At 44.8% G+C, this 143,336-nt stretch overlaps 2 protein-coding genes across 13 annotated transcripts; both read left to right on the forward strand.

Moving 5' to 3' along the window:
• The first annotated feature begins 7,954 nt into the window (after nt 1–7,954).
• On the forward strand, nt 7,955–63,923 carry PLEKHA1 (pleckstrin homology domain containing A1). Of its 12 annotated transcripts, none has more exons than XM_072740291.1 (13): nt 7,955–8,094; nt 24,068–24,228; nt 29,200–29,256; nt 31,793–31,838; nt 38,086–38,183; nt 44,294–44,419; nt 48,426–48,569; nt 50,120–50,188; nt 56,384–56,448; nt 57,080–57,143; nt 58,762–58,851; nt 60,133–60,203; nt 61,497–63,923. In XM_072740291.1, exons 2-13 carry the CDS (start codon nt 24,088–24,090, stop codon nt 61,705–61,707), a joined length of 1,182 nt encoding a protein of 393 aa, XP_072596392.1. In that variant the 5' UTR covers nt 7,955–8,094; nt 24,068–24,087; the 3' UTR covers nt 61,708–63,923. The 12 variants fall into 12 exon arrangements, with proteins under 12 accessions (XP_072596392.1, XP_072596393.1, XP_072596390.1 ...); XM_072740292.1 differs by having other exon boundaries at nt 60,133–60,173; XM_025994731.2 differs by lacking the exon at nt 7,955–8,094 and adding an exon at nt 8,416–8,548.
• A 22,770-nt stretch (nt 63,924–86,693) lies between these two features.
• HTRA1 (HtrA serine peptidase 1) lies at nt 86,694–138,935 on the forward strand. The gene is made up of 9 exons (XM_072740296.1): nt 86,694–87,211; nt 114,831–114,930; nt 115,401–115,605; nt 131,715–131,909; nt 132,812–132,844; nt 134,188–134,302; nt 135,416–135,473; nt 136,956–137,051; nt 138,225–138,935. The coding sequence occupies exons 1-9, from the start codon at nt 86,725–86,727 to the stop codon at nt 138,391–138,393; spliced, it is 1,458 nt and encodes a 485-aa protein (XP_072596397.1). The 5' UTR covers nt 86,694–86,724; the 3' UTR covers nt 138,394–138,935.
• Nucleotides 138,936–143,336: the final 4,401 nt, after the last annotated feature.

Below are 143,336 nucleotides of genomic sequence, written 5' to 3' on the forward strand. Positions count from 1 at the left end.
TCCCTGTCCCGAGGAAATCATGGTCTCCTGGCACAGGCACCCCTATAATTTAAAAATGGCAGTAGTGGTCACAGAGGAGAGAGGTTCACTTCTCTCTGAAAGTCCAGAAAGGTCCCAAAAGATGATGAGTTTTGACTGGGGTATTAATGGTTGCCTCTCAGGGTAGGCGAGTTTTATTGGTAAGGAGTTTAGGGAGTAGGATGGGGCTAGAGGGAAAAGCCATGATGGGCAGAGGAAACAACATGAAAAAAGAAACAGGGAAAATAACCAAAATGTCCATCAACAGGAGAATAGATAAATTGTGCTTTATTCATAAAATGAAATATTACATAGGGGTAAAAAAGAAGACCCTATTACAGCATTCAAGGACATAGATAAATCTCACAGACGCAAAGTTCAGCAAAAGAAGTTAGACGCCAAAGAGTACATGACATGGTGTGTAATTACAATTACATGAAGTTCAAGAACAGGTCATACTGATCTATAGTGATAGAAATCAGAATAGTGGTAATCTCTGGCTGGCATAAGAAGCCTTTTGGGGTGTTAGAAATGTATCTTGGGGCACCTGGCTGGCTCAGTTGGTGGAGTATGCAACTTTTGATCTCAGGGTTGTGAGTCTTAGCCCCACGTTGGATATAGAGATTACTTAATAAAATCTTAAAAAAAAAAAAAAAAGGCAATGTATCTTGATCTGAGTGGTGGTTACAGTTTATTGTGCTTCAAACTTAAGAGTTGCAGATTTTGCAGTACGTATTCGTCATCTTGGGCTGCTGTAACAAAATAGGGTGGCTTAAACTTATTTTTTAATATTTTAAATCTTTCAATATTTTTTTAAAGATTTATTTATTTATGAGAGAGAGAGAGAGAGAGAGAGAGAGAAACGCAGAGACACAGGCAGAGGAAGAAGCAGGCTCCATGCCAGAAGCCTGATGCAGGACTCGATCCCGGGACTCCAGGATCACACCCTGGGCCAAAGGCAGGCGCTGAACCGCTGAGCCACCCAGAGACCCCCCTCTTTCAATATTTTTAATAATGTACTTCTCACAGTTCCGGAGGCTGGGAAGTCTAGTTTTACTGACATGGAAATGTGATTCAGTCCTGGGTGAGGGTTTTCCTGGCTTGCAGATGGCTGCTTGCTTCCTGAGTCTTCACATTGCTGGGAGGCAGTGGGGACAGCAGCTCTGGTGTCTTCTTGTTACAGGGACACTAATCCTATTGGGTCAGCCCCTCCCCCTCCTGATGACCTCCTTTAATTTTAATTACCTGCATAAAGGCCCTATCGCCAAATACCCTCACATTGAGGGTGGGGGCTCCAACATACTAATTTGTGTGTAAACAGCAACAAAAAAATGTGTGTGTGTGTGTTTGGGGGTGGGGGACACAATTCGGCCCATAACGCCACATTGAAGTCATACCTCAAAACAAAACAAAAACAGAGAAAAAATAATAATAATACCCCAAAGTCAATTCCTCTCTGCCAGAGATTCGAATGCAGTCGGTCTGGGGTGGGGTCTTGTCCCAAGACTTTTTTTTTTTTTTTTTTACTTTTTTTTTTTTAAAGCAGTCCCAAGGATCCTACTACGCAGCAGGGCTCCAGACGCTAAGACGTCCTCGCCCGGCCTCTCTAGGCCTTGAACCTGGCAGGAGGAGCCCGCCGCTGCGCTTATCCTGGAATGCACAGACTGCAGTGCCGGATAAGGAAATCAGTGCAAAGCTCTCTTTTATCTGGAGGAAGTCGTGCATGAAGTGCTGGTGCAGAGGTGGCTGCTGAGGTCCCAGCGCCGGGCCCGTCGGGCTGGTCCGGGGGCCGCTGCACCGGCTCTCGGCCCGGGCCCTGCGCGCACCTGCACCGCCGGCTCTTGGCGGGGGGCCCAGGCTTAGCATCTCCTTTGAGCCTCAATGTAGCCCCGCTGAGGAGGCAGGAAAGCCGTGATTGGAATAAGCCGCGGTGGCCCTAGGTGAATAATTGTGAATGGAATCCGCGCTGGAGACTTGTGGTTCTCACAGCTGCAGGGTGGAGGGGATGGGGGTGGGGACCACCATGGGAATTCGGGGAGTATTGTTCAGCGCGGGCTGCACCTTCCATTGTTGGGCTCTAATTACAGCTTTTGTTTCACCATAAAGTACAGTTATTAAATGCTGGCCGGAACGGAGCCGTCTCTACAGGCCGGGGGTGGGGGGGGGGGGGGGTGGCAAAGGCATGCTATTTTTAGAGCTACCCCTGCTGTGCTGGGGGAGGGGCGGGGGGTGGGTAGGAACCTGCCAGCTTTGGGGTGAAAGCGAATTCTTTCTGAGGGAGGCGGACAGCACTGAAAATAAAGAAGCCATCCCCCTCCTGCTCTTGTCTCCAGAAGTCCCTTTATTTATATATATTTACTTTTGCAGCCAGAAGGGGGTGTGGGGTAAACTTGGGAAAGCAAACTGAAGTCCCCCTGTATTATGAGTCAAGGTCTTCCAGCCAAACAGACTGATTGGGACATAGAGAGATATAGAAAGATATAGATAGACAGTAGGCATAAAGATACAGACATATGAGAAAGGAGACTTTTTAGAGGAATTGTTTCAGGTGGCCACGGAGGCCGAGAAATCCCACGATGGGCTCCCTGCAAGCTGGAGAGCCAGGAAACCTGGTGGTGTCATTCAGTTTGAGTCCAGGAGCACGGATGTCTGAGGGCAGGAGAAGATGGATGTCTCCTCGGCCCAGGCAGCCACGAGTTCACCTCCCTCCACCTTTTTTGTTCTTTTCAGGCCCTAAATGGATTGGATGATGCCTACCCACATTGGGGAGGGAGATTGTTACTCAGTCATCAATTCAAATGTCAATCTCTTTCAGAGACATTGTCACAGATACATGCAGAAATAATGTCTTACCAGCCATCTGAGCATCAGTCAAGTTGACACATAGGACTAGCTATCACATCCGCCTTGCGCTGGCATCCTTGGTCCCTCTAAGGGAGCCTCTCCACCTTCCCCAATACCATATCCACAGGATACTGCTCTCTAGATGTACCTAACTCCTCAAGATCCTGGACCACAATGATACCTCCATCCCAGTCACCCCAGATATGTGTGTGTTTTACAGCAATCAAAGTAATTATGATCACTTTGCCAAGTAATCAAAGTGTTTTAAGTGTTTCAGAGCAATCAAAGTAATTCGAGAACCTACCCACTGCCCAGGTGAGAGATTCTATCTAAAATGTATCATCCATCTTGGTCAGGCAAGCTCAGGCATCCTATTCAGGTAAACTGAATAAGACAATCGTGTATATTGGTGAAGCCATTAATGTGTGCCAGACACCTTGCTAAGAGTGCATATTTGCTAACATGTGTTATTTCATTTAAGACTCATGATGAGCTGTAAAGTAGGAATTATTATCCACTCCAGTTTACAGATGAGGAAATGTTGAGGATCAGAGGGGTAAGGTAAGGAGCCCAAGGTCACAGCTGGTCAGTGCAGATGGACTTCAGAGCCCTAGCTCCTAGGGGAGCCCCTGTCCTGGGGTGGGACCCACGATGTCCACAGGGTTTGTGGTGGGAGCTGTGACTTCTGCTTCTCTTCCTCTGGGGCCAAGACATGGCAGCCCTCCCAAGTGCTTGAGGCATTGGTTCTTGTTGTTGAAGGCAAATATACTCTTCAGATAAACGCAAAGATGGATGAGAGAATCCAGTGGCCTTTAACTCAAGGAGGAGCTTGGTTGAAGTGGGACAGGTGAGTTGCAGGGGTCTGAGGAGGAATTCCCACAGGCCCTTTACCTTCTAGACTGTTCCTCTACTTAAGTACCCAGCACTGGCCCTGGACAAGCACCTTGGCTTCAGAAAATCTTCCTTTTCATGCTTTCATGCCACACTGGAGCAAGAGTTTACAAGTTTGGATGGGAGCAGGCATTCTGTGCTTCACAACTTTAGGGCTTACCAGCATCCCAGACCTTCCACATGTGGTCAGGATAATTAAAGTATGACCTTACTGGGGTGTGTGATGGGGCTGGAGCCTCACCAGACCCTAGAGATCATGGAGGTGCTGAGGAATTTTAGAGGTTCTGTAGAATAGGGGTCCTAAAGGCAGGACACCCCTGCTTCCGCTCCCTAAAAATCTTGGAGGCAATTATCTGTCCTTATTCCTTTTTCTTTTTTTCCTTGTTGAACCTGGAGTTTGGGTTGGCTGCTGACCTGTTCTGAAACCCTGTTCTCATACCTCTGTGAACATGATTTGTGCATAGTCTCTCATACTTCTTCCCTGAAGGATTGTGCTCCAGCCTTGGGACACAAGAATAAGCTCCAGAAGGAGCATCCAGTCGCCTGACCTGTATTCCGGGCAGGTCACTTAATCCAACCCCACCCTGCGTAATTACTGAGACTCATCCTTCCTATCACTTGGCTGAAGTCCAGTGCGTGGGAAGGCTGGGAGGGCCAGCTTTCTGACTCCTCAACCAGAACAGCAACCCCACTGACTGCTGCGGGATTCATCTGTACACTGAAAAACAGGGAAGAGCTCTTTTTTACCCTCTGCCATCCAGTTTCTGGAAGGGACACTGTAGCAACAAAGCTGGGTTTGCAGACTGTTTGGTTCATGTTCAATGCTTGTTTTATCTTGGTTCTGATTTCTAGTGAGAACAGGGGTTTACTTCTGGACTTCCTTCTTCTGTCTACTTCTGATTCTGACTGCCCATGAAGTAGGCTGTTGGCCTTCATCATTGAACAGATATTTCTGTCCTAGGCACGGAGGATAGGGTGATGAACAAAACTGATAGAAAAGAACTATGGGTTGCATTCTAGAGTGACGTGCAGAAAATGAACGAGATAAATAAGTAAAATACATAATGTATAGGAAAGGGATCAATGCTAAGGAGAAAAATATAAAGCAAGGAAGAAAGACATGAAGTGTCCATGAGGGGAGGTCAAATATTTCAGAGGTGACGAGTGCTCAGTGACTTTCTGTGTGATTTTTGGATCAGTCATGTGACTTGTCTACACTGCCCTACTTCGTGTTGTCAAAAGGGTTAATTCTCTGTGGAGGATCCTGGGTACTGCATGTAAGCATACAGAAGGGACTTGATGAATATTTTCGAATGAAACATCAAAGTGCTTTACACACTGAAGGTGTGATGAGGAGGAGAAGAGTGATATTTTCAAGGTAAATTGCAGATTCTTTTTTTTTTTTAATTGCAGATTCTTGAAATCAGACTCCTCCTCTCCCTTTTCTTCAGATGATGAGTAGCCATGGAATATTCCAGCATTCCTCAGTGCTGTCTGTGGGTCCTGGATGTTCTGGGTTTGTTCTCAGACTGTAATTTCAACAAGGGAATATTCCACATACTTCTTCTTTTTTAAACACCAAGAGTACTGTTATGTAATAAATCTCTCCATCCAAAAACAGGCTGGAGGAAAAGGAGAGAGAGGAGTATTATTATGGTTATTATTATTATTATTATTTTGGTCACTACATTAATTGGCTGAGCCTGAGCCTTCCGTACAGAAGGGTGTTAACAGGTTCTGGTTATACCGCAACCTCAAAGTAGCGTTGGGGTTACCTGGCTGTGTGTCTTTGGGCAATTTGAATCACTTTTCTGGCTCTCCTCATTGTTTGTACATGTGGCTCTCAGTATCAAACAACCTTTGGGGCTTGTTGGGCAAAAAACAAAAGGGAATAATTTAAGTTCACTCAATAAATAATGTCCTGTCCAGAGTGAATGAGAGGCTCTCTGCTTCTGAGGTCTGATCTCTGGGCTAGGGTTTCCAGATCAAATACATGCTAAATTTGAATTTGAGTTTCAGATACATAGGGTGGGTTTGTTTGTTTTTAGTTTAAGTATGTCCCAGATATCTGAGAATCTTTGAGGATTCCGGAGCTGGAGACTCCCTCCGGTCCCTCTAGTGAAGGAGGGCAAGCTCAAATGTCTAGAGGAATTGGAAAATTGATATCTGGATTTTTATGTGAAATTATCCTTTTTTTATTTTTTTAAAGGTTTTATTTATTTGAGAGAGAGGGGGCTGTACAAGCAGGGTTGGGGGGCGGGGGGGAAGCAGACCCCCCTCCAGTTGAGCAGGGAGTCCAATGTGTTGCTCAATCCCAGAACCCTGAGATCATGACCAGAGCTGAAGGCAGATGCTCAATGGACTGAGCCACCCAGATGCCCCCAAATCATCCTATTTTTAAATGTTAGCCACACAGTCAGTTGATAAAAACCCCAAACCGACTGTTTGAACTAAAGGAACCAGTGCTCTGGCCAGTTTATAAACTATTATCAGGCCAAACACTTTCAACCACTATCCGGATGAAGAAATGAAGCTTCAAGAAGACAGGTGTCAGCAAGGCTACAACAGCTAAGGTTTCTCAAAAGATAACAGAACCGTCACCTTGGAAATGTTGAAGATGAGCAGTCTGAGAGAGCCAGGACAGGAGCATTCCGTGGAAGGTGTATTCACCTCCATCAGCTTATGGGACTCTGAGAACATTGTCCATGTTCAGCACTTGAAATCACTGAGAGTCAAGAAAGGCAAAGTGTCACCCTCTGCCTAAGGTCGCACAGGAAAGTCTCTTCAGATAAGTCTAGGGCCATTTTTCACTTCTCCTTTGATTCAGATGACATAATATCTTTAGGATCCTAATAAAGACGAACTCCAGATCCAATTTTCTGCTTCATAAACAGAAGGGAGTCAGAAGGCCAGGCTGAGTGCCCAGACTTTTAACCCAGTTCACAAATAAAGAAGGAGATAAGTCGTCAAGATTCAGCCATGGAACCAGGTCATCGGCATGTACCCCGTGTCTTCTGTCTCAGCAGCTGTACAGCTTGTCCTGCCACTGAACGTCTCCTTGTCTCCTGTACGTCTTCACATAGGAAGGATGTTCTGAAAGGCATTGATAAAGATTTTGAAGGGGGGAAGGATGTGATCTAAAGCTGTGCATGGGGAAGGAAAGGAAGGACGCAGATGGAACAAATATTTATTGAGAACCTAGCGTGTGCCATGCACTTTGGAGGGTGTGGCATCTAATTCTTCCCCAGCTCTTTGCCTGTCTGAATAATGCTCATTTTTCAGGTTTCGGCTCAACACCTTCCTAGAGTACCCCCCCTCTTTAACTTGCTCTGTTTCTCCATTGCATTAAAATCTGAAATCATCTTGCTTATTTGAGGACCTGCGCCCCTCACAGATTGCAGGCTCCACGAGGGCAGGATGGTGTGTGTCCTAATCTCAAGACGTACTCATGAGATTGGCGCATAGCAGGTGCTCAACAAATACGTTAGGTATTCTTACGAATAGTCACGAGCATACACATTCATGCTGCAGCTGTCCTGAAAGAATCTGAATTCATCGTTCTGTACGTTTCTCTAAGCGCCCTTGTCCTACAAAGTTAGGAAGCTGAGCTAATAGCTCTGGGGGAGAAACGGTTCTGAGCGAAGAGTTGGCGCGCAGGGCTGCAGAGGGGTTGTCCTTCAGGGCACGCAGTAGCCTGTGTAGGGATGCTTCCTGCACCGACGATGGAACAGCTTGCAAACAGATTATGCGCACGCGAACGAAGCCTATTTTGAAAGATCCCAGGGCCGCGAAGCTTTGGGCGATGACATCACAGAACCCCGAGCTCCCCCCGCTCCGCGCCCACCCCGCCCACTCCGAGCCAAGCCCCTCGGTGCTCCGAGACTACCAATCCCAGGAGGCACCGCAGCGCAGGGGCCCAGAGCTCCCCGCGCAGTCCGCCCCGACGCGCCGAGGCAGCCTCCTCTGGAACCAGGAAGGCGCCCCAGGCCCGGCCCGCCACGCCGCCCGGACCGCGCGCGGGGCCTGCCGGGACTTGTAGTCTCCGCGGGCTGGGCGTGCGGGCTCGGGAATCTCGGCCGCCGTCTGGGGGCCGCGGCGGCGCGGGCGCGCGTGCGCAGTGCGCGGACGGGCCGTCGCGGGCGCCGCTCCGGCAGCTCGGAGCCGGTGGGAGCCGGGGCCGCGGCTGCGCGGTGCGGAGGGCCGAGGGCCGACGTGAAGTTGGGCGTGAGAAGCGCGGCCGCTCCGGGGCGGGGTGGGCGGGGCCGGGCTCCGGGAGCGCCGCGCCGGCTGGGGGAGAGCAGGGAGGCGTCCGCGCGTCCGCCGAGGGGCCGGCGGGCGCTGGTGAGTGCGGGGCGGCGGGCGGCGGGCGGCGGGCGGCGGGCGGCGCGGGGGCCCGGGCTGGCCCGCACCTGGGCGAGGCCGCGGCGCCCGCTCACCTGCGCGCGCGGGCTGCGGGCTGCGGGCTGCGGGGCGGCGGGAGGGGGCGGCGTCCTCTTCCCGCGGCTCGTTTATTGTTTCTCCGCCTCGGCCCGGCGGCGCCCGGCGCGGGAGGGCGGGAGGGCGGGGGCCCGGTGCGGGGATTCCCGGCGGCCGACGCCTGTCGGGGCCGCTCCGCCTCGGGGCCGCGCCTCCGGGGGCTCGGCCGCCGCGGGCGGCGTTTCCCAGCGTCTTCCTGCGCTTTCGCTTTGGGACGCGGCGAGGCGGCGGGCGGCCCCGCCCCGGGCCGCGGAGTCCGGCTTCACCTCCGCGGGTTCGCGGCGCGGGGGCCGCAGGTGCCTCGCCCAAGGTCACGCAGGTAGGAGCGCGGGGGCGGCCGGTGGCCCCCGGCCCCGGAGCCTGCAGGCCAGCTGCCCGGCGGCCCTCGGCGGTTTGCGGTTTGTCGCCGACGCTTTCTATTGACCCTCCTGGGTAGGTCGTCGGCGGGGAAAGTTGTCACAGTGAAAACGGGCCTGTTATTTATAGCGCCCGCTGCCTTGGTGGAAGCCGAGTGGCGCCGAGCCCCGGAGCCGAGCATCTGCCCGGGCTGCGCGCGGCGCTCGATGCTGCTGTTTGGGGGCGACCCCGGGGCAGGCTCACGCGCCCCGCCCCGCCCCTTATTCTGGCCGATGGGTCGGTGGACCGTCGCCCGCTTCTGCAGGACTCTCTCGGTTTTGATGAGCCGGCCTCCTCTGTGAATCAGTTTTCTAGCTGGAAGATCTTATTTCCTGTGTGTTTAACGACTGGAGCAAGCAGCGCACTTAGGAGGTTGATGACCATTGTCCTTCTGTCTTGCAACCGCGGATCCGTCGGTTTTATTACTCCCCCCCCCCCCCCGCCCCGCCAGGGGCTCAGCTTACAGACTTTCTATGTGAGTGTAATGCCCCTGAAAACACTGGAAAGCGAAATTTGGCCCAGCTTTATAGGAATGGGAGAAAAAACACGCAGAAAATCAGCCTGCGAAGCTAGAGAATCTTGATTGTCTAGAAATCAAGGGGAAATCTAGAAAATCATTCCGTGAAGCCAGAAATCAAGCTGTGAAGCTTTTCTTCCCAATGAGAAAGGCTCTAAGATAGGAAGATTCATTCTAAAATGCCTGTGGGTTTTCATGCTCCCAATTTTCATATTAATACACTTGTGCAAAAAAAATAAAAATAAAAGTATTTCCCCAAATGAAGTCTGTTTAAATAGTCCTCACCTTGGCCAGATCTTCCCAAGGAAAATTACATTTTAGGATATTTATAGATTTAAACAAGAATGCCTGAGCTTAGTGGAATTCGAGTTAATGGTTAATTTATTTTATAGTGCTATAAACCCTACAGAATATCCATTGATGAGGTTTCTCTTGAAGAGCGAGCCGTATCAAGGAGTGTCGGGGAATATAGCTGGGAATTTGCTTTTGGTGGCAAGTAGTGGGTAACTTTTGTGACTTGAGGAGTTGTGATTTATATGTATTGAAACTGCTTCATATTGCACTTTATCTTGCTAATTAGTGGTTTTATGGTTGCTTTGGGGGGGAGGGAAGTAGCAGGTTTGTATCTTTTTATCCTCCAGTTTTAACAATGTAGCAACATAGGAAAGAGAGAGGTGGTGTGTCAATTGTGGAGTTTGTCATAGACCAGGAGAGACAGTAAAACAGGATAAGTATACAATTGTTAGGAAACTGCTATGAATTCATAAGCCGGAAGGACCTTTTTAGAAATGTTTAAGGACATTAAGAATAGCATTGGGATATTTTCTTTAAAAAGCCACTGTGGGCAGTCCTGTCCTCCCGTGTTTATTGTTAACATATAGGATATGACAATATTGAAGACTCCTGGGAAAATATTTAGGAAAGATGGAAACATTTTATATTTTTACAGAGGCTTTTCCTCTAGAAATGTCTAATGCAGCTCAAAAACAAAACAAAAAAGGACTTTTACTTCTGCCTGAAAGTTCTTTTAGTCCTGCTGCAAAACTTGTATTTTGACTGTATGATGATTTGAACCCAGAATGAAATCTATGAAATAACCTATTGACATATTTTAAGTTGGACTTTGATAATGAAATATTACTGGATTTTTAAGAAGATTTTATTCATTTATTCATGAGAAACACACAGAGAGAGGCAGACATAGGCAGAAGGAGACGCACGCTCCCTGTGGGGAGCCCGATGTGGGACTCGATCCCACGACCCTGGGATCATGACCTGAGCCAAAGGCAAATGCTCAACCACTGAGCCACCCGGGCGTCCCAGAAATATTACTGGATGTTAAATTGTTGTTCTGATTTAAATCTGTCATTTAAGAATGAGAGAGAGAAATTGTATTCTGAATACAATATAGTAATTATTCAGATGTGATAACATTCTGCTTTTATGAGGTCAAAACTTCAAGTACTATAGTAGTAACTGCCTCAGCTTTGAGCTGAAGTAACATACAAATACTCCTCCACATGCTTGAGCATTTTACTTCTGTTAATATTAAATTTTGATTTTAAATTTCAAGATGATTCTCCTATTTCTGATCTGCAATAATAAAATGGCTTCAGTAGGAAATAAATATTAAAGCTGAGTTTTAATTGTTTTGACCATTTGTAAGTAAACAGCATTTAGAAAGGTATTGACATGATACCAGAGAAGAGTTCTTAGGACAGAAACTTCTGGTAGTTTTAGATGCTTGTATGTAATGCTTAATTATTTTTAGAAACATAGAAATATGGGATGTTTTTATCCAAAAATAAAAATTTCTGTTGATTCTTGTTATAGCAGTAGGACTCTGTTGTGCTTAATGAGTAACATTAAACCATTGAACTCTGAGTAATATTTTTTCCTAGTATCTGCTGTGTAGTACAGAATATCTGAGCTTATAATTCCTAGAAGATATTTAAGCAAACATATTTGCTGTTTATTTTGATAAGCCTTTTGATTAGTTGAATTGCTTTGATTCAGGGAAATCGTGTTTGGGGGATTTTATATCAGAATTTGAATTGAAATGTTGACTGTAAAAGAAAATCAGTGTCATTTAGGATATTTTTTAGCATTTAAATAAGCCTTAGAGTCTTATATATTTTTTCCTACACGGAAACCTTATAATTGTCACTGTGATAGTTTTATTTTCCAAAAAGTTGTGGTTTTACCCCTTACACAGCCTAGCCTCTTAGTGTTTCACCATTGAACTCTGGGTTCTGTGCTCAGTTTACCCTGTCCTCGAAGAAAGGACAGTCACAGGCACTTAGAACTGGAAGCAGTCTCAGAGGACTTCTAATGTAGCATCTTACCCAGTACAGTAAATCCCCTGTGAGAATGTTCGTGTCTGGTGTTTCCTCTCATTACTAAGGGCATGATGCTGTTCCGTATATCATCAGGTTAGTGAGCAGTCTGAGCTTGGTGAAAACAAACAGAAGACAGTTTTATTTTTCACCATTCACTGCTTTCAACTATGATATTCATAGGATCTTCCTCCCCCTCCCCACCCCGAACCTCATAACATCGTGGACAAATGATAGCTTTTTCCATCATTTGTAGCTATTAAAAGCTCCAGTCTGTCTATTTCAGTTTAAACCTTCAGTCTTCTATTCAATTTTAAGTTCTTCTTCTCTCTTACCCCAGTGTCAAGCCACTTAACTACTTGAACTACTTGGAGTGGGGAGGAATTGTGGTATGTTCCCAGAATTCCTCTTTCTCTTTCCTCTTCTGGATCTACTTGGTTAGGGACTTGTAAGAAGAACAATGGAAAAAGAGAAGTCTATCTTACTGGGTGCTGTTAAAGCCCTCTTTTGATTAACAGTGGCAAGACATTGATGTCCACTGATAGGCGTCCACACTGGACTCTCACAGAGAGACTCCCCACTGCACCTAGTTCCTGAATATGAAATTTGCTGTGGGCTTACACTGCCACATCCTCATCCCTGACCTGTCAGTCCCACCCTCTGGTTCCTAGGAGTGTGTGGGGGGTGAGATGCATTGGGGATCTTTTCTCCCCGCAGCCAGATTTTTTGATAACAGCAAGACAGCTCAAGTCTAGCTATCTTCTGCAGCTTCCATTTAACCCACTGGAAACTCACTTCCTTGTGATGCCAAGTAATGGTATGCCAGCTGCATAAATGCCCCCTTTTGTGCCCTTACATTGCATATTAAATCCCCCTGCTCCGACAGGTACATACAGGACAACCACTCAGCGTACTTGATAAGTAGGCAGTGAACTACGGAATGGGTTGCCGGTGTCTCCTTGTAGACTCTTCTTGGTGAATGACTCTGTTAGAGGGCTCCTGCCACTGTTTTGGGGTGAATACCCCCTTCCTTTCCATGTGTTCTCCCTGAAGACTTGGAATACTTTCAGTTTTTCCCTCTCTTCTGTCAAATGCTTATATCAAGTTATGGTAAGGTGTTGATTAGAGTGCCAGAGCCCTGAAGGGGGTGTGTGTGAGGGAAGGGATGTCAGTGCTGAGCTTCCTGGATGTTTGATCCTTGATGTCTGTATATCCACAATTTTGGGTTTGTTAGCAAATTTGGGACAACAAGGCTAGTCCCACTCAACACAGTTAACAAATAATAGTGAAGAACTTAAGTTTTCTCTCTTTTTTTGTTTGTGTCTCTGGTTTTTGTTTTGTTTTTATTTTTTTGGCTTACTTCCTGGTTCCTGACCGAAGAAGTATTAACTGTGAATATATTAATTGATGACTGTAACTAACTATACTTTAGACTGAAGGATACATATGCTGGAAGGTTTTAATAATACAGTTTTATCTTTTCTTGCCTCCTACTAGCTTTACTAAAAATACAAATACAAATAGAAATATAGTGTTTGAACTTTTTTCCTTCCATAGTCCAAGCAAACCAGTCAGTTAAATCTGCTAAATGATTTTTTGTCTAATGAGGAAAAAGAAAGTTTCTGTCTAGAAACTGAAATATTAATGTTCTTTGCAAGAACATGGGTGGGTCTAGAGGGTATAATGCTAAGTGAGGTAAGTCAGCCAGGAAAAGACAGATACCATATGATTTCACTGGATTCATGTGGAAGTTAGGATACAAAACAAGTGAACAAAGAAAAAAGAGACAAAAAAGACCCTAGCTTCATAGATACGGAGAACAAACCGGTGGTTGCTAGAGGGGAGGTGGGTGGAGGATGGGTGAAATAGGTGAAGGGCATCAAGAATACACTTATCTCAGTGAGCACTGAGTAATGTATAGAATTGTTGAATCACCATATTGTACACCTGAAACTAATATAACACTGTGTGTTAATTATACTTGAATTAAACAATTGTGGAGGAAGAAAATATTTGTGGCAGTAATTATGGACTCCTTGATACTTCATTCAACAAGTAGTTGAGCGCCTTCCATGTGACAGGCACTGTTTTAAGCACTGAAGAAACAATAGTAGATACACACAAAAATCACTGCTCTGATGGAGTGAACATTCCAGTGTGGGGAAACAGGTAAATAGGTAAATGATATTGTTTGTTAGCAAATGCTAAGGAGAATAAAACAGGAAAGGGAGATAGGAAGTGGCTGTATAGTTCACTTTTGCAATTTTAGATAGCATCAAGATAGGTTGTCACTTTTTCTCTGAGAAAGCGATATTTGAGTTCAAAGGCCTGAGTGGGGAGCTTGTCTGACATAGTAGGAAGTCCATCGGCCAGATGAGTGACCGAGGGGGCGCTGGGATAGGGTTTGGGAGGCGTAGGTGAGGCCTGTATGTCTTTGTAAGGGCTTTGGTTTTTACTTTGAGTGAGATGAGATCAATCACATTGAAACAGTGGTTCTTAACCTTGGCTGAACACTGGAATTATCTGGGGAAATTTAAAAATGTACTGATGTTGGGGTGCCTGGATTGCTCAGTCAGTTAAGCGTATACCTTCAGCTTTCTGCTCAGTGGGGATTCTGCTTCTCTCGCTCTCTCAAGTAGATAAAATCTTTTTAAAAAAATGTACTGATGTCCAAATCCCATCTCTAAAATTTTGTTTCATTTCTTCTCTCTCTCTCTTTTTTAAAGTTTTATTTATTTAAGTAATTTGTACACTCAGTGTGGGGTTCAGACTTATAATCCTTGAGATCAACAGTTGCATGCTCTTCTGACTGAGCCAGCCAGGCACCCCCTGCCCCCCATTTCCAGAGTTTCTGATTTAATTGGTCTGGGGAGGTGTCCAGCCTTGGCATCAGGATTTTTAACAACTCCTAGGTAATTCTAATAATAAGCCAAGGTTAAGAGTTTTGAGCAGAGTGACATTACCTGGTATTGAAGTGCCTGGGTTCCAGAGCCAGACTCCTCTGGTTTGAATCTGAGCTGTGCCACTTCCTAAACCTGTGACCTTGGACAACTTATTTTTAAAATTCTCTGTGCTTTATTTTCTCATCTGTAAAGTTGTTATAAGGATTAAATTAATATTTAAATATTTAGGACAGTGCTTGGCCAGTAGTAATATGTGTTTATTGAATAAACACTTGAATATATGTTTTAATGGGATCACTCTGCTGTTTTGAGAATAACAAAGTGAAGGGGGGTAAGAGCAGAAGCAAGGGACAGTCATCTAGTTGAGAGGTGATGGTGGCCTGGACCAGAATGGCAGCCGTGCAAGTGATGAGAAGTAGTGGGATTCTGGATATGCTTACAAGATGGAGCCAACAGGTTTTGCTGATTGGATGTGTGATGAAAGAGAAAGAAGATTCATTCAACTCTGGCTCTAAGATATTTTGCCTGAACAGCTGGAAGAAGGGAGTGGTTGTTTACTGAGATGAGAAAGATAGAGAGGAACAGGTTTCTAAGGGGAATACCTAGTGCTGTTTGTTAAGTTTGAGACATCTGTTAGATGAGTAAATAGATATGTAGACAGCTGTATACCTGAGTCTGGAGTTCAGCTGAATGTCCAGGGCTGGAGATAACTTTTGGAAGCCATCTGTATGTAGACCTGTGTGAATAAGTGAGTCACCAGGGGACTGCATATATATAGAGAAGAGGTCCATGGGCCACCTCCTGGAACACTCTAACATTCAGAAGTCTGGGAGATGAAGTGTTTCTCAGGATTTCTGATGTGATCTAGAATGAAAGACAATTGTAATTCTTCTCCCCCCCCCCCCTTTTTTTTAAAACAGCTTTATTAAGGTACAATTCACCCATAAAGTGTACCATTCAGTGAGTTTTAGTATATTCACAGAATTGTGTAACTGTTACCACAATCAGTTTTAGAATATTTTTATTACCCTAAAAAGAAACCCTGTATCCTCCCATCCCTAAGCAACTCCTCATTGCCCTCATCCCTTCTATCCTTAGGCATGTGCTAATCTACTTCTGTCTTTATGGGTTTGCCCATATGGAGTTCGTATCATTGGAATCATATAATATGTGGTCTGTTTAGAGGACGAGGTAGTCTCATTAGTACTTAGCCCCTAGATTCATTGGATAATCATTTGGTAAAGGTGAGGGCTATAAGATCTTTCATTGTAAAGATACATTTTCCTCTTTGTAATTAGTTAAGAAAACTGTAGGGTTGATATTTTAAGACTGTGTGAATATTCTGTTCTTTAACAACCTGTTATGTGGTGGTTTTAGTGTTATTGAAGATGCTTGCTTAAATAGTAATTATGTTGGGATTGCAAAGTGCTGATTTTTGATTACTATATTTTCAAAGACTGTAAGTTCATAATATCTCTAATTCAGATGTATTATGTAGAGTTTGCCTTTTTTATTGATACATCTTTTCTCTTACCAGGAAAATCTTGGTGCCTAATAACAAATAAATGTTTTATTACTTCATATTATATATATATATATATTGCATGTTATGTTTTATATTGTATATTGTTTACTTTAGATATTAGTGTTATGTTATTTAAGATAGTCATAGTATTAATATGTTTACAGTATCCTATAATGCACATAAAATACTATCATATATATAAAATAGTTTCAGAATGATAATACCAAATGGGATAATAGAGTTACGGGATAAAGGTATATATGATTTTGTTAAATACTGCCATATTCACTTAAGCAGTGTTGCAGCATTTTGCATTTTCATGAGCAATGTAGAAGTACCTGTTTTCTAATAGCTTCACCAATATAGTGTATTGGTAAGCTTTTGACTTTTTGCCAGTCTGATGGGTGAGAAATGATAGCTCTCTGTGACACAGACTTTTTCTATTATGAAGGGTTGTGAACATCCACAAAAGTAGACAGAGTTGTATAACTATAGTACCCATCATGTAGCTCCAACAACTATCAACCCGGGCCATGCCTCCTCCATTCCCTGCCCCCAGATTATGCCAGCAATAAGTTATGTCTGTATCAGTAAATAACTCTAAACTGATAAGGATTCATTTACTTGGTGACATAATCACAATAACATTATCACACTGAAAATAAAGATCTGTTTCCTTAATACCATTAGGCAATATTCTAATATCTAATTTTCTTAAATATGTCCGTTTTTTAAAAATGGGATTTATATTTATAGAAGGTCCACATGTTGTGATTATGTCTTTTTAAGTCTTTTATTTTTCATTTTTTTATTTTTTAAAGATTTTATTTGAGAGTGAGCAAGCTAGTGGGCAAGTGTGCTTGGGGGCAGGAGGAGGAGCAGAGGGAGAGGGAGAGGGGGAGGGAGAGAATCTCAAGCTGACTACTGAGCCTGACTTGGGGGCTCAGTGACATGGGGCTCAATCTCAGGACCCTGAGATCACAATGTGAGCCAAAACCAAGAGTTGAAGGCTCAATCAACTGAGCCATTCCAGGCGCCCCTAAGTCTTTTAATTTATAGGTTGTTCCTCTTGTTCCTTTCCCCCTGCTTCCTTGGAATTTATTTTTGAAGAAATATGTTAACATGTCCTGAGAAATTTCTTATAGCTTGGATTTTTCTATTTGAATCTCTGTGATATGGTTTTACACGTCCTTCCTTTGTTTTCTGTATTTCCTACTAATTGGTAGTTAGATCTAGAGGTTCGGCCAAAATAAGCTTTTTTTTTTTTTCTTCCCTCTTCTAGGTACTTTTTTTTTTTTTTTTAAGATTTTATTTATTTATTCATGAGAGACACAGAGAGACAGAGAGAGACATAGGCAAAGGGAGCCTGATGTGGGACCCCATCCTGGGACTCCGGGATCATGCTCTGAGCTAAAGGCAGATAGATGCTCAACTGCTGAGCCACCCAGGTGTCCCATCTAAGGTACTTTCTTTTTTTTCTTTTTTCTTTTTTTTAAGGTACTTTCATAGGTAGTATCATGTCCTTAGACACATGAACTCTGGTTGTGTTTTTTTGTGGTGTCGGTGGCAATGCTTACTGCATCTCTGTTATTTTGGGATTTTTTCTTATTATGAGTGAAGTCAAGCATCTTTTTATATGTTTAAGGGCCATTTTTATACCTTTTTCTGCAGAATATTTGTTTATGTGTTTTGCCCATTTTTCTATGGAATTTTTTATGTATTTTCCTTGACATTTTTTTGCATCTCCTTAAATGTTAGGGAGATTAGCCCTTTGTTGTGTGTGTGTGTGTGTGTGTATATATATATATATATATATATATAATATATTATATATACGTATATATATATATAATATATATATATAAGTTGTAAATATTTTCTACTGGTTTTGACTTTGCTTATCAGGTTTTTGCTATCCAAAAGCTTTTTAAAAAGTTATGCATGGCCAATTTTATCAATGAATTTTTTATTGCTACTGGTATTTTTTATTAACTTTTTAGAGATTTAAGTTAATATACAATGAATTGTATCCATTTAAAGTTTACAGTCTGATGAGTTTTGACTATATTGTGGCATGTGGCTGTAGTGCTTTCACACAGTAGAATGGTATTTCATTGTATAGACCGATTGAATTTTATTTATCTCAATGTGTTAATGGACATTTGGGTTGTTTCTAGTTTGAAGCTATTAGGAATAAAGCTGATATAAATATTTGTGAAGTAATCTTTGCATCCATATATGTTTTCATTTCTCTTGCATAAATACCTAGGAATGGAATGGCTGGGTCGTACGTTAGGTATAGGTTTGGTTTTTTTTGCCAGAACTTTTCCCAGAGTGGTTGTATCATTTTACATTCCCATCAACAGTACAGAAATATTGGATGTGCCACATCTTTGACATTTCATGTTGTTGTTTTGTTTAAGTTTAGCTATCTGGTGAGTGTTTATGGTATCTTTTTAAATTCAGGATTTTGAAGTATAACTTATATATGGTAAATTTTATTCATTTTCGAGCACAGTTCTGTAAGTTTTGACATGTGCATATATTGTGTAAGTTCCATCACAATCAAGATATACAATAGTTACATCATCAAAAAAAATGATACTTATGTTCCTTTGTAGTCCTTTTCTTTATCCCAAGCCCTAGCAATTCTTTTTTTTTTTTTTTTAAGATTTATTTATTTATTCTAGAGAGAGTAGGGAGAGGGGCAAAGGTAGAGGGAGAGAATCTCCAGCACACTCCCTGCTGAGTGTAGAGGAGCCTTGTGTGGGGCTCGATCTCACAACCATGAGATCATGACCTGAGCTGAAACCAAGAGTCGGATACCTAACCACTGAGTCACTCAGGTGCCCCTCAAGCCCTAGCAATTCTTTTTTTTTTTTTTTTAGATTTTATTTATGCATAGAGACAGGGAGAGAGGGGCAGAGACACAGGCAGAGGGAGAAGCAGGTTCCATACAGGAAGCCCGATGTGGGACTCGATCCCAGGTCTTCAGGATCACACCTGGCTGCAGGCGGCACTAAACCCCTGCGCCACCAGGGCTGCCCAAGCCCTAGCAATTCTGATCTATTTTTTATCACTATAGTTTGTTTTGTTTTTTAACTTGGATGCAGTAAGGTTTACTCTGTTGATATATGGGCCTGAGTTTTGATGGATGCATAGTGGTGTGTCCTACCACAATTAAGATGCAGAACAGTTCCATCACTACAAAATTACCCTTTGAAGCCAACCCCTCCTTTCACCCACTGGTTTTGTTCTCTGTCCCAGTAGCTTTTGTGGTCTTGCTTCTTTCATGCAGCAAAATAGATTTTGAGATTTACCCATGTATGTATAGTGGGTTTGTTCCTTTATATTGCTAACTAGTATTCTGTTGTATTGGTTGTATAGTTATTCATTTATTGGTCAAAGGACATTGGGTTGTTTCTGATTTTTACCAGTTATAAATATTGTTGCTGTAGACGTTTGTACAAATTTTTGTGCCAAGACAGCTTCCAGCTCACAGTAGGATTGCTGGGTTATATTATAATAGTATGTCTAGCTTTATGAGAAACTGCCAAACTGTCCTTCCAAGTCACTGTATTATTTTGCATTCCCACCAGCAGTGTATGAAAGGGAGTTCACTTGTTCCACATTCTTGACAGCCCTTGATATTGTCAGGTTTTGTTGTTGTTTTTGGTTCTTGCTCTAGCCATTCTGTTAGGTATGTTGTAGTATCTTATGGTTTTTATTTGCAGTACCTTCCCGACTAATGATTATGAACATCTTATCATGTGCTCATTTGCTATTTGTATCTTCATTGACTTGTTTCTTCAGATTTTTTGGTCATTTTCCTATTTGGTTGCTTGTCTTATTACTGAATTGTAATAATTTCTTGCCTGTTTTTGGATACCATTTATCTGATAGACAGGTATGTACTAAATGTTTTTCTCATTCTGTGGTTTCTCTTTTGATTTCTTAGCAGTGTCTTTCAAAGAGCAGTTTTTAATTTTTTAAATCCGATATAACAACTACTGTCTGGCTCAGGCTCTTTATATCTTAATTAAGAAATCTTTGTGTACTCCCAAGGTCGTGAACACTTACTCCTATATTTTTTTGAAGCTTTATTGCTGTAGCTTTTATATTTGGTCATGATTAATTTCATTACATTTTTTTTTCCTACATGAGTACTTAATTGTTCTAGCACCATTCATTGAAAAGACTCTTTTCCCTATGGAATTGTCTTGGCATCTTTGTTGAAAATCAATTGACAATATGTATGTAAGAGTCTATTCCTGGATCCCTGGGTGGCGCAGCGGTTTAGCGCCTGCCTTTGGCCCAGGGCGCGATCCTGGAGACCCGGGATCGAATCCCACATCAGGCTCCCGGTGCATGGAGCCTGCTTCTCCCTCTGCCTGTGTCTCTGCCTCTCTCTCTCTCTGTGACTATCATAAATAAATAAAAAATTAAAAAAAATAAACTTCTTTAAAAAAAAAAAAAAAAAAAGAGTCTGTTCCTGGATGCTACTCTGTTCTACTGATTTATTATATCTGTCTTCTTTTTTATCAATCCTACACTGTTTTTATTGCTGTAGCTTTTTTGTAAGTCTTAAAATTAAATAGTGTAAGTCAGCCTACTTTATTCTTTGGGAAATAGATTTGGCTTTTCTAGGTCATTTGCATTTCAATATATATCATGGAATATATATAATAATCCTAATTTTTATAAAATATTCTTTTTTAATTGGACTTTTTAATGGATTTTTAATTGGATTATTGTATCAGTACTTCATTCTTGTTTGTGTCTGCATAATATTCCGTTGTGTTGGATAGAGCACATTGTGTTTACCTGTTGATGAACATATGGGTTGTTTCCACTTTTTGGCTATTGTGAACAGTGCTACTCTTAATATTTATGTGTGAGTACCTGTTTTCACTTCTTTTGGGTGTATATCTAGGAGTGAAAATGCTGAGTTGTATGGTAATTCTGTGTTCAACTTTAGAAGAACTACTAAACTGTTCTTATCAGCTGTTGTACCATTTGCAATGTGTGTGTGGGGTCCAGTTTATCCACATCTTCCTCAGCATTTGTTTTCCTTTCTTTTAATAATCACCATCCTAGTGGGTATAAAGTGGTATCTCACTGTGGCTTTGATTTACCGTTCCCTAATTACCAATGATACTGAGCATCTTTTTTATGTTCTCTTTGGCCATTTGTATATCTTCTTTGGGAGAAATGTCTTTTCAAGTCTTTGCCTATTTTTTATCTAGATTGTTGGAGATGAGTTGTTATAGCTATATACTCTGGATACTAGACCCTTGTTAGATATGTAATTTGTGAATATTTACTCCCATCTGTAGGTTCTCTTTTCATTTTCTTGATGTCCTTTGATGCAAAAAAGCTTTTAGTTTTGGGGCACCTGGGTGGCACAGTGGGTTGTGTCCGACTTTTGGTTTTAGCTCAGGTTGTGATCTTGGGGTCATGAGATTGAGCCCAGCATTGGGCTCCAGCTCAGTGCAGAGTTTGCTTAAGTTTCTCTCTCCCCCCACCCTTGCACACTCCCTCTCTCTTAAAAAAAAAAAAAAAAGCTTTTGGTTTTTACGAAGTCCAATTTAACCTATTTTTTTCTTTTGTTGTTCATACTTTGTTGTCATACTTAAATATTCATTGCCAAATCCAAGATCACGAATATCAGCCTCCGTGTTTTCTTAAAGTTTTATAGTTTTAGCTATCTTATATTCAGATTGTTAATCCATTTTGAGTTAGCTTTCATACATAATGTGAAGAAGGATTCACTTTCATTCTTTAGCATGTGAATATCCAGTTGTCCCAGCACCATGTTTTGAAGAGGCCAAATTTTCCCTATTGCATGATGTTGGCACCTTTGTTGAAAATTAGTTGGCCATAGATGTATGGATTAATCTGGGCTCTCAATACTGTTCCTTTGGTCTATTCTCATGGCACCACACAAGTGGATACTTTTTATTTTTGTAGAACACAGGCATACTTGGAAGATACTGTGGGTTTGACTCCAGACCACCACAGTAAAGCAAGTATTACAATAAAGCAAATGAAGTTTTTAGTTTTCCAGTGTATGTAAAAGTTACATTCACACTATACTGTAGTCTAATTGTGTAGTATTTTGTCTAAAGAAAACAATGTACATGTCTTATTTTAAAAATCCTTTATTGCTAAGAAAATGCCAACTGTCACTTGAGCTTGTAGCAAGTCAAAATCACTGATCACAGATCACCATAAAAAATGTAATAATAATAAAAAATGTAATAATAATGAAAAGGTTTGAAACATTATAAGAATTACCCAGATGTGGCACAGAGACACAAAGTGAACAGATGCTATTGGAAAAATGGTGCCAGTAGACTTGCTCCGTGTAAGGTTTGCTGCAAACCTTCAGTTTGTAAAAAAACCACTATCTGCGAAATACAATAAAGTGAAGCACAGTAAAAGGAACTATGCCTGTACATTAGTATAATGTATTAATTTTTAAAGTTTTGAATACATTTTAGAAATTTTTTAAATGTTGGGTAAGTTCATTAAAGAAACTATCTCCTCTAAGTATCAGATTTATATAAACTCTAAGTGCCACACATGTATAAACTTAGTGGATAATTTTGTTTAAAAATTTTTAGTGTGTCTTTTTCTATGGCTGCATACAGAATTGTGATTTAGATATGCAGTATATCAGGATGTGTTCCAACTGAATTTTTTACTGTGGGTTGAACAACCTTGGGCCTTTAAATGAAGAACTAGGTACATACATAATAAATTCAACCTGCCAAAAGATGTTGGTGCCAGCTCTAGAAGAATTGGAATAGAAATAGTCTGCAGATTTGCATCCACCAGGAAGGAGTCACAAATCTATAGTTTCTAGAGAAAAAAGAAAAAGGGCTAGGAACACTGCTTTTTACTCAAGTCATGGTTTTTAACTTTAATCAGTACAACAAAACTTTTAGTACTTTAAGGATCAGAATATGATATGCCTCTGAAGTCTCTTGTAATCTATAATTTTTCTCTTCTCCTCTCTCACTCCCCCATAATAATTTTGCTGAAGAAGCTGGGCTGTTTGTCCTGCTGTTTCCCACAGTCTGACTTGAGCTAATTGAACCCCTGTGGCACAGTTTACTGTGTTCTCTACCTTTTTTGTTTCCTGTAAATTGGTAGTTCAGCATACGGAGATCTAGAGACTGGATCCGATTCAGATAAAAACTTTTTTTGTTACATGTTGCCGTCATAGGTGATGGTTGTGTTCCATTGAGAAGCACATAATACCTGCTTATCTCTCTTTATCATGATGTTAATTTTACTTTGATTCATTTTAGTTTTAGCAATTCAAAGAGTTTTAGAGAGACGATATGGTGTGGATGTTAAGATATAAGCTCTAGAGCTCAAGAGTCTTGGTGTATGTTTTCATTTATTATCTACTAGTTCTTAGAAAGTTACTTTCCCTTATGAGCGTTAGGTTTCTTATCTGTGAAATGGGGATGATGATGCCTATTCATTGGGTTGTTTTCAGGGTTCAGTGAGAAAATGTATGGAAAGGCACCTTGCACAGAGCCTGGCATATAGTTAGTGACCAATATGTGCTAGCTGTTGTTCTGTGAATTCAAAAATATTCTGGAATAATCTGAAAGGAAGATTATCTCGATTAATAAGTGAGGAATTTTTTTTTTTAAGATTTTATCTGTTTAAGAGAAGAGTGAGAGAGGGAAAGAGAGCACAGAGGGAGAGCGAGAAGCAGACTCCCTGCTGAGCAGAGAGCCTGATGCAGGGCTTGATCTCAGAATCCTAGGATCATGACCTGAGCCAAAGGCAGATGCTTAACTGACTGAGCCATCCATGTGTCCCTATAAGTAAGGAAATCAAAGTTTGGAGAGCTAATTTTTTGGCTTACCTGGGTATACTTAGGAAAAAGAGTAAGTCAGTTGTTCAACTGAGGTTAATAGCTCTCCTTTGTTCCCATCAATATGTATAGTTGTATTTGGTAACCACTCATAGTAAGCTTCATTTCAAACATGGTTTTTGCCCATGCTTCGTGTATATTCACATTAACTGGCCCCCAACTTGTGTTGGGAAGTAGACTCTTTGTTAAATAAATTGTATAAAGCACATTTTATGCTTGAAGTCCACTGAGAAGTACTTACTGTCAAATGTTTTTATTTTACAGTGTAATGTTCAGGCTCAGAAATGCCTTATGTGGATCGTCAGAATCGCATTTGTGGTTTTCTAGACATTGAGGAAAATGAAAACAGTGGGAAATTTCTTCGAAGGTACTTCATACTGGATACCAGAGAAGATAGTTTTGTATGGTACATGGATAATCCACAGGTTTGTAAAATCCAAATAGTTACCTTTTTTTCAAAAGCACACAAGAATTTTAATTATTAAAGTACTTTAACATACTATATGGGTGTTATGATTTGTTTTCTCAGTCTGTGGGTAGATTTATTTCTACTGGCTGCATTCTTCCCGTCCTGCATGCTGAATGTCTGCTGTCTTACTTGAATTTCAGAAAATGAAACTAAGTTTATTTAATAAAAATTTGTGCATGCATATATGTTTTTATGCCCCTCCCCCACCCTGGAGGAGAAATGCTATCTCTGACAGAGAATTCAGAAATCATTTAAATAAAAGATACTGTCTCTAGGATAGAGACTGCAGTCTTTTGGTAAAGAAACTACTTGAACTAGTTGACACTCTTGTGCACGTGTAGTCCTTTCATCTTGTAGTGGCAGATTTGAGTGTTAGCCAGTATAATGCCATTCATGAATTGAAATGCACTTGGATTTTTTTTTGTTGTTGTTGCCTTTCAAATCAGTGGGGAAATGTTATAAATTAAAAATTAGAATCCCTGTTTTAAGATCTGCGAAAGACCTTGTCGAGTAGTTTTCTCTCCTTGTGAAACTCTTCATTCAAATTGGGATGGATGTTACAAGGATGAGTCCCTAGCAAACGTCTAAGCTGATCCTGTCTAGTCAAGGGAGGAGTGGGGAGTGGTAGGAGGTTTCATTCTGTTTCACAAAGAAGGAGCTAGATCCTCTGACAACCATTCTAGTATTCTTTACCACCCTGTACTTACTTCAGGTTAGACAAAATGCCATGTACTAATGCATTTATATTTGTTCATATAGAATTCAAATTGTAAGGCATCTTAGCACAAATTCCACCTCCTTAATGCAGGAAACTTGCCTATCCCTGATCTTCACTTTAGCAGTTGCTTGAATTATACATTATGAAAAAGCACTTATGATATTTGTGATGCTCTAATTATTACTTGCTCTGTGAGCCAAAATCTATTTTCTTGTATCTGTTCCCCATTAACCTACCCTGTCCTATGATTCTCTATAAAGTAAGTTTAGTCCTTTATCCAGACACAGAGTTTCAAATTTTGGATGATAATTTGTATTTTAATTCAGTGTAGATTATTTGAGTGCTGATTTTGAGACTTTTTTTTTCCCTAGGAACTGTCTACTCTCTAGCCTTATCCTTATAGAGCTTATTAACACTGTTTTACTGCCTTATCTTTGGGTGTAACTACCTTTCTTGGTGGTAGTAATCTGGCTATGCAACTACATGATTAATATCTTTATTTACTTGGCCAGAGTCAGTGGAAGAAGGAACAGGTCAGCAGAAATCAAAAGTTCACATTTATTTATTGTATTTTTTACATAGATTTCTCCCCTTTATGACCCCATCTTTTTATCTGTGGTGCAGTGCCCTCCCAAACTCTTTTGCAAAGTGGAAAGTAACTTAATTCCCCTTGACTCCTTCTCCCTGCTCGATACTAGATCCTGGTTTCCGGTTCTTCTCACCTGCACAAGCCTTTGCACAGTTCTGGCCTGAGCTCTTCCTGGTTTGTCTCTCTTCACAAGACCTGGTGGTGATAGATATGGTTTCTCCCAAATTGTATCTAAAGCTTCTTGGTTGTTTTTCCTTTCTTCATAATGCTAGATTGTCCCCTCAGAATTCCTCCTTTTATCAGCATTTCCCACCTACAGCTCAATGAAGGTGATCACAAAATGGACTATGTTTATTACACCAAAGGAAACATGAACTTAGAATTGAGTTAAGTCCTTCTTGGACATAGTAGCATTCAAAATTGACCCAGAGGGTGGATACGATTTTGGCTAAGAGATGGGGAATTGAGTATTCCAGTGCTCAAAGAATAGCGTGGGTAAAGAAATCCAAGCAAGGAAGCTGGTGGCATGTGTGGAGAATAGGTTACTTTGTCTGTAGCAGGGAGGGTGTATATTAAAATTTGCATTGAGCTAGATCTTTTGCACTCAGCTGGAGCTTTTTCATATGAACTGTTCTTTTGTTTTTTTTAAGTTGTAATTTTTTTTTTAAGTTTCTTTATTTAAGTAAACCACCCCAGTGAGGAGCTCAAGCTCATGATCCCCAGATTGAAAATTGCATGCTCTTCTGACTGAACCAGCCAGTGCCCCAACATGAAGTCTTTAAAAGCCAGATTTCTGTGGTGTAATTAGCACATTGGTTTTTATGAATGTAGTACAGAATTTTAAATCTATTTAGTGCTTAATAATTTTAATTCTTCATGCTAACTGATAAGAATCTTTTACAATCTTGACTCTGTAGCCAGTGAATTAGCCATCAGTATACCAGCGTTGTGTCTTTTTTAAATGTATTAAGTCACATAGCTCCTGATGAAAACTTTAGTAAAATGTCTTGCTAAGATTATTGGGTTAGGTTGAACCACATGAAATTTCCAATATGTCACCATTTTGATCTACTAAAAAAAAATAGACCATTTCATGATTCAATGTAATTGCATATGTTACAGCGCTATAACACACTTCTGCTGATCATAATAAATAAATAACTCTGATAATGAAAAGGAAGTCAGTTTGGCTCACCTGTCCTTATGGAGCCATTCTTCCTACATTTTCCTTTCTTTACCACTAAGCTGTTGGTTTAGAAGTCCATTCTAGTATATTACTAGGGATCCATTCAGAGCTTTCTGTGTTTTGTTGGGATGTGTGCAATGGTGAAGAATTAAATAATGGAGTATCTGTATCAGGAACTGACTTCGAAGAAACTTGAAAAAGTATTTTGGCAAAAGGAGTATAGGAACACTTAAGAACAAATGGCTCATTTTCCTTTTTATCGTAAATGTTACTAGTTGATTATTTCTTGTTCACTGTCTGGGAACCGATTTTGAAAGCTACTTTTTTTGTAGTTGAACTTGGCAGTAATCATACTGATCCATAGAAACTAGGTATTTTGAATATTCTCTCTCTCAGCTACTTATATTTCCCTGTACTAGACTACTGTTTAATCTGTGACCCTTCATGTCATGTGGCCATGACATAGTTCTTATTTCTCTTCCTCATACAAAGGCTTAGAACAGCTGGTTAAAATAATAAATTTTTGGAGGACTTAAAAGAAAAATAACAATTTTGAATGGAAGGGCAGCAGCGTTTGAAAAATCACTTTAATAGTAGTTAGGGGGTCTTGAAGACATTTTAACATTTCATTTCCTTATCCAAAATTTAAAAAAAAATCAACAGAGCAATCTCTAAACATAAGACATTTTGTATAAGAACACAGCCATTTAAAAGTATACCTTAAAAATTATAATTTTAGGGATCCCTGGGTGGCGCAGCGGTTGAGCGCCTGCCTTTGGCCTAGGGCGCGATCCTGGAGACCCGGGATCGAATCCCACATCAGGCTCCGGTGCATGGAGCCTGCTTCTCCCTCTGCCTGTGTCTCTGCCTCTCTCTCTCTCTCTCTGTGACTATCATAAATAAATAAAAATTTAAAAAAAATTATAATTTTATTTTATATACATATTTATGGTTTATACTTAGGAGCCTGAACATAGTATATAGTTTAAAGCAAAACATACACTGGGTGTTATTCTGTATGTTGGCAAATTGAACACCAATAAAAAATAAATTTATTATTAAAAAAAAAAGCAAAACATAATGCAGTTTACATAGGAGTGAAAGTTTTGAAAAGACCTATCCCTGTCAACAATAATGAAGTTTATGTTTGGGGATCATAAGTCTTTGAAATGTGTAGGCTTTTATATAATTAATTGTTTCCAGTAAGCTTAGAGAGAGATCTGGGAAAGGTACCTCCTAATCACTCATAAAAACATAGCCAAAGTTTTTCCTTTTAATGTACATTATAATAAAGTCAGTTAAAAGGTTGAACTTGGTTAATCTACAATGAAAGGAACTTTTAGAGTTAATATTGTTTTAATTTTACTTTTAAAATCTTCTATCAGTGTTTTCTTTTATATTCTTTATTATTTTTTTCCAGATATTTTTATCTGGTGTTTTTGCCTCCATCTCCCACCTCTACAGTCCTTCCAGTTTATTGTATTACAGGATATATCAAGGCACAATTTTGATTACAGAATGCCTATAAGCTTTCACTAATGGTTCAAATTCTTAACAGTATAAGTTCTTTGCTACTTCTTTATTTAGGTCCTGTATAGTTAGGTTCTCGGTTCAAGTTCCCAAACCACCATTTTCTCCTCCAACCCTATGTAGCCATTTCCCCATTGTAGTACAAAGCCTCTGGGTGTCCTCCTTGTGGCTCCTCTGCTTTCTCCACCTGGAATATTCTCTCTTCTGCTGTTTGCGTTTCAGGTTTTTCCTTTAAAGACCAACTTAAATGCTATTCATTTCTCCACAGTCTTTCCTGATAGTCTGCCAGAAATGATTTTCCCTCTTCTTAATTCTTTTTTAGCTCTTCTAAGATCCAAAACCCTCCCTAGAATTGTTAAGGGAAGAATAGAAATATTTTAGTTGAAGTGTCAATGTATACATTTTCTACATATGGCTTAAAGAGTGTTAATAATTATTTTGAAAAAGTGGTATCAATGTAAATAAAATATGGCATGATTAAATACTAATGTATTTAAATGAGGGAAATCAATTTTTTGAGGGATATACTTGATAAAAAATTTTAATAGAATAATTTGTATAGTCTTTTGAAATTTCTTATGATTGTATTTATGTCTCGAAGTATTATTTTTCCCCATTGCCTTTAGGAACAAAATCCAGTCTTGTTTTTGGCTTTAAAGAAAAGTTTAGCTACAATGACAAAAATAGTCTTTTAGTTATAGAATGTATTATGGTGGAGCAAAATAGAGTTCAGTTTTTTTATACACATTGTCAACTTGATTTATAAATTCTTGAACTGAAAAAGTTGATTTGTAAAATATATCAAAAATTCTAATTTCTTAGCTTTATATAGTATGTGTAGAACATTCTAATGTAAAATAGATTAATGTTGGATTTTAACTATATATTAATAATTTGTTTCCAGAACTTACCTTCTGGATCATCACGTGTGGGAGCCATAAAACTTACCTACATTTCAAAGGTAGTTTTTCTATATTGTTTCACATTCATGCATGAATTAAAATTCCTTGGAATGAGATTGTGAATAAAAGGAGCAGTTTCCTTTCTGTGTTATTTAGTGCTGATGTTTGGGTCATATCATGCTAAAAATAGAACCTGATCACTGTGTATAGGAAGTTCTTTGATAAAATTAGGAAGAATATGGTGTTAATTTAATTTACAAGATGTGGCAAATTGCAAAAGTTAACATTAACTTTTATGATTGGGAGAGACATCAAAAGGACTAAGATCAGTTAACAGCTTCTGTCTTTGGGAAATCTGGAGAAGATTTTGTCTAAGTCTGTATTTAAACTGTTACCAACTTTTAATCCCATTTGATTTTTTATGTTTTTTGAAGAAAATAAGAACCATCTTCATGATAAAAAAAATGGTTTCTCCCTCATTTCACATTGTTTCTATTTTCTGTTTTCTTATTTGTTGATATTTCTGAAATTTTTGCAGTCCTATTTTCTCAAAAATTTAGATTTGATATTTTCAGGTGTTTTTCCCCCTTTATTTTATTGGGGTTTTGGAAAATGAGGTAGCGATGTTGAGGAGCTAGATCAGTGGGGTTTTTATACAAAGTAATGTTTGTAGATGACTTAAGTTAGGAGATGTGAATAGTAACATTAAGTCATATGCATGTGCATACTGTTATGCTTATAGTGGAATTTGTTAGCAAAGGTCTTCAAGAGAAGACCAGTTTACAAGTGTGCCTCTGTTTAAAGGACATTTTTATCGATAAAGTACTTTGTTTTCAGCATCGTTCTCATTGACAAAAAGAGAAAAGCAGCCCTTGCACAATAAATACATATTTAAAGGGCAACATTTTATTATTTTTAAAAATTAAAACCATATTATTTAATTTGTAAAAGACAAGTATTGTTTAAGTATACCTCAAGTGTTCCAGTAAATTAAGACATTTACTAAATGCTTCAGGGTAACCTGCTTAAATTCTTTTTTTTTTTTTTAAGATTTTATTTGTTTTTTTGGAGATAGAGTGAGCATGAGCATCAGAGGGAGAAGCAGAGTCCCCTCTGAACAGGGAGCCTGATGCCAGGCTCCATCCAAGCACCCTAGGATCGTGACCTGAGCCTAAGGCAGATGCTTAGCCAACTGAGCCAGCCAGGTGCCCCTAAATTCTATAGCGATTGTTATTAGGAAGCATAGAATTCTACTGTAAAGTAAAACTGTAGTCCCTTGTAGTCTTACTTGCCTACAATATATGTGTACTGTAATGTGAATATGCTGCCAGGTATTTTTAATATTTGATTTATTTATTCATGAGAGACACAGAGAGACAGAGACATAGGCAGAGGGAGAAGCAGGCTCCCCACAGGGAGCCCCATGCAGGACCGATCCCCAGACTGGGATCCCTCTCTGAGCTGAAGGCAGAAACTGAGCCACTCAGGCGTCCCACTGCCAGGTATTTTTGACTCTCAATGCAATGATGAGGAATAGGCAGTTGAGAGATTGACCATGTGCTTGTATCTTTTCGATTGTTTGTTGCCTGGTCTTTTAAAAAATGGGAGCTCTTTAAAAATAAATATTAACTAAGCAGGTAGGCCTGATTGGCCATCTGCTTCCCAACTCCTTTGCTCTCCTTTTAAAATATAACTTCCCTGTGCAGTTCTGTTGACTTTCATCTCTGTCCCACAGCTTTCCAAAGTTTGAATTGTACAGTTTGTACTCTACTTTAGACATACCACTTTTTTTCCAGAATTTATTCCTGGAACAAATTCCAGTGTGACTCAGAGCTGTGAATTTGTAGTTAGGATCAGTCAGGAACCCCAGACTTAGAATTCCTTTTGAAGGTACAAAACAGATGCTACAATTATATGTTCTAACACTGGGCAGCAGGGTGGAAATAGTCATGAATGGGCTTCCAAGAGCACTACTTTATTTAAAGGGGTAACAGCAACCAGCAACCAGCAATTGTTTCACCTTCTGAAAGGAGCCATGTGTTGCATTTAGTGAAGCAACCCCATTATCCTAAGGTATTCTAACATACAGGAAGATCCAGTGCCATTTTGGTTTCCTCATTGCAGATTAATGTCTTCTGGATTTTTGGGCTTGAGTAAATACACAGTCTCCCCTTTGCCCACATCATTTTCTCTTAAAGTTCACAGCTAATTTAGAAATAGGCAATTTGGGAACAATTCAATTTCTGTAGAGTTTTCTGAGGGTATTTTGGAAATAATGTTAAACTAAAAATTTTTCTATGTGTTATATAAAACATAATGATTTACTTTCAACTTCTTCACATTTCCTTTGAATAAATACAAGTTTGTTCAAAAAGAACATGGAAGTTTGATTTGTTTTAACATTTTGCAATTGGGAGCCATATTCTATGTTTAATTTGCGGTTCTTTGCAGTAGCCTTTAAAGTTTAATTTTAGATCGTGTACTAAATGTGTGTTATTATTGGGAAGTCATACATGTGGAAGTTCACGCAGCATTTAAAGTTGGTTATAGGAGTGTATGAAGAAGTGAGTGACTTGTTTCTTTTTTTTTTGTTAGGTTAGCGATGCAACTAAGCTTAGACCAAAGGCTGAGTTCTGTTTTGGTAAGTAGCCATATTTTATACTTTCATTAACTTTGGTTAACATATTACATTATACTCTAAAAGAAAACAGTCCCCGAAAACCACACAACACAAACCTGTGGGTTAATAGATTATTCTAAGGGAAATTCCTTTGAAACCACCATCCAGGTGAAGAAATAAAACTTCTCCTCTGCTCTTGAAGCCTCTTTCCTGCATCCATCCCAGTCATAGCCACCTCCCTCTGCTCACATGTAGTCATTATCTACCATATATAGTGATCACTACCAGTGAGATTTCTAGTAATTTTTATTGTATATTAAATACAAAAATAATGGAAAGGATTTGGTTTTCAGCTTGTGGGTAGTGAGAAGTTGCAGTTTAGGGGTAGAGGTAGTTGAGGGTGTCTGATCCACTTGTTCACCAGACACTTAGCAAATGTCTTGTATATGCACATTTGCTTGGCCTGGGTGCTGCGAGAGTAACAAGAAGCAGTCATTGCCCTTAAGAGTCTCATAGGCTACTTGTCTCACAGACACAGTATCTGGCAATATCTTTGCATTTGTTACAGTCAGTAGATAAAGGAGTGTCCAATCTATTAACCACAAAGGAAGAGCTTCAGATCCTTACCGGGAGTCAGGGGAAGCCACACTGGGTGAGGAGACACTGCATTCGGTGGCCAGCTAAGCTTGATCATCCTCTGCCGTTTGGGAAGAAAAGGAGATGGAACCACAGGGACAGAGGCATACAGAGAAGAACATGGTGTACATGGGCACCTGAGCACTGTGTGAAGCTGTGGGTGTGAACAGTGACAGACCAGAAAGTAAAAGGATAGGCGGATTCCAGGTAGAACATGTTGATAGGTGATATGTGTATGTATGTGTGTGCAAACGAGAGGTGAGAAATTAGTGTATAGAAAGCTGATATTAGGTGAAGGAAGTGTTTTGCATGGATAGAGTTTTGATGCAGGTAAAATAGTTCAGGGGCTTCCAAACTACTAAGGGCCTGAATCTGGGTGGTGACAGTGGGGGAGAAAGGAAGGACAAACAACAGTTGCAGGAAATGTGCAGGGACATGGTGACTGGATATGTGGGAAGAGAGACGTTTCAGGTAGGTTCACTTCTGGTAAAGAAATGAATCAAGGAGAGCTGGATGGGGCAAAATGTTTGATTAGGAGTTCGACGTGTTGGGGAAACATCCAAATGGAAACGTTCTGGTGATAGTAATCGAGGACTGGATAGAGCCTGAAGATCAAGATCAAGGATGGAGAAATTTGGAACCTGTGAAGATGGTGGTAGTTGAAGCTGGGAGAATTGATGTGCCCTCAATATGTTAGTGGACACTAGTGTTGGAAAGGACAAAATTCAGAGTGGCCTACTGACATGTTTTTACATGAAAGTAAGATACTTCTTGAGGTAGATTTGATGTTAAAGTTCCTTGGTCTCTTGCTTGTAAAGGGCAGATTTCTTCTCTAGGCATTGTGTTAGGGATAATATCTGATGGCAACATATATGTCTAGTAAGAAAATAGGATCAGAGCAGGATGTAGTGTAGCTGTTTAGAGAATTCTCTATAAGGCTTTTATCACCACTAAAAACTAAAAAAATTATGTGTTTATTAAAAATTTTAAATTTTGGTTACCAAATAGGAAAATGCCTCAGAGCCTTGTGAATGAAACGGTAATGGGGGCAAGTCAAGTAACAGAACTTTGTGTTTTAGAATGTGTGATGCATATACTCTTGACCAGTCTTTTTAATAATTTTTAAAAAATTTTTATTTATTTATGATAGTCACACACACACACACACACACACACACACAGGCAGAGACACAGGCAGAGGGAGAAGCAGGCTCCATGCACCGGGAGCCCGACATGGGACTCGATCCCAGGTCTCCAGGATCGCGCCCTGGGCCAAAGGCAGGCACCAAACCGCTGCGCCACCCAGGGATCCTGACAAGTCTTTTTAATGTAAATCTCAAACCTACACTTTGAAGGACTTAGGACTATATGGTAATAGATGTGATATTCAGTTATTAGAGTATTTAGAATAGTTGATTTTACTTGGAATCAAAGATTGGTTTGACAGTAGTGTTATTCTTTACTACTGGAGGGGATAAGAGAAGAGATTCACAAAATGCTTGCCTTCAGAGAGGGAGGCACAGGCCCCTAAAATGGAACCACAACTTCTATTTAGAATGGCAACATAAAGACTCTTCCACCTTTATTTCATCTTAGATTACTCAAAAACAAGTGAGAACAAGAAATAACCACCAAATCATCTTTGATGAAACTGGCAGACATCTGTAACCCGCAGTGTATACAAGGGGAAGTGCATGGAGATCTGTAAAATGACTTAGCAGAGTAGCAGAAGAGGCAAGTGGAGAGCTGGCCTGTCTGGGTCCTGCCCCTATCCCAACTCCAGATAGGCTTAGGTTCTGGGTGTTGCCTGGGAATGCATCAGAGAGGAGGGTCTGAAAATAAGGACTACATTTAGATGTCTGTGTCAGGAGTAGCCTCTGGTCCGTGCTTCCATAGCTACCTTTCCACCATCGCAGCAAGAAATGGCATGTGTAGTATTGTTAGAAATAGAATCAGGGAGGGGCCCCTAACCGGCTCCATTGGAGGAGCTTGTGACTCTTGATCTCAGGGTCATGAGTTTGAGTCTGATGAAGGGTATAGAAATTACTTAAGTAAATAAAAAATAAAAAAAAAAAAAGAAATAGAATCACTGAGGCTCTGTGCTTGGGGAGAAGGAGAGGGATGAGGCATGAAACTGAAAATAGGAGGACTAAGTGAAAATCTGCACATTGAATTCACCCTTTTCCTGTGTCCAGTCCCAGAGTACTGGGTAGCCAGGTGTAGTGGGATGAGAGTCGGCCTCCCTGGAGAAGTGCTGGGATAGAAAAGTGCTGTAGCACTTTAAGTGATGACATCTGGGTGTTTCTACTAGAGGAGTTTGCCATTTAGTGATCCAGCAGTTAGCAACTCTGCATATCTTCAGGAGAGCTTCCAATCAGCTTTTTAGTACCTTGTTGTTAAATATGAATATATAGCCCAGGATGACATGATATTTGAGGAGAGAGAACTATCAAATAGGAAATGGGACAAAAGTCAATGCAAAATTCAGAAGAAAAAGCCAAAAAATCTAAAAATAGAACAGAGACAAAGATGAGAAGAGAGAAATATTTGAGAAAATTAGAGGTTCCTTTCAGAAAGTCTACCATCTGACTAAGAGGAGAAGACAGAGAAAGAATGGAGGGAAGAGAGAACTGACAAAGAGGTCATGTGGAAAGGGGCTTGTAACCATGTGGTTCATAATTACATTCGAACTATAACCTAGGGTGATCCTAGGTTGTGGGATGATACTTGTTTACAGTCAGGCTAATGTTTATGCTTCGACCTTATCTATCTGATACATTCACTCTGGTGGTAAAAATTTGAAATGAAATAAAGAAGTACTCAAGTGAAAGGCAGTAGGAACACAAGCCTCTGGGATGGAGTCACTGTGCACTGAAACCCCTGATGTAAAAGTGTGGCACTTACAGGTTTTGTATGGTTTTGTTTTATTCCAGTGTTCTTTCTTTATTTCTCTGTCCCTGCCTCCCTCCCAATGTTGTTAATATGTCACTTCTCAGTAATTTGCTTTACATTTTCCACAATGCTTCCTTACTTGGAAATCTCCAGGTGATGATGAAGATGGTGATCTCTTTTCTGTCCGAAGCACTGTCCTAGTTTCTTTACACGTATCACCTCCACCCCTCAAGGAACAAACGGGTTGCATCCATTTCATTGATGAAGAAAATGGGCTCAGAGGGGATTACACAGGTTTTGCAAGATAACATGCTAGTTAAGTGCACTGAGCTGATCAGTGACCCCAGGCTCTGATCTCTTCCTTCCCATCATATCATTATGCTTCTTTCTGGCATTTACCTATACAGTAATACAGTACGTGAATTATTTGGACTGCAAGGCGTGCTAGGAATCTTTTTAAGAGTGTATTTGCCTCTCTTTCCTAAAGTCCTTATATAACTGTTATTCATTTAAAAATAGATGTATTAGGCATTTACTTGGTGGCAGGTACAGTGTAGTACCAAGTGCTTAGATTTTCAGACTCTTCAGATGATCCAGGCAGATGCCCAGAACAGCGTTGAGGGAATAAGCCATTGGGGAGGGAGAGCTCAGCCTCAGGCTCAGTTGGAACAAGATTGTGAAGTTTGTTAGTTGATTGCCAGTTGTTAGAAATTAAAAATAAAAGCGGTGTGTTGACAAATATCCTACTGTGCTACTCATTTATCTTAATTTATGCATATGGCATTTATAATTTCTCTGGTGTTTTAAATTTCTTTCGTTTACAGACTAGTTGTCTTGTAGCACTTCCCAAGGTACTATTTGATTTCCTTGCTCAGATCCTCATCTCAATTCAGGGAAGCTCTGGTTTAGTGTCTTGGTCTCCGTTTCAGTTTCGAAGTCCTGTGCATTTGAGAAATAACTTTTTTCTTTAAGGATTTCCGTTTCTCCCTTTCCTTAGTCATATTCACCTGAGTGCTAGTATGTCCTTTAATATTCTGATGAAGACTTTTGGAAGTTATTTTTATAGTTCAAAAATTGCAACAGTGTAGCTGTTTAGATGCATTAGCTCCTAGAATGATATTTATGTTTTTAAAAGTAAATGCACATAAAGTATAATTAATAACCTTTAGTTTAAGTGTTGGCTGTGGTAGTTTGTAGACAGCTGTATATACTGGCATGCTTTGCTTTATACAAGTAGATAGTCACTAACCAGGTATATATAAATTAAATTGCACAAAAAGTTCCAAATGTATTAAGACTTTAGATATAAAGACATAGATATAAAGGACGATGCTGAAAATATCAGGGTGTTTATTTTTGTAATCTTGAGTTGGAGAGATTTTCTAAATATGTAAAAGCTCAAGTAATTATGGGAAAAGGAAAAGATTGATAGAATATTTGTTTGATTAAAAGATACCATGAACAAATTGAAAAGGCAAATGACAGACTGGGAAAAGAGCTTGAAATAAAACAGAAACGATTAATAAAAGCTCTTTCAAGTCAATGCAAAATAAGAGAACAGTCAGAAGAAATATGGGTAAAGAAAATAAGGCTCACAAAACAAATTCTAATGGCCAAGAACATATAAAACTAACTTGTCTCAATAATCAAATTCACATTTAAACAAGATACAATTATTCACCAATTAAGTAGTCAGAGATTGCTGTATCTGTTGGAGTCCAGTCAGGAAAACACTCTGCCCGAGGTATTTCAGACCCTGGAGTATTTGTTACAGGGAGTTGGTTATCCGATTGTCAGAAGGCTGAAAGAGCACAGGAATCCTCAAGAAACCCAGAAATCAGAAACTATAGAAAGCTGCCATCACCCACATGGCTGGAGAGATGAAAGGGGAAGAGGTAGTATGATCAGAACCTAGGACTTTGGGGCCAGGATGGAGCTAGTGCAGGGTGTCCAAGGGAACAAGCCTGGAGCAGTAGCTAGAGTGTGCTGCCACTTAGGAAGGGAGAGTGGGCGGGCAGCAGTAGCAGGAACCTACGAGAAAGTGTCCTCTCCTCAACTCCCTCACACCTTCTAATTTCCCATCAGTACCTTCCATTAGCTGAACATGGCTTGGGCTGGCAGGAGGTCCTAGGAAATACTGTTTGCAGATCCCAGCTCTAAAATCACAGAGTCTGGGGCAGAAGATAAGGTCTGTAACTAGCATAAGTGTGAATGACCAGGATTGGTGTGGGGCTCTGAACAAAAGCAGACCTTTGGATACACTGTTGTTAGGAATGTAAATGGGTTCAACCTTTTGGAAAGATAAGTTGCCAAAATCTATAAAAATTTTAAAGGTGAATTCTCTTTGACCCAGCATGTCTGTGTTAAGAAATGTATCCTATCCTACTGGTAGCCCAAGTACAGAGAGATATAAGTACATGATGCTTCATTGGGATATTTTATATAATTTCTAAAATTGGAAATAATCTAAATGTCCATCATTAGGGGATTGGCCTAATTGGCCAATTCCAATACAATTGGAATGTATTGTGGTATTTCCATTTAATGAAAAACATAGCTGTTAAAAATAAGAGATTTACCTGTTATTGAATGATAAAAGCATTATTACATATGATCTTGTCAAATCCAAGACAGTCAGTATTGAACCAGCATGGTTTTTCAGAAAGTAGCTGCAAACATAAATTTAGATGTAACAAATGCAAAATTTCATGTATTGTGATTTATTTTTTTCTCTTAACAGTTATGAATGCAGGGATGAGGAAATATTTCCTACAGGCTAATGATCAGCAGGATCTAGTAGAATGGGTAAATGTGTTGAACAAAGCTATAAAAATTACAGTAAGTATTTATTTTTTCTTTTTAAATTTTTAATGTCTGAAAATAATCTTTATGTTTTGAAAATATACCTGCTGAGTGTCTCCAGTGTAGCAACAGTTTGCATATTCAAAGTTTGTTTAAAATGCAGGTGTTTATAATGTGAATACATTTTCTTGTACAAGGTAACTATCAGCCCTTAACACCAGCCCATAAATGCCTTTTAACCCATTATGCACCTAATAAGATATGTACTAGTATATATTATAATCACTGCATAATGTTTCTAGGGGAAAATGCATGTTGAGGATGTTTTTTTCTTCCTGAGTAGGATAAGGGGCTTCCTGCCAGCGACCCAGCTACTAGGCGTCGGCCTTCCTGTCTTCCAGGCCATGGCCTGGATTGCTGTTAGATAGGGTAGAGTTTGAAGAGAGGAGCAGGAAATGGAGGTGAGGCCATGGAAGTGAGGCACAGGGATAGGGAGTGGTTCTGAAGAGCTGTGGTGGCCCGAAGGTCCTGCCCACATGGCCCCTGGGCCCCCTCTTCCTCCTTGAGTTCAGAGCTTGCTGTCCTTGCATGCCTTTTCTGTGCTCCAGCTTCCTTCTTGCAACCTGCCTTTCTTCTTTTGGTTTTCTGATGAACAGGACTGTATATTGATTATTTGCAGTGTACCAGGCCTTGCCCTGAAGGTTTTACTGAAATTATCTAGAAAAGTGAGTTTAGAAGGATTGAGTAACTTTTCCTGGTTTCATAGCTGGTAAACTGTGGAGCTGTGAGCCAAACCCAGTCTCTTTGACTCCAGGGGCTGACCCTGAAGCCCAGTGCCTTGCCACTTCCTGAAAAAAGAGCCCTTTCCTAGTGTTTTGTTCCTAAAGCAAAAACCAGACTTTTTGGAGAGAGTTTTTACTAATGATGAGAGGTAAGCAAATGGGTTCTATACCCTGATCCTAGCTCTCCTTGCTTTTTTCCTTCTCACGCACTTGCAGAGAAACACATAGACCCCTGCAGGGAGAGGGTATAGAAGGGAGTTCCTGTGTGAGGTTTGTGTAAATTGAAGTATTTTTACTAACATGCAGTTATTTACTGACCCTAAACGACTTAACTCTCGAAAGACATATGCTCTGAAAGTCAGCACATGTTAGTTACTTGATAGTTTCCATCTAAAGTGAATGATTCCATATTTATATCACAACACAATAAAGAGTTAATATAACTAAAGCTGTTCTCAGCGTCGAGTCGGAGTTTTGTCTTGCACCAGCACAGCTTGTTACCACATGACAGAAAACACCCACGCACTGCATCTGATCTGTACATGAAGCACAAGTTATTTTAGGTTTGTGCAGTTTCAGGAAAGCAATTTTTTGAACAACTGATTCAGAAGTACATATTCTTAAAAGGTCTTAACTAATTGTTTTTAACTCAGTATATATATATATTTTTTTAATGTGAAATTTTCTTTAGAAAGAGTATCTAGTAACTTTGCCGAATTAATTCATTTATTAAAATTTGTAATAATAAGCAGCACTAGTTTTTTAGTGCTTTAAGAGAAAAAGTAGTGAATAGTATCAGGCTTTTCATCATTTTGGGGGTTCTTGAATTGCTGTATCTAATTTATTAATGGTGTGAAACCATCTTATACAGATGACACTGTTAAACTCATTTAAATGCAAGAGAAACTGAGGTTGGATAATGTTCCTGCTTTTGTGCTTTTAAACTTTATTTTACATGTTGAAATTTTAATAGTTTTTAAGCTAAATCAGTTGATATTCATGCTTTTATAACTCATGTTTTAATGATTCATGTTTAGAAGATAGGAATACATAACAGATATAGAAATCCTTAGCTAGTCAACTGAGTGACTATTGTGATATTAAAGTGGATATAGAAGTGATAGTATTTGTTAAAAATCAGAACTAAACATTTAACTTAGAGGATAGCAGTGAGAGCATTTCCCATGTTTATGTAAGGTACATTTAGTTTTTTTCTCTAAAGAGTCTTGCCAGGGAGTGCCTGGGTAGCTCAGTCCATTGAGTATCTAACTCCTGGTTTCAGCTCAGGTCATGATCTCAGGGTCTTGGAATGGAGCCCTCCATCACACTCAGCGGGGAATCTGCTTGAGATTCTCTCCCTCTGTCCCTCCCTCTCTCACACTCTCTCTTTCTCAAATAGATAATCTTTATTTAAAGAGTCTTGCCATTTTTAATGTCATATGCATAAATACACATGTAAATGTATTAGGGTGTGGAATCTCTAATTTGTCATGCTTTCCTATTGATAGTGCCAATGATTTACAGGTACATTTCTTTGGAAAATTAAAGTTTACATTTTAGTATATGTATAATTTACATTTCTATGGAATCACTACAAATGACATTTTGGTCAATTATGTAATGGTCTGCTGAGTACAATCTGATATATAAACTTTTTTAAAACTTTAAAAATTCATAATTAGGTTTTTGCAGCATGTGGTTTCAGAACAGGGGTGCTTAGAGGGTAGTGGTAAGGGAATGGTGATTATTTAACTACTTCCTGATTATAGTACCTTGTCATCTTAATGGACTGTCCTCTGACACCATAGCCTGTGGCTTTCCTAACTTTCCTAATTTCTATGTTGATGTTTATTGGTGGCTGCCATTTAAAAAATTTTCTCCCTTATTTAAAAAGCGAGTCAGTAGTGGAGGAACCAACCCTGAAGGGAGTGTCAGTGACTAGAGTTGGGAAAATAAAATTTTAAACTATACCTTTAACTAACTATTCATTTATAGTAATAACAGTATAAATATGGTGATCTCTGGTCCCTTATTGATTGAGGAACGTCTAAGATGTATATGGTATATTCTTAAACAGAAACCCACTATTTTTAAAAATAGTGTCTTTTCCGCACCACAAATTTTAATTTAAAAATTAATATTACGTTTTAATTAAAAATCAGTGTTTTTGAAATTGTGACCAAAGTGCCACATTTTTTTTTTTTTTTAATTGGCAGCTGGGCACAAGTAGAATCAGTTGAATATAGGACTTTGGTCCTAACAAAATGGCAAATCTGTCACTGGTGCAAGGCCTTCTACTTTATAGTTGTGTTTTTCAGCTGGCAGGTCATGGGTAGAGCCCTCAGAAGGTCATGGGTACTCAGTAGTTTGTGTTTGAACGTTTTAGGTTTCAGTCTGAAGCCCTCTTGTAGCCCTGTCATTTTTCTCTGTTTTGTTCATCTCTTCATTCTCTATCTTTTCTTTTTCTACTATAAGAATCACAAGCAAATGCCTCCTAAAAATACATGCAGATTTGTCACAGAAAGTGGCTACAGTACAGACAGAAAGCAAGAGGGGGGAAAGTCAGGGGCAATGAAAGCAAGCACGTCCAGTGTCTTTTGACACTTGCTGTCTGTGTGGCCAGGACATTTTTCTGATTCTTATTCAATAGTTGGCTGTGTTTTGTTTTGTTTTTAGTACTAAAAATATGCTTATTTTAATGGCTAAATTTAGACTAATATTCAGAATTTTTATGAGTATTATATTCATGGGTATTTTGCTTATATTTTTCTTGTTTGGAGGGGATGTTTATAGTTTAGATTTTTTTAAATTGATATGAAATGTTATGTTAGTTTCAGATGTACAACATATTGATTCAAAAATTCTATACATTACTCAATGCTCACCACACAATTTAAATACTTTTTATTGTAAAGTACAATTCTAAGTTAATTATTGAGCTCCAGCATTGGAATTAGGCCATACTTACTGACATTTTATTATCAGGACAAATTAGAAGCAGTAGGCTTAACAGCATAGAGAAAGATTTTTAATACACCGTCATTTCTGGAAGAAAAATCAGTATAAGCTTCAATATATTTTTAGGCTGGCATTAAAAGTTTTTCTTAGGGAATGCCTATATATTTGAGTTGACTAAACTCTAAACTTCTTAAAAGAACTAACTTCATACGGGTCACCTCTTAGCACATTTCAGCTAACACGGGTGAGATGTGAGCTAAACTCTCGGGTTTAAAATTCTCCTAATGCTGTCCCTCTTGGCTGCATTTTCTCTGTCATAATGGAAATACATGATGCTATTCATTCACAACATCATGGGCTTCCTTAGATTGTTTCTGGGTGTGTTGTGTCCTTTGTAGCCCCTTTACTCTTATGTCATTATGCAAATCTTGCCAAGTAAAATTGTAGCCATTATCTGTTGCCTTTAAAAAGCTCTAAAATGGGGGCGCCTGGGTGATTCAATCTGTGAAGCGCCAGCTTTCGGCTCCGGTCTTGATTCTAGGGTTCTGGGATTGAGTCCCACATTGGGCTCCCAGCTCCATGGGAGCCTGCTTCTCCCTCTGCCTCTCTCCGTCTCTCTCTGTCTGTGTCTCTCATGAATAAATGAACAAACAAGCAAATAAAAAAAAAATCTCTAAAATGTGCAGCCTCTTAGAAGAATTCTGGAGGCATTCTTTGGCGGGGTTTGTTTCTCTTTCCATTTCCCTCACTTTTGTCTCTGCCAGTGACCTGCCTCATAGTGTAAATATGGCTTGGGACCTGGGGAGAAAGCCTTGTGGGTAAGCATCTCCAGGGGAGAGAGGCAAGGAAGAGAGAGGAGTTGAGGAAGTCATCCAAGAGAGACGTTGTGTATATCCGTAGATTATATTTATGTGCATTAGGATCGACTACAGTCCAGCTTAGACATACATTGACATGTTTGCCCAATATTTTGTAAAGCCTTGTCTGCAGATAACATTGTCCACCTGCTTTTCCCCAGACCTGGTGGAAGAGCACAGCCTGGCAGCAGTGTTTCTCAGAATAATTTGTTAAGCATCTACCTCAGAAGCTTCTAGTGTTCCTGCTTGACTGACTTAGAATTTTGGGTATGCAGCCTGGGAATCTGAAGGTTTTAATCATGTTCCTGGCTTGATACTTCATGAATGTTAAAGCTTGAGAAACCACACTGCTTTGGATTCATATTAATAAATGGTTTGGATATTTGACTGCCATGTGAACAGTGACCCTGGAACTGTGCCAGTGCCCTGTTAACAGGGATTTTAATTGTATGGCAGGCAGGTTATTTAATTTTTAATGTTTTTACATCACTACGGTGCTTATTGGACGTAGTTGTCATAATGTTTCTGAAACACTGTAAGATCCTCAAATGCCCTTTAGATCGGTGGAAAGAGATTAACTATTATGCTCAACATCGCATCAGTGCTGAGCATATTTTATTACATTTTATTCATAGCCAAAAAAAAAAAAACAAACAAACTGTAATTCAAAGACAGACGACATGCTATAGTCTATTGATAGAAGTACTGCTTAGCCAAGTACCTTGTTTCCGGCTTAAGCCACATAAGAAAAGCTAAAATGTATGTCAGACATTAGTGATGCCTTTGACTCTTTGATTCCACTTTAGTGAGGTACTTGTGAGTGATTTATCATGGATACATGTATTGGAATTTCTTTTAAAAATCTCCAATAAGCTTTAAATTATTTTGAACATTTGGTTTCTGGTTTATGTTACGTATCTTATTCTTTTATTCCTGCTGATTTTGGATTCATCCACTGAGTCAATCAACATTTATTGAATACCTACTATGTTTTCACTAGTAGACTCTGTTCTGATGCCAGTAATGATGGATTTGCCATGATCCCTGTCCCTGGGGGTGCTATAGAATCCTGGCAGGAATGGAGGACAGGAAGAGATTAAGTCACAGAGCTGTAATACAATGTCAAGCTCTCTAATACATAGGGGATATGGTATAGTGGTTGAGTGTATAGGAGAGTTACACAAACTTGAATAGAACATACTATAGCCAGGATCTAAACCTACGTTTCTTCATGTCTCTGAGCCTCTGTTTTCTCACTGCTAGAGTGGGGATATGGGTCCTACACATAGGATTGATGAGAGGATTAAGTGGGAGAATGTATGAAATAGTACCTGCCCAAGAAAACACTCAGTAAATGGTAGCTGTATTGTAAAGTATTACTGAGACAGAAACATTAGTGTAAGAACTTAAAGGGGTATGGCATACATTATACAGAATTTTTATGTATGTCAGTTATTTATAAGTGGATGATGAGTTGGATATTCTGTGGTAAAAGAAGGTCTCCTAGATAATGCTGGTGGCAAAATGATTCATTTACGTATTATCTTAGGTACCAAAGCAGTCAGACTCACAGCCTCATTCTGATAACCTAAGTCGCCAGAGTGAATGTGGGAAGAAGCAAGTGTCTTACAGAACTGACATTGTTGGGGGCGTGCCCATCATTACCCCAACTCAGGTAACTCATTAGTTATTCTACTCTATGATGGCTTACCTACCGTGTAGTGATTTTTCTGTTAAAAAATAGAACATTACTGAGTTAATATCATAGTTAATCAATTTTAAAAAACTTTGTTTCTTATCTCAAACATACGTGTTTACTATGAAGCATTTGGAAATCACAGATAACACTTAGCACTTTTCATGTTTTCTCTGAGCCTTTCTTCTTTATACTTTTGCCCTTGGAAATGGAGAAACTTTGTAAACAGTTTTTTTGACTTACATCTCAAGCATTTTCCAAGTCATTAAAAATTATTCTACATCGTTTTAAATTACTGTAGTCATTCTGCAACCGTGAATTTACCATAGCTTATAAATCCTTTGTTGTTGGACAGAGTTCCTTTTCCTTTTCCTTCTGTAAATAGTATGAGTAGGAAAAACCCACTTTTCCTTCCCTACAACTCCCACACTCACGTGCTACTGACATCAGAGGTGTGAGGTTTCTCCTACACCAAGCAGTTCTGCAACCCTGGCTGTGTGTCCTACAGTTTAAGTCAATTCTGACAGTCGGCCTGGATCCCACAGGTTAAAGGGTCAGTCCCCTAAAACTGCCCTCGCATCCCTTCTGATACCAGTTGAAAGTCTAGGTTGTTTACCTGTGCTTCTGACGGAAGGGCTGTGATTGGAGACAGGACGTGACCTTGTCCCCAGAGTTGATTAATTTGCTAGAGTGGCTCTCAGAACAGAAGAAAACATGTATTTACTGTTTACTGGTTTATTATAAAAGGATATGATAAAGGATGCACATGAACATCTGGATGAAAGAGATGGGAAGGATGTGAAGCTTTTGTCCCCTTTCTGGGACTCTCTTAAGTGTTCACCAACCCAGAAGCCCTCTGAAACCTGTACTTTTGAGATTTTTATAGAGGCTTCATCGTATAGGCATGATCAACTCTGTTTCTAGCCCCCTTTTCTCTGGAGAATGGCAGGTGGGGCAGAAAGTCCCAAGCTTCTAGTCCTAGCTTGGTCTTCTGGTGACCACTCCCCATCTAGCAGCCCACCCAGAATCACTGCATTGGAACAAGAGATGCACCCAGTGCTTATCACTTAGGAATTTACAAGGGTTTTAGGTGCTATGTGCCTGGAACCAAGGGCAGAGACCAGTAAGTATATATTTTTCATTATCCATAAATCCTCTGATGAACATTCTTGTAGCAAAGCTTTAGAGACATGGAGAATAGTTTTTTTAAAGAATAAAGTTCTAGAATAAAATTGCTGAAACAAAGAATTTGCAAATATGTGTAATTTTTTTAAACCTGTTTTTCTACAACCTGACCTAGATGAGCCACACAGATAACTGGAATTTTGACTCCGTTCTATCACAAAAGTACTGATAGACTAAGTCACATCTTATTTGAATATTATGAAAAATATAAAGTCATAAAAAATTTTGAATGAAATTAAAACTTTTAGATGAGTTTAAATTTCTCGTGTTGCTATTGAGTGAATGAGTTTGTAATGCAAATTGAATTACCAGTATTGAGAAACCGGGGATCCTGAGGTAATGGATTGCTGTAACCAGCCTTGGGCACTTTCCTTATCTGTGTGCCTGTTTGGACTGAGAGGACTTTGGCACTTTATAAACCTTTTAAATCATTTTATGCACCATATTTTTCAGGTCTTCTGTCAGGGAAGGGTGATTAGAGGCTACTGCATCTTAAGATATTAATTAAATAATTAGTGCTCTCTTTATTCTAGATAAAGGGTATATTAATGAACAAAAATCCATGTTCTAGTGGGAGCTTACATTTTTCACCAAAGTTGAATAAAAGTATAAGCTAGTATTGTGTATGTGTACTTAAAAAAAATGATTTTAACCTGTAAGACTTCTGGTTAAAATAAAACTAGACTAAGCTGCTTTTACTTGTCTTATGTCTTATGCTGATATAACAGTAAGACAACTTGTCTATAGTTGTATTAATATATTACATTTGTATCTCTGGCTGTTTTAATTTTGTATAGAATTAAGATTTTGTTATGTTTTAATTTTGGTGTAGATTATTCAGTAGGTTCTAAGATTCCATAGCAGCTGTCATATTAAAAAGATCCCAAAGAGTTTTTGTTACTTTTTGATTTTGTAATATAGCTTTTTAAATTATAAAGAAGTATTTACTCATTATAAAGGCATTTAATTGCTATAGTAAGAAAATGCCAAACTCATTTGCTTGATAAATTTATTCAGTGACTATTGGATTAGCAGTTAAGTGCTGGGATTACAAAATTTAAGTACATAATTCCTGCTGTTGACCTGTCTATGTGTAACAGGTTGAAAATTTCTCAAGATAAGACTTGAGTATTAGTTATCTCTTGAAATTTAGGAGTCATTGAAAATACATGCTTGGTTGATTTGTGAGATTCTAGATTATAACATGTTGCATGTTATAAATAAACAGAAGCCAGTCCTTGGAGGAGCATGAAAACATGAGTGTAGTTAAATCTTTTTTTTTTTTTTTTTTTAAAGCACTGGACTTGGCATGTTAAAAAAAAAACAAAACAAAAACCTGCACAATTTTTAGATTCTAAGAGCAAGGAGAACATCTGCTGGCAAAGAGTTTTTAGACTTGATATTAAAACCATAGTTCATCAAAGGAAAAATTGGTAGATTAGACCTCATCAAAATTGAAAATGTTTGCTCTGAAAGACCCTGTTAAGAGGATGAAAGGAAAAGCTACACAGTGGGAGGAAATATTTGCAAACCACATATCCAATCTAGCACTTGTATGTAGAACATATAAGGAATTATCAAAACCTAGCAGTTAAAAAATAATCCAACTAGAAAATGGGCAGAATTCATGAACAGAGATTTCATCAAAAGATAAAAGATACACGTGTGGCAAAGCAGATCTAGAAAGGCCTCTCACTGTCTTTAGTCAGTAGGGAAATGCAAATTAAGACCACACACCTCTCAGAATGACTCAGATAATTAATAACACAAATGCTGACTACTGACAAGGATGAGAAGAAACTGCATAACTTGTACATTGCTGGTGGGGATATATAATAGTATGGCCACTCTGAAAAATAGTTATGGCAGTTTTCATTAAACTTATGATTACTGTACAACCCAGCATATTGGTCCCAGAGAAATGGAGACTTATGTTTACATAAATCTATACATGAATGTTCATAGCACTTTTATTCCTAATGAGCCCAAACTGGGAACAACTCAATGCTCTTTAATAGGCAAAATGTTAAATAGCCCATGGCCAGACCATGATTGCTACTCAGCAGTAAGAAGGGATGGACTAGTGATACAAGGAGCAGCCTGGATGAGTCTCCCGAGAATGCTGGTGATCTCAAAGGGTCACTACTGTAGGAACATTTGTATCACATTGCCTAAATGTCAAAATTATCAAGATGGAGAACAAATTAGGGATTTTGGGCATAGGGACTCTAAAGGGGTAGCCCAAAGGAGCCTTGTAATGATGAAAACTTCTGTGTATTGTCGTGGTGGTGGCTTTACACAAAGCTGCATGTGACAGGATTGCATAGAATGATCCATACACAGAGGCAAATGAGTGCATGTAAAACTGGTGAAATCTGAATAAGGCTGGTTGTGGGATGTACCTGTAGTTTTGATAATGTACTGAAGTTATACAATTTCTCTGTTGGGGGACCTGATTGAGAGGTACATAGGACCTCCTGTACTTTTTTTTTGAAACAACTTCCTATATTAGTGAATCTATATAATAATTTCAAAACCAAAATTTAACCCTTTCTTCCCTCTACCTCACCACTCCTCACACACAAAGCACTGGTGGCAAAACAAGAGAAATAGAAATCTGTGGTTTTTCAATGATGTGAGTGTTATGGATAAGTATCTCAAATTACTTAGAAAACTCTATACCTCAAAATCTGTGTTCCTAAGTGAACTAAGATTTGATTTTAAGATTTTCTACTAGAATGACAAAATACAACTGTGCTTTGAAGCTAAACAAGCAAAGAATTTATTTGCTTCATTTTAGAAAGAAGAAGTAAATGAATGTGGTGAAAGTATTGACAGAAACAATTTGAAACGGTCACAAAGCCATCTTCCCTACTTTACTCCTAAGCCACCTCCGGACAGTGCAGTCATCAAAGCTGGGTATTGTGTAAAGCAAGGAGCAGTGGTGAGTACCTGGACAGGGTATGTTTAATGAAAAATGAGTCTCTGTTAGCAAACTCTCAACATACAAATCATTTGCTTTGTTTTCCAAAAGGCCCAAAGTGAGAGACCAGTGTGCTGAGGAGTCAGGAGATAGAATAGGGGTGACTCTATGTTCATAACTCAGTGCTGTTATTTTCTTTGTCTGTGGGTGGCTGGATAATGCTTATTGCCAGTGACTTTCAATTTTGAGTGAGCTTTCCTAACAGTTTATCCCAGACGGTTTTCTTAGCAATCTTTCCTCCCTTGGGAGTGGGTCAGAGAAAGAGAGCTCTAGCAGGGAGGTGTTAAGAAAAGAGGGGTGTGGGGAGTGGGGAGCAGGAAGGCTCACTCCATTTGGTGTTGGGCTGACCTCAGTTGAATTTCCTGTGACCTTGGGCTTCTTACTTAACCTCTCAGTCTCTCAGTTTCTTTTTAAGGAAAATTAGGTTATAAAACCTGCCATCTGGAGGTTTTTTTTGAAAGATGTAAATTTAAGATAGTATTAGCACAGCACCTGGTCCTTAGTAAGAGCTATTAAGGGTTAGCCAGATCCTCTCATTCAACCTGACCTATAGTGGGACATTGTAGGAAGAACAGGTAAATTTTCCGGTATTTCTAAGGTTCCAAAGTACCTTCCCAAAGTTTGTCACTCTGATGTGAACCAAATTGTTAGAATTTCATGAGAAAACAAACTTTAAAGTTTGAGAATTTAAAAAAAAATTTTTTGTGAGTATAGAAATACTTAAAATTCTATTGGTAGTTCTATTTGACCTCACATCACTTTTTGGTAACTTCAGTTAGCTTCGGTCAGCCAATGGAAAAGTTCTTTCGTTCCTAATCTACTGACTTCTAAGCCGAGGGAAATGAAGGGGAAGGCTGAGAGTCTCTCACTGTAGCAGGTTTACAGGTAAAGTCAGAGTCACATCAGGCTATGACTGGCTTGTGTTAATTAGGGCTTTTAGGGAGACATTTCCTTTCGTTTTACTCCCAAGTCCAAAATAACAACCCTTAGAGATACTGAAGTGCTTTCACGAAAAATATATTTCAGCGACAAAAAAATACTTGTACAAAGTAGGTTCACTTTATTAAATATTTGTTGCTTTACTACTAAGTATAAAGTACCTGAAGAAAGATTCTTGCATTTTACAGATTTTACAGAACTTAATGTGGTTTAATAACATTTCCTGTGCTTGCTCTTGAACTCTTGATGGCATTTAGTTTGTGGGGTTGGGGGATGGGGAAGTGTTTTGTGTTTGTTGTTTTTTTTTAACTTTTAGAGCATTAAAAATATGAAACCATATTATAGAATTATATGATACAGACTGAAAGCTAGCCACCAAAGTTGCCGTAGGAGTTCAAGGCCTAAGTTGCAAAAGAGATGAAGTTTTATGTATCTCCTCAGTAAGGGAGGATAGTGAGGTTTTTCAGTGCCTGACATTTCTGATTGTGGATTCATAGCAGAATATTTAAGTGGCTGTTAACATTTGACATTCTTAGAATCAGAAGTCTTATGTCTGTGTTCATCTCTGGTAGATGAAAAACTGGAAGAGAAGATATTTTCAATTGGATGAAAACACAATAGGCTACTTCAAATCTGAACTGGTATGTTGCTCTGTCATAAATGTTGCTTTAAAATGTTTGAGAAGTGTTAAAACACTGTGGTGATTTTAATTGTGCATGTGTAGTTTCTTGTCCTGTTTTCTATTTTTAAAATCTGGTTTTGAAAATTACAGTTCAGGGGCAGCCCTGGTGGCTCAGCGGTTTAGCGCCGCCTTCAGCCCAGGGTTGATCCTGGAGACCTGGGATCGAGTCCCGTGTCAGGCTCCCTGCATGGAGTGGAGCCTGCTTCTCCCTCTGCCTGTGTCTCTACCTCTCTCTCTCTCTATGTCTCTCAAGCATAAATAAATAAAAAATCTTAAAAAAAGAAAAGAAAAATACAGTTCAGTTTATTTGGTTCTGATGTTTTAATGGTAATTTTGTAAATACATATTAAATAAAAAGATCATATTGTCAAATATGATCACCTTAAAAAAATTAAAAATATCAGAACTCCTTAGTTTACAGATTTCTTCAGAAGGGAAGCTGGAAGCCGATTGTAGGAAAATTAAGTCTCTAAAAGTCAACATTTTAACTCTGTGTTTCTACTTTCTTTTCTCTGCCCTCTCTTGATATTTTTTTCCTGTTTCAGATTGACTTTTTAAGTTTCCTCATATAAGACCTTTTTGTCCTACCTGAAGGTGGAGTCAAAGAAATTCTTTCACTTGAGTAACATCCTTATTTAAAATACTCTTGTCACATAACCTGAGAGTTCTGCAACAGATTGTTGGATAATTTGAATGCTTTTTTATACCTTAAATGTCTATCCTAGTTCTACTTGTTTTATGGGACCTTTGACTGGGGATCATACCCTTTATTAGTGTGAAGGCACAAGAACAGTACTATCCAGTAGAACTTTCTACACTGATAGAAATGGTCTGTATCTGTATTGACCAGGTTTGCTGGCTACATGTGGCTGGTGAATGCTGAAAATATGGCTGGTATGACTGAGGAATTTGACTTTATTTAATTTTAAAAATAAAACTGATTGTTTTTAATATTTTTAAAATTTAAATAGTTACACATAACTAGTGGTACTGTAATTGGACAATAGAATAGATAATAGGAAAGGAATATTTTGAGATTCATCTCAGGTGTCTGTTCTTCTTGGAAGCTTTCAGACTCTAGATTAAGTGCCTTCTCCTTACACCCCATGGTTCCCTATGCCTTGCTTCTATCATAATTCTTCCCACTGTGTTTTGTAATTGCCTGCATACTTGTCTTTACCAGTTACTTATGCGAGCTTCTTGAAAGCAAAGATGTCTTTTATACCTTTTTTATGAACACAGCACCTGGTACTTGGTAGATAATTAGTAAGTGTTTTTGAATGAATGAGAACGGGGATAGCATGGCAAGAATATCCATTTTAACATGAGTATTTAGCCTTTCTTAGACATCAAATTCTAAGAGCCTCAACTGGAAGTAGTAGTTAGTTGGCTCAAAAAGTATCAGACTTGGTGTCTCAGAAGGCTACACGTGTGCTTGGTTAGTAGGTTGATTCATTGCTTTTAATTAATGGCAGTACTCTTGGGAAGAGTCATTAATGCAACAGACATTCACTGAGCTTTCCATGGCTCTGGTGCACTGTTCTGGGAATCAAAAGGACAATCAGCGATGTTCTGGCCTTTTTCAGGAGTTCAGTTGTGCCAGAAAAGTTGACATGTACCCCTATCACCCACAGTAATTCTAATGAGACAATGATTATGAAAATATTTACTAAATTTTGAAAATTAGCATGTAGACATGATGCTATAAAATTTGAGATGAAAGAATACTGAACTAACAAAAGTGGTAGGGAAATGATACCATGTGTATTTAAGAATGTATTAAGCATTTAGGAAACACAGATTAAGCTGGAATCTTTAAATATATTTTTAATTATTTACCTTTATCAATAACTAAGATGTGCATCCCCCCCCCACACACACACATTTAACATTTCTGAAATCTCAGGGTATCTTAGAGTTGCTGCAAGAGGGGCAGTCAGGCAGCAGCTGTGTGATAGTTGGCATTGCTCACATGCCCACAGCACCTCTGGGTAAGATCTGGAAAACACCAACATCAAAACCTACAGAGAAGGTACTGGCAGCTCAGAAGAAAATCTCAGGGACACAGTAGAACGTTCTTAAGAAATGAAATGCTGCATCCTCAACACTCTTTTTGACACGAAAATGATATGGAGTGATAAACGTTGACATTGATGGCTCTGAGTCAAAAAGATGATTCAAAAGAGCTGGAATCTATGTACCTATATAGGGTCAAGAACATAGATGATAAAAATTGATACTTAGTGTGTAAAAGGGCTCTTTTATGAAACCTTTTGGTCATGTAAAAGTTTCAACAAAAAGTAGTTAGTGTTCTGAACCCCTATATATTTTTCATCCAGATTTTGTAATTATCAACACATGGCTAGTTTTGTTTGTTAGGTACCACCACCCACTCCCCCTTCGTATTTTGAAGTAAATCCTAGACATATTATTTCCTCTGTAATTATTTTAATATGTATTTCTAAAAGATGAAGAGTTAGAAGCTTTTTTAGTAGGTATGAAGGATTTAAGTGCGCAAATAAAAAACTGGAGAAAATATCTGTCATATATATCAGGAATAAAACAATATCCCTAAAGGGGATATTGCCCTCTTTTCCACCCTCTGCCCTCTTTTCCACCCATTAGTCCCATTCAGACCTACAGTGTTTTGGTGAGGCAGATCAATGTACTTGTTCATGTGGTGGGGCAAGGGTGGAAGGATCTAGAGTAGCCTGGTGTGGGGCAGTCAGGACCCGAGGAGGAGGAGGCCGTCCTCTTGGGGGGTTAGCCCAAACTGGAGTAGGGAGAGGAGCACATCCACACTGGGAAGAGGGGAGTATGTTGACATATGTGCTTACTGATAAAATAGGAAAATATATTAAGGATAATAGAAGGCCAGTTTCTCACTGTCAGTAAAGGGAATAATAAATATGGAAAAGGAGAAAACTTTTGTATTAGATTGGAATTGATCTGACCATTTAACATCTACAGATAGATGTAGAATGAAATACAGATGTAAAAGTATTCATGTGTTTATACACACACACACACACACACACACACACACACACATACTTCCTCGCTCTATGCAGCTGGAAAAAACCCACTGGAAGAAACCTAGGCTCATGGAGAAACGGCAAGACAGGAGAAATGAACAAAAACTAAGCCTGGGATGTCTCGTATAAGAAAACAAGCACTCATGGAATGCTGTGGATATGTCAGAAGGACCCAGAATCCAATGTGAAAACATTCCACCTTACCAAATTGGAGGCATTTTGAACATCAAAATAAGTAATGATGGTAATAGATTATTGCCCTTTGAATAAAATAGGAATCCATAAACCCACACAGATATAAATGAGTTGAATGCATGAGTGTACATACATACGTATGATGAGGAACCAGAGATCACAAAGTTTCAAAGTCCCTGTCTACAAAATACACTAAGTACAAAAAGGGAAATAGTAGCTTTACAGTGATAGAGATACTGCTGGCAAATACCACTCTAATCAGGTGATCAAATGATCAGCGTGGACTTCATCAGTGATGAGATGAATTAGGATTATTTGCTACTTGCCGGGATAGCTTGAGAAGGTTGTTGCCTCATTTCTGTGATGTTCCTGCCAGAGATGCCGAGCCTGAGTCTGATCTTCAGGAAGGATCAGACACACCCAAATCAGGGACATTGTCCCAAAGAAGTGCCCTGGAGCCTTCAGGAGCGTTGAGATTGTGGAAGTCAAGGGCAGAGCAACTGAGGAGTAAATGCAGTCTGTGATTCTCAACTGAATTCTTTTGTTTTAATAAAGGACTACATTCAGGGGACACTTTTTTGATTTCAGTGGTTGTATTGTGATAAGAGGATGTCTTTGTGGGAAATACACTCTAACATGAAGGGCAGTGGGAGCCAGGTCAGCAGCTCACTCTGAAATGGCTCAGGAAAGGCAGGTCTTTGTGCTATGTTTTCAGCCTTTGTTTGTGGTTGGTTCAGAGTTTAGAGAGAGAGAAAAACAAGGGAGAAAAAGAAGTAAGAGACATGAATAGACAGTTGATTTGCAAAGAAATGTCCTTTAAACATATATAAGATATTCAGCATCACTTGTAATTAGAGAAGCACAGGTTAAAACCTCCCAAAGTATTTCTGCTCATCTATTATGAGAAAGCCATGGCGGAGTGAAGACATGGGAGGTCCCTTCCCCCCACCCGAGCAAGTATAAGTACTGTTCTTTAACAGAAGGAATGTGGAACCTTGGAGAGATGGAAGATTTCAGAGGTGGGGCAGGGATAGCGTGGGCTGAGCCTGAAAGAGCTAATGGTGACAGAAAATAAGGAAGTGACTCAGAGAATGATGGGAACATGACAAAAGGACACAAACCCGGCTCACAGGAGCTCCCAGTGCTCAAATTTGAGCACCTAAATAAATAATGATAGTGATGGTTTACAACCCAGAGAATAAAGTCAAAGAAGTAAGTGGAAGGAAAAGCATTTCGTTAGAGCAAAAGTTCAGCTAATATATGTAGATGAATTGATGGGATTGGACAAAACAACAACAACAACAACAACAACAACAAAACCCACCATTCAGCAGCTACTGTAACGATCTTTCAGGCAAGAATCCTCCAAATTTGATAAAACTAGTGGACAAAACAGTGATGGAAAGCTCCATGTATCTCACTCACCCCAAGATACTTGATCATGACAAAGGAGAAGAAGATAACTTTCTAGTTACTGGCAAACCTGGCCATAGGAGATGAGGGTTAACCTCTCAGTAATGGGACACACCACTCTCCCGCGCTCCCTGAGAATGGTGGGCTGAGAAGAACATAGCACATCTGTGGTTTCCCACCAACACTGAATCCAAGCATGGTTCACATCAGACAAAGCCAAATCAAGGGACATTATACAAAATAATGGGCCTGGACTCTTGAAAACTCTAAAGATTGTGAAGGAGGGAAAAAGACAGCAGAACTCTTCCACATCAAGGACACAAAGAGACGTGACTGCTAAATACAAGGTCTGATTCCAGATTGAACCCTGGAGCAGAAAAGCTGTAGTTCTGTTTCTGTCAAGGACACTGCTGGGCAGTTAATGAGCTCTGAAGATGGTCTGTAGGTTAGATAATGGTACTGCCAGCAGTGTGTGGAGTCTCTGGTCCCCGTACTTGTACCGAGATTATATGAGAGAACATCCTTGTTTTAGGAAATAGACATGAAACTATTTAGTAGTAAAGTGCATCCTGTCTATAACTTGCTTTCTGACATTTCAGGAAAGTATATACACACACCATTAGTCACATAATATGAACACAGAACAATTTAGCAAATGTAAAATGTTAAGATCTTAGAAAATGGGGTACAACCTATAGCACTTCTACTGTTTTTGTAAGCCTTTTATATTCTGAAATTATTTTAAAATTAACCGTTTTGTAAAACTTAGAGATTTGTGATTTTTTAAAAGTGTTCAGCCATTGTTTAGTTTTTTTCTTAGTGCTGCATCTTAATCTTAAGGGGTGATAGTGAAATAGGGCATATAGTATTTCATAGAATGTGTAGTATAAATATGCTATTAGTAGTTAGTTGTGTCTTGTATCTAGTTTTGTAACCCTGGATGAAGTACTTAATAGGGGTGAGGCTCTGTTTCCTCAGGTGAACAGTCATGCAGGCATTATGGGGTTGTGGAAAGTTTAAGTGAGGTAATTGTGTTTAAAAGCTAGCAGATGTCTTGACGCTTAGTAAATGTTCAATAACTTGTGCTTGTTAAATAATATACTCGTGTAAAAGTGATATTCTTAAAATGAGAATTTTAACTCAAAGAAGCTGTGTATTCACCACTCTGGTGCTTTCTGTATCAAAATAACATTCCAGAAGAGGAAGCACTCCACTTACAGGGTACATAGGGGTCTATTGGGGTAAAGTCTGATGGTTTAATGGCTTTTAGTAAGCTACACTTGTCATTAAGACCAGAAATAGTGTGAATAAGGGTTCTATGCTAGTTTCCTTGTTTCAAACTACAGTGTTTATAAGGTTCTAGTGTTTGAGCTACTCTGATGCTGGACGGTTCTGGAGGGTAGATTTAGGTCAAGAAAGAAGCAGTTTTCATACAGATCTCCAAGTAAGACAACTAATTCTTAAAAGGATTTTGAGAATATACCTCATGTATCTGTTTGCTTTTTTGCCAGGAAAAAGAACCCCTCCGTGTAATACCACTTAAAGAGGTTCATAAAGTCCAGGAGTGTAAGCAGAGGTAAGCACCAGCCCTCCCTTAGTGCCTGGAACATCTAATTAATACTCATCAGGGCCTAGGTTTGATTGATGTGTACAGATGATATTTTTCTGTGTTTTTTCTAGTGTTGTTTTCAACTCTTCATTGTTGGGATATGCTTGAACTTACAAAATCCTCAGGTTAAAGTTTTGAGATATTTTTTGTTTCATTTGAAAACTAAAAGTTAAGAATCCCTAGGCTTATCAATGGGAAGGAAAGAATTTAATATGAATAATTTGTCATATCTGGCAGTCTGATGTTTTACTAGTTTTAATATTTGGAAGCTGCTGCAGAATAGAGCTTTTTGTAAGGACACGTGTTAACTGTGCCAGTGTTTCTTTGAGCAAACTGATTTATGAGCAGTAGAAAACTTTGAATTTGAAACTTCTTTTATGAACCTTTTCTAAAAATATATATAACTATATAAAATATGTGAAATTTAATGTAAGAATAAATTGAAAAAGATGCTAATTTGGTTTTACTCAATGACACCAGTATTTTATCTCTATTTATTTTCTTATTGACATATATTTGGTACTAGATAAACAAGTGAAAGAAACACTATCCAACAACTGCTATTTACGTGCAATTGGACGTTTGTTTTTGTTGACAGTGACATAATGATGAGGGACAATCTCTTTGAAATTGTAACATCGTCTCGAACTTTCTATGTGCAGGTGAGATACTTTTTTGGAGATTATAGATTCTCCTACCAAGAGATTAATAATTTTAGAAGTGAAATAAATATAAATAAATTTATTGCTTATGCAAATAAGAAAAACATGGCAACTGTAATTCACAACTTTAAAAAAAAGTTATATATAAAATTATTGGTAAGTCGTATGTTTAGCAAATTAGGGGTACTTTTTGCTCCAAATTGGCACAATAGAAATTAAGTAGTATTTGTGGGAAGGGAAATACTGTTTTAACTTAAACCCTAACTTTCAGTTCGGATCATTTTGCACATATTTTGGAGTTTTGATTGTATCATTTTTGGTAATTAAAAAAATAGGATCTAAAATTCCCACAATAAAAATAGACCATAGATCTCACTGTTGGTAGATAGACATCTTGTTATTTAAGTTTAAAATACACTTTTTACTTACCACAGAGAATTAGTTAGATTTAAAGGTTTTTTTTTTTTTAGAGGACATTTGTTTTTACTTTATAAAAGTTACATATGATTATTGCAGAAAATTTGGAAAATAGAAAAAAATATGAAGAAATGACATAAAACCCAAATCCCACATTCAGGAAACTATTCTTATTTTAGTACCTTTTTAAAGGCATATGTTTTTATAACAAGGGTCATATGAAGTACATGGTGATATATTCTAGTTAATGTATTATATAGTCTTTTTTCCCACATCATTAAAAATCCTGTAAAAACTTTTAGGACTGCACCATGCTCTATTATAGGGATGCTCCATGGTTAAACTGTTTCTCTGCTACTCTGTAACTGATTGTTTTCATAGTTTTTGTACATTTGCTATGATCAGCAGTGTGGTGGTGAACAGTTTTGTGTTTAAGTTTGCCTGGGTTTCTTCTTTAGGTTAAGTTTCTAGATCAAGAATAACTGTCAGAGCATAAATCTTTTTAAACCCCCTTTTTTGCCAAATTGATTTCTGGATTTGTACTTTACTTTGCCTGCTTTGAATTTTTCCTGTTAAAATTCCTTGCTAAAATCATTGGTTCAAAAGAGTATCTTGTGACTTAAAATTTTGGAACAGAAGTGAAGGGCAGTATCTACACCCCTCTCAGGGCCTGTTTAAGTGGACTTAAAGTCATAGTAAAGTTTTAAATTCATATTGGAAGGCCATGGCCTATCAAGGAATATGATACTTTGGAATATGACTACCAGTACTTTTTTCCGTATTTAGTGGAGTACTAGAAATGCTGTTTAGAAAAATAATACATAACATGATGTCAAAATGTTTTTTTAACTATACAGTTAACGTTTATACCCTTATAATGGATTCAGACAGTATAGCAGTAGATGGAGCAAAATGAGGTTTGTCTGTGACTCCTTCCTCTCATTTTCTCTCAAAAAGTATTCATATTGACACTTTTGGATGTGTCTGGCCGCCTTAAAATATCAGGTGTCCAACTTCTGTCTCTATAACGTACCTGCTAAACCTGGCTTTAAAAAGCGATTTCTAAAAATTTTTGGCACCATTACCTTGGGATGATCTAGTTGTTGGCACTGTAAGTTTCCAAGATGAATACATTGGATTTATGAATGTAAGAGCGGATTTTGAGGACAAACTGACTGAATGAGTCCTTTCTCTCCCTTAGGCTGATAGTCCTGAGGAGATGCACAGTTGGATTAAAGCCGTCTCTGGTGCCATTGTAGCCCAGCGGGGGCCTGGCCGATCAGCATCTTCTGTATGTTCCCTGTTCTCTGGGGTGGTACTCCTTAAGGCTCCCCCCATCCTGTCCCAGTTATTTTCCTTCCTCTCCCCCTAATGCTTCTGGTTTCTTTCTGTATTGAGATTTATTTGCATGTTGACTTTCATACCAATTGGACTTGCAAAAAAATAATGCATTTCTAATTTAATGCTTCCTTGTAGTGTTATGTATACATAACTTTCTGTGCATTGTATTGTCTTAAATGCACAAGCAGGGCAACTAAAGAATGAACATTTCCTTGCTTTGTTTTAGAAGTTCTTACTTGTCACTAGGTCTAGATTTGTTACAACTGGACCAATTCTTAGTACGGGATGTGGCCCAATCCTGTAAAGTGCCTGAAGTTGTAGCATTACACAGTTTGCTGAAGGCCCAGTTTCCTCTTTACTCTAATTTCAGTTAGGGATTTTTTGACTTCCTGGTGCCCTAAGACCATTGAGCAGCTGAACCCTGTTTTAATACAATTTCATGTTCTCAACCGCTGTTTTCCATTACATGTTCTCATTCTTATTTTCTGGTAGGGTAATTAAAAACCTGCTGCTTTTCACTACCATAATTATCTTTGTGGTGATATGTTAATAAAAATTGAAATAAACGTTCTCAGAAATAATAAAAAATGTTTTTAATTTTTAATTTACCATCATGTTTCAAGAACATGATAGGAGTAAGATTTAGCTTTGGAATACGTCAGTCAAAAAAAAAAAAAAAAAGGAATACTAGTCACTGGCCTCTCATCTGAAAAAACAAATTCTACTGAGGAATAGAAAAAAAAATTTAAGTGTCTTGAAATGTAGCACCTCTGTCTGTGGAATGGAGTCTAACGTGTAGTATGAAAGCCTTGATTGCCTTCTGCAGATTCATTGTAAATGCCAGATATTCCACACTTTTGGTATTTTTTCTGGTAGTAATACTGTCTTTAATAGTTTCCTGGTAGTGATAACTACATATCAGTAAATACAAATCTGTTTCTTAAATTATTCTCCTTATATCCGTTTTGGAATCTCTTAGAAGTCACTTTCATAGGTATTAACTTTGTAACTGCCTGTGTTTTATGTGACCTTTTCAGCAGCCAAGTATGAGACTCTCTGCAAAAACAATGTCTGTTGGGAAGAGGAAAATCTGGAGAAGGGCACTTGTGTTTTGTGCTTTGTGGTGGGGGCAAAGTGGACTCTCTAGCTGTAACTGTCAGCAGAACTTTCTCTTTTCCTCCCTCTCCCCAGTATAGGTTAACTCTAATCTTAGCTTTGCACTGTGTTCCAGATGCGGCAGGCCAGAAGGCTGTCGAATCCTTGTATACAGAGGTATACATCAAGAACTGGTGAATGCAGCACGTATGTGGGCTCTCACGCAAACGTGCCTTCTTACTAGAGGGCCCGGACTCACTCACTACTTACAACTGATCATAGAAAGTTGAGTTAACCAAACTGCCTTTTGCAGTTATCGTAACTGACTTCGTCAACACTAACGCAAACTATTTCACTACAGTCATCCGGTTGGATATGTATATTTAAACCACAATGAAAAGAGATAAATCATGAAAAAACTGGAACCTTACTAATTGAAAAAGTCACATTAAGCTGTTTTCTACAAATTAATTTACTGAATTGCCACAAGTTTCAACTTCTATATTTTATATATTTTGAAATTTTTTATATACACCACTTAACTGCACCCTTGTTCTAATAATATATGCAAACTCATGCATGCATATACAGTGGATAAACTATATTACTATAGCTTGCATGGCATTTTAAATCTCAGGTGAAATTTAGCCAGCAACTGGGAATCTATAGTGTTTTGTCAATTTGTAGTACTTTTTTTTCAAAGCCGCTAGTATCATACATGAACACAGTATACTAGGAACTATATGGCAATGCATTTGGAATGGTCATATTTAAGGATATCTTCAGCCAGAAGCGAATGAAGTAAAGATTCGCACCTGATAGTTACTTCACCACAGTTTTAATAAGTGATTAAATATGTACCCTTTGCTCCCTTTAGAATCTTTAACCATATGAATGTATAACATATTCAAAACTAAATAAACCTAATGAAGGCAGCAGTGAAAAGACTTCACTGTTAATTGGTTGCAGCAAAATTCAGGGATGAAAAACTAAGTTTTTCAGACTGCCAGACACAATAGTAGGTTACAAAAATAGTGAGTTCCACTTATTAAAGAAATACAGCCTTTCCTTTTGATATTCTGCATTTTTATTTTTATTTTTTTTATCTTCCGAAAATACGTGGGATGATCCCTAGCATTGATTGAGAATATACCCTTAAATAGAATGGCAGAGCTGGTTCCCTTGCAGTTGGAGCACTGCATTCCAGTTTAGGCTGGCCTGAGTCTTTAAGTGGCAAAGCTTTGGTGACAGAACTGGTTTCTTAGTGGAAATGGTTGTTGACTGTCATTGCTTTAACCTCACTCCTAAAAATGCATTGCTTTGGGGAAGAACTTGCACATGTATGCTGCATGGCTCTTGCTTCTGCTCTGTGGTGTGTGTGTGTGTGTGTGTGTGTGTGTGTGTGTGTGTTGTTTGTTTTTCAGAGAATAAAGTCTCACACTGAGTTACTAACTTTGTCGTTAATGTTTGACTGTGTCTGACCACCACTCGTCTTTGCAGGAGCATTCCAGCTGTCCTTCAGAACCCAAGCACGCTTTCCGCTCTGCCAGTGCAACAGCCGCCACCTCACATTCCACAGCCTCTCGCAGCAACTCTTTGGTCTCAAGCTTTACCATGGAGAAGCGAGGATTTTACGAATCTCTTGCCAAGGTCAAGCCAGGGAACTTCAAGGTCCAGACTGTCTCTCCAAGAGAACCAGCTTCCAAAGTGACTGAACAAGCTTTGCTAAAACCTCAAAGTAAAAATGGCCCTCAGGATAGAGACTGTGACCCAGTGGACTTGGATGACGCGAGCCTTCCGGTCAGTGACGTGTGAGACGGAAGCGCGTGGAGCCTTGCCTGCCTCCTCGGCCCTTCTAGCCAAAGATGATAAAGGATGAAATGGTTTTTAATACATATATTATACTGCCTCTTTGATGTACTCTTTATAAGCTGATAAACCAAGAATCTAGGGAGTGGCCAAACTAAATGTAATTTCTTTTAAAAAAAAAAAAAAGAAAAACAATGAACGAATGCAAGAAAAAAAACCTAAGTGTTTCAGTATCAACTGTCTGAGGCTTTGTGTGCTCTCTTTTGGGTGATAAAAATGTGTGTGGTATTTTTTCCTAGTGAATTTGACAATTGTTTAACAACTTAAAACATTAAAAATGCTTATTAATTATTTTGGTTGTTTTTAAAATGCTTAGACTTCCTCTTAGATGCTTGATATTTACATATTCTTACTGGTTAATATTATTGAATGAAATATTGTCAGACTAAGATATCTAAAATCATGATGTCTGTGGTGCTGTAAAATTTATACTACAATGTGGACAATTTGGAAACGATAACCATTTTTGATGCTCTGGATCTCAAGGTGGGTGGCAGGTGTTATGTAGAGAGTATCATTGGACCTGTTAGTGAGGGTTGTAGGTTGCACGGGGTTGGAAAATAGAACTCACACAACCATGTCTTGGACATGTGTTTGAACAAACTTAGGACTTGCAGCAGTCTTTGCTTTATGAAACAGTAAAAGTGATTTGGTATGAAATTTCTGGGAGATCTGATTTTCATATCAAGGTTTTATAAATAGTTCTTATTTCTATATTTGGATCAGTGAAAGACCTCAAGTTTATATGTAAAGACATACTGCCCTTAGCCATGTGATTGCAGCCTCTCCTTTTTGTCACTAATTAACCTATATTCAAGTGCCTGTGTCTTCTCATCTTGTTGGAGAATGTCGTTGGATTAATGTGCTCAAAAGTCCTACATGATTGGTTTTAAACATTGGGGTAAAATTAATTTTCAGTACCATAGTTTAATGTGCTAATTGAGATATCCTCTTATGTTGGAGATGCCAGAATGCGTTTATTCTACTACCCGTGCAATATATATGTTGTAAAATACAAATTTGAGTATACATTTAGTCACCGGGATATCATAAATGTAAGCACCACTCTAAAAAACCCGTAGTTTCAAGTGTCTGAATAATAGACCAGTTTGAAGTATCATTTTTATGGTTGAGTCTTAAACATTTGCTTTAAGAAAATAGTCTTGAATTTCACATGCTGCTATTTTTATGATATTTTGCCATCCTACTGTGCTGTTTTGTTTTGAATTCATATGTGTCACTGTTTCTCCTTTCCATTTTCTAAGATGATGTCTCGTTTGAGAGAGAACGGGAGAGATTTCCTACTGCAGTGGTGGGGTCCAGAGGTTACTATCTGTTATAGTGGAATTATCACTGAATCAGTTTAAAAAATCCAAATGCATAAAGTGCACCACTCAACTTTTTTATTCATAAGCTAATACTTTGAAAAGTTATATTTTGATTTTTTTTCTTCTTTGCAGCTACATTGGAAATTGGTGGAATGGAAAGGTTTTAAGTAAATATCACTTTTTCTGCCAATCTATTATAATGGCTGTTTTGAAAGTTACTTTTTCATGAACATACCTAAGAAATCTTGTGTAGACAGTTTGCAATATTCAGGAGCTTCATGCTGTTTTCTTTGGTACAGCTTCTACATTGCATGTTCATTTTAGCATATTTTGGTATTGGTAATTTGTTATATTTCATAGTGGCAAAATACTAGCTCTATTTTGGGACTTTTTATAGAACTACCCTTGTATTCAGTAGCATAGGAAAATGTTCTTGTGATTGTCAGGGTCTCTTAATATTTATCTCAATACTTTTATAATTCTATGAAAATTATTTAATTATTTTAAAACTTATACTTTTCTTGTAAATATGTCACATCTGAATTGTCAAAAATTTACTTTGAATACCTTAATATTTGCTGCATTTTTTTTCCTGTATATATATAACATGTCTTCTTTCAGAATGGGAATATACTGCTTCCCAGTGTTTACTTTTACGTCTGTTATCTTTATAACGTCAAACTGGTTGAACACTGTAATGACTTGAGAATAAACTCAAAATTCTAACTAACTTCTCATTCAGCTCTGGTGTGAACAAGTAAATCAGGACTAGTATCAAATATGTTTGGGTGATTGACTTGAATTTACATATTTACGAACAGACTGATTATTTGGTAACCTTTGAAAGGCATAGTTTGATACAAAATTGCACAAGGAAAGATGATTGGTTTTGTAAAAAAAAAAAAAAGCTTATTTTGTTCCACTAAAACAAAAGAAAAACATGTTCTCTAAAGCAGTATTCCGTATGTTGGCTTCGAGCATACATACTTTGAATCATCCAGGCTGTTTTTTGCAGTGTTGGTTATTGGTTAGACTGGACATGGCATGAGCAAGGTGGGATGGAAAGGGCATTTTGATTGCCAGATGGGCCCTTGACATGTACTCATAAAAAACTGCTTGTCGGTGTTGGAGGCTACTTCCTGCAGACCCACTTTGTTGGTAACAAAGAGTCCACTTCTGCTGCATATCCAGCATCAATTAATGATAGAACTGGATAAAGGCTGTCTTAGCAATCTTTATTAACTGGTGCAACGTAATTTCTTTCCCTGAAAAGTATTTTAAATGTTTTATTTTTTTAAAACCCGAAATGAGGAAGCTCTAAACTCTGTTGCTTTCCCAAAAAAGAGAACCCTTTCTCAGCTTTTTTTTTTTTTTAAAACTTCCAGCTGCATTTGGGAATTTTAAGTGTTTCTCATACCTTTATTAAAACATAACATTAGGTGAGGCAGGAAATACTTGTATTAAAAAGTGCAACAAGGATCCCTGGGTGGGGCAGCGGTTTAGCGCCTGCCTTTGGCCCAGGGCGCGATCCTGGAGACCCGGGATCGAATCCCATGTCCGGCTCCTGGTGCATGGAGCCTGCTTCTCCCTCTGCCTATGTCTCTGCCTTTCTCTCTCTCTCTCTCTCTCTCTCTCTCTCTCTCTCTCTCTCTCTGTGTGACTATCATAAATAAATAAAAATTAAAAAAAAATAAAGTGCAACAATATAACAGCTTAATCCCAGAGTTGGTAAGAATTCTCCTTTTCTTTCTTTGGGTTTTGACAGTCTACATCGGATGTGATGAAAATACACTTAGATGGGTTTGTATTTTCCTTTTGTAGCCTTATCCATGTTATGCAGACTCAAAATAATTTGTATACGTTTTGATTTATGAAAATTCTATATTTTCAAACCTCATGTAAAACTTACTGAAAATATTACTGAATTGGGGTTAGCATTTACAGTTTTGATTAAATTAGTATTCCTTTTTTTTTTTAGAACATTTAAAGTGAATAGCACCTTACTATGGTGCTGTCATGAGGTAACAGTGCCACCTTCTGGTAATGTTGCTAAATTTAAAATAATTTGTAATCTAGTTCACTTTATTTCTCTCGTCATAGAAATGAGGGAAAGATCTGTAATTGCAGAGGATAGTTTTGAGATTAATATAAAATTTAAGCCATTTGTAAATGGCTTCTTTAAACTTTCTGTTTGGAGATACTTATAGATTCACATGTAGTTGTAAGAAATAATAGAGGTTTTGTATATCCTTTATTCAGCCAATAATAACATCCTAAAAATCTGTAGTAAAATATTGTTATCAGGATACTGACAATAAATACAGTCAAGATATGAAACAATTGCATCATTACAAGGACCTCTTAATGTTGCCCTTAAGAGCCACACCCGCGTCCCATTTTACAGGTTTGGAAGTAAACTTAGTCATATTAGGCTTAAGATCCAATTCTTTTGATACCAAAGTTTGGGCTCTCAACTATTATGGTATTAACTGCCTTTGTAGAAGTCTCAAAAACTATTTGTTTATATCATCCTATCTCCAGATTATTGAATGAGTTTAAATTTATTTTTAATTTTTTAAATTTTTTAATTTTTTATTTTGGGGGCTTTTTTTTTTTTTTTAGTTTAAATTTCATTCAATCTATTTTTAACATTTCCCAGAACCATAGTATTTCAAATGATAGAGATTTGAAAATAATAATTTCTTTATATATACATTTAAATTTTACACTTGAGAATGGTGCATAAGTATTCTGATCATAACTTCCCTGAGAGATTGTGAGCCCTGACATTTGACATGTATAAGTTTAATAAGATTACCAGAATGAGGGCTGTAAAAATTGTTTTAGGATGTCAAATTATCGTGTTGGAAATAGTTGTAGGGACAGGTTCTAATTACCTGTAGGGTAGGAAGCTTCTGACCTTCTAATGTAAGCTCTTGGGTCAGATGGGTGTCTTCAGTGTCCGGGAGACCTAAGATGATGATGAAGACGTCTTGTCTACAAGGAACCTGAGGAGAGAGATATAAAGTGCGACGTATGATAAAGTCGAGTATGAAAGCTGCAATGACATGAAAATCCACACGTGCAGAGACCGAGGTGGCCGGTGAGTGACACAGTGAGTGACAGAAGCATCGTGCCAGAGAGGCCCCCAAAAGATCCCAGAAGAGAAGAAGGTACTTAGGAGTAAAAACCATGTGACGTGATGGTACATTTGCAGATACTTGATTTTGGATTTGAAGCGTCCAAAGTGATGCTAAAATGTCAATCTTCTCTTAAAGGTTTGTTGCCTCTTTCTCCCTCCCAAACTATGACACTTGCACCAGTCACTCTAGTGTCTTTGTTTTTGTTTTTTTTGTCACTCTAGTTTTTGTCAGCACGTGTGTGGGGTGGGGGTGGGGTGGGGAATGAGTGGATGGGAAATGTGGGGAACTTTCTTCCATGATTTAGAAAGTTGCCACATCAAAGCCCATTTTTGTCTGGGTCTGGTACCTTCATAATGTGAAAATCTGTTCCCTGTGGAAACACTGTTTCCAAATAGGGTCCATTGGTCCCAGTGACAGGTGTTCCTTTGTGACTTTGACATACATCATGTTCCTTGTCTTGGTTCATGTTATCACTCATGTCCTTTCCTCTCTGCTTCAGCCTGTCTCAAAACAGATTTGGGATTATTACTCTGCAGAGTTGGTGCTTTCCGTAGGGTCCCTTCTGACTGTCTTCTGGGTGGGTTATCTGATGACTTCCTCATTTCCTCTATGAAAATGGATGTACTCTGTTCTCTGTCTTATCTAGAATCGGTCCTGAGAAATTATATTCCTAGGCAATCCTACATTCTCAGTTTTCTTTTTAAAAAAGATTTTATTTATTCATGACAGATGTACACAGAAAGGCAGAAATACAGGCAGAGGGAGAACCAGGCCCCCTGCAGGGAGCCCGATGTGGGACTCGATCCCCAGACCCGGGATCACACCCTGAGCTGAAGGCAAACCCTCAACCACTGAGCCACCCGGGTGTCCCATTTGCATGGAGGTGAGAGAAGTATACAGTGCAAGAACTCACTTTGTCTTCAACTCAAAATATGGGAACAAATGTGAAGACTGTGTATGGCAAACAGCGATTTCATCTGTGTTTAACCTGGCACCATGGTGATTACAAACACAAACACGGACACCAAGACAAATAGTATTCAGGCATAAGGAGGCCTCTAAATCAATCTTATGAGTCTTTTTTTTTTTTTTTAAAGATTTATTTTAGAAAGAGTACATGAGCATGGGGAGATCTTAGGCGAGTCCCTGTGCCCAGCCCAGAGCCCGACACAGCCCGACGTGGGGCTCGATCTTACCACCCTGAGATCATTGCCTGAACCAAAATCAAGGGTCTGACGCTTAACTGGCTGTGCCACCCAAGCGCCCCCTTATGAGTCTTTTAAAAATTAAAGTTCAAGTGTGAGATGTATAATTTCTCATAAAGCACCTGCAATCCCTGGAGAACAAGTCCGAGTTCCTGGTTTGCCAAACGCTCTTCTTCTGAACAGCGTTTAAACCGTTAATGTCCCGGGGCATCTGCCTTCAGCTCAGGTCATGATCCCGGGGTCCTAGGATCGAGCCCCACGTGGGCCTCCCTGCTCAGCGGGGAGTCTGCTTCTCCCTCTGCCTCTCCCCTCACTCATGCTCCCTCTCTCTAATAAAATCTTAACAAATAAACTCTTCATTCCTTAACACCTTGATCTCAAAGCCCTCCCACCTTCTCACACAGCACTTCTTGTATCCCCACGTTCCAGTTCAACTGAACCTTTCTTTGTTCCCCGGTTTCCCCACCTCTCTGCCATAGTTCTCGCTGCCGCTCGCGGAAGCCACGGTGCTGGTCATCTTTGCTTTGTAATCCCACCCCTCCTTCAGGTCTCACTAAGCTGCAACTTTCTCCTTGAGGTGTTGGAATCGCTTTCTCAGTTTTCCCACAGCATAAGCCGTGATGACCCCAAAATACCCGATTCCCTCTCCCTCCCCATGCCAGCACCCAACTCAGTTCATTGGAACTGGAATCCAACCAATGGCTTCTGCACTCAAACTCTGGGCGGACTGGCTTTTCTGTCTCCCCTACAGTGACTCTTAACAACCAATGACTTAAAAATTTGGAAGAGATCAGAACGTGGAAACAGCCCAAACCTAAGTCTTTGTTGGTTAGATGGGTCCAAGAGAGGGGTACGTGGGCCGGGAAGCAGAGTTCAGACACGCTGGGAGGGAGGGAAGGGCCTTCATGCCCACGGTGGCTTCGGCAGTTGCTCACAGCTGTTGGCGGGCCACAGGCCCCTTGCACACCCGTGCACGTTCCATTTCACGTTGAATTTGACACACCCCAGACAAAATAATAAAAGCAAAAAGCACCTGACCTCCCAACACTTCACTTAGCTCTGGACGAGCCTTGGTGCTCATCTCCAGGCGTGCCAAGGCCTGTTTCCATGTTTGGGATCAGGGGATACAAGTATTTTTGGACCCTTTGCCCCACGTCACAAAATACCACGGCCACATTCACATATCACTGACTATGGATCAGCGCCACCATCTCGAGAGGTTTAAACCTTCAGTCTTGTGTATCTCTACTCCTTTACTGGGCCTTTTGATCGTTTCCAACTTTTTGCAGCCCTCCCAGCCCTGCAAGCCGCGCCCCTGCCCCCAGGGGTCGTGACCCCTGCACCGGCTTCGCGGGTCTCACGGGTGGGCGTGGGCAGCTCAGCGTCAGTCCTGCCAAGCGGCCTTCCAGGCAGGATGCGATCGTTTCTGCTCAGACCAAGTCCTTGAGAAGCTCCTCACATCCGGGACCGTCCTGGGGGCCGTCATTTCTGGCCATCTGATGGGAGAAAAGGATATCTTGTTATGACGTCAATTTATGCTTCTCTGAAAACAAGGGGAAGCCCAGGTTTTCTAAATGTTAATTGGCCATTTCTCTTGGTCCCTTTTGTGGACCGCCCGTGTTTGTCCTCATCTATTTTTCTTATTGCTGCTTGAATTGTTCTCGTTTCCAAGAATTCTCTGTGTATGAACTATGACTTTTTGTCCTCTCTTCATCTTCTATATTTAGGTAATATCCTTGTTTGTCACTTGTCTTTCATTTAGGTGCTCCTTCTGTTTATGGATGTCTTTTGTTTTTCTTTTTTTTTAAGATTTTATGATAGACATAGAGAGAGAGAGAGAGAGAGAGAGAGAGAGAGGCAGAGACATAGGCAGAGGGAGAAGCAGGCTCCATGCAGGGAGCCCCACATGGGACTCGATCCCAGGACTCCAGGATCGTGCCCTGGGCCAAAGGCAGGCGCTAAACCGCTGCGCCACCCAGGGATCCCCGTCTTTTGTTTTTCTTTATGGATTTTGCTTTTGCCATCGTGCTTGGAAAGTAAATTTCCACCCCAATATTAACCTATATACTTAGAGTATCCCTCAATACATTTATTGTAACTTTTTACTCCTAAAAGTTAATTACAGGGATCCCTGGGTGGCTCAGCAGTTGAGCACCTGCCTTTGGCCCAGGGCATGATCCTGGGGTTCTGGGATCGAGTCCCACACTGGGCTCCCTGCATGGAGCCTGCTTCTCCCTCTGCCTGTGTCTCTGCCTCTCTCTCTGTGTCTCTCATGAATAAATAAATAAAGTCTTTAAAAAAATTTTTTTAAGTTAATTATATCTGGAATTAATTTTGGCAACCAGTAATAACTAAACATCTAATATACTCCCTAACAACCCCAATGTACAAGTTCAGCAGTTTCTCTATGATATTGGCTTTAAAAATCGATGGCTTCCCACCAATTTGAAATACTACTTATGTCAGTGTCTCAGCCAGTGTGGGCTGCTGTAACAGAATATCATAGATTGGGTGGCTTGAAAACAGCAGAAATTTATTTCCCACAGTTCTGGAGTCTGTAAGTCTCAGATGGAGGTACTGACGGCTTTGGTGTCTGATGAGGGCTCTCTTCCTGGTTCCCAGATGATGGATCGTCTTCCCACTGGGTCCTCACGTGGTGGAGGGGGCCAGGCAGCTCTCAGGAGTCTCTCATAAGGATGAGAATCATGCCCTCATGATCTATCACCAAAAGCCCACCCTGCTAGTACCATCACCTTGTGTCTTGGGTTCAATACGTTAATTTGGGGAGGACCAGACCTCCAGTCTATGGCATTCAGGCAGCGATTGTTTACACTAGAGTCCATTTCTGAGCTTTCTATGATATGAAGATTTCTCTCCCAATATCACACCCTAATAGTAATTATAGTTTCCAATACTGTTAGTATCAAAGACATGTTTTTTCTGTTCCGTTTTTGAACCTTCAAATCCTTATTTTTGAGTTCCAAAAAATCCTACTTTTTAAAACCTGTAATTGCACTAAATTTATGATGATGTCAGGGTGCTTGTTCCTGTAAAACCTGAGATGAAACGCTGAAGCTGGCTGTATTTGGTGGCTCTGTGCACAGGTGATTCTCCCAATGAGGGATCCTGCCCGTAGGGTTTGCACTGGGGAGAGGGAGATTTGCAGAGAGGAGGCTGCGTGCATGAAGGCAGAGGGAGTTTGGGTGGGTGCTCTGAACGCAGTGAAGGCTGTGAACAGATCTTGCATTCTGGAGTCAGGAGTGACCTGAAGGACTGTGGAGGAAGGGGGGGCGCACGGAGAAGGGTGTTCTTCCCATTTCTGTGGAATCTGGTGTGGGCACAGGCCAGAAGGCTGACCTCTCTGCCATACCACTGGTCACTCCAAATAGGCGGTAGTGCTGGGACTGGCTGGTAAGTCAATTGCTGAACTTTGGAGGATTTTGCAAGCTTGTTGTTACAGCCATTTTTTATTTTTAGTTTCAGCGGTAGAACTTAGTGATTCATCAGTTGCATATAACACCCAGTGCTCCTCACTTCCAGTGCCCTACTTAATGCCTATAACCCAATAACCCCATACCCCCACCCACCGCCCCTCCAGCAACCCTCAGTTCATTTCCTATAGCTAAGGGTCTCTTATGGTTTGCTTCCCTCTCTATTTTCATCCTATCTTATGTTCCCCTCCCTTTTCATATGTTCATCTGTTTTATTTCTTAAATTCCACATGAGTGAAATCATATGTATTTGTCTTTCTCCGATTGACTTCACTTAACATAATACCCTCTAGTTCCACCCACATAGTTGCAAATGGCAAAAGTGCATTCTTTTGGATGGCTGAGTAATATTCCATTTATATAGACCACATCTGCTCTATCCATTCATCTGTCAACAAACAATTGGGCTCTTTACATAGTTTGGCTATTGTGGACATTGCTGCTATAAACATTGGGGCGCAGGTGCCCCTTTGGATAACTATGTTTGTATCCTTTGGATAAATACCTAGTAGTACGATTGGTGGGTCATGGGGTAGTTTTATTTTTAAATTTTTGAGGAACCTCCATACTGGTTTCCAGAGTGGCTGTACCAGTTTGCATCGCCCCAACAGTGTAAGAGGGTTCTCTTTCTCTGCATCTTCGCCAACACCTGTTGTTTCCATACACAGCCATTATTAAGATTACACTAAATTTACAGTTAAATATGTTACATTAGGAAGAAAGATAATAAATACAACTCAACGTGTCCTAGTTATTTTACTGCACATTATTATCATCTGTGCTCTTGCAGTTATTTATATGTACTGTACCTGGAAGGCGGAAATACTACACAATCCTGTGCCCTGTGGTTCTCCTCCCAGCTCCAAATTCAGTAACGCCACATTGGTCGCTGGCCACAGTGGGACTGTTTACTCTGGAAGTTGGCAAATGCTACAAATTAGGGCTTGATTTATTCTCCTGTTGATCGTCTAGACGAGGGGTTGGCACCTTTTTTTGTAAAGGGCAAGATAGTAGATGTTTTCAGTTTTGCAGGCCACAGGCCTCTGCTGAAACTACTAATTCTGCAATTGCAGGGAGAAAACAGCCGTGGATGATACTAAAGTGAGTAAGGCTGTATTCCAAAAACTTTTATTTGTGGATATTGCAATTTGAATTTCATGAATTTTCTTGTGTCATGAAATACCATTCTTTTGAATTTTTTTCAGCCATTCAAAAATGTAAAAACCATTCTTAGTTTGCAGGTTGTACAAAAACAGGAGATGGATTGATTTGGCCTGGAAGCTAAGTTTGCTAACTCTCTGTCTATAATTAAGAAAGCATTCTGTGAGGGGCACCCGGGTGGCTCAGTCGGTTCAGCGCCTGCCTTCAGCTCAGGTCAGGATCCTCGGGTCCTGGGATCTATCCCTGCATTGGGCTCCCTGCTCAATGGAGAGCCTGCTTCTCCCTCTGCCTCTGCCCCTGCTCATGTGCTCTCTCTCTCTGGCTCATTCTGTCTCTCAAATAAATCAATAATATCCTAAAAAAAAAAAAAAAAAAAAAAGAGTTCTGTGAAAATCAGTTGTCTCTATGGAATTCACAATAAAGAGTATTGTATATTTTATTAGTATTGGTAAATCATATGCTACATATCTCTCATATCAGTTAAATTCATAATAAACTTTTTTTCTCCCCCAGAGAACTGGTTGTTGATATTGAATGGGCCTGAACTTCTAGTGCTTGGCACCTTTGCTTTAGTCCAGATAGTAATAGGATTGTCTCTGGTACTTTATTATTATATATGATGCTGGCTGTTGAGGTATTTTATTTTAAATATTTATTTATTTATGAATGAGAGACAGAGAGAGAGAGAGAGGCAGAGACACAGGCAGAAGAGAAGCAGGGTCCATGCAGGGAGCCCGACATGGGACTTGATCCCGGGACTCCAGGATCATGCCCTGGGCTGAAGGTGGCGCTAAACTGCTGAGCCACCCGGGCTGCTCTTTATTTTATTTTATTTTATTTTATTTGTTTTGTTTTGTTATTTTATTTTATTTTATTTTATTTTATTTTATTTTATTTTATTTTATTTTATTTTATTTTATTTATTTTTGAGAGAGAGAGAGCGCATGAGCAGGGAGGGGCAGAAGGAGAAGGAGAGAATCTCAAGCAGGTTTCATCTGTAGGAGCCTGACACCGAGCTCCATCTCACCACCCTGAGATTATGATCTGAACCAGAATCGAGAGTTGGCTGCTTAACCAACTGAACAACCCAGGTGCCCTGATATTCTTTATCATGTTAAAGAAGTTCTGTATTTTTAAAACCAAAACAAACCAAAACACAACAACAACAACAAACCTCAAGAATGATATGGAATTTCATTAGATACTTTTTGGGTTTGGGGATGACACACAAAAATTATATTAATACAATTCTGGCATATCTGGGTGGCTCAATAGGTTAAGCATCTGCTTTCAGCTCAGGTCATGATCCCAGGGTCCTGGGACTGAGTCCCACACAGGGCTCCCTGCTCACTGGGAGTCTGCTTTTCCCTCTTCCCCTCCCTCTCCCCCTGCTCATTTTCTCTCAAAAATCAATCAATCTTTAAAAAAATACAATTCCGAATAACATAGCATTCTTTCATTCTTATTCCATTCTTTAATACAAAGCAGATTGATTTGTTTATGTTTAGTAGCTCCATACCTGTACCCACAAATAATATTGACTTACATATTTTGGGGGGCAAAGGAATGCTCTCTTTTATGTTTTAATTTCAGCATATGCCTACTTTGTAAAGCGAATTGGGAAGTTTGTCATCTTTTTTTCCCATGTTTTCTCTTGGTTTAAAGAACATAAAACTGTTCATTTAAAGTTTCAAGGAACTCAACCATGAGACTTGTTGGCCTCAAGGATCTTTTTCAGAAGTGATTTTTATTTGTTTTGAAAAATATTTCTTTTTCTCCATAGATACTAGTTTATTTACCTGTTTTTGCTTTGTCAATATTACTAATTTATGATTTCTTTATTTTTATTTTTTAAATGTTTATTGCATTTTTTAAAAGATTTATGTAATCTCTGCACCCAGCATGGGGTCTCAAAATCACAATGCTGAAATCAAGAGCCACACGCTCCACTGACTGAGCCAGCCAGGTACCCCGAATTTATGATTTCTAAGGAAATTTCTATTCCATCCCTGTTCCCACTGTTTCCCTACACTCTAGTCTCACAACGTTTAAAATACCAGTTTGTTTACTTATTGGGTAAAAACCTTTGATACTTTTCCATTGTTCTTAAAACAACAGCTATATCCCGTGGTCTAGTCCTGGCTTCCACCTTCCTCCTGCCTTGGGTTTGACGTCAGTGCTACAGGAGGCATCTCATCGTTCCACGTAGAGAAAAGGGGTGAGTCCCCAGGAGGAAGAGCTAGCAGGCGCATGCTGACAACTGGATTTCATTCGGCTTCTGGAAATTTCCCTATCAGCCCTAAAGGAGCCTTAATTGTTCTGGGATTTTTGCTGACATAATAGAGCTTGGCTCATGACTGATTCTTGTCCTTAGGCTTGAAGGTAGAACAGACATTAATAAATGTTACAAAATGTCTTTGGTTGTGCTCAGCCAGCTTTTCTTCCCAACAGAAGAAATACTGTGCTTGATTAAATTCAATCATTTTCCAAGGGCTTCTTATGGTCAAGAAATTTTGCTGAACTCTGGAGTGTAAGAAATAGGTGAGGGAGACACAGAGAAGTTACCACTATTACGGGGCAGACTGAAGGCCATGTGACAGAGTACCCTGGGTTCTGCGACAGTAACAAAAATCTCAGAGGTTTATAACCATCCAGGCATATTGATCAGTTGTGCTGTCCATCATGGCTTGCCTGTAGCTCTGCTTTTCCTTTTTACCCTGGGGCCCAAGTGAATTGAGCAACCTCTATCTGGAAAATGGTGGCCTTGGAAGAGGGAAAATTAATGCTTGCTAGCCGTGTAACCACTCCTAAAACTCAAGTGACACACGCCTTTCAAGCTCACATTTCACTGGCCAGAATAAATGACATGGTCAAGCCTGACGTCGAAAGGGCAGGGAAGTATGAGGTCGAACCATGTAAGAATGTCATCTTATTAAGTCAAAAATGACCAAACATCAGCAATTTTATACGGTTAAACCGACTACAATCCTCCTATAGGGAGGGCAATGAATATTTGAATCTACTCCATTGAGAGGTACCAGAAAATTGCAAAATATATTTAGAAAAAAGGATTGTTTTTTAAATTCAGATGAGGATATACAAAAACATTAAAATTTAAAAAATCCTGTATTTCACTTGAGCTGGACACACACAACCAACCCTTCAAGTCTCAATAAATTAGTTTAAAATATGCTGAGCTCTTGCTATGTACCTCCTCGTTCTGCAGGAAATGCCAGGATAGAGCAGTGAGAGAGACACCTGTCCCCAAGGAGCTGACACTCTAGTCCCTGACCCAGGGACTGTCTGGTGTGGATGATCTGTAGATAGGAAGTGGGGGCAGGGGAGGTTGTGGTCTTCCTCTAAGCTCACACGTTGACCAAATTCATTTCCACGCAGCTGTAGAACTCATGATTGCTTAAATTACTGATTAGAGACCTTAATTATTTCTGCAAAAACCCTCTGTCTTTGGCATTTAATACAATCTAATCACGGCATCCTATCCACAGTCAAGGGGAGGGGATTTTTACAGGGCGTGTGTACCAGAGGGAGGAAAGCTTGGAGGTGGTCCTAGAATTTTGCCTGCATTGGGATTGTTAGATTTTTTTAATTTTAGCCATTCTTGTGGGTGTGTGTCATTGTTTTAATCACTGTTTTCCTGACATCGTTGGCCATTTGTAGATCTTCCTTTGTGAAGTTTCCGGCTCGGATTTTTTTTTTTTTTTCTATTTGTGTTTTTCTTTTTGTTGAGTTGTGTATTCTGAACATGAGTCCTTGTTTAGAGGCAGGCGTTGTATCTTCTCCCAGTTGATGATTTTCCATTTTTGATGAACAGAAATTCTTCATTTTAATTAAGTCATATTTATTGATTTTTTAAATAATGATTTCTGTGTCCTGTTTATGGAATCTCTGCCTACCCCAGGATCATAAAGATATTTTCCTATCTAGAGCCTTTCTCCTGAACTCTGCATTGTTTTTAATTTTCAAACTTAGGTCTATGATCCGCTTTGAATGAATTTTTATGTTTAATATGGGACCTGTATTCTTTTCCCCCCTCATCTGAATAGCTAATTGACTCAGTGCCATTTATTGAAAAGACCCTACTTAATTGTAATTATACCTGTGTGAAATCAGGTTACTGCTTGACTTCTGAGTCTGATTTGGGCTCCCACCTATTTCAGTGACCTCTGTTTATCTATATGCCAGTACTGAACTGTCCTGATTATTTAAGAATTATGTTGTGACATCTGAACACCATCTTTAAAGTAGGATCCCGGGAGTCGCCACCTCTCTAGCGCTCACACAGCTATTGCCTTGTGCCAGGGAGCAGGGTGCCGCCACTAGGGATGGGGACACGGAAACTGGGAAATAAGTGAGTGAATAAGCCATGTCCAGAGACCGACAGACTTGCGGAAGACTTCAGAAAGATGTATGAACATCTTGGCAGATGAAAAAACACAGAAAAGCATCCTCCTTTTAAAGTATCAGAAAATACAGATTTGGAACAATCCATAACTTTTTTGGATTCATTCAGTGCTAAGCACTTGGTGTACACTTAAGCACGCGCCGGGTACGTAGAAGACAGTCACCGGTGGAGTCTACGAAGGTTCAGGAGCAGATGCTGAGCTCAGCGGTGGGACAGGCTGGGCTCGAGGCCTGGGGGACAAGGAGTGACCACAAGTAGGAGCACAGTCCAGTGTTGGGGGGTCCTCAGATGGGGAGCCCCTGCTGCAGGGAGAGCATGGCCAGGAGCTTGGCTCCCACTGATGGAAAAGGCTTGGCTTTCTTACCTTCTCTTCCTTCACCTCTAATTGTCTCACTCCCCCAGTGTTCCCAGTTAGTACAGAAAACATCATCTATCACCCTTCACCCGTCCACCCAGAATTAACCTCGGGCTTTGTTCTGCCCGTGTTTGAGGCCCACGATCAGTTTCTTAACAATCAGGAGCAAACAGCAGGCAGGGTTTTATATCCTGCATTTCTTGCCTCATGTGCTAGCATTCCCCTGGGGTCCTTACTGTGCTTCCTCTTGAATCTCAAACCAGGGAAGTTGGGCCATTAGTGAGGATTTCCTGAATCCCCTTTGAATGGGCACAGTGGTTGGGCTTGGTCTTTCTGCAGTTGAGGGATCAGCTTATTTCTCCCTCCCCTCTCACAAGCTGCAGGTCTTTGTGACAGGAAGGCCGGAGCGTTTTTCGGGCCCGATTTCTAAAGTGGTGACTCTTCTTTTTTAAGGAGTAGTGAAGATATTTATTTATTTATTTATTTATTTATTTTATTTATTTTATTTATTTATTTATTCATGAGACACACACACACACACAGAGGCAGAGACACAGACCAGAGGGAGAAGCAGGCTCCTTGCGGGGAGTCTGGTGTGAGACTCGACCCCAGGACCTCAGGATCATGACCCGAGCTAAAGGCAGATGCTCAACCACTGAGCCACCCAGGTGCCCAAGCAGTAGTGACATAATTTAATAACCGGGTGCCAGGCACTGGGTGAGGCTTGAGCTCCCGGAAACTGCCTCCAAGTAGTAGAGTCCATTAGGAAAGAGGGACACAAGCCTCCACCATGCGAGGTGACAGGGCTTTAAGAAAGGATGCAGAGGGACCAGTGGAAAAGTACCTCGGCCGTGATTCATCGGGGATAGTGCCCTGCTGGTGCCACGCCATCCAGGAGCCGACAGCTGACGGCTGGAGGACACATCAGAAATAGAACCAAGTTCAGGCGAAATGGGTGAAGGGGATTAAGAGCTACCAAAAAAAAAAAAAAAAAAAGAATCAATTTAAGGGAGGAAAGTAAATGGAAATCAAGATAAAACATATTACTTCAGTGCTGTACCTGGCCTCTGCTGCAAGCATCTAACTCAACAACCTGCGACCAGTGTGACTAGCACCATCTGGCACAACGTGCAGGTCGGGCTCCCCGTTCCAGACAGCTCCCGGCCTGCCAGGGGGAGGGCAATGCGGTGGCCCATCTGAACACAGACTGGCTGATTAAAATACAGGCTGTGCATTAGACAAATAGAATTCCCAGAGTCACGGAATTTTGGATGTCTAAGGACGTTCCCCTGGCCGTGGAATGACAAGATGGTTTAAACATGTATGCACATAGTGTCAACACGTAGAAATGGCCTGTCTGCGGTTCTGAGCCTGATTGCTGGCTCACTGGAGTCTCCGGGGTGGGGGTGGGGGGGTTGGGGGGGGTGGGCTCTGAAAACTGGTCATCGGGGATGCTCAATCACACCCCCTGGAGGAGTTTTAAAAACAGTTCTATTGAGATATAATTCAAATACCATACAATTCACCATTTACGAGGGTACAGTTCAGTGGCTTTTAGTATATTCACAGATGTGCAACCATCCCCACAATTCTTAAAGCATTTCAGTCACCTCCAAAGGAACGCCCTACCCTTGAGCTATTACCTCCCCAGCCCACCAGCCTCTCCGCAGCCCTAAACAACCACTAACCTATTTTCTATCTCTGTGGATTTCCCTGCGGTGGGCATTTCATATGAAGGGAAACATGCAATAGGTGGCCTTTTGTGACTGGCTTCTTCCATTTAGTGTCATGCCTGCAGGTTCATCGATTTTGTGTATCAGCTTTCAATATTTCATTCTTTTTTGTGGCTGAGCCATATTTCATCGCATGGATATGGCACACGGACTGGACATTTGGGTTATTTCCTCCACCTTTTGGCCATGACGGATACTGCTGCCATGAACATTCATGTGCAAGTTCCTCCATGGACACGCGCTTCTGTTTGTCTTGGGTGGACACCTAGGAGCGAAGTGCCGGGTCCCACGGTGACTCTGATTATCTGGAACAGCCAGACTGGTTTTCAAAGTGGCTGCACGGTTTGCCATCCCCATCAGCAGGATAGGAGGGCTCCCATTTCTCGACATTTTTGCCATCTCCCGTTATCATGGTACTTTAAAAAATTTTTATTTGATTTAAAATCAATTACTTAACACATAGTGTGTTACTAGTTTCAGAGGTAGAGTTTAATGATTCATCAGCTGCCTACGACCCCCCAGTGCTCATTCCATCCCAGGCCCCCCTTCAGGCCCGTCACCCGGCCACCCCATCCCCCCAGCTGACTTTTTATAGAAGCGACCAAGGGGGTGTGGATCAAAACCTCACTGCTCCCACAGTGAAGATTCGGTTTGTTGATGACTAATGATGTTGAACATCTTTTCATGTGCTTCTTGGTGCCTCTAGAGTTTTTGATTCAATTGGTCTGGGGTATTTTCAAAAAAGTTCTTTATTTTGAAATAATATATGGCTGAGAGAAAAGTTGTAAAAATAGTATAAAACTCTCACTTACCCTGACCCTCGGCTTCCCCACCTGTCAGCCACACTTGCTCATTCTCCACCTTGGAAACATTGGACAGTGAGTTGCACGCGTGAAGGCCCTTTACCTCTAAATGCTCCCGGGTGTATTTTCTTTAAAAAACAAAAATAAAACTTCCTCTTATGCAACTAAAGTAATCAAAATCAGAAAATCAACACCAATTCACTACTATTATTTACTAAATTTAATCAGAGTTTGCCAAATTCCAGGATGTCAGCATTTTTTCTTAAAGATTTTATTTGTTCATGAGAGACACAGAGAGAGAGACAGAGACACAGGCAGAGGGAGAAGCGGGCTCCATGCAGGGAGCCCGATGCAGGACTCGAACCCGGGACCCCAGGACCACAACCTGAGCCAAAGGCAGACGCTCAACCACTGAGCCACCCAGCGCCCCAGGATGTCAGTATTTTGAAAAAGTGCCACGGAGGGTTCTAATGGACACCAGGGGTCTCTGTCCCCTCCTCCCGTAGAAGAGAACTCTAGAAAGGAGAATGCCCTCCCCAAGGTCACCAACAATTTAGGGCAGAGTTTTCAGGGTGCCCGGCCCCTGAGGCATCTTTGTATAATTTAGGAAAAGATGCCTCTCCTGGAGCTGAACCAGATGGGCTATTGGCTTGGCAGGGGGACAGGACGTTTGTCATTGTATCAGGCCCCCCCATCCTGGCGGGAGGCACATCCTCTGTCCTGCACTGACTACAGCAGAGGGCAGGGTGGGGAGGGCAGGGCTCCCATCTGTTCTGCTTAGTGGGACGCGTGCCCTTCACGCCTGCCCTTGGAGAGTCTGTGCTGGATACCGGGTGGAAGGTGAGGAGCTGCTTAGAGGCAGAGGGGCAACTGTTTCTTTGTTGAACTCCATGGTGCCAGCTGCTAGACCCTGCCCCACACTCCCCCTCCTTCACACCAGTTCTCACCCTGGTCCTGGTGGTCTTTCCAACCCACAAATCTGACTGCTTCCCTTTCCTGACTAAAACGGCCAGATGAGGGAGCCTGGGGGGGCGTAGTCGGTAAAACGTTTGCCTTCGGCTCAGGTCGTGATCCCGGAGTCCTGGGATCGAGTCCCCATCGGGCTCCCTGCTTAGAGGGGAGTCTGCTTCTCCCTCTCCCTCTGCCCCTCCCCACCCCTGCTTGTGATCTCTCTCTCTCTGTGTCTCAAATAAGTAAATAAAATCTTTAAAACAAACAAATGTGGGGATCCCTGGGTGGCTCAGTGGTTTAGCGCCTGCCTTCGGCCTGGGGCATGATCCTGGAGACCTCGGATCGAGTCCCCATCGGGTTCCCTGCGTGGAGCCTGCTTCTCCTTCTGCCTGTGTCTCTGCCTTTCTCTCTCTCTCTCTGTGTCTCTCATGAATAAATAAATACAATCTTTAAAAACAAACCAACCAACAAACAAATGAACAAACAAGACCACTAGGTGAAGCCACAGTTCCTCCACATTCAATAAATGGGCACACTGGTTGTCTCGGTTCCTCCCTTCCCCACCCAGTGGCCTCGAACTCCTACTCATAAGACTTGCTCGGGGTCTCACTGCAGAAACCCCTCTGAGGCTGGTTATCTGTCCCTCTAGATGAACGCCTCTCCCCCATGATACCATCCAGCGTGTGTGTACGCAGATGTGCCAGCCGAGCAGGAGTAGGAGGCAGACAAGGGACAGGAGGGGGACAGAGACTGTTACTCCAAGTGGGGTCTCCAAGCCAACAGCATCAATGTCCCCTGAAACTTATTAGAAATGCAAATCCTCAGGCCCCGCTCCAGACCTACTGAATCAGAAACTCGAGGTGGAGCTCCGGTATCTGCGGTACCTACACTTCAGACAGCCCTCTAGGTGCTTCTGATGCAGGTCTGAGAACCACCTCACAGCTAGAATCAGGGTGAATTCAGCCCTTTACTGGTTCAAGTAATTCAAGGTAGATATTCTCTATAGCTGGTAGGTCAAGAACAAAGATTTCTAGTGCACCTAGTATGTGCCAGACAAAGGAAACAGCAAGATGCATCGGGTGGGAGAACATGGATGGGTGGAGGACACTCAGAGCCCATAGGAGGCCAACTGGGGGGGGGCCTCCAGCTGCTGAGCTGGGTTTGGGGTTACGCTGATGGGAGCAGAGACCTCGGCCCTCAGTGACCTCTGGCCAAGGCTTCTAGAGTAGCCATTAGGAAAGGGGCACCATCCTTATCCTCTCATACTTTCACATTTCTCATGGTCCTATTAGTATAGGGACAAAAAAGAAAAGAAAAGAAAAGAAAAGAAAAGAAAAGAAAAGAAAAGAAAAGAAAAGAAAAAAGAAACCTTTGGCTGTACGTGTGAGAAAATAACAATGCAAGTCTGTAGAGAAAGAATCTGGGCCTTCTAGGTCAAGTTGGCTTAAAATGTTGACACGAAGCACCTCTGACATTGTCCTGATAAATAAACTCAGTAAATGCTTTTTCATACTTACAGAACTTTGGCCTTTTATGTGTATTTTTGTGCCTATATAACTAGACGACGAAATGACTCAAAGACTGAACATTCTCCCCCATTTGCTAACATTTCTTTTTACAAGCACATTTAAAGCTCTGGCTTATAATTTCTTTGACCCAAACTCAAACCTTCTTGCCTAGAAGGCAGCATGTTCTATACGTGACCTTGTTCAGCTTTTATGCTGCTCCAGAGTGACAGCAAATTGACAAGCTGTCATTCATGACACGTTGGTAACTGCCTGTGGTTCTATTTGAACTTGTGCCTGTCTGATTGTTGGTCAAGGAGAGTGGAAACTTTTGGTCAGATGGCACGCGCTTTTAATTTTCTAGAGCAAATATGTTGGAAAGAGCCGATTAATGCAAACACAGACTGTTGGTCTTCTGCAACTGATTTAGGGGATAGGTTGGTCAAAATTAATGAAAGATCTGAATTATAGATTTGAAGGCTTGACAAGGAAACCTGGAACAGAAGCCAGGCCAGGATTGGTTCTCACGGGTCCCCCTTTAATGAAAGCACATGAACGTTTTGTGATTTGATATTAGAAATGCTAACGTTTCCAGAGTGCCTCTGAAGTTCCCCAAGTTATTTTGAACATACTCCCCATTTGCCTCTCCATTTTCTGCCATGCGGAAATGAATTAATAATTTGTTACAAAGCTATTGGAATATCTTCACTTCTTATCCTATTAGATTACATGAACTGCAGCTTCAATTTAATTCAAAGTGCTTCTTAACCTGAAATCTAATAACGTATCTATAGTTAAAAATGTCTGTTGCCAAATCCATGCTGCAGCAAGGTGATTCCACCAAAACACATGTCCTCCAGAGCCCGGCGGAGCTCCTCATCAGGGGACCCCACCTGCCTGCTGCCGGGTACTGTCCCCTGGTGACTTCCTCCCCAGCCCTCCAGAATGCAGCTCAGTTGGCATCTTTAAAAATCCCAGTTCTTCCCTCCCATGGAGTTCCCTCTGGTCACCCTACACTTGTTTTCTTATCCCTCTCTCCAGTGTGACAGGCACTAGTTTCATACAGCTAATGGGGTGTGCTCATGAGGTTACACTTAAAATGAATTAAAATGAAATTCAAGTAAAAATTCCATTTCTTAGCTGCATCTGCCACATATCTAATGCTCAATAGTTAGGGACACGTAGTTAACGGTGACCGTCTTGGAGACGTAGAGACTGTTTCCATCATTGCAGAAAATTCTAGACTTTGGGCTCTGTTATTTAATGCCTCATCTCAGCGTCCGGCGGAGTGTCCAGCATATGGCCGATGCTCAAGAAGTTTCTCTTGAACTAAACCAAACTGAACCCATATGGTGATGTCTTCAGAGACACAGGAGCAGGGTGTGCCTTTTGTCAACGGAGGTCATGACTTGCCGATGGGAGTAATGGGAGTGTGCCCAGTTCTCTGAGGGAGGGGAATCAAAACTGGCTCAGGAGCCGCCTTTTACCTGGGCAGCCTGTCACCGGCCATGGTTCTGTCACTGTGGAGGGGGTGGGAATGGACACTAAGGGGACCTGGGGCATGTCTGCCACCAGGCATGTCCTCTGCAACTTACAAGCAGAGGACAATCTGGCCTGAAGGGCAGTTTGGGTGACATCATGGAACATTCTGGATATCAGGTGAAGAAGTCTGGACTTCCATTTACTGGGATTGTGAGCCCCTGAACATTCCCGAATAGGGCAACTATAAGATTGTAGCAAGAGTCAGAATTATGACTCTAGCTCCTTAGGTTGTAAGTCCCGTGGATTAGGAAAGGCAATGTGAGGCCCCAGCCATTCTGGGTGGCTCAGACTTTCAGGAGAACAGAGGCCCCAAGTGGAAGATCTTTCTCTTTGGGGGCAGCAAGACATGGTTGCTCTGTGCAGGTTCAGAAACCTCATTTCCTAATGGAAGCTTTGTCAGCCACGACGTTTTGTCATTTATTATTCATGAACAGGCTTGACTTTGTCCAGACTTAAAGCTCAAATGCAGCAAATTTGGGCTGCAGAGAAAACGGCAGGGAACTCACCCTTGTGGCTTCGGAACTATCCCCTTTGCTCTGGAAAAATCTTCTCTAGGAATCTGTGCCAAGACCCGATGAGAAATGAGTTTTCACATTGTATCCAAAAAATGCATCTTGTAAGAAACTGTCTTTAAAAATGGCATTGGAGGGGGAAGGAATAAAAGAAGGGGTAACTTTTTCAGACCTAAAGCATTACTTCTAGAAATGGAAATGCTAGGATTAAGGCACGAGCGATCAATGATGGGCTCTCGATGCCAGGTTTCAATTGAATTATTCTGTGTCCTCTTATACATGGACACACGCAGGCACACATACACACAACCCCCTCCCGAGTGGACTGTTCAGGATCTCCTTAGTCCTGGGGGGGGGGGGGGACTTTACTTTCTCTGAATCAAAGGTCTTGGCAGGGGGGCCCCAGCAGGCTGTTAACATAAGAGCAGGAGGGTGAATGGCAGTCACACCTGGGAGATGATGTGATGTGATGGGTTCTTTCTAAAACCTTGGGGATCGTGAATTCTGCTCGTCGGGTATGGCTCAGTTTTCCATTCCTCCCTCTGCTGACTCCTTGATGCCACCACCGGCATGGGTTCCAGTGGCAGGGTGGTGCCATCTTCCTTCCCTGGCCTCTGTGGCTTGAATTTCCTGGTCATTGCATTTGCGAACATCTCTTCCAGGTTGTGAACCAACGCAGGAGTAGTTTTGTGGCCACAAACACCCTTGGTTAGTCGCTAGATGCACAGTCACCAGATGTTCCTGGGGAAGGTAACAACCCCGAGGTTCTTAAACAACTTATCAAAAGTCACAGAATGGAAGGCCAGGAGTGGGATTTTTGACTCCCAGAGGGCCTGGCTCTGGCAGCTTCACAGTGTCCCACTGACTCACCCTGGAGAGGAAGAGGGGCATTTTGGGAGGAGGGAAGAGCACGAGCAAAGACATAAAGGTTTTAGGCAGGAGAAGGTAGGTTCCAGAAAATGCGAGCTATTCAGCAGGGGGAGAGTCAAGTGTATGTGGTGGGGAGACAGGGTGGAGAATGGAATGAGGAGGAGGGGGTAACGGGACTCAGTGGAACCATCAGGGACTTGTCCTCTGTTAGGGAAGATGCCAGGAGCCGCACCCAGCATCGCAGTTTTACTTTTAATCTATTTCACTCCAGCGGCTTGGCTGGAGGGTAGAGGATGGGGTCTGGCTTAACTGGTATGTAGTGTGACCCTGGGGGAGTCACTTCTTTCTAGGCCTCAGTTTTCTCATCTTTAAAACAAGACTATTGGACAAAAAGAAGTTTTCGCCCATTTATTCATGATCGCAGGCCGCCTTAATTTAGGGCTCGCTGGACTACAGAGGGTGCCTATTGGCTGATCAACTTTGTTCGTTATTTTCCTCACCGCTATGCACCCCCCTTTCGGGGTAATCACAGCTAGCAGCCACCCAGCGCCCCATCAGCGGAGCTGCACCCTCTCCGGTGCCCAGGGTTGATTGGCTTCTGGGTCAAGGTCTCTCTTTCCACAAGGATGAGGTTCCGTCTTTAGGAAAATACTTCCCTAATATCTCTCTCAAGCTCCGCACTGCCCAACCTCCTGTTTCCCAACTCCTGGTCCCAGGCGCCCCTCTGGACCCTGGACGCCTGCTTGGCTCTCATTTGGGAGGTGCTGTGGGCGAGGGCGGTTATAAACATTTGGATCCTACTTCTTAAAACTATTTTTATTGGAAAAATATCGTGCGCGCAAGGGAACCACCCAAATACAAAAAAAAAAAAAAAAAAAAAAAAGGTGCAAAAATCCTTCAGCGTCCTGCGCACCCTCTCACACCTACTCCACCCCGCGCACCCGCCCTGGGGCGTCTCTGCCTGGGCAGGGCGAGTGCGAACCCGCCTCCTCCTGGGTCCTCACATCGGCCCAGAGGCCGCCGCCCCGGGGGCCTGGCGCCACCAGGGCCCCAGGATCCACCTCCGGAGTCGCCCCGGCTCCTCCAGGTGATGCCTCGACTTGCATGTGTCCGAAAGGACGCACCGAGGGCTCTCAAGCGGAACATCAAAGATGAACCCTTTTGCTTAATAGCAACGTTTTCGGGTGGTGATGCACGTGGTGCAAAACAGGCGGCGCCGAGCCCCGTCTCACCAGGGCCTCCCCGGGCCTCCCCGCGCGTGCACGAGCACGCGGCGCACCCCTCGCTCCTCTCCAAGGGAATCCAAGGGAACCACGAGCGACTATGTTCTGATCACTCTGCTCTCTGCTTTCTCGTCACCGCGGGTCGGGGCGCTGGCTTCCCGCCGTGGCCACGGTCGCGCGTGCCGGACACGGGGGTCGGGGCCAGGGGGGGGCCCGGCCGCCTCCTGCCGAGCGCGTGGCCAGAGCCCCGGGGCCGGCCCGGGCGGCTCCCCGGTCCCCGGTCCCCGGGGGGACTTCCTCGCAGTGTTTTAAGCTTGAGGCTCGCGAGCGGCGCGCAGGGGACCCGCGAGCGGCGCGCAGGGGCGCGGACCCCGAGGGCGGACCCCGCCCGCCCCGCCCCCGCCCTGCCCCCCCGCGGGCGGTCCCCGCCCCCGCCCCCGCCCGCCATCCGGCCCCCCCGCGCCCGTCCCGGGGCCGCTCGTCACCGCCGCGGGGCCAATGGGCTGGGCCGCGCGGCCGCGCGCACTCGCAGCCGCTCCGCCGCCCTCCCGCGCTCCGCCCGGCGCCGCTCTCCGGCCCTCGCCAGCCCGCCCGCCGCCGCCGTCGCAGCCGCCATGCAGCCCCCGCGCGCCCCGGGCGTCCCGCCGCCGCTGCTGCTGCTGCCGCTGCTGCTCCTCGCGGCGCCCGCCCCCGCCCCCGCGCAGCCGTCCCGGGCCGGGCGCTCGGCCGCCGCGGGGTGCCCGGAGCGCTGCGAGCCCGCGCGCTGCCCCCCGCCGCCGGGACCCTGCGAGGGCGGCCGCGTCCGCGACGCGTGCGGCTGCTGCGAGGTGTGCGGCGCGCCCGAGGGGGCGGCGTGCGGCCTGCAGGAGGGCCCGTGCGGCGAGGGGCTGCAGTGCGTGGTGCCCTTCGGGGTGCCCGCCTCGGCCACGGTGCGGCGGCGCGCGCAGGCCGGCGTCTGCGTGTGCGCCAGCGGCGAGCCGGTGTGCGGCAGCGACGCCAGCACCTACGCCAACCTGTGCCAGCTGCGCGCCGCCAGCCGCCGCGCCGAGAGGCTGCACCAGCCGCCCGTCATCGTCCTGCAGCGCGGCGCCTGCGGCCAAGGTACCGCGCCCCGCGCGCCCCCTCCCGGGCCCAAGCCCCGCCGGCCCCGGCGAGCACCGCGCCCCGCTCGGGGGCCGACTCCGCGCGCTCCGTCCCGCGGCGAGACCCCCCCCCGCCCCGCCCCGTCCCCGGTCCGTCCCCGTCCCCGACCCCACGGGCCCGGCCGGCTGCTCGGTGTCCCGCGGGGCAGCTCAGCGCGCCAGGGAACGGGCCGAGCCAGACAGGAGCGCGCGCCTGGAGTCGAGGGGGCCGGGGGCGGGGGGGGCTGGTGCGGGAGGCGCTGGACCGCGAGCACCCGGCGCTGGCGCCCCTCCGGCCGCTCCTCCCCGCCCGCGCCCGCGCCCGCGCCCCTGCGGCCTCCCCGGCGACCCCGGGCGCCCGAACGCGACGGCCGCGGTGCTGCGGGAGCTCCGGGCGGGCTCGGGTCCAGCCGCGCAGACTTGGCCGCGCCGCCGCCCGCTTCCCGTGCTCCGAGCCCGGCCTCCCAAACTGAAAGTGCTTTGGGGGAATAAGCCGAACGGGGACTCTAGGGGCTGGGAGGCGGGTGAGGGATGCAGAAGTGGACCCCTCCGCCGTCCTTTCGCATCTTTTCTGTACCAGCCAGACTGTCTGGGTCGGGATGGGGCGAGGGGTGGGGAAGTTGCCTCTCTCGCGGGACCTTCCCGAGGGATGCTTCTCGTCCCCAGCCCGGGGACCTTGTGGAAAACAGTACGGAGTTCAGCTGCGGCCAGTCCAGAGGTGCAGGGCCGGCCGGCCCCTTGGCTGGTGCACTTGGCCGCAGCCTCCCGGCACCGGCAGTGCCTGGAGAGGGGGAGAGGAGCAGTGCATGGAGAAGGGGAGAGAGGCAGTGCATGGAGGGTGGAGAGGGGCAGTGCATGGAGGGGGGCAGTGCACAGAGAGGGGCAGTGCATGGAGGGTGGAGAGGGGCAGTGCACGGAGTGGGGAGAGGGGCAGTGCATGGAGAAGGGGAGAGAGGCAGTGCACTGAGAGGGGGAGCGAGGCAGCGCATGGAGGGGGGCAGTGCACAGAGAGGAGGAGCGGGGCAGTGCATGGAGGGGGGCAGTGCACAGAGAGGGGCAGTGCATGAAGTGCAGAGAGGGGCAGTGCATGGAGTGGGGAGAGGGGCAGTGCACAGAAGGGGGGAGAGGGGCAGTGCATGGAGAGGGGGAGAGGGGCAGTCTCTCCGGGCACTGGTCTGGGTTTTCTCTGTTGGAATAGAGTCCAACATGACCAACTAGGGCCTGGCACAAGTTGGCTAACACAGGGAGAAAGGAGCCAGAGTTGTGTAGGAGAGATTGGAGGTTGTGTGGTCCAGCAACAGGGGATGGGGAGCCCAGCCTCTGCCCTCAGAAGGGAGCCCAGTTAGGGGGTGCAGGAGACTTACCCTGGAGAGAAATGATCCCCACAGGGACTGAGGTATGGGTGTGACAAGGCACAGGTATGTGTGTCCCAGTCCAGGTGTTACCCACGTGACTTCACTTGGCTTTGCAGGCTCATGAGGAGAGGGCTTCTGCTATCAGCCCCTTTCATAGTTAGAGGAACTGAGGCTCAGTGGCTTGCCCAAGGCCACTCAGCTGGAATTTGAATGCACACCACCTTACTCCGGGCCAGCCCAGTGCCCAACCCCAAGGCTGAGGAACGGAGGCCAGGCAGGGTGAAGGAAGTTTCCAGAGGGTCGGGAAAAGCATTCCAGGCAGAGCGGGGAACAGCCTGGGCAAAGCCTGAGACTTGCTTGGGAGCTGGCAGATAGATTGATGTGGCCGGGGCATTTGGAGAGGGCGGTGAGAGTGGCCTAGGCTGGGGGCACAGAGCCGCAGCCCCGGAGAGGCCAGCTGTGCTATGTACTGGGATGTTCTGTTCTCGGTCCCCGGCAGCTTACAGAAATCCCAGTGTGTGGGGCGCCTGGGTGGCTCAGTTGGTTAAGCATGTGCCTTCGGCTCCAGGTCATGATCCCATGGTCCCAGGATCGAGCCCTGCATCGGGCTCCCCGCTGAGCAGAAGGCCTGCTTCTCCCTCTCCCTCTGCTTGCTGCTCTGCCTACTGTGCTCTCTCTCTCTCTGTCAAAGAAAGAGAGAGAGGAAGGAAGGAAGGAAGGAAGGAAGGAAGGAAGGAAGAAAGAAAGAAAGAAAGAAAGAAAGAAAGAAAGAAAGAAAGAAAGAGAAAGAAAATAACAGAAAAGAAAGAGAAGTCCCAGTGTAGGACTAACCTAGCAGCGGAGCACAGAATGCACCAGGGAGCAGAGTCAGGGTCACCGCAATAGTCTGGGTGTGAGGTGACGACATTAGGAAAGCAGAGTGCATATTTTTGTCGAAAACAAGCCAGCTTGGGCAGCCCGGGTGGCTCAGCGGTTTAGCGCCGCCTTCAGCCCGGGGCCTGATCCTGGGGGTCCCTGGATCGAGTCCCACATCGGGCTCCCTGCGTGGAGCCTGCTTCCCCCTCTGCCTGGGTCTCTGCCTCTCTGTGTGTGTCTCTCATGAATAAATAAATAGAATCTTAAAAACCACACAAGCCAGCTGTTACCGTGTGTAGTCTCACTGCCCGGGGTCCCGAGTAGCTGGCAGCAGCTGAGCACCTGATTTATGGCCCGTGAGGTGGAGTCACTTAGTGAGCTGCGGACTTGGCAGAAGCTTTGAGTCGCCTTGGGGAGAGGAACGCGTCCTTGCTCCCAGAGAGCCGGTGGGGGGACAGCCTCGGGAGGGTGAGTGGGCAGGCCCGAGAGGAGAGACAGAGGGGCCCGGGCTGTTCTCACCCTTTCCTCTCTCTGCAAATATTTCCTGAGCTGCTGGGTGTTTCCGTCTGCCCGGCCCCCAGCAGGCACCTGTTAGGTAGGTGGGTAGATGGTGAGTGAGCGCTTCCAGAAACCAGAGACGCGGGGCCCTGCAGACTTCCCTTCGTGGAAGGCTTTGGCCTTGCCACCCCTTCCCACCAGGCTGTACCCCCTTGGCTTCCCAGGGGAACCTCTGAGGACCGGGCCCGGGAGCCAAGACTTCATTCAGTCGAAGCCCTGCCTGTGAGCAGGTCACTTGACGTCATTGTTGAATGAGGTGAATTGGCTGCGTGCTCTGGCGGGGAGGCTGGCAGGGCTGCTGTTTTCCCCGAGGTGGACACAGGAGGCCTGGAGTTGGAGTGAGCCAGGCCGGGATGTGGGGAACGGGCTCCCGAGGCAGGAGCACGTCCCATGATTTCCAAGGGAGGGTTTCCCAGGAGGGGAAAGCGAGGGAGAAGGGAGCAGGAAATGCCAGCAGACCAGAGGGCCCTGGGCAGTTGAGCAGCTTTTTGGAGTCATGGTGCATCTTTGGAGGGCAGAATGTGTCACCATTTGAAAGAAAGCCCTTTGGGGTGCTTGGGTGGCTCAGTGAATTGAGCATCTGACTTTGGCTCAGGTCATGATCTCAGGGTCCTGGGATTGAGCCCTGCATCCAGCTCCCTGCTCAGCCGGGTGCCTGCTTCTCCCTCTCCCTCTGCCCCTCCCCACTACTTATGCAGGTGCGCTCACGCTCTCTCTCTCTTTCTCAAATAAATAAAATGTCAAAAAAAATAATAAAAGAAAGCACCTTTATCTGTACACCGTTTAACAAAGACTTCAGACAACGTCTCCTGAAAATGGTTCTGGAAATCAAGGCAGATCCTCTGTTTCAGAAATCAGTGCTGCTGTCAGGATTTGGTTGGGAAAGCGTCCAATTCTCCTGGAGAACAAAGATCTCTCCTCTTCCACCATTAGCGGTTTGGATTAGTTTAAAGCAAAAACTCTCAACTGTCAGGAAATTATAACAAAGAAAGGAATTGGAATTAATATAACAGTGTAGTAATAAAAGCTAGTGTATATTTAGTGTTTGTTCTGTGCCAGACATATGTTAACTCCTTTTGACCCTCCTAGAATTGCATTAGGTGTGTGCTGGAATCTTCCCTGTGTCCTAGCTGGGAGACAGAGTCACAGAGAAGTTCCTTGTCCAGGACTTGAACCCATGTATCTGGTCCAGGGCCCATTCATAATCACCATGCTGTACTGTTGACAGAGAAACTAAGGTTATACGCCAACTTCAGCTAAGCCGCAGCTAATAGCTGGAATAAACAGTGCTCCAGATGGCCATGGCCTTGAGATGAAATGTAGGACACCTCCCAGCTCTCATTCCACAGGCACGGGAGTTGGAGGACACGGTTGTCCCCGGTTATCATCAGTGCAGCGCTTGCTGCAGAAAAGCCAAAGAGCAGAAGGGGCTGGAGTCAGGATGTTCTGAACCAGAGCCCCAGGCCCCATACTGCTCTTGGGGGGAGAAAAGCCCCTCTGGATTCCCAGACATTGCAGAAGACTAGCCGGGATGTGTAGCGCTGCAGATCTCTGCCAGAAAGCGGACAAGAAGCCAGGAAAGAGGCCTGAGAAAGACATCCCCAAAGCAGCAGGCTCCCCCTACGGGAGAGCCCACCCCACCTGAAACAGCAGCCCAGACAGGCCTAGAGCTCTCCCATCCTGGTGCTGGCACCCCTGCCCCCAGGCCTGATGAGGGAGGGCCTCTGAAGGTGGGGCCTGGCTGTGCATTCCTGGAGAAGAACCACCGGCTTAGAAGAAAGACTGTCTTTTGAACAGTTTATGAGGCTTTGCTCTCTCTGCTTGGTTATTTGCTTTTATTCTCTTGTCGGCTTTGCTAAAGAGTTAAAATATTAAGGTTTCACAGAAGTAGTAAGTTAACAGTTTCGAGAGCCAAGCATTTGAGTAACTTCATTCCATCCAGAAGAGCTGTAAATAGGTTGCATTAGAGCTTAAAATAACTGCATTCAGTAAGTGATTATGGTGGGGACCATGAGCTAACCATGGTCAGACGTCCGACAGCGTCCGGACGGCAAGGCTGGATTCTGAGTCCATTTGGGGTTTATGTGATCCTGGACACAGTTTCATGCCTTGGATTGAGAAATCAGACTTTTCCATGAGCTTACATTTCAAATGAATAAATAGGCTTAGTTTGAAGGAGAAATCAAGTTTGGCTGGTGGTTGAGGGTTCCTTGGAAGGCCAGCTGGTACGGAGGGACCGACTGGCTGGTCACTTCCCAAGCTATAACCTGACCAGGTGACTGGCTCCTAACCTCTCAGAGCCTCAGCACTGAGAGGATTGGACCAGATGATCTCTGAGGTCCCTTGTAGTTGGAGTGATCTGTGATTCTTGTAAGAAAACTAGTCTGAAAAATGGTGGTCACTTCATCCCTGTTTTAAAGGCTGGGCTGAGTTATTTCTTTTCTTAAGTTGTTGATGGGTAAATCCCGGGTTGGCATAGGCCCATCTTGAGCCTGATTCCCTAGTATTTCAACTTTTAGTGGCTGTGAAAAGTCCCTGGATGACCACTGTGGTCACATGTCCCCCCCTCAAGATAGGAGCTCCAGCGAACCTAGTGCCCCTTGCTGCTTCCCAGGGGCTCTGAGGCTGGGCTGCATGGGTCCCTGGAGTGAGTCATTTTACCTTTCCTTCCCACTTCTCTGCTGTAAAAAAGAGGAAGAAGGAAGGAAAGAAAGAAGGAAAGAAGAAAAGAAAGATGGAAAGGAAGAAAAGGAAGAGAAAGAAGGAAGGGAGGGAAGAATGAAAGAAAGAAGCAGAAAACTAATTATCAACAGAGAAACTGAGAAGCGTTGCTGTTCCAAATGCTTTTGGAAAGGCTCCCAGAAGTGGTGGAGAAGTTGGCGTGATCCATTGCCGCTGGGTGACGTGTGTCTAGAGGCACCGATGAGCACCAGCTAGTACAACACAGCACCGGACAGGAGTGAGTGGCGGTGAAGAGGCATGTCCCTCGCTGCTGCCGGGGCCTAGAGTTTAGCTTTTGGAATTAGTGACGTGAGCTCTGTTTCTAAGTTTATTCAGAGCATTTATGGAACGGCTACTGTGTACTGAGAGGGCCCAAATACAGGGAGTCAGAGGGAGTGAGGCCAGGCAGCCCAGGATCTTAAGGAGTTCGTTGTAGGTCACATAATACCCAGCTTAAGGAGTCAGATCACCACTTTCTAAATGTGGGACTTCTTGTGTGTGACTTAATCTCTGTAAGCCTCCATTTCCCCATCATTGAAATAATAATAAAAACACTAGGACTTGCATGCATATGTCCTGGGGTTGTTGGAGGGTGGAAACACCTACTTATATGAAGCGCTTAGAAGTGAATGTGATGCTTTATTTACGAGAACTCAGTCAGTATTAGCTGTAATAACAGTAGCTGCCATCATGCCCAAGGCATCTAATGAGTCAGCTCAGTGGGGGAAGTGTTGTAATGGGCATGTCTTCCTGGGGGTAAGGTGGGCGGGCGGGTTAGAGAAGGCTTCGCAGAGAAGAAAGGTGGTGAGGGACGTGTGTCCTGGGGGCTGACTTGGAATTTGCCAGTAAGTATGTTAGGAAGTTTCTCCGGGGGACGCCTGGGTGGCTCAGTGGTTGAGCGTCTGCCTTTGGCTCAGGTCATGATCTTGGGGTCCCGGGATCAAGTCCATATCGGGCTCCCTGCAGGGAGCCTGCCTCTCCTCTGCCTCTGTCTCTGCCTCTCTCTTTGTGTGTCTCATTAATAAATAAGTAAAATCTTAAAAAAAAAAAGAAGAAGAAGAAGAAGAAAATTTCTCCAGGCAGAGGGACTCAGATATCACCTTGCCTGTCACCCTCTGAACCCCCCAGGCCATTGCTCAGGTATCAATTGACAAGTGTGTGTGACTTCTCTAGAATGAAGAGCTGGAACACCTGGGATTTTACAGATGTTGTCTTGTTAATCCTCCCTGGGGTTTGTGACAGTCAGGAGATAGCAGTGGGAAGCCCCAAAGCCCTGAGACCTTAAATGATCCTTGGTTTGCTTTCCATGTATTGGAAACTCCTCCCATGGAAAAACTTGTCACATCTTAAGGGGAAAATAAAAAGTCTGGGAGCCCTCGGGTACCCTATGATTTGAGACTCCTGAGACAGATTGTCAAGGAAGGGCATTTCATAAACTGTCCTCCACAGCATCATGTGACAGCAGCTGGTCCCCCACCAGCGGCTGAGCCCATCCCCTTAGGCATAGGATGGTTTTGGAGGGCATGTTGCCGTGGCTGGAATTTTTGATAATTTTCAAACTTGAATAAGTCCTGTCTAAGTGAGTCAGAGCCTTGTGCAAGATCTTCAAGCCTCAGGAAACCTCTTTTTCATGAGTTGTGCAATCAGATTTTGAGAAGATGGTAAGCCTGTGTGTGATGAGCTGTTGGTTGGCTTTTCTTTTTTTTCCTCAGGGTCTGGCGAGATTTGCAGTAGAGCTCCCTTTCACATAGTTTCGGGTCAGATTTCACCAGTTCATCTAGCACTTGAGTCATCTCGCACCCTGGAGATGTGACTAGGAGAGCCCTGTCTTTGGTGCCAGTATTCCAAGTGGCAGTCGCCGCTTGGTGGGGATGGATGGGCACAGAGAGCTCTGCCAATCGGGGATGCCCAGGCAGGTAGCTGCTAATGGATGCACAAGAGAGAAGGCTCAGCATCTAGCGGGCACATCTGCTTTTCTCTGGCAGAGTGAGCTAGCTGGTGGGGTGGGGGGTGTTGGGGGTCTGGGGGGCAGTCTTCTCCAAGCAGTGGCCCACAGAGCTACGACCGCTGGGTGCCCTCCGGGAGGGGCGCTGCTCAGCCCAAGTTAGGGACCTGCCCAGGTGACCGCCCATAGCCGGGGCTGCATGCTGGACGCTCCCAGGGCGGGAGTGTGGCACTGTCCTCGCTCCCTGGCTGAGGAGCTAGAGGAGGCTCCAAGCAGTGGGTTGTAACCGTCCAAGGCTAGCCAGTAGGATGAGGCCGGGCTGGGGTTGGGAGCCAAGTCTGCCGTCCTCCCAAACCATCGCTTGAGACTTCTTTGCCTCCAGGGTTATTGAGAAACGTGTTACTTAATCTCCAAATATTTGGGGGAGATTCCAGCTATCTTTCTGTTATTGATTCCTAGTTCAGTTCCATTGTGGGCTGAGAACATACTTTGTATGATTTCTGTTCTTTTAAGTGTGTTAGGGTGTGTGTGCTGGTCTGGAATGTGGTCTGTCTTGGTTGAGCGTTCCATGTGAGCAGTAGATTATTCTGTTGTTGGGTGGAGTGTTCTATAAGTGCCAGTTAGGTCTGGCGATTGATAATGCTGTTCAGGTCAACTCTGGCCTTACCGATTTTCTGTCTGCCCCCGTCTGTCAGTGCCTGAGACAGGGGCGCTTGAAGTCTCCTGAGTCTGTTCTGAAGCCCTGACACCCTGTCTCCTCTGTGACCTGCTAGTGTCCCAGGAAACGTGGGTTCTAGCCACCCCCCCCCCCCTTTGGACCTTTGGGTGAGTTACTAACTCCCTTCAGCCTCTAATTCCTTATCTGCACCATGGGGATAAGGATACTGACTTAGAGACCTCGGAGGGACCCTGGGAGGGTCAGGCTGGGAAGGTGTGTTGTTACCTGGGAGTCTTGGAGCATCTCGGCTATAAGGAATTAGAACCTCTAGCTGGCAATTCCAGACTCTTCAGGACTCCTGGGAGAACCGGCACCAAGCAGTGGAGCCAGAAGGATGGACAAAGTCATATACACCCTGAGGGTCAAGACCTAGGTCTAGGGCCACCTGGGTGGCTCAGTTGGTTAAGCATTTGCTTTTAGCTCAGGTCATGGTCTCAGGGTCCTGGGATTGAATCCCACATAGGGTTCCCTGCTCAGTGAGGAGTCTGCTTCTCCCTCTCACTCTGCCCTGGCTCATGTCTCTCTCTCTTTCTCTCTCCCCAGCACGCCTTTCTCAACATCAGTCTCTCAAATAAATAAATAAAATCTTAAAAAAAAAAAAAAGACATGGATCTCCTCAGGGCATGTTCCTTTGTCCCACTGAGATACCGTAGTTCTTGGCCAATGTCACTGAATTGTTTGCAAGCACTGATCTTCCGTTTCAGGGAAGCCAGAGGCAGAGTCCGCTATCTTCAGCTCCGAGGGAAGAGCACTTCAGTTCAAAACATCAGCAGCCCAATTATCCTATAGAGCACACCAGCGTCTCTTGTAGGAAAAGTCTGATAACAGAAGGTACTGAAGGAAGGGCAAGAATTTGTGACCATCTAGAAGGGACCGTGTACACAGATTCCTTTCTGCGCGTGGGGTTCTGTAGTCTCATACACAGCCTGTTTCCTTGGGATACCCATCACTGGCCAGCCAGATAATCCTTCATCCTCTGAAAAAGATCATTGCACCTCCACAACCCGTCTCTGACTACGGCCTATTTTTTGGGGTCTTGTGGACAAAGACAGCTTCTTTCCTGCAGAGAAATTGGTGGCCATAGTCACTAATGCACTGGTAGAGAGGACTGGATCTCAGAACCTGAAACCTGAGTGTGGAAGGTCCTTGCAGGCCCTGTAACCCAAACCCTTCACTTTACAGTCAGGGAAACTGAGTCACCCAAAGGGAGCATGCTTCTCACAAGCTGCCCCACTCCTCAGTTTGGGGTGGGGGCAGTGTAGACTCTGTCCTGCAGCCCAAGGAAGAGCCCTTGAGGCCTTCCCCCCCATCAGCCGCACCTTCCTGCTGGAGCAGATGAATGTTTGAGACCCGGGTCCACCCCGATTATTTTTCCACGAGGCTGAGAAATGGTGGGTACTTTCGCTTAGTCTCCCAAAATGAGCTAAAGAAAACATCCCCCCACACCCCAACCAAAACAACCTCCTTCAGTTGGAAGATGACCCAAAGGCTATCCATGTAATGACTGATTTCTCCTTTCAAGAGTTCTAAGCACATATTATTAATACCCTTGAACCATAATTACAGTGCTCTTGCTGAAGGGAAAAAAACAACAACAACCCAGTACAAATATCATGGTGGACAGGCCAGATACATCAGGGCCGAAATGCTTCCATGTCTTTTCAGCTGCAGTAAGATTTTCTTTGGGATGAATATACCAAGCTTCCCTCCTCTCAGCATAAAGGCTCTTTTAAATTTCTTTTGCCATACTGTGTAGACATCTTGGGAAACGCATTCATACTTCTGATGACATACTTTATGGTATCAGTTTTTTCAAGTTATAAATATAGTTGAATTACATCACAAAGAAAAACAGTAAAAGAGCCACGATTCTGGTAGCTTCATCATTTCTGTCCCAGGCATTACCAGCGTCCGGTTGACCAGTCCTCAACTTGTTGCTCTTGTGAGTGATACTGAAATGAACATTTTCACGTTCATCGTTATTTGTGTATCTAGGGTTATTCCTTTTGGTAGAGATCAAGAAGTACGATGACTGGATGGGGTGAGAGGGATTTTTTTTATGCCTGTTGGTGTATGCTGCCAAATTATTTTCCAAGATGATCATGTCCATATTCGTTGCCATCAGCTTTAGAATGATCAGCCTCTTAAGTCACTGACAGTTGAGGCAGGCAAAAAGAAATTCCTGAAAGAAATTCTTCAAGATAAATAGAATAGGATGGTATCAAACAAGTCATCCTGCTCAGTAAGTCAATTACCTGGTTGATCTTTGTTTTTTTGTTTTTTGTTTTGTTTTTTGTTTTTTTACTCTTATTTATTTGAGAGAGACACAAGCAGGGCCAGAGGCAGAGGGAGAAGGAGAAGCAGACTCCCTGCTGAGCAGGGAGCCCAATGTGGGACTCGATCCCAGGACTCTGGGATCATGACTCAAGCCACAGGCAGATGCTCAACCAGCGGAGCCACCCAGGTTCCCCATGTGTTTTTATTTTAATGTTAGCCCCTACCTGGTTGATCTTTAAGTTCTTTTTATTCTCAGGTGGATGCTTTTAAGAGATAAGCAATATTTGGGGCAGAATGAGCACTTGAAAAATTTGATTTTACCTGATGATGGAGTTCTGATCATGGATAGTCCAAGGTCGAATGGGTCCTGTGGTTGTTAGTCATCTGGGCTGACCCTAGTGTTTTCCGGATCAGCCCCGGTATGTGAAGGTCCGAGGTCACAAGCTAGGCTGTGACTGAACGTGAGTCCCTGCCCACCCAGCCCCAGCCTCTCCACATTGAGCCTCCCGGATACCAGTGCTGCCCAGGATGCCAGAGGAGACTAGAATGTTTTTGTTTGTTTTGAAAAGTGAAGAATATGTTTATTCTAATGTCTTGGACACATGGACAGAAAAATAACATGAGCCACGTAGATAAAATCCAGCTCTCTAGTAGCTATATTAAATGAGTTAAAAAGGAACAAAAAGGAACAAGTGACTTTTTTTATTGCAGTTCTATTGAGACATAATTCACATACCATAAAATTCACCCTCTTAAAGTGTATGGTTCACAGTTTCCATACATTCTCAGAGGGGTGCCACTATCACCACGATCTAATTTTAGAACATTTTCATCACTCCCCAAAGAAACCCAGTACCCGTTAGCATGCACTCCATACTTCCCCTCTGCCCAGCCCTGGGCAGCCACCAGTCTGCTTTCCTTCCCTATGGATTTGCCTATTCTGGACATTTCCTTTTTTTTTTTTTTTTTTTTTAAGATTATATTTATTTATTTGACAGAGAAAGAGCACAAGCAGGGGGAGAGGCAGAGGGACAGGGAGAAGCAGACTCCCCGCTGAGCAGGGAGCCCGATGCAGGGCTCGATCCCAGGACCCCAAGATCATGACCTGAGCTGGAGGCAGACGCTTAACCGACTGAACCCCGCAGGTGCCCTAGGACGGTTCGTATTAATGGAATCACACAACGTGTAGTTCTGGGTGGCCCGTTTGTTTTGCTTGTAATGTTTTCAACGTAGGTTGCGTGTCAGTGCTTCATTCCATTTTAGGGCCGCATCATATTCCATTGTGTGGATACAGGAAGGCCAGACTTTCTATTTTATCTTCTCTTCCTGGTGGCGAATCCCAATCCTAGCTGAGAAGGTCACTTTGAAAGTCTAAACTGGCGAGGCGGCACTGGCTCCTTCGCTGGGCAGAAACCGGAGCATGGGAGACACGGGCAGCCAGCCCTGATGACAGGAATATTCTATATGGATGGGGATATATGCTGAAAGGGAAAGATCAGGAAATGTGCTTTGCAGGTTTATTAGATCATATAACTTTTCTGGGAGCTGGAAAGGATGTCGGAAATGGTGTGGCCTAGCCCCTCATCATCTTACTGCTGAGGTAACTGAGGCCCAGAGAGAGGAAGTGGCTTGTCTGGGGTCCCAGGGCCCACTATTCACTTCTTACTTGAGCCAAAGATTCCTTCCAGCTTCTGTCAGTATTACACGTTACCCTCATTCTCCTCCTGGGACCCGGAGGATCGTGCTCACATGAGTGGGTAGGGTACAGGGCACTTCCGAGGACGGAGGGTCACATCCCTCCCTGTGCCTTCCCGTTCCCCGTCCTGCCTCCTCCCCCAGCCTGCGCCCCAGGCCCACCCTCCTGGACCAGGGGGCTGTGGGAGGGGACCCAGGACAGCTGAGGAGTGCGTCGCAGGCCCCTGGAGCAACTCAACCATCTCCTCCCAGCCTGCTGCTTGCAGAGCCTGAGCTGCCCCGGCCACTCCAGACATAACAACTGGGGCAGCCGGAGCAGGAAGAGAACCCAAATGAGAAATCTGGGAAGGTCAAGACCGGAGCCAGATGCTTATCAAGAGGAACGTTAATAGTGTTTTTGTGACCCGAGCAGCCAGCCGTTTCCCTGAAGGTAATCAAAGACGCATCGTGCTGGGCATTCAGGAGACTTCAGCGGGGAAAATAAATTGTGTGGTGGAATTGATGGGAAACTTTTTTTCCCCTCCTACATGCAATCGGAGAGGAAAGACTGTGAAATGCGACCGTGCTGACCAAGCGGGAGCATCCATTCACCACGGTGTGCAAGGAGGGACCTTTTCTGCGGGGAAAGGGGACTGTCCATGAAGCTGCAAAGTGATTAGCAATGACAGGCACCATTACACACAGACACATTGTTCTGGAAAAGGCACCTTTTACCAGTAAAGTTGAAGTCGAGCGGCGCTCGTGGCTGCCAGTGCATGTAGGCCTTGGCAGCCAACTGGCCAGGTGCCCCCGAACGCCTGCGGGGGGCCGGGCTCCGGTAGGGTCAGGGTCGGGGTCAGGGTCGGGGTCGGGGTGTGCGCCCCGGCGCCTCACCTGCCCGGCCTCTCCCAGCACCATCTGCCGCTGCCTCGGTCCAGCCTCTGCAGACGGCCCCGCGCGGGGCTCCGTGGACACGGGGGGCAGGTCCGCCGTCTGAGGTCTGGCGTCGGGCGAGCTTTTCCCACTCTGGCCGTCTGGGAGACTGCACCGGAAAGCCAGGGCTGCCAGCGGCGGGAAGTGCCAGTGTGGGCTGGGAATCGAGGCCAGGCTCCCGGGCTCCGCCTCGCCTTCCTCCTTTATTCATGATGAGGAGAGAAATAGGTCACACGGAACAATCCTGAATTTTATGTCTTTATTTCTGTGCCGAAGACACAGAGTACGGGAGTCCATCATTCAATTCCGAGCCTTAAAAAAAAATAAAAAATAAAAAAAAAAAGTAACAGTTGCTACTTGTGAGTTCAGCTCATTTTATTTTATTTTATTTTTTTTTTTTTTTGAAAGTTCAGCTCATTTTAACAAGAAGAGGTCCAAGAGCCTTTGGCCTTGGGAAGTTGGACTCCGAAACTGTGTCTTCCGTTTGGTTCTTCCTTAGCTGTGCGGCCCGGAGCTCCTCACGATGCGCCGGCCTCGCAGCTTGATCGGGGACCTCAGGGCGCTGCCTCGGCCCCGGCAAGGGACACCCCTCTCCCGCCTGTGCCTTTTCTCTGCGAGGCTCAGGAAACCTAATTGCACCGCGGGCCCCCAGCGCCCTGGAATTTGCAGCCGCAGCACTGATTAGAATGGGGGTCTGGTTTCCTGGAATGTGCAAAGTCTCGCTTCTGTTTCTGCTGCCTCCACACCCCAGACCAGAGCTGGTCCAGCCGAGCTGTTGCTGACAAGTGTCCTTGGAATCGAGTGGAGGGGACAGATGATGCTGTGGCTCGGACTGAAGGCGAGAAGGAGGCTTGCGGGGCAACTTTGCTGCTTTCCCTGGGTTATGTTCCCCCCCACCAGCCCCCAGCAAGCAGGCTTGCACACAGGAGGCCCCATCCCCTTGGCCCTACACGACTCATTACCTGTTAGGAACCTGTTTAAATGGATTTCTCGGCTGACCCTCAGGGAGAAAGTAGTGAAAGTTCCCTGTAAGAGGAGGACGCCTTCTGTTTCTCTCCGTCTGGCTCCCGTTACGCAGCCTGCCTGCCTCTCTTTCTCCCGCCTTGGCTGGTCTGGCCTCCTCCCGCCCCTCTCCCGGTCATTCTCGAATTCATCTTGCAACCTCACAAAGAGAGCTTTTCTTAGTGAAAAATCATCCCCCTCGTCCTCCCTGAATGTGGACCAGCACCTCTCCCCAGCTGCTCGGTGTCAGGTTAGTTAACCGCCTGCCACCTGGTCCCGTGTCCACGCATCTGCACAAGTGGGACAGGTGTCCGGCTCTGCTTCGGGCGCCCATGCTCTGCAGAGTTACGGAGCCCCGTTGCAATGCTGACAGCAAAAGGCCCGAGGTGGCAAGCGGCGTGGTGGGGCCCAGCATCAGGCGACAGTGTGGTATTCTTGCCCTCCTGGTGACTGGGCCGTGGCCGGTGCTCCCTATCGGTTGGCCTTGGCCCGCAGCCCTCCCGTCTCTGTTTTGTCTCTCTGATGTGCACCTCCACCCCATCAGAAGTGTGAGGACCTTGGGCTCCGGGCAGTGGCAGTGCTGGGGAAGTAGGAGGAGCATCGGAGGGCCAAGCTTTGGATCAGCTCTGTGTTTGCTCCCTGCCCCCCCCCCCCCCCACAGGCTCCACTTGATCCCTCTGTGAAGGTGCCAGACTGAGCAGAACAGAGCCAGTGGGAGAGCAGGTGATGTGCCAGGGCTGTGATTTCCTCCTGGAGGTCCCCTCTGGGCCCAGATTTATTTACCCAGCAAGTAGCCTCTTGGTAGTTACTTTTAATCTGGCCATGCTGGGGACAAAGAAGTGGGCAGATGTGCCCCTCGGACCATCTGAAGATGAAAAAGAGGACGGCCTCCAGCATGTACCCCCATGTGGCAATACGTTCTGGGGCGTCATTGGATTGCCAGCCTGAATTAAGGCAGCTACTTGGAGGATGGGCCTAATATGGGGGGGCTCATGCTTGGGGTGATAGGCCTAATATGGGGGGGCTCATGCTTGGAGCTGTGGGACGGTGGCTGACGGCAGCCGAGGAGTGTGTCCCAGAGCCCTTCCAGGAGACTAAATATTTCATGACACCCCACTTGGGGCCTGCTGTGGTTGTTTCTCTATTTATAATTTCTGAGCCAGTGGGAACCTGGCTGGCTGTGCTTCTGCTGCTGGCCAGGGGAAATTTCCCAAGGCTTTTGGGCTGGACCTTGAATCTAGAGCTGTGGTAGGTCTGAGCAGGCATCTCAGGGGTGATTGCATCTCCTAGTCATCACGTGGTCGGGGTAGGGGGTATGTCCTGGCCCTTCAGGTGAAGATGGGAACATGTTTTCCATTGGCCTTCGTCTCCAACCGCTGTACAGTGCATTTTGCGCCTTTGCCTTTGAAGGGATTTTATTTCCTTTGTCACTTGTGCCCAGCCCTGTGTGACAGAGGGAAGAGAAAGACTGGAATGGAAATATGAGGGGGCCGGGGCAGAGGTAGGAGTGCTGTCCCCGACTGCCCTCCTGCAGTCCCTTGGCCAGTAAGCTCTGGCTGGCTCTGGCCTTTCTGGCTGAGTTTTTCTTCACATTTCATCCTCCTCCCTGAATCCTGCCAATTGTTGGAACTGGGCTGTGCTATGATTTGTAGGCTTGAAAGGATCAATACCTTTGGTGGCGCTTAAAGTTGAAGCAAGGAGGTGAAATGTTGCAAGCAATTTCTTCCCTTTCTCCTTGAGAGCTGGGAGGGACCTTGGAAGCCACCCAGTTGAGCCTCCTTATTTTATTTTTTAAACATTTTTAAAAGGTTTTATTTATTAGAGAGAGAGAAGGAGAGAGCGAGTGAGAGCACACAAATGGGGGGGGGGGGGGGTGAGGAGAAGCAGGCTCCCAGGGGCGCAGGAGCCCATGAGGGGCTCAATTCCAGAACCCCGGGATCATGACCTGAGCTTTAGGCAGATGCTTAACGGACTGAGCCATGTAGGTGCCCCAAGCCTCCTTATCTTAAAGTTGAGGACCCTTCAGCCCAGGGGGCTTGCTTGAGGCCACGCTTGCCTCACCCATGAGCAGAGCCCACACCTCGGACCATGGAAGGGGGGGCCTGCCTCCTAGCACGTGGGGTGTCCGTCAGCCCCTGATGACTGCCTGTGGGCTCCTAGACTCGGCCAGATTCAGCATCTCTGTCAGCTCCTGAGCAGTGGGTGCTTCTTCTCAGTACTTCATCTGTACTTTGGGTTTTAAAATCAAATGGAATTGAAATGCAGGCAGGGCCAGCTTTCAAGGGTGTGCAGCCAGTGTGGTCCATGCTCAGAAGGAACCCATACCTGGGTTAAGGCTCTGCTGGTACCCTCTTGGGTTTCTTAATACTTTTGGAACAAGGAGCCCCTGCATTTTCATTTTGCTTGGGGCAAATCATCCATCCCATCCTGAATGTAGGACAGTGCATTAAAATGCCAGTGATTTGATCAATCTGCTCTTGCAACTGATTTGAATTTTGGGAACATGCTGTTCCCTGTGAATAAAGGGGGATTCATTTCTTTTCCCTCGAATACACTGTGTTCTGTTTTCCAAATTAGCTCTACTTCTCGATTCTGCTGAGAAATTGGAAGGCGTGATTGTTCTCATTGGAAGCCAAGGTTGGATTGTTAATCCTGAGTTCTGGCCCTGAGTTCTCAGGCGCGGAAGTGGGATGCGTTTTCCTACAACCATGGGGGCTGGCGGGGGCTGGAGGAGGCTGGAGGCTGAGTGAAGGGGCTGGGAACTGGAAGGGAGGCTACAGCTGCAGAGCAAAGGGGTTAGCCTCCCACCTGTGCCACCTGCCCCTGCGAGCCCTCACGAGCAGCATGCTTTCCTTCTCTGCCATACTTCTTCAGATCCTTCATTGTTCCATGTTTCTGTAGACTGGGCATAGGATCCGCCTTACAGGCTTGCAGGAATAATTAGAGGTAATGTTTATGGAGTGCCTAGCATTGTGCTTGACACATGGTAGATGCTCAATAAATGAGTACTATTATGGTGGTGTCCTTTGATTGCCAATATTGCGGATTGGGTGGGATTTGACTAGCTGTCTGGGAGGAGAATAAGATTCCAGGCAGGAAGAAAAACAGCGTGAGTGCAAGGAGGCAGGATGGAGTGTGAGGTTTTAGGGGGCCACTGAGAAGTTTGCAGCAGTGCAGAGTACGCATTAAGGAGCCCTGGGCCAGAGATTTGGAGAATGAGAGCCACCTCTGACAGAGGGAGCTGAGCTCAGGAAATGGAGACCAGGACGGGGGTCCTGTAGTAAGTTCACACTCCCCAGGTGGTAACTGTCACTTCAAGGGAGACACCTGCAAACGGGCCAGGTGTGCCTGATTAGAATGCAGAAACGGGATTCTGAGAAGCTTTGGAAGTGTGGGGGGAGGCATCAGGAGGACTCAATGCACCTGGGCGGTGATACACCTGCTGAGAGCCGGGAGGTGATCATGGCCTTGAGTGCAGGCTCCGTGTGCATTCTCTCCCTCGGGGCTCTCAACTGCTTGGAGGAGGTGGTATTATCTTCGTGTTGGAGAACAGGAGACTGAAGCTCAGACAGGGCCACTGCCCCAAGTAACCCGGCTGTAAGGGGCAGAATCAGCATTTGAGGCCACGTCTGGCTCGGGAGTCATCCTGGCACTGCTGGGAGCCCTGGGGCCTTTCCCAGCCTCGCTGACCCCCCTAGGAATTTACTGGGGTTGGGGCTCAGCTTGGCATTCCCTCTATCCCTGACAGTCTGAGCGTCACATCGGGAGAGGGTGGGCAGGTCTGCCCGGAGAAGGCACGAGGCTGGAGCTGAGGATGGGGCAGGGCATCCAGGATCCACTGCTAGGATTCCCGGAGCCAGGTCTGGGGCAGCTGCCCTGGAGGGCTCCTTTGGTCCTTCTAAAGCAGATGCCAAAAAACAAAACAAAACAAAACAAAAAACCCCAAAAAACAAAAAATAATAAAGCAGATGCCTTCTGTGCTGGCCATGGTGTCTGGTCGGTGTCTGAGAGGCCTGGCAGCCAGGGCTGAGCATCCTGTAGATGCAGCTCGGGGGTCCCCACACCTTTCCACTGCGAACCGGTCATGAGCTGCAGAGGGCTTGGGGGCCGGGAATGAGTGGAACTGGGACCTGCTACTTGGGTACAGCTGGCGCTCTTGAGTCCCTGCTGGCATGTTTAGGTTTTATGGGATCTGACACTTGTATCATTCAGGGGACCCTCTTTAAGAAAAGAATTCAAAATTATAAGTACAACGTTAGGCATGGACACGATCTTTATTTAGGTTGAAAAAGCACGCCACCACAAATAACAAGTTTTTTAAAGTGAGAAAATACTACAGACTCCAACCCAGAAAAATGTCATAATGTTGTCATTAACTTGCAAGTACACCTTCACTTTTTCTTTCTTTCTTTCTTTCTTTCTTTCTTTCTTTCTTTCTTTCTTTTATTTATTTATTTATTTATTTATTTTTCACCTTCACCTTTAAAATACCATCCTGCCCCATATATTTTTTGGCTATGGACTCTTTGGTGACCTTTTCACATGACATTGTAATGTTTCCTACAGAGAGAATAGAATAATTTTTATTATTGTTGTTGTTGTTAATTTAGTCTTTCCTCTGGCATATTTCTCCACTACCATATATGCCCAGGCCAGGTCACCATACCCCGAACAACCTCTGGCTGCACTAGGGAGCTGGCAGGATGGACGTAGGAGCATCCCTGGAAGCCATTGCTGTACCAGGATAGAAATGCAGAAATGACTTCAAAGCACATTAAGTATCTAATTAAACCCAAGCAAAATGATTCTACGGTTTGACTTCTAAGGCATATCCCCAAATGCGACAGCCACTCTGATGGGGCAGGAGATGTGTGGCAGACGTAAGGGGACAGTGGCCTCAACCAACTGCAGTGTACATTTTTCTTTTAAAGATTTTTATTTATTTATTTGAGAGAGAGAGAGAGAGAGAGAGAGAGAGAGAGTACACAAGCAGGGAGGAGGGGCAGAGGAGAGGGAGAAGCAGGCTCCCTGCAGAGCTGGGAACCCCACATGGGGCTTGGAGGTGAAGACAGACCGTAACAGGCTTAGCCGCCTGGTCAGCCCGCAGTTTAAATATTTTTATAAATATTTGTGTTGTTATTTATTAACCATTTTCCAAAAGTATGTGACAACTGGACACTTTGCTAGGGCCTCTCACAGGGCAAACATTTACCTTCACCTTTTACTGTAAATCCACTTTTGCTCTGAATTATTACAACTGCGTTGGAATTCAGGATCATCTGCTGGAGAGAGAGCCCAAGAAGCATCGGGCAGAGGTACCCTAATTTTCATGCTTTGTGACACCCTTAGTGTCTCAGGAATTTCTTTGTGGTTCCCCCTAGGCCAAAAGAATTACCAAATCGTTCTATTTATCAAGTAATTAGGTCCCAACAACTTAAATAAGTCTTTGTGCCTTTACAGTATAGTAGTCACTTCCAAATAAAGGGGAATTGGTATTTTAATTTTGTTGTTTATGAATGGGCTAGGTGTACTGCTGAGTGCCCACATTATTTATGAATGAGCTAGGTGTACCGCTGGGTGCCATATAATCTCTCAAGTCTTGGAATCAGATTGGACACTGCCACTGCCATTTTGAGTTCAACACTGATTTTTGTACAGTACTTGCTGTTAATCACAGTGACCACCAGAATCCAAAGTGACAAAATATGAGACCATCCAAAGGATTATTGTGCAATCTGATTTTGAAACTGAGAACTAGCCAGAGCTAGTTTTCAAGATATCCAACAGATATCCAACAGATAACAGTTATCACTGTGTTTCCCTAGAAAACTTGAACTATCCTGTGAATTTGCTACGGCACTTGAGGCAGTTAGAGAACTATGGCTTTAGGACCATAAACACTTATTTCTCTCTTCTTCCTGCACCACATCTAATCATTACCTGACATTTTTACCTTAAATATATATAAAAAAAAGTATTCATTTTGATGATTTTAAAGCACATACCCAATTTTGTGATAAATCTTTGACGAGAAACACAGGTAAAAGTCAATCTGTTGGTTCATAGTCTGCACGTGGTGATTTTCATTTTCACTGCAACACATTTTCTTCACTGTGATAATGTATGTCAAATACTTAGTGCCTGGTTTTTTTTTGGCAAATGCATAATAATGGAAGTATTTGTTATGCTAATTTTGATACTAATTAATGAAACGTAGCAATACACTGTGTATCTCTCTTTCCTTGTGTAAGGAAGTTGTTGAAAATATGTAAGAAGAATTATCTATAAAACTCCAGAGACGATTGGTTCCAAGGAAGTAACATTTATGGAGTTGTGTGCTTTCCTAGTAGTTTATACAGAGAAAAGAGGAATCATTTGTTATTTTTTGATGAAATCCTGGCAATTTTAAAACTCATTACATTATAGGAAATGTTGGCTACTTTAATGGGTCATTTGTTGTGTTAAAAATCAGTAATGATAAATATTTGGATAAGTGGAAAGGCCTGTCTTGTAAAATGTTGTGACTCATCATTCTACTAATCCTGGTTATTAAGAATTTTTCATTTTAAAATAAAATCACATAGAACAAGTCATTTGATTTTCTTTTTGAGAGTTATTTTGGCTAGTAGGTTTTTTGCTTCCCACATAAACTTCAGAAATAGCTTATCAATTTCTACACAAACACCTGCTGCGATTTTCAATGGGAGTATGCTGAATCTCTATCAATTTTGGGAAAATTGATAGCTTGACAATAGTGAGTCTTCTGACTCATGAATAGAGTGTATCTCTTTATTTACTTAGTTCTTTTAAAATTCACTTCAGCAAGAAGAAACCATAAAAGATGTTTAACGATGGAGAACAAACTGAGGGTTGATGGAGGGAAGTGGGCAAGGGATGGACTAGATGGGTGATGGGGATGAAGGAGGGCACTTGCTGTGATGAGCACTTGGTATTATATGTAAGTGATGAATCACAGAATTTTACCGCAGAAACCAATATTGTACTGTATGTTGACTACCTAAAATTTAAATTAAAAATAATAAAATTGATTTCAGCAGTGTTTTGCAGTGTTTAGGGTACAGGTCTTGTACATATTTTATTAAATATTTACCTACATATATAATATTTTTGATGTTATTATAATTGGCATTTTTAAATTTTTAATTTCCAGGGGTTTGTTATTACTGCATAGAAATAACAGTTGTGTATACTGACCTGTTATCCTGTGACATTGACAAACTCACTTATTCTAGCAGTATATTTACAGATTCCTAAGCAATTTCCCTATGCACAGTTGTGTCATCTTCAAATACTAACAGTTTTATGTTCTCCTTTCTAACCTCTATCCCTCTGATTTCTTCTTCTAGCTTAATTATTCCAACCAGGACATTGATAAAATACTGAATAGAAGTGGTAAGAGTGGATGTCCTTGTCTTGTTCCCATTTTTAGAGAGAAAGCATTTATTCTTTTGCTATTAAGTATGATGTTAGTTTTAGGTTTTTTATTGATCCCTGTTATCAGGTTGAGAAAATTCTCTTTTTAGTTTGCTGAGTGCTTTTATTGTGAATGGGTGTTCAATTTTTGTCACATCTTTTTACATCTACTGGGATAATCATTTGGGTTTTCTTAGTATTACATTCTAATGTTAAATTTTCTTTTCTTTTCTTTTCTTTTCTTTTCTTTTCTTTTCTCTTCTTTTCTCTTTTTTTTCTTTTTTCTTTTCTTTTCTTTCTTCTTTCTTTCTTTCTTTCTTTTCTTTCTTTCTTTCTTTTCTTTCTTTTCTTTCTTTCTTTCTCTATCCCACAACCCGCAAGATCAGGACCTGAGCCAAAACCAAAAGTTGGACACCTAACCAAATGAGCCACCCATACGCGCCATGTTAAACTTTATTTATCCTTTCCTGGAATAAACCCCACCTTGTCATGATATATTATTCTTTTTGTTAAATTGCTGAATTCTTTTTTTCACCTATATTGCTGAATTCTGTTTGCTTAAAATTTTAAGGATATTTGGTCTGTGTTCATGTTGGATATTAGTCTGAAGTTTTCTTATAATGTCTTTTGTCTGACTTTTATGTTAGAATAATGCTGGGTTCATAAAATAAATTGAGCAGTATTTCCCTATTCTATTTTTGGGAAAAGTTTGTGAAGTATTAGTATTGTTTCTTTCTTAAATGTTTGTTAGAATTCACCCATGAGGTCATGAACCTGAGACTTCCTTTGTGGGAAGGTTTTAAACTGCAAAGACAATTCCTTCAATAGATATAAGATTATTCAGGTTGTCTGTATCTTCTTGGATGAGCTTGGTAACTTATGTCTGGCCATTTTATCTGAGCTGTAGAATTGATGTGCACAAATTTGCCCAGAATATTTCCATATCATATTTTTAATGTCTGTAGGATCTATAGTGATGCTTCCTCTTGATTCACGATATTGGTCATTTTGTCTTTTCTATTTTTAAAAAATTAACCAGGAATGTAAAGACACTTTACCTCCATGTTTCTGAATTCTGAATCTCCAACTTTCTGTAAATGGTGGGCTGTTACTGAACTCCAGTCAGTTCCAGCTTTCTGTACAATAATGGAGCGTTTAGAATGGTTAGAAGAACCAGGCCTTTACCCTGCACGAGGCTTCCAATTTTCATTACCCTCACCATATTGATTTGGCCTAACTAAACAAGGCCCTCACTTTATAGAAGGAGTTATGTTTGTCTTCTGGTGCAGGTTGGTTGCTCCATGTGAGTTTGAGAATGCAGTGGGCTACAGTTCAGGTTAGATCATTTCTATTGACCCAGCTCCCTCTTTCCCTTCTGTAGTGGCTGTGGGTTTGCCTTGGATGCCGGTGAATACAGGTAACATCAAAGCCAGAAAAATTGGCCTGCTACCCAGCTTCCCCTTGATCTCTGCAGGGGAGGCCATGATGGTCCTATTAGGAGGAGTTTCCAGGAGCTACACAAGTTTGCCGAGGTGGGGAGAGTGGTTCTCTCTCTACTCTACCACTGAAGTGTGTGGTGTTCACACCTGTCCAGAGCTGCCTCTGAGCAGCACCTTTACCTACCTATTCTCTTTTTAATTTCAAACTGTATGCCATGACATGGCCAACCACTTCATATATAGTAACTCGTAAAATCAGCATCAAAACCACTTTGAGGTTGGTGTTACTGTCATCACATTTTATGGACAAGGGGATAAGTCTTGGAGGAATGAGGTGACATATACCTAAGGTCACACAGCAGGTAAATGTTGTGCAGAGTGTCACACTCTAATCTAAGACCATGCCTATGTTCTTAGCCATTTTTCCCCTTACTGAGTGGCCCCAAACCCTCCATTCATCTGCATCACTTAGAGACTAGGTTGTGGCAGAGCCGGCCTGGGTCCACCTCTAGGAGTTCTCCACCTCAGTTGATCCCTCTGGAAGAAGACCATTGACTGGCAGTTGAGATCACAGCAAATGGAGCCAGCCAGGGTTTATAAAGACCAGGGGGCAGTGGAAGCCTCCTCTAGTTTGATGGACATTTTACATGGAGCAGGATTCTGACACTAAGCCACACTGCTCTTAGAGACACTTCCATCCCTCATTCTGAAATAGCATTTTTGGGAAGCCAAACACTTCCTCTTTGGTTTGACATCTTGCCCATCTTTGAACAATTAGTTCGTGTTCCTGATGTTCATTGTTTCTGCTCTATTTCATTTGCCCGTTGATGCTGGTCCACTCGGTGATGGTAATGGAGGTCACTGGCTGCTTTTTCATCTAAGCTGCACAATGAAGGCTTGTCAGTTGGGCTTTTCATGATGGTCTGTCCTCCTACTTTTCCTTTCTGTTTACTCATCGGCAGAGTTTGGAGAGTCCTGAGCCCAGTCTTCGATTCCACAAGCTCTTTATCTGGCTGCATGCAGCACGTTGGGGTAAGAGGGAGAGACAGGGGTTAGGTAACAGAATGTTGGAACTGGACTGGATGGACCTTGCAGCTCATTCTAGAGGCACTTGACCCCATATTACAGATGGAGAAATGGAGGCCACCTGGCAGACAGGATGGGAGCTGGGCCTCCTAGTGCCCAGACCAGTCTCCTCCCTTTCCCGGGGTACATGCTTCCTGGAGCCACTGGCTGGTTTGTGTGAGAAAGCAAGTGGTTCTCACATCAGCTGGAAAAACCCATGTCCAGTTTTTACTCCTGATGCTGGCAAATTCTCCTGTGCCTACTTTGGGAAGTCAGAAAGGGGAAGTGAGATAATGATCCTCAGTGGTAAGATTCTGGTGATTGCCCTGCTTGGGGGCAGCTCTGAAGCTCCATGCTGCCCTGCGGGGTCCTGGCCCTTGGGCCTCAAACTTTCTTTTGTTCTTTCCCAGGAAGCTGGTCTGAGGAAGCCCAGATGCGTTTGTTTACTGCTGTCTCTGGGTGATGTTCGCCAGGTTCTGTGGTCAGAAGGAATGTTTCTATCCCCTTCTTTATAGCTCCCTTTGGAGTATTTGGAGAGACAGACCAATTAACAGCAACTACTTAGAAACCTGGGAGGCTAGCAGATATGTCTGGGGCCAGGATTAAGAAGAAAAGTTGTAGATTTGCCCGGATTTTCCTGTTATTTATACTCTCTATTAAGAAAATTTAGTGGGGGTGCCTGGGTGACTCAGAGAAGCGTCTGCCTTCGTCCTGGGGTCCTGGGATGGATTGTCATGTCAGGACCCTTGCTCAGCAGGGAGTCTGCTTCTTCCTTCCCTTCTGCTCCCCATCCCCACTTGTGGTCTCTCTCTCTCTGTGTGTCTCTGTCTCTTTCAAATAAATACAAGCTTTTTTTTTTTTTTTTTTTTTTTTTTAAAGAAAATTCAGTGTCTATGGAGAAGTCATAGGGTCTGTGAGCCTCAGTTTCCCTAAATATAATATGGGCATAATATCTGACTTTCCTCATCCTTGGGGAAAAGTAAAAATAGGATTGATATGGAAGGCAGGTCACACAGCAGGTAAATGTTGAAAAATAATAGCAAAGCAAAAATAAAAAAATAAGTTAACATGAACTTGTTGAATTAGTCTTCCCTGCCTAGTAGGTGCAGATCTTTTTTTGACCTTGGAAAATCATGTTATGCAAAAAGAGAAGGCTTCCAAGTCTGAAGTACAGTTCAGAGCCTCATCGCCAGATCAGAGAGGGGCCCTTTGCTTGTCGATGGTCTCTCACTTCCCAGAGGGAAGGCTTGGGAGAGGTAGGCTGCTCCCCCAGATGCCCAGGGCCCAGGGGTATAGAGTTGAGTTACTGATGTCCTGGTAGGAACCTACAGCCATGGCGGGCTAGACTCCACGCAGTCTAGACAAAGGCTGTGGTGTGGCTAGGGAAGCCTGTGGGCCTGCAGAGCCACGGGGGACTTGAAAGGGTCACAGCTTTCACTGCTGGCCCAGAGCTCAGGCTGTGGCTGCAGGCCCCCCTCACAGGATAGGAGCATGTGGGGAGGGTCTATGTGTGTGTACATGAGTGTGTGCATGCATGTGTATGAGTATAGGTGTGTGAATCTGTATATGAGTGCATGTATGTGTGTGTAAGAGTGTACACATGTGAGTCTTTACATATATGTGAGTGTCTGTGAGAGTGTCTGTGTGTGCATTCATGTCCATGAGTGTGTATGTGAGTGGGTAAGTGTGACCATGTAATTAAGTGTGTGAGAGAGACAGAGTCTGTATGTAGGAATAGGTCTGTGTGTGTACATGTGTGTGTATGTACGTGTGTGTGCATGTTCATGACTAAGTGTGTAGGTGTGAGTGTGGGTTTGTGCTCATGCAAGTGTGTGTTTGTGTGCTCCTCTGTGCATGTGTATTGGAGGTGGGGCACACAGGCCCTTAGGTGAATAAGGGGCAGTTTTGTAGGCCAGTGGCTGCTTTTTATTTTTTATTTTTTTAATTTTAATTTTTTAAAGATTTTATTTATTTATTCATGAGAGACACACAGAGAGAGGCAGAGACATAGGCAGAGGGAGAAGCAGGCTCCATTCAAGGAGCCCGACATGGGACTCTATCCCGGGACTCCGGGATCATGGCCTTTGCCAAAGGCAGACGCTCAACCGCTGAGCCACCCAGGCATTCCAGTGGCTGCTTTTTAAACAGCAAAGTTGTGTCATGGATCCCCCTGAGTGAGCGAGCTGTGACAGGGAGTGACAGGTGAGGGGACAGATGAGTGCTCCTTAGACCATCTATAGTAAAGGAACAGATTTCTTTTCCATTATTTCCTATCCATTATGGATCAATTAAAATATGCTAAAAATGAATTACTACCAAAATGTTGTAAGAAAGACACAAAATATAGGCCCCAATTTAAAATTTTTAGATGCAGCAGACAGATGATTACTCTGTCAAATTGCTCTAAAGGTTTCCGAAAGCTGCCGGTTTCCTGCCGCTGTCTGCGTGGAACCAAGGGGTAGCGAGGCCAGCGGAGCCTCCGGCCCCTGGAGCCTAACGTTAGGCTTGGCGAGTGGCCCAGGGGAAGTGACTGGCCCAAGGGACACAAGGAGAGAGAAAGGAAGAGGTGTGTGGGTTCTTTGCTACAGACCAGCCTAGAACCCCTCTAGCAGTGAAGGCAGAGAGATGTATTGAGAGATACCAGCAGGTGGCACAGAGTTAGGGCCAGAACGGCAGGCTCAGGTTGTACCTTCCTGGGCCACACTGTCTCCGCCTCCACTTGTGCCAGCAGATTGGGTGTCCTGGGGCCTGAGTCTCCAGTAGCTCATTTCTGGATCAGATGCCATGGTGTGTGCATCTGCCTGGTGGAAACCAATTTTTGGCTTTGCTGGGTAAAAGCCCTACTTTTGGGATGTGGGGTTGCTTTGTCTGAAAGTAGCTTTGAAATGGGGTTCACTAGTTAGAGTGTGTATGTTTATATAGAAATTATGGTGATTTGATTTCTCTCTGTCTCTTTTCCCCCCAGTGGTATCAAGGCACCTCTTGTGCCTTCTGGCCTGGGATGTCCCAGAGGGTTGCAATAAACAAGGCATAGTGGAAAACTGCTCTGGGGACAGATGGTGGCTTCTGTTCACTTTGTGGTATCAGTGGGAAGATGGGATATATGCTTTTGCCTTAATGCCATTTCAGGATAGTTTTTTTCGATCTGTAATGTCTAGTGGGCATCTCCTCAAAAGCAGCCTCAGCCCTCCCCTCGGTGGTGGTGGTGGCAGCATGCTGGGAGTGGCTGCTTCTCTGCGGCGCTGAGGGAACCAGCAGGGGCGTGGTGGAGGGTGGTGCTGTGCCTGTGACCTCTTGCCTCACTACCTTCTAAGAGGTCCAGGTAGCTGCTGGTGCCTCCGGCTCAGCATTTTTGCAGCAAAACCTTTGGAAGGAAAGAAGCAGAGCAAAGAGGTCATCTCTGATGGGTGTTGCTTCTTACCTGAGTGTGTGGTCCCTTGAGAGCCCGAAGGATCTTTGCAACAGAGTGCAGGTCAAGACCCCAGACCTTGTCTTGTCATCACTTGTCCAGGGTTCCAAAGGTCCGGGTGTGTATTTTGGCTCCTTCTCACCCAAGCCTTTCTCTGGAGGCCACAGTACAGAGCACAGTGTCTTGACGTGTCCTGTCTTTGCTTTGTTTTCAGGGCAAGAAGACCCTAACAGTTTGCGCCATAAGTACAACTTCATCGCTGACGTGGTGGAGAAGATCGCCCCTGCCGTGGTTCACATCGAGCTGTTTCGCAAGTAAAGAGGGCCTTCTTAAAAAAAAAAAGGGGGGGGGGGCCTTCTTGTTTGCCCACGGCCTCTGAAGCTCCCACCAAGACGTGCTGCTGTTAGCAAGGCACTGGGGCTGTTTCTGGGGGCACTTTGAAGTGTTCAGGAGCCCCTAAATATGTTCCTACAGGAAGATAACATTTCCCCTTCTATGCTTTCCCTTTAGACTGTTTGAATATATATTCTTGACCCTTCTCAATGACTTAAGAACCTCTAGCTCTGAAGAGAGTCCCTAAGAATATTTTCTAAGTGGAATTTTCTGATGCTTGCAAACACCGATAGCCTTCCTTTTTTTTTTTTTTTAATGTTAAATAGACCCACCAACGTGTAAAGTAACAATTGCTAGATGTGTGTTGCTACTGCAGAGCCCGTGAGTCGGTGTGTTGAAGAGTCGATCTGAAGGTGTTTCGGGCTTAACGGGGCTCTCCTCTGGGTTCTAGGCTTCCGTTTTCTAAGAGGGAGGTGCCGGTGGCCAGTGGGTCTGGCTTTATCGTGTCCGAAGATGGATTGATTGTGACAAACGCCCACGTGGTGACCAACAAGCATCGGGTCAAGGTCGAGCTGAAGAATGGTGCCACTTACGAAGCCAAAATCAAGGATGTGGATGAGAAGGCAGACATCGCGCTTATCAAAATTGACCATGAGGTAAGGGTGCTCCCTGCCCGAAGAGCTGAATTTCCAGGTGGCAAAACCTGGCAAGGTCAGAAGGCTCCAGAGTGCCCCGATTTCCTGAGAACCAGTCCAAGCCTGGACCCCAAGAGAACATTTAGGGGCTGCTGAGTGTGGCTTGGGGAGGGGGAAGGTAAGGGGTGGATTCTAGAAGCTTCTGTAATAAGCAGACTGTAAGATCAGGGTTTTAAAAAAGGAAGCTTACATTTTTCTAAAAGAAAGCAATAGGATTGTAAAGAAATTAGTAGGTAAGCAGTGACGTGGAATCTCCCTTCCGTTCCTGAGGCAACTCTTATTGTTCTTTTGTGTTCATTTGTGCAGTCACTGGGTCGGAAAACAAACCAGGTCTCCCAAATGGGGTTTTTGTAAGATAACTAGAGGTGTGTGTGTGTGTTTTAAGATTTAATTATTTGAGGGAGAATGAGTGGAGGATGGGTGGTGGGGGTGTAGAGAGCAAGGGACAGAGAGAGAAGCCTAAGCAGATCCCTGCTGAGCAGAGAGCCCTTCTCCGGACTGGATCCCAGGACCCTGAGATCAAGGACCCGAGCTGAAACCAAGAGTTGGACACTTAACCAACTGAGCCACCCAGGCACCCCTCTAGCTGTGTTTTAGAACAGTGTTCCATTCTTTAAAAACTTTTGGAAACCTTGAGTTAAAGCAAAGCCAATGGGTTTCTTTCTCACAGAATTTCTCAAAACTTTTAATATGCTAATGCACACAGGAGTCTCCCACAGAAGGGTGTATACTCCAAATGATAATCATCTGAGAACTTTTTTTTTTTTCCCCAAAAACTGAGATGTAGGGAGTTCAATCTGGGAAATCTTTGAAAATGGTTTGCTTTCTATTGAAATATTCTCCTGGCAGTCATTTTTGCTCTGTTGATTGGTTTAGCGACGGCTTCATACCTAAAATTAAATCCAGCTCTTACTAGACCATCGTCAATTCCCACTTGTTGGCATGTTGATTGAGGAGGTCTGGTCTTCAGTGAGATTGCATCGATTGGTTTCTTCGTGCCCTTGTAATGTTCCGGGCTTGAAAGATTCCTGGTAGGCTGGAATCTTCTCATAGGCCCAGGACAAGATCCTCGACTGAGAGCCACGAGGCGTCTTTCCCAGCTCTTTGCATACCATTGCCTGGATATGGGCCTTGAGGTCAGACCAGTGTAGTATCCCACAGGCTGTGTTTTGCGGGTCTGTGCTGCTCACTGGGGCGGGAACAGGCTCCGCGGTTGGTGCAGGGAACCGGCCTTTAGCGAGGTCTCAATCGGATACTGTTTCTCTGGGGTAACAGTGGAATTTCTAGCAACAGCTATCTTTGAAAATGTGTCTATTGGTCACAACATCATCACAGCAACTTCTGCTTGATGAGCTCCAATGCTGATCCAGCCTTGGCCTTCATTTGTGACTTCCACCTAATTAGCAAGATAGCTGTATCATCCCCATGTTATAGAGGAAGAAACAGGGGCTCAGAGAGCTTCAGTGACCTGCCCGACGTCACACAGATGTGCTGCGGTGAAGCTAACCTTCCAGGCCAAGGCAGGCTGCTGACCCTCAAGTGCCCAAGGCCATGGCCTTGACCGGAGGGATGGAACCTGGCCTTTTTGGTGTGATGGGCTGGCTGCACTTTAAATAGCCCATGGAAGGCTGATGCTTCCCTGTTTAGGAACATGCAGCTAGAAAGGGGTCCAGGATGTGGTAGTCTCACCGGAAGGAGGCCGGCCAGAATAGCACATCCTGTGGCCGCATGCGGGACTTTTCAGGTCCCCGGAACCCTGGAAGGCAGCCAGCAGTGGGGCTCTCTGCAGGCAGGGTGCTGGCCTGTATGCTGCGTGAGCTCCCGCTGCTGAGTAATTCTGGGTTTGGAATGCGTGGGCACATAATGTGCCTCTGGCCAGGGGGAGATTCTTTTCAGATTTTGAGCCAAGGCGGAGACTCTATGCTTGTATCATCCCCGACATGTCCAGGCAGGATGTGAGGGATCTCAACAGACAGCTTTGTCTCTGACCTGGCCCTTGCTGTCCTTGGGACCCAGCCCTGTGCAGATAGCACAGCTTTTGAGAGGTGTTTCTAGCTCAAGAAAAAGATGCTTTGAATCGAAAAGTTGAACTAAACGTGGCTTTTCAAAAAGGAATCGGAAATGAATGGATATTAAATTGCAGACACCCACACAAGAGACTGGTTTCCACTGACTAAACTGCTTTTTTTTTTTTCTTTTTTTTTGCTGATAGTAGTTGGGAGTGGGGAGAATAAACCATCTCTTCCAGCTCTTTCCCTTTTGTTCCCTCAGTATGATGATTGATTATTTAGGAGGGGGTGGAGATTGGCTTGGAAAGAGGCTCAGTTTGGAAGGAGCCTCTCCTCTCAGCAAATCCAAATCCAAATCCGCCAGAGCATGCGGTTTAATAAGCTGCAGGCTGTTCATGGGCTGGGAGCTCGCCTTGCATTGGGTCACTCGCAGGAATAGCAGAAGACAAGAAACCGCGTGGGAAAACTCAAAGCAGACAGAACAGAACCAGCAAAAATTGGGCCTGAGGATAGAAAATCATTCCAAGTGGTGCGTTGCCACGTAAGGCTGTGGCCCAGCCGTCCCCAGGGCCGTTTTCTGATAACTCAAGGAAATTGATGGGACCACCCTTTGCATCCACGAGCTCGGTGGCTAACTTGGTGGCTCCTAACCTGGGTCCATTTCCTGTCCCCACCATCATGATTTCATTCAGAGGCCCTCCATCGCTTTAACAGCTGTTGTCCTTCCTGAGTGTAATATCACCACATCTTCTTTAAATATTCTTTTTTAAAAAATTTACTTTAGAGAGAGAGAGAGGAGTGCATGCGAGCCCGGGGTGGGAGGTGAGGGGTAGCTGGTGGGGAGAAGCAGAGGGAGAGGGAGAGAGAGAGAGAAGCAGATTCCCCACTGACTGCAGAGTCTGACTCCACACTCAATCCTGGGACCCTGAGATCGTGAGCTGAACCGAGATTAAGAGTCGAACGCTTAACCGACTGAGCCACTCAGGCGCCCTTTGACACTTTTTTTTTTTTTTAAAGATTTTATTTATTTATTCATGTGAGACACAGAGAGTGAAAGAGGCAGAGACACAGGCAGAGGGAGAAGCAGGTTCCTTGCAGGGAGCCCGATGTGGGACTTGATCCAGGGACTCCAGGATCACACCCTGGGCCAAAGGCAGGTGCTAAACCGCTGAGCCACCCAGGGATCCCACCCCTCGACACTTTTAAGGGATAGGAATTACCATGGACATCTGCTGTCATGCCCACGGGTTATCTAGCCGCCCGTCTCCTGGGATCAGTAGCTAGCATTTCCTTTGGGGGCTACGTCTCCCCCATTGGACAGTCTTGGCAGGACCAGGAGTCATGATGCCCCCACCCTCCGGGGCCTGGGAGTGGATACATGATCCATGGATCAAGAAGACCCTCCCCTCCGAGGGGTAGCTGGGTGTCAGCTTCACCGTAACCGCGTGGGCAGTGCTGGTGCAGTCCCTGCCACTGAGCCCCCCGGGTGCTCTGGGCTCCCACCCTTTCTGACCCGATCTGTCTATGTTTCCTTCCATTCTTGGAACTCCCCTCGCATCTCCAGTGAACCCTCCTTGGCTCGAGATTGCCAGTGACATGTCTGGGCTTGCGACCAAAGAACTCTGTTTTTGCTCCTCAACTGCTGAGAAGACACATGTGCACTCACTTTCCCTGCTGAGTTTTGAGAAGAAGGCTCGCCAGCAGAGCGGCCTGGTCTGTCCCCGGCACCCCCCTCACCCCCTAAGGTGGGAGAAGAGGGTGCCCCCCCACCTCTGCAGGCCCATTCTGGTGCTTCTGTCCTAGGATCTGTGCCTCATCTTTCCTGGGGCCAGCAGTCGCCTGGGGAAAGAATGCCAGCTGCAGGAAGTAGGGACAGTGTGCATGCAAACATTTTAATAGAAAGCAGCTTTGAGGGCAGACTAGTTCAGCTTCAGATACAAACTGTTTCCAAATGTGTTCAACATGACACCGGCCCAGTTTGCAGAACATTTAAACATTTCATCCAAATGCAGCATTTTGTCTCTGCAGATTTTTCCCTGAGTAGTTGTTGGGGCGGGGGGGGGGGGGGGGGGGGCGGTGGCGGGCAGAGAGGCTGTGGCTATAGAGGGAGAGGTAAAAGGAGAGTGATTTGGTCTCTCTAGGCCAGACTCCAGGGCAGAGACACCTGGGATATAATGAAGAAGGTAAGAGGGGAGCTGCTTTTCTTACAGCGGTTTCCCAGCTGTGTTGGTGAGGAAGCACCACGTCAAAAGCACACGCCTCCCTTGCTGATTCCAGCTTTCGGACCACGTGCTGTCTACCCTTTTTGCCTTTCCCACTGTTCTTACAGAGGAGCTTAGCTCCTTGCCCAGGGCCTCAGGGGCCTGGCCCGATGGGGCGCCCCCTCCCAGCCTCGCCTCCTCCTTCTGCCCCTCACCCAGCTGCCCAGCCACCCCTCCTCTCTTGCCTCCCTCAGGCCAGGCCAGGGCTGCTCTCCTGGGGATCTTGGCCTTGGCTCCCCAGGGTGTGTCCCCCGCAGCTCCTGCAGAGCTGGCCTTCCCATCCTTCGGGTCTCGCACTGCATGCTGCCCCAGACAGCCCTTCCCCAAGCTGCTGCCCAAGGCGGCTCCCCACATCCCAGCCCCCGACTGTCACTCGGGGGACAGTCACGTTTCACTCTTAGTCTCCCACCTCCTCGTCTCCTTAGCCTGCTTGACCATTGTCTTGTTGATTTAAGTCCATGTGTGCTGCTGGAGTGTGAGGGACACGCCGACCTTACTCACCTGTCGGGTAGTAGGCGCTGGGTGGCTGGACCCAGGACCAGCCCAAGTGTCCCGGGCTCACAGGGAAGCGAGGCCCACTGCTCCGAGACATGCAGGCGGGGACACACGGGGCTCGTGGGGCAGCCCGTGGCCCGTTGTCAGATGAGGGCGTGATGGCACAGCGGGCGGGCCACCCTCCACTTCCCTCTGTGCTCTCAGCCAGGACTCACGATCCCAAGGGCCGTCTGGTCTGGACAGACACCTGGCTTTGCCTGGGCTCCAGGAGCTCTGTGGTCTCGGGGACCTCCGAGCGCTGCCCAGGCACCGAGGTTTCCTGTGGGCGCTTCCCCCTGACGCCAGCAACCGGGGAAGTATGTGCGAGCGGCCAGCTTGAGGCCTGCGAGGTGTTTTTCTTCCCTCACCCCCAATCCCGCGCCCGCCCCTGGCCACCTTCGGGGCCCTTGCCACCTACGGGCCAGGGGCCAGACCCGTTTGAAGTGGCTCAAGAGGAAGACTCCTGGGCGGGGGGCTGCTTTGTTTACAGAGGGTCCTTTTACTGCTGAGCCTGCCGCTGGGGCAGGAAGCTGTAGGCCCAGGACAGGGGTCACTCGGGGCCGGGGAAGGAGGGGGTGCAGGCCCCAGCCGCTGCCCGGCAGGCTCTGTCTCCTGCAGGCCTGTGTGTCAAGATCTGGGCTGGCACGTGGTGAATGTGGCCCGAGTCCTGAGTGAGGAGGGTCGGGGGGCCCAGGACGGCGGGAGGGCCAGGGGGTGGCGGGGGGGGGGGGGGGGCACTGTGCTAGGCGTGACTCACGCCGGCCAGTTCTCCTTAGGCAACCTGGTGGTCGGGGCGCTGACTCAGCCGCATGAGCTGTCCAAGAGTGAATCAGATAACACAGAGCCCGTCCTGGAGTGGCTGCCCATCTTCTGGAGTCTGTCACTCATCCTCGTAAAGCGACTGGAGCCTGGGCTGTGGATCGCACTGCCATAGTTACCCTCTTATTTGGTGTCTGTGTTTTTCCATCTTGGAGTCTTTTCCCTACTCCCTCTGTACCAGTCGTTTTGTGGTCTCGCTCTTTTCTGTCCCAGAACTCAGAGGGCTGCCGTGGCGTTGGCTAAAGATGCCACAGCCCTTGTTGATGTTACAAGGCTTCTGTTACCACATTGATTTTTTTTTTTTTTTTTTTTTTTACCATTTTTAGAGAGTGGGGATCAATATTTCATTAGGTAACGTAAACCCTGGGTAGCAAAGTGAAAGCCGCCCTCATTCCTCCCGGCAGCCTTTGTCCTGGGGCTGATGGGGACGTGGCTCCTTCTGTTCTGATTGCAGCTTCTTCTGGAATGTGAAAATGTTTCAGTTCCCCAAACTATCAAAACCTGGAGCCCTTGTGTGTTCTCTGGCCCTGGCTCAAGAACTCAGTTGATTGTCAAGGAAATTCTTTGGCTATGTTTTTCTCTTAATATGGTAATGCCTTTTTTCACTTTGGCGCTCTGTCTTCAGGGAATGGGATTAAGTCTATTATTTATGGTTCTGACAAAGCAGTTCCCAGGTTGTTGGGGCTGAATTTGTAGGTGGCCCATCCAGAATGTCTCCTGTCCCCTTTCCTGGGGGAGGGGGGCGGGACAGACACCGCTTCCATTTGACAGTTTAGTTGAGTGTGTAACAGTGTGTAAGCCCAGGGTTGGCCAACGGCGGCTTGCAGGCCAAATCCAGCCCTCCATTTGTTTCTGTAAATAAAGTTTTATTGCAACACATCCATGCCCATTCCTTTATTTAAAGTCTGTGGCTGCTTTTGAAGTTGAATAGTTAGGATGGAGACCACATGGCCCATGAAGCTGGAAGTATTTACTTTTTGGCCTTTCATAGACCAAGTTTGCCAACCCCAGTGTGAGACGATTAACACCTTGTCCTAGAGGAGCTGAGTGTGCCGGTGGCCAAGTATGCTCATGAGACCCAAGCGAGGTGAAGCTCTCGGTGACCAAAGGGGAGAGGACAGAGTGGCTGATTTCATTTGCTTTTTCTCTTGCGCCCAGTGTGTGTATGTGTGTGTGAGAGAGAGAGAGAGAGAGAGAGAGTGCTTGCGAGCGCATGTGTGCACACCCGCACAAATTGTGTTTCTTTGCTCCTGCCCTTGCCTCCGTTTTGCCGGATTGAGCAGAAAAGCCTTATTTTTGCTCATTTCTCTGCATTATCAGTAGAATTCCAAGAAGCTTTGAAAATTATTACTCAATTTCACATCCTGAAGATCTTTTAAGGTCTGGTTTGTTCATTTTCTTCAGTTACTCTTGATTCATTCATGGATTCTGTAAATATTTACTGAGCCTCTGTCTTGGCCAAACACTGTGTTAGGTGCTGAGGATGTATCAGCAAAGGGCAAGAGCCATGTGTGACCACATGATGACAGTCTAGGCTGGGAAACAGGAAAAGTGGGATAAATACAGTAACGAGTACAGAAAAGGAACAAACAGAAGAGGTAGAAGGCACTGGAGGCTGGGGAGGCTTATATTTGGAGGTGACAGGAAGGATAGGAAGGACAGGTGGAGCCAGCCCAGGGGAAGATTGAGGGCCAAGCCTAGAGGACCTGGACTTTGGACCAAGGTGCAAACTTATTTCTCAGTGAATTTATTAGGGCCGATCAGAACCCAGGCCAACATTTCTGGTTAGCTGGTTGCTCTGCATATTGTCTATATTTCTTATTGGCCTTGTTCTTGGGGATTGCTGGTCACATTCTGGGAAGCTCTGGTTTTTTTTATGTAGCCAATCTTCTGAGAGTCTGAAGGTGCAAAGGCTTTGTAATGAACTGGTTACCTCTTTTCATAACGGTATAGATGGAATTTCCCAAAACTGGTTTCCTAAAATCATCGTGACCACCTTCTATGGCAAAGGAAAAAGAAGATATTCTGATAAATTGAGGCCTAATTAACATGATAATTAACAAGTCACTTGTTAATTAAGAGGCACCAGAATCTGATATGAGAGTGTGAGACTCATGGTATTTCCCTCTTTGCTTTGGCTACCGGGCAGCTCATAGAAACCATTGGTTTTGTGATTAGAATGTTCCCTATGGCCTCATTTTATGTAGTGAGTATATGTTAATTAATGTTTTTTAAAAGGCCCCGTGTCACTGACCATCTCTGATTATTTTTATGTGGAGGAAATCATATCTCTTAAAAAAATTTTATTTTTTATTTATTTTATTTTATTTATTATATTATATTTTATTTTATTTTTTAAAGATTTTATTTATTTACTCATGAGAAAGAGAGAGACAGAGAGGCAGAGACACAGGCAGAGGGAGAAGCAGGCTCCATGCAGGGAGCCCGACATGGAACTCGACCCTGGGTCTCCAGGATCAGGCCCTGGGCTGAAGGCAGCGCTAAACCACCAAGCCACCCGGGCTGCCCTCTTAAAAAATTTTTAGACATAAATTTGAAAAGAAAGATATCTTCTGGGCTTCTCTGCATACAGGACAGCACAAGCTCTTAGTGGTCACAGGGAGTGAGGAACCAGTTCAGTTCGACAGACATTGGGTGGGTGTTGCATGTTGAGCCCTAAATCGACCAGAGAGAGACCACTGCCCTTCCCTTTGGGAAGGATCTTTTAAGATCCGATTTGTTCATTCGTTCACTTTTCACTTTGATGTTTATTGATTTTATAAATAAATATTTACTGGCCCCAAACTCTTATAGCAGCATCTGTGAGGTTGAAGTCAATGGATACAAGTGGAGCCATCCAAGGGGCAGGCATATGTGAAGACCAGAGTTACGCTTGATGGAGACAATAATTGCCTCCTCTGGATGCCACGGAATATGTGCAGTCAGCGGCTGTTGGGCTCCCGTATAGAACTGTTGACATTTTGTGGTTTAAACAACAAGCGTAAGGGAATTTTTGAAATGCCAATGTTTCTTGATACAGCTTGAAGGAGACTAAATATTAAATATTATGGTGGTGTTTGTCAACAGAGAGGACAGATTGTTGCATTTGCTCTTTCTCTTTCTGCTTGGGCACCACCATGCTCTGTTCCTCTTTCTCTCCCCTCCCCCCACCTCCCCCACTTCTCCTGTCTCCCCCACCTGAACCCTCCCCCATGCCATCCATGGAACAGTCTTAGATGCTGAACCCCCCATCCCCCCCGCCAAAATGCCTCTGCTGCCTAGTTTTCTTTGCCTCGGGAAGCATGCAAGTTCTAGGGCTCTGCTTCTTGCCGGGTTGGGGGGGGTTGTGCTATTTTCTCCATCACATATTTTTAAAAGAAAATGAAAGGTTAGCATAACTGTTTCCAGAAAGCACATTGAATCACTCAGTTGAGTCCCAGCCAGCTGCTGCAACATTAGCCTTTGAAGCAAGCTTCGGCCGACACACAGGACCGGCCTGGAAGCCCCAGCCCCTTGAAAACGAGCGTGCTGGGCGGCTGGCGGAGGCAGTGGCTCCTGCGGATTCCGCAACAAAACATATTTTTGTAACAAGAGTACTTTATACTTTCCAAGGAAGAAAAAGTAGTTCGCTTGCCTCATTAGGCTAATTTTTTTTTTTTTCCTTTAGCTTTATTGGTTTGTTTTATTGCCGTTCTCTGCAAGTTTCGGGGAAGGAGAGAGCCCTGGAATGGGCACTCAGGTCCTTTTAGGGCCAAACGCAGTGTGGCCAGAGACTGCACGATTGACAGGCCATTGCTGTTAGAGCCTCTTTAGATGACGACTGGCTGAGCCAGCATCTGGAGAATTCCAGGAGTCTCGTCTCCTCTTGTGGCTGGAGCTTGTCGGGCTCATCTGACCCTGTTGGGAGGTTGTATGAAAAGAGATTTATTAAGGACTATGGTCCCTGTTTTAATCTCACCAGTTTGACAATTGTCTGCTAATAGGTTTTTGGGAAACCAGCCAGGTCTTTTGGAAAGGACCCTAGTTTGTCAGAGCTGGGATGACATTGGTATCACCAGCCTCAACAGCCTTATTTTAGAAGTGGTAAAATCGGGACTCAGAGAGGTCAATCAGGTGGCTCAAGGTCACAGGGTGAATTAATACAGGACCAGGTCCGAGCCCAGCTGTCCTGCTGCCTGGGACATTGTGCTCCTGGGATCTGCAGAGGCCGAGCTGGCATGTGTGTGTGTGCCCGTGTGCATGTATGTGCACATGCGCCTGCATGTGTGCGTGTGCACATGTGTGTGCATATGGTGTGTGTGTGTTTGTGTGTGTTTCTGAGTCTTCTGCACCACCCTTAGCTGCGGCTGAAGAAGAAGCCTGAAGGAAGCCATCATCCAGGGGCATTACTCAGCACACACCCAGATTTTCTTCCTGGGGGGCTCTGGGGGTTGTGATTCATCCTCAGTATGAGTCTAGGCCCCACGGAAAGTCCTAGAAACAGCTGGTGCTGCACATGCCTGCCTTCATGCCCTGGCTTGGGCTTGTCTGAGGATAATTCAGGCTCCCAGCACCGGAGAAACAGCATGGCCCAGGCCCTCACCCTGAGGACTTGTGAATGCAGCCTCCTCTGACTCCCCAGTGCCCTGCTGTATGTCATCTGTGCTGCCCTTACTGGCCCCTGTGGAAAGGTCCTGCAGTGTGAACCTGTGGGCAGTCGTCAGGGTAGGCTGGAGAGAGGAACACCTGGATTGGAGGCCTAGGGGGGATTCCTGGTATTGCTACCACCTCACTGTGGGAATGTGGTCAGCAGAACAGGCAGGATGATCTGTCCTCCTGGGTGGCTGGCTGTAAGGGCCAAGGGAATGACAAAGCACGAGGCACATAGGGCACGCATCCAAGGGGTGGGCTTGGCCAGGCTCTGCTTGGATCATTTGTGTCTTGCACTGATCAACACAGACATTTCGTGACCATTGCTTTTTTTTTTTTTTTTTTTTTTTTAAGATTTATTTATTTGAGAGAGAGAGAGGAAGAGAGAGAGCAGGGGTGAGAGGCAGAGGGAGAAGGAAAGAGAGTCCTAAGCAGACACTGCACTGAGCACAGAACCCGATGCAGGGCTCGATCCCACGACCCTGAGATCATGACCTGAGCTGAAACCAAGAGTGGGACAGCCAACCGACTGCTACCCTGGTGCCCCTCGTGACCATTACTGTTTTTAGAAGCACATCTCTCCTCTTGTTCCCATCCCTATCTCCCCAAAAAACTGTGTGAAGGAGCATATACGTACTAGAGCCCTTCCCAAGCATAGTTAGGTATTAGGATTGCTGCTCTAAAATGAATCCTTTTCCCCCAGCCTTGGTGGATTCTAATGGCCACCACTCCACAGCCTCCCTCCTCCCTGCTTGGACAGCCCTGGTCCATCCACCCGTGACCCATCCCATTCCTAACACAGACAAATCCTGAGGAGGCTAATGCCATCCTGGGGGGCCGTGTTCCCCTTGCCAAAGAGTGGTTGAGGGTAACCTTGTGATTTATTGGCTGATGACCCAGGAGGAAGGATGTGCTAGGTTCCAAGTTCTTTCCTCTTCTGAAGAGACACACAGGGGAGAAAAGATCCTCTTACTTCCATGGGCCTAGTCATGTTTTTACATAATGGCTAGAATGGAGGTGGCTAAGTTGATCAGAAGGAAAAATGTCCATGAGTCTTTGGAGCAATTCGCCCTGGCGCCACCCTGCCCTTGAACACCTGGACTTTCACTCTTGTTTTGAGTGGGGTTCTCTGTCGCTTGCAGCTGAAAACACCCTCATTGATATACCCAAATTATTTTTAGTGTCGATCTACATTTAGCCCTTACAGAACATTCTGGGCTGAGCTGACCACAGCAATGGAGATTTCTTGCCTCTTTTTACTGCCATGTGACTCCAGCCCGTCAGACAGTAGGCCTGGGAGGCACAGATGGATTCATTGATCTTCTGTGTTCCCTGTGCCCAGCTCCAAGGAGACACTCTATGAATGCGTGTTGAGAAAGGTCTCTTTCGTGTTGGTGGTGTTTCACCTGGCTGGCTGTTTGTTTGTTGTAATTAAATGAATGGGAGAGTCTTCTTTAATCATGCTATGCACCAACCTCTTCCAAGTTTTGGCATTAAATCTACCACACAATTAGTATCCTGCCTATGGCTCGTATTTAGCAATCTAACGCAGGCCTGGGAAGTCTGGAGTCCACACCCAGGACTTCTGACACCCTCAGCTGGGCTGTTTCTCCATCGACTGGGATGGTAGTGAGCCAAAATCCCAGGGTTAGGGGGGCTCGTGTTTTCTTAAAGTCACTCTCGGTGGGGGGGTGGCGGTGGCGGAGTGGGGATGTGAGTTAGCATTAGTGAGTCACCTTGCAGATAGCCTCCCCGCCTCTCATGAGCGTGAACGTGACCTTGAGTATTGGCAACTAGATGGACACACCGTGGAATATCCCTCGTCCTCCAAGGACTTGGGCCAAACGCCAGCCCCCTGCTCCCTGGGTAGGGCCCGAGGGCTCCTTCTCGGTCTGCTGTGGAGCCTTGGAGTTTTGCTTTGGCCATTTATGAGCTCTCCCACCCCGCTGCTGTGGTGTGTACACCTCACTTACGTTTTCATCCCCCGTGGTGGTTAGAGAGTCTGACATGGGAATGGGAGCCACTCGCCGCCTTGCTTCCTGCCACACAGAGGAGAGAGGCCTGTGCTTTACTTCACGTCTGTGCTGCGTGCCAGGCTCCACTGAGATCTGAGGTGTGGGAAGTGGCTGTCAGGAGAGGGGCTGGCTTCTCCCACAGGGCCTGTGGCTGGGGCCACTTCAGAAGGAGGCTTGGGCAGAGTGTCTGCTCCAGGGGCCTGGGGGCGCCTTTGATGTGGGTGGCTTGGGAATCAGCCTTCTGACGGCACTGCGGAGTGAAGCCAGGAGTGAGCGGACCGGTGCTTCCCACGTGCAGGTCAAGGCCGAGGTGTGGCTTGGCGCTTCCAGCCGCATCTGCATTTCATCTCCCCCAGGCCCCCCGTGGCGCGTGTGTCTAGACAGCCATGGAGTAAAATGCTCTGTTCCCGCCTAGGAGTTTGGCCAGCAGAGGTACAGCTGCATTGAGCAGACAGGCTGAGGTGAGGACTGAAGCTCAGCGGAGCCCCACTTGAATCTGGAAGAGCCAGGGAGCCTGATACTCGTGGGGCCAGCAGCACCTGTGGGGAGCAGGGGCCAAATAGCCCCCCAAAAAGGCATGTTGGCTTCACGGAGAGCTGTAAGTCTGGCCTGACCCACATTTCCACTCCATGTCACCCCCTTGCAAAGACTTCTGCTTCCGGTTAGACTCCAGGTTAACATGCACTCCAGGTGCAGGTCTGAGAGTTAGGAAGCCTGTTCTCTTCTTTAGCCAGGCTGCTCATTAGCTGGAGGAGCCACCCTGTCCGTGAGTCTCAGCTTCCACCTCTGTAAAATGGGGGACACAGGCCCTAACGCCCCAGGTGGCCATGAAAGTGCTTTGTCAGCTGGGAGGCAGAAGGTGCATTACTTTGATGTCAATCGAGGCTTCCTTTTAAAAGCCCCACTCCCTTGGGATTTTCCACTTGCTTATTTCTTTTCTTTTCTTTTCTTTTCTTTTCTTTTCTTTTCTTTTCTTTTCTTTTCTTTTCTTTTCTTTTCTTTCTTTTCTTTTCTTTTCTTTTCTTTTCTTTTCTTTCTTTTTTCTTTTCTTCTTTCTTTCTTTCTTTCTTCTTCTTTTTTTTTTTTTTTTTAAGATTTTATGTATTCATTCATGAGAGACACAGAGAGAGGCAGAGGCACAGGCAGAGGGAGAAGCAGGCTCCCTGCAGGAAGCCTGATGTGGGACTCGATCCCGAAACTCTGGGATCACGCCCTGAGCAGAAGGCAGATGCTCAATGCTGAGCAACCCAGGCGTCCCTATCCACTTGTTTTTTTCCGTCTACAATTGTCCTTCATGATCTATGGGATGCTCGAGAGAGTAAAAGCTTATACAAGGCAGAGTTGGTGTTGCCCGTTGGTACCATTGGTGCTGGTTTGACTGGGCACTTGGGATCCAGATGTCCCCATTTTGTTCCAGTGAGGACTGGTTCTTGGGAGAGTCTGGGCTAGTATCCCTGGGGTCCACTTGTCCAAACCCACGTGGCCCCTTGAGTGTGACAACTGCACACTGTGTGAACAGCATGCAGGCCCAGGGTGTTCTCCCCTCATTGGGGTGTCACTCCTCTGTCCTCACAGCTTCTGCTGTCCCAACATGTTTGTCCTCTGGGCCTGAGCTCAGACTTGGAGGAGAAGAACTCAAGGGGTGTCATCTTTGGCCCCCTCTGCCTTCTAATCCCCAGGAATTGGGAGCCTGCATCTGCCTCCTTCTGAGGGGGTGGAGCTGGAGTAAGGTAGAGGGATAGATGGTGAGCAAGGGCTAATTAAGATCTCCATTGTTCTTGCCTCATGGAACTTTCTGATGTGCTTCCCAGTTTGTGGCTGGGCCCACTTGTCTGTTTGAACTTGATCTCTTGCCTTGTTGGTGAAAAGCAATGGTTGTCTCAGGCAGCCAGGTGCACCCAGCCTCAGGAGCCTTCACTGCCGTGTCCCATTGCCCAGCCCAAAGGAGCGCCAGTGTCCCCAGCAGGCCTCCCTAGAGTGGCCAAGCGCACATCACCGGCCCGCTCGCCCACCCAGTGGATGAAGTCATTCCTGGCAAGGGTGGCTGGCACGGGCCCAGGGTAAACAGGCCGAGCTGAGCTCGCTGGCGGGCCACTAGACACCGAGGAGCTCGGGGTGTGGAGCTGCCCCTTCCAGAGCAGCACCGTGTGCTCTGGCCTCAGGTGACCCCAAGGGTCACTGTTAGGGTCGACCTGTGCCACCAGCTTTTCCTGGGTGGGAGGCTGGGTGACACAGATTAGCTTGTGGGAGTTTAGTTGGTGGGGGTTCCCCCAGTGGGTCTGCACCAACCCCAGTGCCGGTAACAATAACCACTTGGGTGATGCCTACATGTCCCATTAACATGATGTTTCACATGAGCCGGGCGATACTCAACAGCTGTCACCTCATTCTCACTGCTGACCCATGAGAGAGGTGTGCATGTTACTCCCATTTCCCAGATGAGAACACTGAGGACCCGGGGGGTTGTAAACTCGGACCAGGATCTAATCAGGCAGCCTGGCCAGGTCTCTACTGGGCCTCTCACTTCTGTGCTCTGAGGGGCATTCCTTCTCAAAGTCGGCCTTAGATCCCTCTTCAACATTCATTCCTCCATGAACTTTCTGGTGCAGCATCTCCTTATTTGGGGTGGGGAGGGACCTTTGTGGCACAGTGCGTGTAGCTGATGACAGAATCTGGGGTCAGGGTCACGGTCCCGGGTGTGAGTCTCGGCTCTGTTTCAATCACCTACTCTCTTGGAACCATAGTTTCTCCGTCTGTTAAATAGGCCCAGTGGTCACCCCACCTCACTTCATCCACTGGTGTCTGCTCCATCCTCCTCAAAGCAGATGCTAAAGTAACCGCTGGTTTCTACTTACCCCACCCTCCTGGCCCCCCTTCAGCCCCCACCTCTTTCTTACTTTTTTGAGGTGGACAAACAGGAGGATGCTGGAAGTACAACTTCCATGAGGCTGGGGTGGGGGAATCGGCTTCCTGGGCCTGGTCTGGCTTGTTTGGGGCAGCTGCTCGTCCTGTTGGGGAAGAAAGGCGGGAGGAACTCGGGAGGTTTGCTTTGCTCAGGAAGGAAGGGAGGGGGAGGAGGGCCTGAGGCCTTCCTGATGGAAGCCCAGCGCTCCTCAGCCCTGGCCACTCCAGCTCGCTGTGTCCCGTTTCAGTTTGAAGAGTTGCTTGGAGCTTCTGACTCTGCCCGGCCCTCAAAGGGCATCAGGGATTGGGCTTGTTGGCTTAGTTCACCTGGGCTGGGCCGGGCCGGGGGGCAGAGGTGGATGATGGACAATCTTTTCAGGCAAGGAGAGAGCCTATTTCTTAGGTGTTGGTTCTGGGGTGCTGGTTGCCTTGCCACCCCAGTCCCCTTCCTGCCCTGCACTCAGCATGGAGACACCAGCCCTCAGCCCGGATGGATCCAACCTTCCCTTTGGCCCCAGGGGTATGTGGGCTCAGGATCCTTCCACGGGCCTTCGCTCTCGAAGACGGCCTTGGGCAGCCTTGCCTCACATCCAGACGTTGTCTCCTGGTCTCAGGTTGCAATAAGACCAGGCTGACAACTTCAAGACGTGCGACCCCACGATGGCCTCCCGTGACCTGCCGTGTTTTCCTTGGCGGTGGCCTCAGTGGTCCCGGCCCCAGACAGCTCACAGCATGCTGCTGACGGTGGGTGGGAGGGGCCGTGTGGCCTCGTCCTGAGGGGCGACGATGGGCCTGAACCTCGCTTTCCCACAAGGCCCGTCGGGGCTTGGCACTCCCCGGCGTCTGTGCGTCCGTCCGTTGGGCTAGCCCACTGCAGCAGTGCCAACCTGTGCTTGCAGGGGAGGTTGCCTGTCCTGCTGCTTGGCCGCTCCTCAGAGCTGAGGCCCGGGGAGTTTGTGGTCGCCATCGGAAGCCCGTTTTCCCTTCAAAACACCGTCACCACCGGGATCGTCAGCACCACCCAGCGTGGCGGCAAAGAGCTGGGGCTCCGGAACTCGGACATGGACTACATCCAGACGGATGCCATCATCAACGTGAGCCCCGCGGGGTCGGGCCGCTTAGGAACCAGGGGTGGGGGCAGGACCCTCAGGGTGCCGGCCGAGGAGATCCCTGGGAACCGCTGGAGCAGAGGAGGCCGACGGGTGGGCTCAGCCTTGGCAGTCCCCAGAGACCCCGGGAAGGGGCTCAGCGATGCCAAGGTCTGCGGCCCAGAGGGGCTCCCATGGGGCAGCAGAGTGGCTTCTCTGCCTCCAGGGCCCTCAGGGCAGCTGCTCTTGAGGCTTGGTGCAGAAGGGATGCTCACCCTGGTGCAGGCACTGTCACCCCCCCCCCCCAGGTGTTCACTCTGCCTTGGGGCACAGTCTGAGCGTTAGGCCCATACTGTTCAGTAGACATCACATTTTTTTCTCCTTCAGCTATCTTCATACAGGATTGACATTTTTAAAAAGCAATGTCCACCCCCCCCCACATCTGTCTAATAAATGAGGAGTATGTTTTATGCATTTTCTGCTTCTAATAAGTTTTATTCCCAAACTTTCTTGTTGGGATTTGCATGAAGTAATGGAAAAAGAACAAATCATGTGGATTTCCAGCCCCAGCAGTGGAGCAGGGATCACGCAGGTGGGGGGCGGTGCAGATTCGAAATACTGGAGCCAGTTGGCAGCCAGTCTGTTGTCAAGAGAAGGAAGTAGCATTGGGTGTTGTAGGGAGGTCATAGTTGGCCTCTGGGCTTTGGAGCCAAAAAAAAAAAAAAATCCCATTTATGACACATCTAAAACTTTCTGAAAAATTTTAAGGTCCTTTTTTCCCAGCAAAATATTAGGTTGAACAAATCCAAGCAAAGAACCTGCACTCAGGAGCATGCCAGGCAGGGAAGCACATGGGGGCATGTAAAGACATAAACTCATATAATCTTTTAATTTTTGCTTAATTTCAGTATGGAAACTCAGGAGGCCCGTTAGTCAACCTGGTAAGGCCTTTTTTTTTTTTTTTTTTTGCTTTCTTTTCAGACATGAACTTGCCAAAGCACATTATCTAATTCTTTTAAAGTAAAATCTGTGAATGTACTGTATCCTTGCAAATTACCCTTCTTATCTTTTCTGGAAAGAGTAAGGCATGCTGGAGTCGGGGTTGGAAATGTTACACCAGCAGCCATGCTTGTGTTTCAAAGTTTCAAGCAAATGCAGCGGAATTCAGGTCCAGTCCAGGAGTAGCCAAAAGAGCAGGCCTTTATTTTGAAGGCATCAGCAATTCTGGTCTGTCACAGAAAGGCACAGCCTTCAAATGAGGTCTCCAGGCCGCTGCAGGAGCTGGCTTGGCTCGTCTGCAGTCTTTGTCTTGGCCGGGAGCCGTCCCTTCGGACCTGGCTGGAATGAGGAGTCGCCCCCGCTCACAGAGATGTCCCTTACGTCTATATTTAAATATGCACACGTGAAAAGGGAAGCCTTAGGATCTGTCGGAGTGAGGCCCACACAGTTCAGGGGTCCCCCAGCCCTGTTTTCCTTTCCCTCAGGGAAGTTGAGGCCACCTTTAGCAGGGCCCAAAACCCTCCTGGAAGGTTCTCGGTGTCAGGGACCGCATCCTCAGTGCTGTGGGGAGCGTACAAGGAGAGATCAATACTCTCCGAGCGGTGTTCCCTTCTTAGCCTGACCTGACCAGACCACTGAACAATGGTGTTAGAATGATGGTCGAGTGGCCTGATAGGAGCCTGTTACTCCGGGAGTAACGTTCCCTAAACTGAGTCTGTCTTGAACCGAAGCACATGCTGCAGACTGGCCTCCCTTGTGATTTAAGGGCGATCTGTGACACGCGGAGGAAGGGAGGGGGAGGCTGTACCCCGCAGCCCCTGCAGCAGCCACGGCTGCTCAGATAGCACCGCATTTTCCCGGGAGCCCTAAGCACTAAGCTTGTCCTCCCTGGTATCGGTAGAGGAATCTTTAGGTCCTTGGAAATGGAAGATGCAAGAGGGTGTGGACAGCCACTTGAAGAGCTCTGACACATGTTCCCTGTGAAAGGAGCAAAGGGACACCTTGAAACGAACTGCCTAAGGCTGTTTTTACAGCATGGTGGTCCCCGAGGACGGAGCCTGATGTGCGTCCAATTCCCCCCACCCTGTTGCTAAGCGTGGCTCCGGCTGCCCAAGTGATGCATCCCCACTGCGGCCTTGGGACCCCCCCACTCCCTTCAGCTCTCCCACCCTGCTCATTCCATAGCTCAAAGTCTTCCTTTGTACAAATGATCTGTTCACCTTTGGTGCACATCTTCTGGGGAGTCTTCACAGATTCAGTAGGCTGTTTCTATCTTGCTTTTCAGGACGGCGAGGTGATTGGGATTAACACTCTGAAGGTGACAGCTGGAATCTCCTTTGCAATCCCATCTGATAAGATTAAGAAGTTCCTCACAGAGTCCCATGACCGACAGGCCAAAGGTGAAAGCATAGCCCTCACAGCCGTGGGAGGTTCAGGCGGGGAAGACCATACACCTCAACACCAGCCATGCCTTTTGGATCAAGAAGAGCGGTGGGATACACATTGTTAGGCCCCTAGTATTAGGTCACGGATGTTTGACCCTTGGCCGTGAGTGTTTCATATGGTTTAGTCTAACATGTACCAGGCATGATTGATCGTAGGTGATTTCTATACATCATTTTACTACACTGAGTTCCTCTGCCCTATCAGGTGGGAAGTATTAGTCCCATTTTACAGATGAGAAAACTGAGACTCGGGGAGATCACCCAGTTCACAAATGTTTATTGACTCATCTGCTTGGGCTGAGGGTGGGGGTTCCATGGCTCCGCAGCGTCCCCTGCATGTGTGGTATTTGCTTTCTGCCTGGGGGAGGAGGAAGGATGGCGGTAGACAAACAGGGAAGATTTCAGATACCGATGATGCTTCCCTGAAAATGAAGCAGGGTGGTGAGCTGGGGAGTGGTGGGGTCCAGGGGGTGGCATTCCAAGGATAGCAGATTCAAGTCGTCTGTGGGGGGCAGAGTGTAGCAAGTGGGTCATGTGGCTGGAGTGCCATAAACGTGCAGGGTCGCACAGATGGATGTGGAAAGAGGTCAGCCTGGGTCACAGTGGCCATGGTGAAGGCCTTGGGTCATATGCCCAGAAGTGGGACAACGAACAGTCCATGATTTGGTGGGAGTCTTTGAGAAGTCTCTCTCATGGTTGGGTGGAGACTCTTTTGGAGGTGCTGGGTGGAGTTGTAGGACCGGGTAAGGGGCTCTCCCAGTCACCAGCAGGTGGGACGAAGAGGTCATGTTCTGGATTTATAGGAGGAACAGAACCCTCGTCAGATGTCAGGATAAGGCAAAGAGGCATCCAGTATCACTCCTAGGTTTTGGGGCGTTAACTGAAATGATAGGACTTTCCCAGGTCCCGTGGTGGGTGGCGGGGAGGGGGGGCGCACTGAACAGCCTCAGTGTAGCCCGATGGCTCTGACTTTATACTGCAGACTCGGGGATCGACCCTCATAGCTCCTGGTGTCCCCGGTATAACTGCCGCTGGGGCTGACCTCTTGTCTTTTTGCTGTCACACCAGGCAAGGCCATTACCAAAAAGAAGTATATTGGCATCCGGATGATGTCACTCACTTCCAGGTGGGTAAGCAGGACGTCTGTGTCTGTGTCTTAGGTTTAAATACACCTGAACTTCAGAAGCTGGCACCGTGAGAGAGGAACCTCATGCTGCCTAAAGTGTCTCAGTTTTTGGTTAAAATTGAGAAACGTCAGGAAAGAGGAGAGGCCATGAACCTAGGCCTCTGGCTTTACCCTTCACTGTGTGGTGTGTGTGTGTGTGTGTGTGTGTGTGTGTGTGTGTGTGTGTGTTTGGAGCAGGTCCTTCCTTCCTCCTCTGGAGGCAGCCCTGAACGGTCGGGCGTGTTGGTCACTCTCCCTCATACCTTCCTCTCACCACTTGTTCTGTTGAAACCCACATTCCGGGAGTGCCCCGAGCACCTCCCTCAGCCCGGAGCACCCCTCCATTCCTGAGCTCTGCCGCACATGGGCTGGGGCTGCCGGAATGCGGGGTCAGGCCCAGATGACTGATGGCTTGTTTTTCCAAGCTGGCGGAAGGTGCGGCACGTGGCTGCCAGGCGCATAGCATAGCGGGGTTTTAGCCTTGATGGAAATGTCTGGTATAATCACATGAGCCCTGGGAACTAAGGGCACGGTTGAAACTCTTGTCGGTAAAGTCAGCAAAGAGCAGAACATAGTAACGTAGACATCAATACATTAATTGTCATCATTAGTTTACTTTTAATTAATTGTGAATATGTTACAATAGCTCCGATGCGCATTATGCGTGGCGGTGCCATTTTTGGGCACTCCGGAATATGGGCTGAGTTGCCAGGACTAAAATGTGAATCAGTTACTTGTCTTGGAACCGTGGAGACAGAGGTGTGGGGAAGGCATATTGACCCTGGCATCGGGCTTCCTGAGTTCTCGTCCCAGAGCTGCTACTTCCTGGCTTAGGGCCTTGGGAACAACTTGACCTTTGACCTCTGTGCCTCAGTTTCCTCCTCTCTAGGACAAGGATAACAGTGCAGGCATTTTGGTGTGCGGTGAGGACCGAGTGAGTGAATGTGTGTCAAGGCTTTGCATAGTGACACTAGCCACTATTTATCACGTGCTTGCTCTGCACCAGGCACTGGGCCAGGTCCCGCCTCCAGACCATCTCATCTAATCCTCAAATGACCCCACATCATAGTGTTGTCATTAGGCCTGTTTTGTAGGTGAGCAGTCTGAGGTGTAGAGAGGTTAAGCAACTGCCCGGGGGGAACACAGAAAGTGGCAGAGCCGGGCCTCCAAACCAGAGGCTGGCCTGTACTCGCTTCGTAGGCTATGGTAGCTAGTATTAAATAATTAGTAAAGTTAATAATAATGATGATGAAGCACCGCCCTTCCTGCTAGCAGGTAAATCTTTGACTCTAGTAGACAGGCAAATTAAGGCAGCATCAGAGCTCCTAGAGGCATTTTGTATTAGAATCAGGGACAGGAGGAGAAGCCAAGTGAGAGCCAAAGTCTCAGCCGAGCGGGGGCTTTGTACTTAGTGTTAACGCAGATTCTTTTCCTCCTGCGCAGCAAAGCCAAAGAGCTAAAGGACCACCATCGAGACTTCCCAGATGTGCTTTCGGGAGCATATATCATCGAAGTCATTCCTGACACCCCAGCAGAAGCGTGAGTTAGAATGATTTTCCCTTTGCCTGATGTCCTTTTGCTTCTGGGCTGGGGGTAGTGGCGAGGAGGCTGTGTTCTTTTCCTCCCGGCTCAGGTGGTTGTGAGGATCCTTGGTCAGTCCCACCAGCCAGGCCTTCCGACCTGGCTCAGCTCAGGACTCAACAGCAAAAGGGTGCTTCCCGTCTTCAGAAGTCCTCACTTCATGAGGGGCCATTACTGTGCGGAAAGAGTAATAGTCGAACTCTTCATGAGCCTCCTGGGCAGGCCTGCCTGGGAAAAGAGGGTTTAAGGAGCAATGCCCCTGAGATCTTGGACAGTGGTCCTATCCTAGGCTTCCAGGAGGACACATCTCCCAAAGAAGCCTTCTCTAATTCTCTCAGTTATTGGTCAGGCCATACCTGTCCACACCTCCAGAAAATAGCCCAGGTAACATCGAGGTAACACACACAAAAAAGGAGCTCAGAAACAAATTTTAAATAAGAGTAATTGTTTATGATACATAAAAAGTGATACAAAATTGACATTTCAGTGTCCCTAAATGAAGTTTATTGGAGCACAGCCAGTCACCTGGGCCATCTTGGTAGTTGCACACAGCCCGTAGCGGCTTTAGGGCTACAACAGTAGAGTTGTGATGGACGCCATATGGCCCACAAAGCCCAAAATATTTCCTATCTGGCCCTTTAGGGAAAAAGTTTGCTGATGCTCTGCTAGACCACTAAGGACCGTAATAGCTTATTTGGTACTGTCATACTAAGAGCGAAAATTATAGCAATAATAACACAAAGGAAGGCCTCAGAATAGAACCATTGTACCTGCTTCTCTGGGAGCTGCCTTCTGAGTTGTGACCCCCATTACAAGCAAGTTGGCCACAGTCATATGTGGTAGGTGGTAAATGGCACATCCTTGACTCCTTTGGGGTCAGTCTGTCATCCGATCATACAAGTGCAGGGAAGCCTCTCTGCACCGGGCATGATTGATGACTTGGCCTAAAACTCTCAAAAGGAAATAGCACAATCCATTGGTATTTTAGGCCGTAACCACCACCCCACCTGATTGGCTTGGGGCTTCTGGGTGCTAGGCTGTGCCTCTGTGCATATCGAGTCGAGCATCTTCTATGGCAGTGAGACTGGGAGGAAAGGAAGCAGTACACTTGTGTCTCCCTTTGTGTTGCAGTGGAGGGCTCAAGGAAAATGATGTCATAATCAGCATCAACGGACAGTCCGTGGTCTCTGCCAGTGACGTCAGCGATGTCATTAAAAAGGAGAACACCCTGAACATGGTTGTCCGCAGGGGCAATGAAGACATTATGATCACAGTGATTCCCGAAGAAATCGACCCGTAGGGAGAGGCATGAGCTGGATTTCATGTTTCCCGCAAAGACTCTCCAGTGGACGATGCATGATGACTCTGGGCGGGTGGCACGGCGCCCCCAGGACTTTGGACCATGTTGTTTGTCCAGCAGAAACACCTGGCCAACAGAATCCTTCTTGATAGTTTGCAGGCGAAACAAATGTAATGTCGTAGATCTGCAGGCAGAAGCTCGCCCTTCTGCATCCTATGTACGCAGTGTGCTTTTCCTTGCCAGCTTGGACTGTTCCTGCTTAGACAGTCAACATTTGTCTCTTCCTTTTACCGAGTCATCATCTTAGTCCGACTAAGGCAGTTGATGTAATGCGTAGATGGAGGAAAGTCCCGCGGGAGCCAGGACGGTCCTGGGCACGTTTCTGCTTTCCTCCTAGTCAGCACCCAGAGGAGGTCGACGCCAGAGACCACCGCTGGGTGAATGCTGGCTTCCAGAAGGGCCAGAGTCGCCTCTTTTAGGAAACTCTTCAGAACTGGGAGCACAGTGACTTTGAGTTTGAGCTATTAAAACCCTTCTTCATACTCTGCTTCCTGGCGTGTGCTTCTTTCCCCTCGCCCTGGGAACAGCTGGTTGCCTTCTCTTTGACATGATGATAAGGTCAACAGCAGCTCCTCATTAAACCGCAGTGTCCACACAGGGGTTTACCAGTTATTTCAAAATCATCATGTAGGGTTTACCAGTGTTACTCACAGATGTGCTTGGCCACTCTGGCTTCATAAAATTGGGTTTGAGGACAGGGGTGCTTGCTTCTGGAGCTTTTCAAACTAAAGAGAGTTTTCTGACCCCCTGACATCATGCAGTCAGGTAGTAAAGGTTTCCTGAGCCCCTGCTCTGTGCCAGACATGGTGCTAAGTAGAGGGATCAGTGCAGAGCAGGATGGACCCAGATGCTCTGTGACCCAAGAACTGCCCTGTCCTACGCCCCTGGGAAGCATGAGCTGAAGCTGATTCCAATTGTCCTGGATTCTGACATAAGAGCTAGACCTTAAGTCTTGGTGGGGAGGGGATTAGGGAAGGGCTCCCCTTGACGTGTCCTCAAACAGGTGCAGCTTTAAACAGCTGGAGGCCCCTTTGTCTCTGTGAAAGCTTCCAGGAGTCTGGGAGGCTGGACCTGTGTAGATCTGTTGCAGAAACTTTATTTTTTTATTTTTTAATTTTTTATTTTATTCATGAGAGAGAAAGAGAGAGGCAGAGACACAGGCAGAGGGAGAAGCAGGCTCCATGCAGGGAGCCCGATGCAGGACTGGATCCCAGGATCTCGGGATCACAACCTGAGCCATAGGCAGATGCTCAACCACTGAGCCACCCAAGTGCCCCTGACTGTTGCAGAAACTTAGCTTGAAAGTCAGCACAGGCCTGCGTCCTCAGGGGGAGCACACACCAGAGAGGGGGCTCGACACCAGGAGCAGAGGGTGAGGCTTTCCACTTGCCCCAGTGAGAGGAGGGCCTTGGACAGGGTGGGGGTTCAGTTTTCTAGACCAAGAGCTTAATCCTTCCTCAACCAGCAGATACTCCAAGGTCCAGGTGGCAACTGAAGCAGCTGCAGAAGGACAAAGGTCCAAGTTCAGCATAGGGGAAATCCAAGCCAGTGAGGCCCTGGTGCCCTGGTGCACCCTTTGCTCCCTGCTTAGATGACCTTGGGAGGTCGGGAGAAGCCGGTCAGTCCTTCCGCTCTCGGCGTGGGTTTTGTCTGCCCTCCCTCTCTACCGAAGGTGATGACTCAGAGAATGGCTCTGTCCTCAGATGTTTCTTCCCTGTGGGCCTGCTCCTCTGGGTGGTCCTGAGGGCTGAGGTGCTGTCACAGGTGGGGAGGGTGTGCTGGGTGGCGTTGAGGTCAGAGGCAGCCCCGGCCAGAGCCCATCTGTCCACAGCCTGTCATCCACAAGGGAGATCATGGGTGGTTCTGCTGGAAGCAGGCGGCTGGAGACCACAGGCTCAGCCCTCTGCACACTCAGCAGCCTCTCCCGAAGGGCCGTGGGACTCTGGTGGCCCTGGAGTTTTGCCCGCAAATGTGGTCTCATACAGGCCGCAGAGATGGCCACTTGGCACGCTGTTGACACGCTGACCTGTGGCACCCGGGGTCCCATGGGGGCTGCTCCCCCCAGCACCCCACACTCACCCTGCAGGTTCTCGCAGGCCCTCTTAGAACAGCTGTTTCTTCTTACTTTGGGTTCTGATGAAGATTTTTGCAGTAGACATTAGCCTCACAGCTTGGCAGGCCGACATGAGTTGAAGGAGCAGGGCTTTTGGAGCTGGATAAACCTGGGTTCAAATCTATGGTCTGTGGGTGCCTGGGTGGCTCAATGGGTTAAACGTCTGACTCTCGATTTGGGCTCAGGTCACGGTTGTGAGGTTGAGCCCCATGTCAGGCTCTGCACTGGGCATGGAGCCTGCTCGGGATTCTCTCCCTCCCTCTCTCTCTGTCCCTCCCAGCTCTCCAAAAAATAAAAATAAAAAAAATAAACTCCAGTCTGCCTCTTACTGGCTGTGTGACCTTCGAACAAGTTACTTAACCTCTCTGGGCCTGTTTTCCATCTGAACTACTTCCTGTGGCTGTTGTGGGGAGTAAATGAGTTAAGACACGGCACGTGGTGAGCACTTGGTAAAGCTCAGTGACATGGAGGTTCAGCGACGTCTCCGAGCCTCCGTTTCCCCCTGGGTCAAGCAGGGAATGATGAATGCCCCCCGCCGGCCTGCGGTGGCGAAGGTTAACCGTGAGGGCACGGGCTGCGAGACACTCAGCTGCGCGTGCTGCTGTCGTCGGCCTGCCACTGTTCCTCAGCCGCCGATCTCATAGCCAACATCTGTCGGGTGCTTGCTGCACGCCAGACGTCACGCTGAGCATTTTACATCTCTCAGCGGTTCCGTTCTCAGATCGGCCCTGGGGTGGAGGCTATATCTACCCCCTTTGACAGGTGAAGACATCAACGCTCAGATATTAAGCATCTTGCTCAAGTCACGGAGCTAGTAAGTGGAGGCCGTCACTTAAGCCCAGGAGGTCTGAGCCCCTGGCCTCTGTGTGGAGCTACCAGGCCCATCTTCTTAGGACTATGACTCCCAGCCCCTCCCCGCTTCTAGAGGGTGGTTATGGGGACCTGGAGCCTGCTTGATTGGCCCTCCAGACTCTTTCAGACTCCTCCATGGTCCCTTAGCAGCCCTGCTGACAGGTGCATGGGCAGCTCCCCCTTCTCCTCCTGCTCACCTACACCTCTCCCAGTCTTGGCTCCATGACTCCAGTCCCCGTGTCAAGCTTTTGTGAAACCTTGAGCGACAGCAGTCGGCACATGTGCATGCATGCCTGGTCCCCATCCAGCCCTACCAGATGCTTCTCTAGATGCGTGGGCCAGACGAGAGGCCATGGCACGAAGGGGTCTCCTCACCATGTCTCCTGGGGCCCAGCTGTGCCTGGAAACTGTACATGGTCCCAGGCTTTTCTGGCTTCATTTCTTCTTCACTTGCAAATTTTGAAGAAGGCTCCCATCTGGTGGGTGTGGTGAAGAGCAGCATATATTCTTATTAGACCTTGCACGGGGCTTGTCTTCACCTGGTTAACACTTCAGACAGGCCCGAGACTTGGACCGGGGTGTGTTGATTGGCCAGCAAGGGCAGTTGGCCCATTTCAGCAAATGCCACTGAAGTGAGGCCTGAGGCTGTGCAAAAATGGGTATATGTCTGGGTGAATGGCCCGGGGCCGGTTCACAGTTACTATACAAAAGCTGGCTTCTCCTCTGAAGGTGGTTACGGCGAGATCAGAGGTGTGACAGCACCAGGAGGGCACACAAGTTTCTACTGTGTTCTGTCTACACGGGTCAATGGGTAGGAAGTGCCTGGAGCACTGGGCTGAACAGGTGGTAAGACTCTGTGCAAAAACGTTTCAAAAGCAAATGGGTGTCTGGGTGTCACCCTGAGATCCTGGTGAATGGCTGGAGGGCGACCCTGCCCTCACAGCTACCCTCTGGCCCATGCCCCTCACCTCCAGGCAGCTCCTCCTCGGCCTGAGACCGCCCAGCCTCACCTGCTTACCTCCCCAGCTGCCTCCCAAGGTCGACGTCAGGCCGCATGCCCCTCCTCGGCTCTCCTGCAGGGACTGCACCCCACACAGCTCTAAAGAACTCTCACTACACCTGACGTGTGAGATGTGACCTGGGATCCGAGAGAACCATCAGGACACTGGCTCCTGTTTTAAAACCTGTGTTGTGGGTTACATTTCAGAGCCCCCCACTCCCTGTCACACCCTGCCCTCCTGTGCGCTCAGCCACAGAAAGGAATCTGGCTGCTAAGCAGGAAGCCAGTTCTTGGGATCAAATGATGCCAGCGTATTGGAAGCTCACATCAGAGGGCTCGGGGTCTTTGCTGGGTGCCAGGCCCGGTTCTGCAAGAGCCACATGGGCCGCCACCCCTGTCTGTGTCCTGCATCTGGGGCCTGGCTGGGCTGACTCATCGCTGTCCGTGCGGGCTCCCACAGGGGGGCTGGCCGTGGCCTTCTGGCACTTCCATCAAAATGTGGGTGGAGCACACATAGAGCGAGGCCTTCCTGTCATTAGGCAGTGGTTTTATTTAGCACTTTTAAAAGTGGTTGCCTCAGTGTGGTGCCTGCCAAGAACTGGCTAAGATCAAATGAAGTAAACTTTAACAACAGCATCTTTAGTTAAAAACAAATAAGAAGCAACTCAGACTCTTGGTGGAAATGGATTTCTGTCAAATGTGTCTCACTGAGTCAGGGAGGCCCTTGTGCAAGCCATCTCCTCCTCCTCCTCCTCGGGCATCCCCTGAGATCGCCACCATCACTGCCACCTGCCACAGGATTGTGCTGTATGCTTATTGCTTCACAGCCACCTGATGAGGCAGGTACTGTTGGAATCCCCGTTTTACAGATGAGGACACTGAGGCACAGAGCATTAAGTAACCAACTGGAAGTCAGCT

Source organism: Vulpes vulpes, chromosome 15, assembly GCF_048418805.1.
Source record: "Vulpes vulpes isolate BD-2025 chromosome 15, VulVul3, whole genome shotgun sequence".
Lineage (NCBI taxonomy): Eukaryota > Metazoa > Chordata > Mammalia > Carnivora > Canidae > Vulpes > Vulpes vulpes.

What these genes read in the sequence shown, in the direction of transcription:
- HTRA1 (XM_072740296.1), top strand. Translation starts at nt 86,725, where the DNA reads ATGCAGCCCCCGCGCGCCCCGGGCGTCCCGCCGCCGCTGCTGCTGCTG. An exon ending in ATGATGTCACTCACTTCCAG is followed by an intron (nt 135,474 to 136,955) that starts GTGGGTAAGCAG and finishes CCTCCTGCGCAG; the next exon opens with CAAAGCCAAAGAGCTAAAGG. An exon ending in CCTGACACCCCAGCAGAAGC is followed by an intron (nt 137,052 to 138,224) that starts GTGAGTTAGAAT and finishes TTTGTGTTGCAG; the next exon opens with TGGAGGGCTCAAGGAAAATG.
- PLEKHA1 (XM_072740289.1), top strand. Translation starts at nt 24,088, where the DNA reads ATGCCTTATGTGGATCGTCAGAATCGCATTTGTGGTTTTCTAGACATT. An exon ending in GGTACATGGATAATCCACAG is followed by an intron (nt 24,229 to 29,199) that starts GTTTGTAAAATC and finishes ATTTGTTTCCAG; the next exon opens with AACTTACCTTCTGGATCATC. An exon ending in CTGGCCGATCAGCATCTTCT is followed by an intron (nt 58,852 to 61,496) that starts GTATGTTCCCTG and finishes TCGTCTTTGCAG; the next exon opens with GAGCATTCCAGCTGTCCTTC.